This window comes from Daktulosphaira vitifoliae, unplaced genomic scaffold (genome assembly GCF_025091365.1).
Source record: "Daktulosphaira vitifoliae isolate Bord-2020 unplaced genomic scaffold, ASM2509136v1 Scaffold_5, whole genome shotgun sequence".
In the NCBI taxonomy this organism is placed as follows: Eukaryota; Metazoa; Arthropoda; class Insecta; order Hemiptera; family Phylloxeridae; genus Daktulosphaira; species Daktulosphaira vitifoliae.
In genome coordinates this window covers 3,167,754-3,289,959 of record NW_026099576.1, presented here as the reverse complement: position 1 = coordinate 3,289,959, position 122,206 = coordinate 3,167,754, and the positions used below count along the sequence as shown (strand labels likewise).

The window sequence follows — 122,206 nt, the reverse complement described above, 5'->3', positions numbered from 1 at the left end:
TTTTGCAAAAAGAAGAAAAACAAAATATTTTAGTATATAAGACGAAATGGAATGAATCGTAGAGGAAAGAGGACCTCAGGATCACCGAAGGTAATCTCTTTTCGCGCGGTACGTTTATGACATTAAGTTTTTNTTTTCGCGCGGTACGTTTATGACATTAAGTTTTCATTTTGTGTATTGTTTTATTGTGTTTTTAGTGTATATTTATTTTGTATGTTTTGCATTGTTTAATTATATCTATAATAAATACATTTGAGTTATTATTAAACTTTTATTACTTCAAGTTAAGACACTAGGGTTGTTTCTTTTAAGATACAACAGTACCAAAATTTCAAATTTCAAATTATTTGTCAATTCCTAAAATAGTAATTAGAAAAATAGTAAGTTTTTTTTACGTCAGTAAAATTTCTATAATTTTCGTTTGTGAGGTTCATTAAAAGTTGGACACCGCCCGAGAAATCATTTAAAATACGCCACANAAGTTTTTTTTACGTCAGTAAACATTTCTATAATTTTCGTTTGTGAGGTTCATTAAAAGTTGGACACCGCCCGAGAAATCATTTAAAATACGCCACAGTTTCTATGTTATTATTAAAGTATTTTCCTAATTTGAACAACTAAAAATTTAATTGGAAAACATTAACTAATGTTATATGTATTGTGTATGAAATAGAAACTTACTTCATTTTGATCAGTACTTTTAGGTATGTGTAGTGCTACGTTAAGAGCAATATTTCGGGCCAATTCCAAGATCGTTCGACCTCCACCTTCGTATTCACTACACATATTTTTCTCCAACCTGTATGTTTTATGATTTTTTTACGACGGACCACCCCATGGAGGCGAAGTTACAATGACTTCAGCCTTGTATTTCTTTAGGTCTTGTGTGACCTGTGAAAAAATCACCCTCGATGAATTCGATCTTATGCCTCATACCATAAATTGCCGCATACTTCTTCGCAAATTCCAATTTTTTCGGGCCAATGTCTATCGCGATCACATTTTTATACTTCATTGCTATCTGAATGACGTTACCTCCGGCGCCACAAAACGGGTCCATGGCTACACTATAACCCTCACACCTCTTAGCAATATGCTTGCTCAAAATTTCAGGGCACACGGAGTAAAATGATTCTAAAATAATAGTTAACATTTAAAAAATTAAAGAATTAAGAATTAAATTACCATAGTCTAAGAGAATTCCGTCATCAAATTTTTCAAACAGAAAGTGTCTTTTGTTCCATAAGTGCTTTGGAATTTCATGAAAGCTAGTTTTATTGAATCTAATATAGTCCAAGTTATGTTTAATTTTCGAAGTGTTACTGGTAAATTACGAATCTGGCGTATGTGATTGAATTAATTCAGTCGAGTGACTTATTTGAGTCGAAATGTTGTTCTCGGCCACCTCTGTAGCGTTTTGGAGCTGGCAAAGGGTGACATCGTTGGTAAAGTCATTGTTCGGTAGGTGGGGGTGTGATATATTCAAAGGAGCACTTTTCAGGTTAGTTACAATGAAATTGTCGGGTATATTATTCTCAAAAACGTTTTCTTCGGCTTCAACAGTCGTAATTTGTGTGGATGTCTCTGTAGACTTTTGATCTGTTAAAATATTTGTTAAAATAGATGTAACATTGATGTCTGTTGTCAAAATTGATGTACTAATTGGTTTAGTTTTCGACTTTATAGTTTTGTTCTGCTTAGAAAATTCATCGTCCAAAAATATAAGAAATATTGAAACTAAAATACCACCAAAAACGAGATCTTGCATAATTGAAATAAGAATAAAAAAATAAACAAGCACTATAGACGAAAATATAGGAAAAGTGTCCATCATTTCAATGAATATCACTCGATCAAAAAAATGAAGGTAAAGAAAAATTACTTTAAACAATATGAAAAATATAACAGAGTAATCTTTCGGAAAAAATTGTACGTCATAATTATAATGTAAAAACACAAAATGAACTGAATTAAAATATTATTTCATTATTTAAATAAACAATTATGGTTTCTCGTTTAAAATTATTCAAGCCAATCATTGTAACTAATCATTTTTTTAACATCTGATCTATAAAAAAATTTAAGAGTTTTAAATATTATATAAAGATTGATGTATAACTTATTATCAAGACAGAGTTTTAACTAAATAACGTCTGTCTTAAGTTACGCCATAATTTTTATTTTATTTATTACTTGAAAATTTAGAATTGATAAATTTAAACCAACGCTTTTTTAAACACACCAATCTTAAAAAAATATAAAAATAAACATTATGTAGAGAAATATATATATATATATATATTCTATATGGTTTATGATGACCATATAGTAAAAATATGTAAGTCATATTAGGTTAGAAGATAATTTGTCTACTAAAATAATAACTTATTTTGTAATTTTTCGTTCAAGATGATTATCGATTTCATGTAAAAAATTATTTTTTTGAATTATTGGTCAATATCTTATTCTAAATAAAATTGTTATCAAAAGGAATATTTTCACATAATTAGATGTATTTTATATTCATAAAAAAAATAGTGATGAATGTTAAAACGACTACTTAATACGACTAATACTTTTACACATATTTTTTGTTTATTAGATGTATATACATACACAAAATCTTCTTTTTCTCTCTCGCCTTTATCCTAACAATGAGAAGTCGGCTACCCGTATCATAAACCTCCACTTGACACTATATTCTAGTCATCTGTACATACACCAGCAGTCCTTATATCACCCCAAATTTCACCCAACCACCTCTCCTTTCAACGTTCATTTTCTGATTTCTCCACATAACATGATTAAACCATCTATGACTATTTTTATTCATCTTATCCACAATCGACACTACTCCTATGCATTCTCTTATATATTCATTCCTCTCATACAAAATGATTGACATGTATAAACCTAATATGTCTTATACAGTGAGTTCAATAAATGTATAATAATAAATACGAAGGTTTTGGTAATTTCGCTCAAATCTAAGTTAAAACGTTAAGTTATAGATGTAAAATTAAATTTTACTTATAAAAATGTAATAACTTGCAAATCATAAATTTTGTTATAAAATAATATGTTAATTTAATAACATTTAACAGAAATCATTACGTATTTCACTTAAATGGTTGTATTAATGTTTATCAAAAAAAGAAATATACATCTAGAAATCAGTATACTGGATATTTTAAGATTATCTATATTATCTAAACAGAAGTGCTTGAATAATGTTACTTAATTATTTTTCAATATTCCGTATTATATATTACATTATATTTCAATGAAATACTCAATTAATGCACATTTCTTATACATTCTTTTACAAAAATCGTATTTTTTTTTTTATTAACTTAGATGTCGGTTTTCACCATTAAAACAAAATAAAGTTCGAATTTTTTTTTCTTCATAATAAAGTATATTACATTAGCTTTAGTTTAAGATATATATAAAAGTGTCAGTATTACCATAACACTTTCAAAAGTTAAGATGAAAAGTTGTCATTTTGAATCCCCCCTGATTCAAATGTTAGTTACTTTTTTTGACTTAAAGGAAAACAAATTTAAATAAGTTAAATTTTATATTTCATGTCAATTAGTTTTACATAGTATAATAATTATAAAAATCAGTGTACTGTCCTTATAAGGTATATTTTAATACAGTACCAAGAATTCCAACACAAAAATAGCATGTTTTTGAATATAATAACCATTTTCACTATATTTAAAAAAAAAATTTTAATAGTAAAGTATAATACATAAGCGTTATTTTAAAATTAAATAAAAGTGTCAATATTTCCGGAACATTTTCAAAAATTAAGTTGAAAAAGTTCAACTTTCTATATGCATTTTAAAGTTTTAACCCCCCCCCCTGTATAAAGATAAAAGGTACGATAAAAAAAAAAGTATGACGAATGAGAAAAGTATATAAATAGTATTTTTCATAAAAAAATTGTATTGATTCAAACATTTTTCAAAAAATTATAGCATTATAAAGTTAAAAATATAAAAATGAATTTTATTACAAAAATCGTATTTTTTTTATTATCTTTTTTATATCCTCCCTGTGGACAGGTCAACAGTCAGATTATCAAAAAAAATTATATCAAATGAAAGAAAAATATCTAAGGTTTCAATAAAAAAAAACGGTAGCACAGTGGGGTCGCGGCATAGTGGAGACATTGCATAGTTGGGTTCAGTCTAGATTTAATCTGACAGTGATTAAAATCACTATCATAAGAAACGCTTCGATGCAAATCTGTAGATAGTGTTTAATTTTAAAAAATTGTTGGATAATTGCAAAAGCAACATCAACTTCTATTAAAATAAAATACAAAACCCATAATTTTCATACAAAAATAGCATATTTTTGAATATGGTAGCCATTTGCGTATAGAAGATAGGTCGTCGGGACAAATTTTTTTTTTTCATTTTGTAGTACATAAAATAAGCTTTAATTTTATATATGTTTAAAGGACGCAGTATTTCCGGAACATTATCAAAAATCAAGTTGAAAAAGTTATTTTTTGTAAAAAAATTACTATTTTAAATTCCCTCAGTGAGCAGAATAAGTGTTAGATTTTCAAAAAAAATTATATCAAATGAAAGGGAAATATCTAAGGTTTCAATACAAAAAAATATTATTTTTATTTGTTCATTTTTGAAAAAGTTATGGCAGTTTTAAGTACAAAAAACATCCCGATAAAAGGTCATTTTTATCGCAAACATTACATTTTTTTTTAAATTTTCGACAGCCATTTGCACATAGAAGATAAGATGTCGGGACAAATTTTTTTTTTTGATTTGATAGTACATAAAATAAGCTTTAATTTGATATATGTTTAAAGGACGCAGTATTTCCGGAACATTTTCAAAAGTTCAGTTGAAAAAAATTTATGTTTTTTACAATATTTTAAGTTTTGAACGCCCCCTATATAAGGAGAAATTGTCCAATTTTAATAAAAAGTATGTCAAATGAAAGATGTACTTATAATGTATTTAGAAAAAAAAAATTTGTGCTGATATATACATTTTTCAAAAAGTTATAGCATTTTTAAGTTGAAAATTTAAAATCGAAAATCGAAAATTTTAACACAAAAATAGTGTTTTTTTAACTACGGCAGCCGTTTAAATGTAGAAGAAAAAGTGTCGGGACAAATTTTTTTTTTTCATTTTATAGTACATAAAATAAGCTTTAATTTGATATATGTTTAAAGGACGCAGTATTTCCGGAACATTTTCAAAAATTAAGTTGAAAAAGTTAGTTTTTGTAAAAAAGTTGCTATTTTAAATCTCCCCCAATGAGCAGGTTAAGTGTTAGATTTTCAAAAAAATGATATCAAATGAAAGGTAAATATTTAAGGTTTTAGTATAAAAAAAAATTATGTTGATTTGTTGATTTTTCAAAAAGTTATGGAAGTTTTAAGAAAAAAAAGTGAAAAAATTACGAAAATTAGCGATTTTTAAATTTGTAATTTTTTTGGATATTTCCCCCATTTGCGGGGAACGAGGGAATTTTTTTCAATTTTTAAGGGTAATGTCTTCAACTAGATACGATTTGTGATCTTTTGACGTATTTTTGAAAGAAATCGGTCCTATGAGAGCTGAGAAAAAGTGGCAACAGACATAAAAAAAAAAAAAAACACATCATAGTAAAATTAATACCTTCTCCGCTTCGCATCGAAGCTAAAAAATTATTCTAATAAAATTTAATCATTTTATGTTCATTTTTAAAAAAGTTATGGCAATTTTAAGTATTAAAATATTTCATGTTAAACAATGATTTTTACATACAACTTACATTTTTTGTTAAATTCGACGACCATTTTCCCAAAGAAGAAAATGTGTCGGGATAAATTTTTTTTTTTTGAACTTATAGTATTTATCATAAGCTTTAATTTGTATAAAGGTAAATAATCCGATTTTAAAAAAAAGTATATCAAATGAAAGATGTAAACATAAAGTATTTATGAAATAAAATTGTATTGATCCATACATTTTTCAAAAAGTTATAGTAATTTAAAGTTGAAAAAATAAAATATGAAATCGTAAATTTTAACGCCAAAATTGCATTTTTTTTTATCTGCGACAACCATTTGCACATAGAAGATAATCGTCATAGTAAAATTAATACCTTACCAGTTTGACATAGAAACTAAAAGAAATAGGGAAAATGAACTTTATCCTTCAATTTTTTTCTTTAAACTAAATTTAATTCCCACCCGTATATTCACAGTATTACGGTGAGCTCGTCTAACTCTGGGGCAATAATGTAATCATACAAATGATGATTATAACTGAATTTTTTGTGTAATCGCCAAAAGAAAAACGAAAAATATCTCTCAATAATGTGCCAAGAATTTATGCATATCTATTTGAACCCAAATATTCAAATTGAGTTTTAAATTTTGTTTGTGTATTGTTCAAATGTTTGTTACACTCGTAAGTGAAAATCTCCTTAAGTATTTATCGAATTTTACATTAGGCTAATAGGATTTTCACTTGGTTAAACAAAATGATCGTCACATGGTCCGCTGAAGCTTCGAAAATGCAACCAGCAGCCTTTGTTGTTGCTGCTGTTGTTGACATCGAAGAACGTAAATGGTGTGCTGAGTTGTTGTTAACGAAACGTAGACTTTAGTGACAGCGTTTTACGATATTGGCGGCGGCACATGACGTGTAATTACAAATGTGTACAGTGGGGAACCAGTAAACGTCATCAGCTCTCCTCCATTTGACATTTTTTTCAATATCACCAATGTTACCCTTTGCAAAATTTATATGGCCCAGCGAATTGAAACAACATTCATAGTTATTTTATTAAATATACGGGAGATATATGTAATGAAAATATGTAGTCCTATGAAGAAAAAAACACATTATTTATTGGAACCGAAGGTAATAAGCTAAAATAGTAAAAAGTGTACTTTTATAAAATTTATCATCTACATTAGTTAATTTCATCCCATTTAATTCGATGATTTTGTAACATAAAAACTTTCTATAATAATTTAAAAGTTTAGTTGAGCTTAACAATTATATGTGATTCGCTTTATTCAATTGAAGTCGTATAGAAATTGTACTTTAAATGAGTCTAATTATTGACGTAGATAATATTTAACTACCCCGTGTTGTTTGGTTTGGTTGGGTTTTCATTTATTTGAAATATTTATTTATTTACAGTAGTATCATAATGTATTTTTTCACATTTAAAAACAATATATAAAATGTATGGTCCTATTTATAATGTTGAAAATGTTTTTTCAAACATTTAAAATAGAACTAGTATAGTTGAAAATAAAAAATATATCTAATCCATTTGTATTTGTTTAATACATTATGTTAACTGAAGTTAAATAAGGAGATTCGAGACAATAGATTATTTCAAATTTCCTAGACTGAAAAATGTATACATTTTCAGTCAAATTATTAATTTGTACATTTCTGGTGTTTGTCGTTTAATTTAATTAGATGAGAGTAGATTTAATATTATTTTTCACTCGAAAAATAATAAATAAAACGTTTAATTTTATTGAAATATAGATTTCTCTCAAATACATATTTATTTAAGTTTAATAATATGAAACTTAATTTTTTTAATATCATTAATTTATTGAAAAATAAAATGTTCATTGACATACAGTAGAACTACTTTATATATTCTTATGAAATACTATGTACGGCACGTTAGGTATAATAAATAGGCAAGTTTATTATAATTAATACGAATTATTCAAAAATAAAATCTAACATTTTCTAAGTTCTTAGATTTCCCGTATATTTTTAATGAAAATCTTTTTATATTTTGCAATGCAAGACGGAAATAATTTGCAGTCCATTTTTGTCCATATAACTATTTTCCACGTATGCAGTTTTAACAAGTGTGCTATACTTAAAACCAAGATCATCGAAATATTTCATAAATATTTTCCTTAAGTACCGCAAATATTCTCGGAGATATGATGTGAAGTCTTCTAAATTCATTACAGAGTTGATATCCCATTGAGCAGCGTTCAATAATAAATTTTTAAATTTATTATAACTTTTCGATGTCTTAATCTTGAGATAGTTTTTCTGAAAATCTATCAACGAATGATCTATGTTATTTAAATGTTGAACAAGTTCTCCGATATTTTTTGTACGCGTACTTGTTTCTTTGAGTAAATCTATAGCATCTGTTATTTGATTATTAATCTTTAGTTTGATATCTTTGTTCTTATTAGTGTACCAATCTGTTAACAATGTCAGTGAACTCTCCATCATTGTTAATACTGGACTATGGTCATTAAGTATCTGTAAAAGAACTTTACGAGCATCCCATTGAAGATCAAATTTTTCCTGCTCTTGCGCTATGTTTATTAGAAATAGGATAATAGCCCTTAACCAATTACTGTATATCATACTACTTAATAGAGTGTGATATTGTCGTATTTTATTGCCTATGTTGCTTTCGTTAACAATCTTATCGGCTTTGTCTTTCGCAATCATATCTTTTAATTTGTACCAGTAGTTATTGTCTTTAACTTTTAAATTGGGTTGTTCTATTGCAAGATTAGCCAAAAATGGTTTTTGTAATAAAGTCTCCATATCTTCTACGGGTGATGTTAAAATTGGTGTTATTAGAAATTCAAATAAAAAAATAAAAATAATAAACGAAAACTTCAAAAACATTTTAATGAAGTTTTTTTTTTATTATACTATTAATATAATACAATGCTATTATAATATTATTTTATTTTAATTAATGTGAAGAACACACAAAATTGTAAAGCGCGATTATCACTTGTGTAAATTAACGTATTTCTTAAATTGTATAATTATTATAAATTGTAATTTTACTATTATAAATAATTTTCTAAATAAGTTTAAAAATTAGAAAAAATAATTCTAAGTGATAACTAATATTCTAGTAAATAAAACATGTATTTAAATAATTATCCACATTCCAAATTTATTAAAATGAAACCATAATTTTATAAAAGAAAATTTGTTGATGACATTGTGAAAAATAATTATAAAAATATGATTTAAACTGCGCATTTAAATTTCAAATATGTACTTTAAGTATTTATTTGATTTACAATCTGAAAATTGTGTCTAAATTTTTCGTACATAATTTTGTATAATTTTTTTTTTAACTAGATAATCATTACAGCAGAGGATATAGTTTTCTTTCTCAGTTTTTAATATTTCTATAACCATAATATAACGATATGATTAAAAAACGAACGATATAAATTAGCGCACTCGAATCGATAAACACACGACGATTGAAATGATGATTTGGTCGTCAAAATACTGAGGCTAATGGAAAGACACATACTTTGTAGTAACTATTTTTTTTTATTAATATTGTACCTCATCATTTTCGCGGTAGCCAGTTACCAGTGTAGTATTATTTTTTGAGATATTAGCATTTAAACATTTCGAAAATGTGAGGAACGGCAGTTGTATAGCGACGTTCTATTATTACCATAACGAACAAATAAAAATGATTTTTCGTTGCACACCCTTTTTATCTATAAATAAAAATTATAATAAGTCCAAAAGTAATTATATTATACTGGTTATCGACCTAGCAAAATTTTATTGAAACCATTATCTATTTAATAATAAAAAAATAATAATATGTTCCCATTTAAGATTAGTATTTATTAAGTGTTGCTAGCATTATGGTAGTGATTTTGGTATAAAAATAAAAAACTACATGATGAAATTCAAATGTAATATGCTAATGCAAATTTAATATTATTTTACTAAAATAATCATAACACTAATTTTAGTCGGATTGGATGTGTTCTTTATTTCTGATATTGTCACATTTAAGATAGTATGCAATCCAAATTACAGAGATGTTATAAAATTTCTAAATATTTGAGATTATTTAAAAACAAGTTGAATAAATAAATAAAACGTTTAATAAAATCAAACGACTATCATATTATACACAGGTAGGGTTCTTTAATCTTAGCTATCAATCGAGCAAACTAATTTTTATCGTAACTATCGCGACACGCGTTAACCGTGTGTCATAATAATATTATTAAGTATGTGTACAACAGATAGGTGTCCGGTTATTCGAGTTTTGACACAGAGTATATTTTGTATTTCAATAAACTATGTAGTATCGCCAGCGGCGCCAAAAGATACCCGTGAAAACGATTTGATCGAAGTAAAACAATAATAAGTAAAAATCAAATGTCCAACTATAATCATCTGACAAGCTCCATCGATTATTATTCTATCGAAGGTGCCCCGCTGGGTCTTCAGGACGATTATTCACGGACCACGGGACGTGTCGACCTTAAGACAACAGAAGATCCGTCTTTAGACAGATCCTCCTGCTTCGCATTTATTACATTACAGCACTATCATACTACGGGGCCCCTCTTCTTCCCCTCAACCAATACACGTCTTTGCCACGTCGGAGATCACAAGTGTGAAACCGCATGTCACTTGCACGACGTCAACGCAACTTCTTCTGCTAACTTTCTGACTCAAAAACAAATTTTTCTTTTACTCTTTTATATTAAATGATTAATGATAATTGTTTTTTGATTTCACTTTGGTAATACGATTTTTACACCTCATTTATCATTATTCAAATGTAAATTTTGTACCCAGAATTTTTTTTTCTTTTTTAAATTTATGTTTAAAATTACTCTCTGGAAATTGCTTTTTCGCCTGTTTTAGGGTTTCCGATCAACAAAAATTAATTTGGAATAATTTTAACTAAAATGAAAAGTTGGATCTAAAATAGTTAAAATATGATTAGTAATGTAAAAATATGTTTATCTCTATATTTAATACGAATTGTTCTATTAAGAACACTAAGTGCATTCAATATGATAAATTAACTTGTGTCTTCTAATATGTAGTTTAATGATAGTGTATGGTATTTATTATAATTTAAATTTAAATCAGGGCTTGAAGTGAGAGGGCAAAGAGGGCTTACTTCCCTAACTTTTAGCGATGGTTAACTAGCGTCTCGGTTGACATTAATTCAAAATATTAAATATTTTGAATATTTACAATTATAAATTCTATAATTGCTTTGATAGATGAAACGTTCAAAATGTTACAAAGATAATTCTCTTTATATTTTTGGCTTATTAGAGCTCTGATTTATAATATTGCAATTAAGGTGTGACCCAAAGAGTGTAGCATGAAAAATTTGTCTGTGAAGATTATAGTCTTCTAATCTATTTTTTAGATTTAGAGCTGAAGGAGAGTTTCCCTACGATATTGCTTGATCTGCCCCACTTCTACAAAAAAATTTAGTTTATTTTGAGACTAAAAATATTTCTATCGGAGCTAAAGCCCCAAAGAAAGCTTAAAGGCCTAAGCCCTTTTATTAAACTAAACGTCACTGTTAATTGTAATCTTTAATCCTTTCGAAAAAAATTAATATTTATTTTGAATTTGCGTTTGTGATAAACGCAAAAAAATGTGATATTTTTTTTTTTTGAAATTTTCACTTTGATCCTTTCTGCTTTAAATGTCACACATAGTAGGACCAAGATTTTAATGCATTTTTTTATGTATGATCTTGTATAATCTCCTAGAAATATTTTTTGTGATATTTTAACCATTCATTCAATTATGAAAGTAGTTTTAGTTATTAAAAGGTGGGCATAATCACTGTCTATGCTCTCAGACTTAATAGTCAGTATATTGTGCGCACCGAATTTCACGATAAAAATCGTTTAATCAACAAAGTATATATTTAGCCTTATGCAACTTCACTGTTTTCACTCTAGTTCTTACAAGTTTTCTGAAATTAAATCTAAAAGAAAAAATAATTAAATAGTTAATTAAGTCAATGTAAATAAATTAACACAGATATCCAATTCCTATCTCTACATAGGAATAAAAACAACATAAATATCTTATGTAATATCAATATAAATTACTCTATAGAAAATAAATTTCGAATTAAATAAAGCTAATTAAATACTTCCAAAGAAGCAATATATATTGTTCGTAGTTACCATCAGGACTGTAAAGCATCTCCAACGAGTAAGCCGGACAAATCAACGAGTCGTAGGTCTATGGCGCCAGGCGCCATTCAGCGGCATAGGATCAAAGGAACTGGTGAGTCGAAACGTTATGGTAACGACGTGAGTATTGTAAACGGACTGAAAAGGCGACTCGGCTTATTTACTTTTAAAATTTGGCGTTTGTTTTAGGGTCACACTAAGCGATTATATTATAGTGACTACGACACTAATGACATCCTAAAAACAACGATTATTATAAGTTGCTATTTTGATGATAACACTTTATTCTTTTTAATCTTTCCCAACGATCCAGACCCACCAACATTCATCAAAACAACACGTGTGTTTCAACAACAAAATAAAGTACAAGGTGAAGGGGATAATATTTATTTCTAGATAAAGTAGCTACTCACGTGGGATATACAGGGTGATTTTTTTATCATAACCCACTCAATTATTTACAGAATAATAATAATTTAAAATTTTTTTTTTATTATTATCTTTAGTTACACATTATTCTTGAATTATTAACTATGTAATACTTTTTAAGTTCATCCCTTATGCCTGGTAAGCGTGTCAACTTTGTTTTTTTAAATGGTAACACATATTTTTAATTTAATAAAATGTTTGAGTTTTTAATTTAATAACAAATGTCTTTGAATTTTTAATATAACTTTATTCGTTTATTAGATATAAACATTTAAAGTTTCAATTTTTTGAGTTAATATATAGGTATAATACACAAGGGATTACAAATACAGGTAGCTAATTGGTTTTTTATGATATTGCTATCACAGTCACGGATTGTTTATTATCAATTATGACTATCAATAGATATACATTCTGTATTGTCAGTTGGTGTATTTATAAACTCACTACAATGTGTCTTACTACCATTGATAATCACAATGCTTTGTACCTGCTAATATCGATGTCATAAAAAACCAATTAGCTACCTGTAATTTTAATCCCTAGTGTATTATACATGTATATTAACTCAAAAAATTGAAACTTTAAATGTTTATATCTAATAAACGAATAAAGTTATATTAAAAATTCAAATGACATTTGTTATTGAATTGAAAACTCAAACATTTTATTAAATTCAAAATATGTGTTACCATTTAAAAAAACAAAGTTGACACCCTTACCAGGCATAAGGGATGATCTTAAAAAGTATTACATAGTTAATAATTCAAGAATAATGTGTGACTAAAGATAGTAATAAAAAAAAATTTTTTAATTATTATTATTCTGTAAGTAATTGAGTGGGTTATGATAAAAAAATCACCCTGTATATATATATATTAAATGTATGAAATGCATTAATTAAAAAAAAGTAATTCATAAATAAAGAAGTGATAATATAAACATCATCAACATTTTTTTAACTTATAAATTCATTTTTTTAAATTGATTTTTATATACACAAAATTTACCTATTAATTGTTTTAACGTAGAAAAAATAAAAATATTGTATTGATTGAAGGAACATGAACGTTCTCTCTAAGTTCAAGAATTTATTTTTAAACTTACCTGTAAACATTTTCCTTTCAATATGTCTACATCAAAATTAAACTTTTAAAAATAAACAAAATATAAAACAACGTTTTCTTTTATTTTAATTATATTATTTACAATTATACACTATGATAATTTTTGAATTATATGCAAAATAAAACGAAATTAATATTTTGTTTTTAAAATAATCAAGTTAGAGTAAATGTTTTCTTGTAATTAACAATTGATACTAAAATTTATTACATTTCAACTAGAAAATATGAAAAGCTTAATCCTGTAAGGTGGCTACACTGTTTAGCATTATATATTATCATTGGTAATAGGCTGTTATTGTTTTAAAAAAGAGTAGTAGTTAGAACGTTTTTAAGAATTCATGTTTTTTCTGTAATAAACTGTTATGAATAAAAATGCTGGTTTCATTATTTAGATCGGTCCTTAGATCGATCTAACAAGTCTTACATCAGAAGTGGGATTCAGAATATAACATCTATATTTTGTGGATTGAATCGGATGAAAAAAGAAAATGAACGGCAGTAAGCATGTGGAAGATTTGCAACAGACCAATTACGATAAGGATGAAATAAATAAAATTATCATGGGTGATGGGCAAGAGACTGTGGAGAAAAGAATGAATTCAGATGAGTCTATAATGAATACATTGCTTCGGCAAAATAAATTGTTAATGAGTATGTTGGTGAATAATGCACAGAAAGAGGAGGTGTATTTTTCACAAGACTTTACTAAGTCATTATCGGTGTTTAATGGTAAAGGTAAACCATATGAAGCGTCTGACTGGTTGAAAACATTGTGTGGGACAGCGAAGTTGAATCGCTGGTCCGACATGGCTAAATTGGAAGCAGCAAGAGTAAATCTAAGTGGACCTGCCAAGCAGTGGTACTATGGTAGAAATTTTGTTTCGTGGACCGATTTTGAAAAACAATTTGAAACAACATTTGTGGGAAAGTTGAACATGGGAAGTCGGTGGAAAGTGATGGCTGCCCGAGTTCAAAATAAAAATGAAGATATATTAGACTACTTTCATGAAAAAATTCGTTTGTGTAGAGACATGAATTTAGCAATAGAAGATACAAAAGAGCAATTTTTGGACGGATTGGGAGCTCAGTCTGAAAACTTGTTTCATTACTTGCTTAGTAGATCACACAACAGTGAAGATGAGTTATTAGTCGACATTATGAATTTCGAAAGAATGGTTGAAAGCAGGAACCATCGAATTCAACCTAAATCCGTCGCTGGGAATGTTAGTGAACGTCCAATATCTAAAGGTATTGGTAAACTTAAAAATGAAAGTGAAAGCAACTTAAGTACGATGAAGTCAAGCGTACCTCAACGCATATGTTTTAACTGTGGATCAAAAACTCACATAGCATCTAGCTGTACTGTGCCTAGAAGACCGAAAGGCGCTTGTTATAGTTGTGGATCAACATCTCATTTAAGATCAGCCTGTCCAGAAAAGAAGAACAAGGAGTTAGTTGAGGAAATGTCAAGAAAATTTGAACAAAAAAAAAATGGTGTAACAGAAGAAGTTATGCTCTTAGAACCAGCTTACTATGTAAGGTTATGTTTAAATTTTTTTAATGACCATAATGTTTTTGTTAACGCGTTGATTGATAGCGGTAGTCCGATATCGTTGATAAAATCATACCTTGTTGGAAATGAATATAAAGAGCCTTTTGATCAAAATTTTTCTATATCTGGGATAAATGGGTCGTTATTAGATATACAGTCAGTAGCAAAAGTTGATGTGTTAGTAACTGAGAGTAAGATTAGCAAAAACCAAATATTTTATGTAGTTGATGATAAAACTATGGTATCAGAATGTCTGTTAGGTAGAGACTTTATTAATGGGCTAGATGTTTCATTTGGGGTGTCAGGGAAAATAATGATTAAAGATCATGAAGATTTTAGTGATAGTATGTTTTCACAAGAATTATTATTAATTGAATATGAACAGAATAAAAGAATTGAATTGAATATTGGTGATGTTTCTTTTTTGGATAAACATAGATTAGAAGGTATGTATAAAAAGTATTATTTAGAGGCTAATAAGCCTAATGCACCAGAAGTAGATTATGAAGTCAGTATTAGCTTAAAAGACCAAACTCCATTTAATTATGCGCCTAGAAGATTATCCTACTCAGAAAAAATTGCAGTAAAAGATATAATTTTTGATCTGTTGAATAAAGGGGTAATTAGAGAAAGTAGGTCAGAATTTTGTTCTCCCATAGTTCTGGTAAAAAAGAAAAATAACTCTTACCGTATGTGTACAGATTTGAGAGAGTTAAATAAGAGAGTGGTGAAGGAGCACTATCCTATACCTCATATTGATGACTTATTAGAGAACCTGAGGTGTAAGAAGTATTTCACAAAGTTAGATCTGAAAAATGCATTTTTTCATGTTAAAGTAGCAGACCAGTCATCTAAATATTTATCATTTTCAACGTTTTTGGGTCAGTATGAATATGTTCGGTTACCTTTTGGTTATTGTAATAGCCCCTCAGCTTTTATGAGATTTATTAATTTAGTATTTAGGGAACTAATTGTTCAAGGAAAGTTGCTAGTGTACTTAGATGATTTATTAATAGCAACTAATTCAGTAGAGGAAAACTTAGAGATAATCAAGTTAGTGTTTATGGCATGTAATAGAAATTTATTAGAATTAAGAGAAGATAAATGTTTTTTTTTGCAACCAGAGATTACTTATTTGGGATATTTAGTTGATTGCAAAGGGGTAAGACCAGATCCAGATAATGTTGGTGCAGTGACTAATTTTCCAATGCCTAAAAATGTAGGACATGTTCATAGTTTTTTAGGACTAGTTAGTTACTTTAGGCGTTTTATAGAGAATTTTTCTATAATATCTGCTCCTTTGTATGCTTTACTAAAGAAAAATACTCAGTTTAAATTTGGTGAGGAAGAGTTGAGAGTTTTTGAATTGTTGAAGAGTAAATTAATAGAGTTGCCAATACTTGCTTTGTATTCACCCAAAGCAGAAACAGAAGTACATTGTGATGCGAGTGCATTAGGTTATGGTGTTATTTTATTGCAAAAACAGAATGATGGGTTAATGCATCCTGTATTTTATTATAGTAAGCGTACTACGGAAGTGGAGAGTAGATATCATAGCTATGAACTGGAGTGTCTAGCTCTAGTATATGGTTTAAAGCGCTTTCATGTTTATCTGAACGGAATTAAATTTAAAGTGTTTACTGATTGTGAGAGCTTCAAATTAACCATGTTAAAGAAAGATCTTAATCCAAGAATCTCCAGATGGGCATTGTTATTTCAAAATTATGATTTTGATATTGAACATAGGTCAAGTAATAAAATGAAACATGTTGATGCATTGAGTCGAAGCACAAATATATTAGTATTAAATGAAAATACGTTTGAGCAGACTTTATCAATTAGTCAAATGAAAGACAAGGAAATTAATGAGTTAAGAGAACAGTTAGGTGAGACAGAGGACAAATATTTTGAGTTAAGGAATGGTTTAATTTATAGAAAATGTAAAGATAATTTATTATTTTATGTTCCTAAAAGTATGGAAATAAATGTGATTAGATCAGTACATGAGGATTATGGTCATATGGGTGTAGAAAAAACAAGTGAAGTAATTTTAAGGACGTTTTGGTTTCCAAATTTAAGGGAAAAGGTGAAGAGTTATATATATGATTGTTTAAAGTGCATTGCTTTTTCCCCAGCATATGGTAAAAAAGAGGGTGAATTGCACCCGATACCAAAAGTTCCAGTACCTTTTGATACAATTCATGTGGATCATTATGGTCCATTAGAGAAAACAGGTATGAAGAACAAATATTTATTAGTAGTTGTTGATGCTTTTACTAAGTTTAGTAGATTATATCCCTGTAAAACAACAAATGCAACGGAAGTAATAAAATTTTTGAATGGTTATTTTAGAAGTTATAGTAAGCCAAGGAGAATCATTGCAGATAGAGGATCAGCATTTAAATGTAATATTTTTAGAGAGTTTCTCATTGAATTACACATTGACCTAACATTAATAGCTACTGGTACACCTCGTGCAAATGGACAGGTAGAGAGGATGAATCGCTGTATAACGGCAATATTATCAAAAAAGTCTGAAGCTTTAAACAAATGGAATAAGGTAGTTGATGAGGTGGAATATGCATTAAATAATACGGTGTGTTCATCAACAGGCCAAGCTCCTTCTGTTTTATTGTTTGGTAGACACCAAGGCGGTACTGTGGATACAGTGTTTAGAAATTTATTAGGAGGTGATGTAGAAGAGGTAAATTTAGAAATGGTGAGAGAAGAGGCAGATAACCATATAAGTGAGAATCAAAAGTATAATAAAGTATATTTTGATAAGAAACATAAAAAACCAACTAAATACAAAAAAGGAGATTTTGTCATGATTAGAAATGTTGATGTTAGTGTAGGTTCAAATAAAAAAATAATACCAAAATTTAGAGGGCCATATGTTATTAATGAAATTTTGCCAAATGATAGGTTTGTGGTGAAGGATATTGAAGGATTTCAGCATACTCAAATTCCATATGAGGGTATTATTAGTTCAGATAATATGAAGTATTGGATAAGAGATTGTAATGGATAATAGATAGTTATTAAAATAAAATATTGATTGTATTATGTATTGAATTATATTATTAATGTTTATTTATTATTATGTTATTATATGTAATTTGGATATTATTTTGTATAAGTTTTGTACTATAATTATTATTTTATTGTTTAAAAAAAAATGTAACTATGTATTGAAAATGTTAACTTAGATATTGTTTGTATAATTTATAACTGTTAAGGGATATGAATTTTTGTAAGTATTATCCCAGGGACTGGGATAAGTCAGGATGGCCGAGCTGTAAGGTGGCTACACTGTTTAGCATTATATATTATCATTGGTAATAGGCTGTTATTGTTTTAAAAAAGAGTAGTAGTTAGAACGTTTTTAAGAATTCATGTTTTTTCTGTAATAAACTGTTATGAATAAAAATGCTGGTTTCATTATTTAGATCGGTCCTTAGATCGATCTAACAAGTCTTACAATCCTGTAATTTTAATCAACTATTTTTTCAAAAAAGTTGTGTCGAGTTTAATGATTATCTAATTATATGGTAATTTCCTAAATTAATTTAAAAAGCAATAAATTAAAAATATTTACTGATATCTAATATAAATGTAAAATTAGTTTAATAAATAGTTATCTCTTGATAATAATTTATTAATTATTTAAAAAATAAAAAAGTGAACTTAAATATGTAATTAAATATGAAAGCTGTAAAATAAGAACATAATATGCACTTTGATTATAAATTAATAGATAAAAATGTTTTTTGATGTACGATTATAATTCTTCATATAGCATGTAAATTAAATTTCATAACATGATATTTAAAATAGTTAAATTTTTTATAGCCAACCAGTTAAAACTTCTCCTGTTACCTTAGATTTCCCACCAGCTTTTTTTGGACTAGCTGAACGTCTAGGAGAAGGTGGTTTTAAATGACTCGTTTCCGGTTTTTTAGAGTTATCTTCTTCCTTCTCTTTTTGATCATTAATTTTTTCAGATTCATTTACTTTATACACGTCACTTGTTCCAGACGTAAAAAATTTAGTTTCGTCTGTAGGGTCAGATTTCTCAAGCTCATTTGTCTCAGATTTTAATTTTTTAGAATCTTTTTTTTCGTCACTTTGTGGCGGTGTTTCTTCAGATGATTTAGAAACAATAGATTTTCCAAGCTCTTCTGGTTTTAAAATGATACTACTAGTTATAATTTTAGAAATTTCTTTAGTTTCTATAGAATTTTGTTGACGTGATGGAGTAGATTGTTCAGACTTTGGTTCAATGGTAGACGACTTGGGAGATGTTTTTGATGATGTTTGCTTAACAGTATTATCAAAACTAGAAGATGGAAAGGGTAATCCACCAGGTGCAGGATCTTTACGAGATCCTTTTGGTCGAGGTCTTACTATGGAGTCTCTTTTTGTTTCATCTACTAAATCAACCGAGGGTCCACTTTCAAACACCTCGTCTGGACCTGTAGTATTTTCTTCATATTCCTGTTTAATTTTAGGAATTTTAAATTTGGCGTATGCCACTCTAGCTGCTGGTGTTATTTCAGCTAACAAAGGATTATACTCAATAAGTTTATTTGGATCCATTGATAGCAAACTGTCTTTTTGGTGGTCCAAAATGTACCGCCTTACACTTTGTCTGCGTCTCCTTTCAATACCTTCAGCAGTACTTCCTATTGGATCTCTAGCAATACTCTTCTGCCTAACCATAGCATTCCAATCTTTCTTTTTACTACCCTGACTCGTTCGACGACCAATAGCTTTGGCAATTTTACTAAACACATCTTTTGGTCCCTTATCATTGGACGAGATTGCTTCTTGTATGAGACCCTCAACTAAACCAATCTGGAAATCTTTTAGTAAACGACGTTCCATAACACGTCCTTTTTTCCCTTGAGCTAAAATATTTAAAAATTAAAATCAATTTTTCAAAATAAATAGAATAAGTTGCATATAAATATCAACTCACCGACATTTGAGTCTCCATCCATTTTTGGAGTTTTATACCCATTTCGTTTAAAAATATCAATCATTTCAAATTTCATAGATGAAATGTCTTGCCTTATCTCTGTTACATCATCTTCAGTAATACCAAATTCTTCACTCTTACGCTGTTCTGCAGTTACATATCTTCTTACTAACAATCTCATAACTATATCGTGACGAGCTAAAGCTTTTTCACGAGATTTAAACTAAGATAAAAATAATTAATAGTTAATAGTATATTTGTTCACAACAATTTTACTGTGAATTAAATTTATTACAATCATAGATCCGGTAGACCTCTTGCTTGTTTCAATACCAAACATGCGTTTTATGTTTTTCAAGGATGGAAAAAGATTAAATGGAGCTGGTACAGTATCGCCGTCTTCAAAATATGATATCCATAATGCACTACGAGCAAATTTCCATTCCATATCAGATCGTTCCTTTAAAAAAAAGAACAATTATGCAACTGTTCTTAATCAGATATTAAAAATATACCGAAATAATTTGGTAAGAATTGGACATCATGGCAATGAGCATATTTAGCAAAACGATAATGTTGATCACTGAATATGAACCAAACAATAGTAAACCCCAAAATCGTGTAAAACTTTTGATACCAGTCAAATCAAAGGCCATTAAATCTACCAAACCAAATCCGGCCCAAAAAAGAGATTGTGACGTTTCAAATATACTGAAAAAGTATGAATTAAAAAAAAAATTTTATTTTATACTGTCAAAATTCCAGAAACTTATTTAAAAGTAATATTTTAAGCTGTTTAAACAGATTTTTTTTTTACTCCTTTTCTGTCTGTTAATTTTTTTCAATTAATTTTAACTTATTACAAGACAATTAAATTTATACTTTATTTTAAATTTTTATATGAATTCGAACAATTAAACTTATAAAATAATGAATACAAACTTAGCAAATCGTCGCCACGTTGTACATGCTTTATCTTCTTTATCAAAGTCCGGCAAATCGCTTCCATGGTAACACTTTTTTGATTCCAAATCAGCATAATACCACAATAATTGATTAAGACCTATGCATAAAATCAATTTATTTGCAAATAAAATTGTTTTTGATGGTACGATTTTAATCCTACCACATCCAAATGCAAACAACACAAGTGTGTAAATGAAGAAGAATTTTATTATATCAATAATCATTCGACCTAGTGATATTTGAAGTGGACCCAAGTGTGGATTAACACTGAATATATGTACAAGTTTTAAAAAGCTGAAAAAAATGTAAAACTTTTACAAGATTTATACTAAATTATTAACCTTATAACTTATAACTTCAAAAAAAAAAAACTTGCGACACAAAATTATTCAGAATAAATCAATAAATATTATTGAAAATTTTCATTATGAGTGTTCATTAAAAACTTTGTTTAGATTTAATATCTTAAATAAAATAAAATAATGAAAATTAATTTTATCAGAACAGTAGTAAGATTGATTTTTAGTACTAACGTTGATTGACCATTTTTTTAATAAGGTAAAATAAGGGCCATCATTAAGACAAAAGCATTAGGGTCTAAGTCTCACGCTCGTGATAAAATAATGTAGTGTCAAAATTAACTCCTGCTATGTGTTATACAAATCTAAAAAATGAACCTGAAGTAAGTATTACAGATCAACAAAATCTTCTATTTCTATATTTTTTAGTCGGTTGCTTATAAATTTATTAGTTAAATGCAATTAATTGTTAAGTGATCATATGATATATTCTGTTTAATTTAATAATTTAAATTTTTTAATTTTATAGACTAAGATACGTTATGGAAAATATTTCCATACATATTACGAAAGAAATATAAAAGTAGTGTAAGTACGTTTACTTCTGTAAATCACTAAAACTTGAAAAATAAATAGAATTTTTTCATAAAACTAACCTAAATATCATAGCTGCAGCAAATGCTCCTTCAGATACTAAATGAGGATCAAATGTGTCCCATTCTTCTCGAGGTAACCATGGATCAAAACCTTGTCTAAACTCTCGCTAAAAGAAATTAATGTCAATGTAGTAGTTATATAAAAATTAGCAAATATCGATCAAATTTAACTAATTTTATTAACTTGATCAAATATTCATTATTATATAACATTAGTGTTATTATTAAATAGAAATTTTTGTAAAATATGAATTACTTAAAATCGTCTTAATATAGTTTAGATAATCATTACCTCCTTTTTATTTAATTTTCAATTATAAAAGAGTTATTGACAATAATAAAAGATTATATGACTATCGCCGCCTCAATATTTTTTATTAGTCAAAAATGACGAAATTTCTGTAAAAATTCATCATGTTTTTACATTTTTCTATGAGTATTTTAAAAATATACTGATCCATTGGTGCACTAGAGAGAAGGGTTAGAGGGTTGTACCCATCCCCCAATTATTTTTTTGTTGCACTATTGTACTAACGAAATTTATAAGTTACAATGTTTTCCATTGGTATAATTTTTATGAAAATCCAATCAACTTCAATTTTTAAAATTTTTCTGAATATCTTACAAATCGAAACTTACACTAAATATAAAGTTTAAAGTTTGTATAATATAAAATTTTTTTAAACGTACATTACTATTGGAAAAAGTAAATTTTTTGAAACAAAAATAATGCTTATATAATAAATTATAATTTCACTATTATAAACTATAGAAATTTCGACCATAATTTTAAGCCCTTTTAGTCAGATGTCTTCTATATTATGCTACTTCTACACTTTGGGTATAGTTTATTAATGTTATATTTGTTACTTCAACAGTCTAAATAATTTTTGAAAACGTTAGATATATTTAAAAAAAAAGTCAAATATCGTTGATAACATACAAATAAATTTAAGAAATGTGGTGTTAGGTTATGTAGCGTTATCTAGTTGTGAATATTTCAGTGCCTGTCATATTGTAATCACAGTGTTTGTCGTATACTTGAGAGCGCCGCATAACTAGAATGATTGGTATAACAAGGCTTAATATCATCCATATTTAAAATAGTTTATACATAAAAATTGTCACACTTATTCAAAAAAACTATTTTGCTTATTTTTTTAATAAATAGTTTAAAAACAAATCCGAAAAAAATAAATATAACATTTATTACCAAGATCGTATAACTAAATAATAATATTTGTTAGAATTCATAATATTTATATTTTAACGTCTAAAATTAAGAATAACTTCTTTTATGTGGTTTTTGCTTTTTCTTTTAATTATAATATACAGAATGTCCGTCCAGGTTATGACTTCATTAATAACTTTTGATTAATGAAATAATGATTGATCAATACCACTCAATGTATTAAAATATTATACCCTTATATATTATTTTATTTGTTATGTTTATCAAATTATGCTACTTTTTGTTAATATATAAAACTGTGATGGAAAAGATTGGAATTTTTTTTGTTTTTTTTTTTTAACTGAAAATTAAATATTGTTATTATCAAAAAATGATTATAATTACTTTTCAGATTACTATTAGGTATAGATAATTTCTAACTAAATAGTTTAACTATCTACATTTAATGATGTAACTTCTCGGAACTTCATAAGTTTTAGAAAGACAAACATAAAAGGCTGGACATAAACGAGTTGGTAAGTTAAATTATATTTTTTAGCTTAATGGAGATAATTAGATTTTACGTTTACACATAAAAAACTTTTATAAATTTCTCTTTCGCTAAATATCAATTAGACATAACTTAAATTTTGACTTTATTTATTTATTATACACATGGATTAACTTTAACTATTAATTCGTCAACTTTATTTTAATTTAACTTAGTTTTAATAAGTTAAAAACGAATTTTAACTCGCCCAGCATTTTTAACATTAGACATAGTAAATAATAAAAAAACTAAAAAACAACCAATCTTTTCACTCTTTTTAATTATATAATAATCAATCTAATAATGGATAAAAAATGGCTATGATAAAACTAAAAATGCACTGCTTAATAACCGTGCAACCACTTAATTGATTTTTTATACAATTATATTATGCATAAAAAAAAATTAATCACATTTTTTTTAAATTATTTGTATATTAAATTTTGTTTTAATTTTTGATAATGTTTTTTCATAGTTTTTATCATTGGTTTTTTATAGTTTTAGTTTTTTGGGTTTTAGAGTTAACAATTTTGTTTGATAACGTTTTACTAGTATCTTTAATATGTTTTTCTTTTACAATAATCTCATAAGCAGGTAAATTACTGTTAAAGTGTAAACTTCCTTGTAATTATGGACATTCATAGATTAAAGTAAAGTTAAATGTAAAATACGTTTCGAAAATAAATTAAATAAGTATTATTTAATTGTAACAATAATTAAAACGAATTTTATAAACTACATGGCAGACACAAATCTATTTACAAATAAAACGAGCATAGCTTACGACTTTCAAAAAAATTGGGTATCTGGTAAATAAAATATTTGTTATCAAAAATTTTGAAGTAGCATTAGTAGCATTTTACGTTATTAGGAAGAAGTTATACTTGTGAATAAAAATGTACTACCCTTTTAAAATTGTATCTGAAACGTATGATTGAACTCGTTATGAGGTATCAACTCCCACCTTGCCCATTCGACCGCCACAAGTCCATGTGTTTGTAAAATAATGTAATTTGCTTTTACATACCTTAATTATAAATCTTTTAAATTAAAATGTCGTACCGGATATTATTACCGTAAGGTATCACACAAAAAGTTAAAATAATAATTATTTCAACTAAAAAAATAGAATAAAATAATTAATTATAAATGATTAAATATTAATATTTTAAGTCGACATCATGTAGCAAATATTAGGTACCAGTATATTACATTTATTCACCAAAGGATGTTTACTGTTTGAGATTCATTAAGATGATTAAAGGATCTACTGCGAGTTTATGATTTTAGATGGATATTAAAAATTATTCACCTAAACAATTTTCTGAAAGCTAACTGTTTGTAGTTTCGAGATATGCAATAGTTTTAAAAGTGTGTTTTTATTTTAAAAGTTCTCATAAAATAAGTTTATTTAGTTAATAAATTAATCATTTGATGACATCAAAACTCACATGAACAGTCATCTAGTTTACGACTTTTTGTTTTCTATCAGTGCCACGTTTATGGGAAGACATTTGATACAAATTTTATATGGCCTACTTAAAAGAGAAATCCCAAAAAATATTAATTGTTTATCATTTAATATAATTTAGCAGAGATAAATAAATTGCTCTAATAATAAAAAATAAAAAACTTCTATTGTTTATCTTATTAAAGACAAAAAAAAATAAAAAAAATATACTATTAATGTAGTAAGAAACTTAAAACTATAAAAAAGTAAAACAAAATATTCACTGGATCAAAAAATATTAATGATAAAATATCACGGTGAGGCATATCATCTTTATCGATATATTGATGACTAAAATTATAAACTATTCATGAATGAGGGTGTACTCCCTCAACGATCAGTCTATAAGTCAAAATATATTGAGATTCAAATTTTTAGTTACACCCATCCCAGTAGTAGTGACAACATTATAAATTTTTTAGGAAGGTAGGGCAGAATTACACTAACTCTTAGCCTACCCTTAGCTACTCCATTATCTTGTAGTAATAATTATTAAACTAATCGAATTCATTTTTGAAGAGAAATTTTTTTGTAAATATAGCGCAAAAAGTATAGAAATAATTTAGTGATTAATGTACTAAATGTTTTTATTTAAGTGTAGCAGTAGCGGTAGTGCAATACTTTGAAAATCATAGGTAATTTTTAATATTTTAGCTTGTATGCAAGCTAAAAAGATATTAATTTTACCATGATGTGCATTTATAATTTATTTGTTGAGTTTATTGTAATTAATACTCAATTTCTACTGAACTAATATTTTCAATTGATAACTCAATAAGAACTAACAATAATATCTATCACATTTATTTAATGAAATTACACTCAAAAATTTAAAAAAAAATCGATAAAATCTTGTTTAGAGTGAAAACATATAAAAAAAAAATAAAATTTAGATTTTTTTTGCGTAATTAAATTTTTTTATTGCAAAAATATTTTAGTATTTTACCATTATGTAATCACGTAAAATTGAATATTTTTGTTAAGTTTAAAATTACTATTTCATTAAAAAAAAAAAACTTATACAATTCTTTATTGATAAAATTGTAGAGAATTATCTTTCTATCTTTATATAGAATCATGTTAGAATATGATTTAATAAAAAAAAGATCATATGTGATCATTTTTTAATGTGTAAGAAAAGTAGGTCAAATTTTGATCAATAAATGAAATAAAATTAGCGTACAAAACAACAATAAGTTTAACATAATTATATCGTAATTAGTATTTAATTCCAAATTTTGGACTTAATAATAATTAAATTTCTAAAAATAATTACTAACTTGCACTATAAACCAAGAAGAAAACCTCAGACTTATCCACAGCACATAAAATACATTCGTTATGAAATCAACGATATTCCATAAATCACTTATGTACTCTGTTAAACCTTCTGAATATAATGAATGAGCTTCCCTCCATATTAAACCTATGAGTTTTATTTTTAATAAATTATATAATTTATAAAACTTATAAGAAACGAACTGATAATATATAATATGATTCCAGATTCTATTGGACCCGGAATGGATCCTCTCTCTTTTCGAGTCATTTCTTCTAAAATTGATCTTGTCCATTCGGTATCAATCCATTCTAATGCCAGAAATTCTGCTCTTTGAGATGCTAATGCCAATAAAGCTAAAAGATAAATTTGTTTAAATATTAAATTTCTAAGAAATTAGTAATATTATTTTTATTCTATTCGCATCACAACAATAATAATAATATAGAACTATGTGACTTACTTAAGAAAAATGCATAAGAAGATGAGTGACAAACGAATTTAATGAATGGTTTTTTCATTAATACTCCCATTTTAGAATCTGGATTTAGCATGTACATTGTACCATACATAGCGAACATTGCGCCTAATTTCCCAACTTCAATCATTTGTCCTACCATATTTTTTCGCCGAAATCCCGGAAGTCCATCATACCATATAGCAGCCAATAACTGTTGAACATTTGGATGTGCTACAAACTACAGTTATAAATTAAATTAATAAATACTCGAAATTTTCGCTAAATTTTATTGGTACAAAAGCTGATACGAAACAAAAGTGTTATTTGGGAAAATAATTTTAAAAAATACTTAAAAAAAATTCGAAAACTTAAATTAAAATTTCACTTAAAATTAATTTAAACTAATTTCCTGAAGTGACGATAAAAATTAAATATGAATCATTTTGATTTATAATAATTTTAAAACTTCATATTATTTTAGTTTAAAATTTCGAACCAACTCTGGCTATTATATTACTATATAAATAAAACTTTTTACCGCTTTTTGTTTATATTTTATAGCTAATTTTAGACGTTCTAATGTTAATCTTTCACCTGGCTCCCAAGGATCGCCTTTAGGGTTATGATTTAGCATTATCTCTAGTTCGTACGATGTTCTTACATGGTCTAAGAGAGATGTAGCAAATGTTTGAACAGTATTTCTCATTTCCTAAAAAAATTATAATTAAGTACAACTATATTTATTTACAAAATCATCGTGTTATTACATGTAAAAAAAATTAACTAAGAAACTTTAGGATGTAAATTAACATAACATAATTTTAATGTATAAATTTGTTTTGAATAAAAATGCAGAGTTTAAATATTCTTGTGACAACTAAACGAATAAAAATTTCATAACTCCAGGTATTATGTTTACCAATAAAAATTTTTTATATATTATAATATTTATTGAATTTATACAGGTGAACCGTTTATTTTTATCTTTTTTAGTTACCTATACTTCTTCATTTATCAGCTATAAAGCGTTTTTAGAAACATCCCTTAATACTTATAATAAAGATGTCAACTTTTTTTTTTTAAGGCAACATACATATTTTACTAGCTTATTGAATCGTAAATGATATAATAATAAATTTATGAATCTATAACAAATTTTGGACGATTAATCGGAAGTTATGAACAGTTTTAAACCTAAACGGGTGGAAGAGCATTCAAGAAATAATAGAAATAGTCATTTTCACGCGCTATCCCTATTTGTCATTTTATAAAAATTGTAACTATCTAAGTACTGTTTAAAAAGTTGTCATTGACTCGTAATTTCCTTAATTAGAATATTTCCTATTTTATAAGCTAGTTAAATATATATGTTCCTAATTTAATCAAATAAAGCTGGCATTCCTATAAGTCATAAGAGATGAAGCTTAAAATAATTTATTAGCTATCATTTTATTTTTAATATTGTATTTATTTAGCTAGTAATTGTATAGTTTATAATACACAAAATTTAATTTATTTTTAAAATTTATATATAATGTATACTATAATATTATGGTATATATTATATACTTAATATCATTAATAGTCTATAGCATGATTGATATTATATTTTATTTCGTTTATTTAATTAACAAATTATACCAAAACATTATTATAAAAACTGTATTTCAGATATTCTGAGTGAAAAAGAACTAACAATTTTAATAGCTTTTGATTTTCTTATTATTTTTCACTTGTTTTAACTAGTTTATTATACATTAAATTTACTAGGACTTTTTTATTATAAATGGGATATAACTTTCATGGATTGTTGATTTATTTAGAACTCGTTGCGGAATACATCTTCGAAGCGTTTTAGTTACAGGTTCGAGGTTGTAACTATACCGTCAGCCTAGATTGTTTTTTGTTTGTTTTTTAATTGATAATCGGTTGATAGCCGATAACATCAATATAGATTATTTATTGTTATAGTAACAATACAACAGTTATATAACAGTTCAACTGACGATGACCTCTGCAACGAGTTCGAGTATATAAAAATAAAAAATAATTATTATTATTTATTAAAATATTTTCTGAAGTTTTTAAGATCTTAAGGATTAAATTTAAAGATAAATATTGATACCAAAGTTTTTTTATTATTATTCTATTAAATAGATTAATCAAATTTTGGTAAGAAATTTTCTGAAAAAAACTTTGAAAAGAGGTTATTTATTTTGTTCAAAATACTATAAAATATTTATAAAATATTTTTTTTTCATCCCCTTAGACTTTAAAAAACCTATATTTAATTTTCTTAAATAGAAATCCCTATTTCTAACTATATATTATGATAGAAAAAAACTGTATTTCTATACCTCTTTGAAAATTGTAATATTTGAAAATATTAATATTTAGTTTATGTTAAATAAAGATGCACAGAGAAGAATATAATCTTACTATGTTACATACTGGTAATATTTTAATTTTTGTCATTTCTTACTAAAAATCTTTAAAATAAATTATATCAAATAAATTTAATGGTAAAAAGTCAAATTGCCCTATTTTTACATATTTATATTTTTAAGGAATAAATGCATCGTAATCATAACGACGAATTCATCTAAACATAATAACTATGAAAAAAAAATAAGACAAAATAAGTGCTTACACTTATATTTAAAATCAATAATTTTTTATTTTAATCATAATATTGTAAACTTAAAATTATTTATGACGCTAACTTGAGAAAATATATTTATTATTAAGAATTATGTGATAATAATTTCAATAATAGTACTCATTGACAATTTTTATGGAAAAAACAAGAAGTATAATAAAAAAAAATATAATGAAAAAACGTGATTAATTCTATCCTTTTCTTAAAAGCACAGACCCATATAAGATATATTTTGAAAAAATCATAGAAATTAATAAATTTTCTTTGCCTCAGAATTAAAATTATAATATTTGAAATTTTTACGTTATACTCATTTCTAAATTCTGATTCCATTGTGCTTAGCCTCCGGAGTTCCCAACTTAATTCAAATGCAGTAAGAAGTGGATCTCTCGACGATAGAGCTATAAGTGAAGGAGATGTTAGTGCTTTGTAGGCATTTATTCTTGAATGTGAATGTCGCAAAGAATCTTGTGTACTAGAAGTAATGCATTCGTCACAACCACACCTGAAATTTTTTAATCAATAAATATACAATACATTTTTTATTATACATAGTTAAAAATACTTAAATTTGTTCTTAATAGGTCTAGATCAATAAAGATTACTAAAAGGGATAGCGTCGTCGGGTATCAATTAAGGATCCCTTTGAGTTTAAACACTTGTGGAATATATTATTTTACAAATTAGTTAGGCTCATCTTTTAATTTTAAAAGGTAAATTATACCTTGATATTAATTTGCTAATCTGACGTGATAAAAAAAAATTAATTTCTTACAGTTTAATATTATTCAACTAACCTTACGTCATGGGGCATTGGTAAAGTAGCACCTCGGTCTAATAATATTTTTAATATTTCATAATTGTTCATATGAGCAGCCAGTGTGAGAGGCGTAATATCAGGAGTAAACGTAGAACCTGATTGTTCAACTGCTTCCCAAGACTATAACCATAAACCATGAATATCTCATCAAAATAATTAATCAATTTCCAGTAAATTTTATGTGTGAATGTATTAATGCTTTTTTTAATTGTTATATTATCTACAGATGTATCCATGTCTTCAAATTTAACTTACGTTTTGAACACATTTCTGAGTTAAATTTTAGTGCCATAATTACAGGTCTGATATTTGTAACTATTCTGTCGGTGTCTATTTTGATTTTTGTTAGTTTTCATATCGGTAATCAGATAACAGCCGATATTATCAATATTGATTATTTATTGTTGTTGTTATTTTGTCGATAACAACTGTCTGCTAGTTATTGATGTTATTTTTAACTGAATTTTATTTATGTTGAGGTTTTCATCATTCTTAACATTTTACACTTTCTTTTCTGCTCTCGTAATCTTTATAAATGTCGAATATAGTAGACAATATAGTTACAACCCCTGACCTGTATCGATAATTTTGAAATGAACTCTGCAATGAGTTCGAAACATCAGCAAAAATTTAAAGCCATTGATAAATTTGTAAATATTCTAAATAAATTTTACGTATCGTTGTGGCTTATTCAAAAAAAAAACAATAAAGTAGCAACTTCCTGTCCTTAAAAGACGAAGAAGACATTGTTATCAGTTTTGTAAAATATATTATGATTCAAAATGTTTAGCTATGTCACCAATGCTCTAAATTTTATATAATACACGATAAAAATAACATAAAGTACTCACATAAGGTTGCCCTTCAACGTGTATTTTTTCTTCCCATTCTAATAATAATTCCACAGCTTCCACATATTCTTCTTTAATAGCATGTAACAGTGCATCTTTAACCTTAATACCAGCTTTGAGCAATAACTGAATTAAATCCATATTTTCATTTTCAATAGCCGCTATCAGAGCGGTTCTGTTTAATGGATCAGTGCAATTGATATTCAACACATCAGGTTGTCCTTTATGCTCATCTAGTAAGCTAAAAGTCAAATTTCACATAAAAGAGTTTAGAATTAATGAAGCAAGTCACTGAATATGAACCACAACTTTTATTAATTGCTCGATAGTTAAAATGAATTTTACAATAACTAAAAATTATTTTAAATAATCTATTAAATTGATCATTTTTTATTTATATAATGCGTAAAAGTATTAATATATTATTTTATATTAATTTCAATAATAAAGCTATGTCTAGATAACTTGGTTTACATGAAGTTTTTTTCTAGTCATATTTATATGTGTTATCTATCATTCAACTCTTAAACATAACAAAATTAATGAAAAAATCAAACAAACTTACGAAAAAAAGTTTAATTTTAACGTGATAATAGTTATAAAATTAAATCATTATAATTTAATATATTTTCTGTATAAACACTCGTTCTTATTATCAAAATATTTCGCTTATATTACAAAAATTAGACTATTTTAAACAAAAATGTTAGAATATATTACAAAAATTAGACTTTTTTAACGTTTAAAAATGTAACATTTAAAATAATAAATTCTAATAATTATTTTTCTGCAATATCTTTTGATACTAGAGAGAAAACTAAATACAAAGTGATCATTGACAACTAAATAATAATAATTTTGATGATTTCTTGATTTATAAGAGATTTGATATTTTTCAGAGCCATACGTATCCCTTATATTTTTAAATGCCAATATAAATATTGCTAGCTGAAATATTATAAAACAATTGTTTGATAACAGTTTTTAATGAATTATCTTGGGAATTATTAACACTTAAAAATATTGACTGAAGGTGAGGTACAGGTTATGTCATTTGTATTATATAAAATCATTATACCATGTTTTTTCTCTCACCCTGGTATAAATTGTTCATAAGTCCAACATAATAGTAGTAGTTTATTTCCTTCAGTCATTTTCATAGTTGAATAATTTTCTAACATAATTTTCAACCAGTGAAATATGTATATTGGCATTTAAAAAATTAAGTTAACATCCTATACCCTATACTAAATTACACAACTATTCAGTAATATTTTTACATTTCATTTAACATAATACAGTAGTTGGTATACAAATGTAATACAGCTATTGTAATCCTTTTGGTAAAAACAAATAAACTATACTAATTTTTGTTAAAATAAAACGTTTAAATATTTACATACCGCTTTACAGAAGCACAATCTCCTCTTTCGACTACAAGTAAAAATTTCTTTTCTGTAGGGGACAGTACATAGTCTGGAGGTAAGACAAAGGATTTTCTATCTCCTCTCAGTTGATCTTTGGAACCTATTAGATCCTCTTTTGATTGTGACTTCGTCATTGTATTAACCTGTAAACAGGACGAAACAACATTGTGCAATATTCATTCTGACCTTAAAAAACAAAAAGCAGCAGTTAGCTGCGGCCTAGATTTTTTAGTTTTTACTCACGCAAACGCGTTTGGGGGTTGTCAAGTGTATTCCCTTTGGGACCACGACGATGTCGATTACCTAAAGTGAACTGTTTCATCAAAAGTAGTTCAGTTCGGGAAACCTTATAGTTTATGTCTGCACTTTTGCAGCTACGTGTGTTGACCCGCGTTTTGGATTAGCTAGAACCTTGTTGACATATGAGCCAATCACTCACTTTAGTAGTATTAATTTAGTTGTACAACGCTAATCTAGTAGGTCTAGCGGATTGTAAAAAGAAATCCGTTTTGGAATTTAGTGTCACGTGGGTGACACAAAATAACAGAGCAAAAATAATAATAGATTTCCTAGAAATTAAATAGCATTACTGTTAGTTGTTTTCCACCGCAAAAAATGTCTAGTTTCCACTGGACAATGTTGACAAAAAAAATGGAGAAATCCATATATAATATTTACTGTGATTAACAATGTTAGTTAATACAATTCGGCTGTGAAAATAGTCTGTACACGTACGACTACTATATGGTCACACCTTGGCTTTTGTCACGTCGCGTTAATATCACCAGATTTGAACATAAGACACGTATAAAAGAACAATAAAGGCTATATGTAGGTTTGACTTGAAGTAAAATAACAAAAAAACTTCTATTTTATATCGTACTTTCCTGAGTGATGTAAGGGTTGTGGTATTATAATCGCCCATGCGGTTCGTTAACATGCTATTATCTAATTAGAGAGTATCAAAGTCCATTAATATTCAAAGTTTAGTTAGACAAAAAGGATGCCAAGTTAATATCCACTTAATTGTCCAGGGATGCGATAAACGACAGCAATATAACATGCACGCAAATTGGTAGTCTTAATAGTTATCAAAGAGTACAATCCATAAGTCAAATAGACAAAGGTTTTATAGAAATAGTGATTACAAGATGTAGGCCTAGAGAGGACCACTTTTATATTATATTCACTTCTAAAAATTGCTTGTAAATTTATTACAATACACAGTGATCGGTTTATTATGAATCACTTCATTACTCACAAACTATATTCAATATTGAAAAAAAAAATTTTGAATTTTTCAAAAACATATATTTTTTTATTTATCAGCTAATAATTACTCTTTAGAATCATCCCTTATAATTTACAGTGTATCAACATGATTTTTTGAAATGTCAACATACATAGTTCACTAGCTTATAAAATAGAAAATGATATAATTAAGAAACTGACTGGTCAATAACAACTTTTGAACCACTATTTCAGAAGTTATTTTCATTTTTATTCTTAGCCGGTTGGAAGAGTATGACCGAAATACCCAATCGGGAAATGACTAGTGATAAAAATAGCAGCACTCACTCCTCACCACCAATTATTACATTAAATTTTTAATAACTTCAAAAATTGTTATCGACCAGTATTATTCATAATACAAAATTATTTATTAAATAAGCCATTTAATTATGTCCTTAATTACTACTTAAAAAATATAAAGTGAACACCCTTGTAAGTTATAAGGGATGATTTTAATTAATAGCTGATAAATCAAAAAATCTTTTAAAATCTATTCTAAGATCATAGTTCTTAAAAATCACAGCTTTTCATTAACAACTACATTCGCGTGCTTACCAATCTGAAAGGCTATTTGTTAAATGCATGAAATATACGATCAAAATGACTTTATTTATTTATAAAATGGTACTTAAAATATAAAATAGTGCAATAATTGACTTTTAACTTTTAATAATAACTTTTTAAAAAACAAAAACTTATTTAAAACACTATCACAAGAGGTTCGTCCTCTTCACTATCCTCCTATAGTTTGATAAGCATTTATATTTGTATTTTTTATTAACAATTAAATTTTCAACAATTGACTTATTAAGATAACGCAAAATGATTACTTTCAATGTATTATATAAATAATAAATATTGTTTATAATAATATCAATATAAAATACAGTCATAACTTATTACTGTATATTTATAGTAAGTTTGGTACTAATGTTGTGTAACGCTTTTGAATTACAATTTATAAAGATAATAATTGGATTATTGAAGATTATGTCACTTAAAAAAATAACACATATAAAAAACTAGTGTTTTATTCTTGTACAATATTTTCATATTAAAGAAAAAATAAAATATAGATAATAGATAAATAAGATATTTCAGGACAAATTCCTAATTACTCATCAATTAAATATTAACATACAGATAGTTCAATAAGTAAGAAAATAGGTCTATTTTTATGATCAATATGGACAATAGAAACAATTTTCCTTATTTATTAAAACACTCTAACAAAATTATTTGTAGAGATATATAAAAATATTTGTTTGGCTAGAGAAAAAATAATTTTTCATGAAATAGTACCCTTAAAATTGCATAAGACACGGAAATTAGCAAAATACTCAAATATACTTATTTTAAATATAAAATACAAATAAGCAAATAGTATTTTAAATTAAAATTAATAGGCAACACTGATAAAAATAGATATTGTTATGATATTTATTTTAGTTCACAATGAAAGCTATTTGAAGGGACGCAGATAAATTGGGGACTAGGTGAGCTAGACCACAAAAATGATCCTGATAAGATTTACCAACCCATAAATAAAATACAATTATTTTTGCAGGTATGTTTCAGGCTTTGTTTTTAATGTTAAAAAATACCAATTAAATGAGATTAAATAACTATTTATTTGTAAAAATAATAATTAATATACGTAATATATATTTGAATATGTAATAATATCTTGTAATTAGATATATTTTAAATTTCTAAAATTGAAGTTGTTTTTCAAATTTCCGACAATAATGGGTTCAACTAGATTAAAATCGGTTGGGATTGTTATCTTTATATTCTACCTAAAAATATTTTATAATAGATAAATGGACATATATATGTAACTAACAAAAGCAAAAAAAATACACAAAAAAATAATTATTTAAAGTGAAAGTGCTTGTGTTAAAATTATTTGTATATAAACTAAAAAGTTGCCTATGCTACATCAATATAAATTAAACAATACTATTTTGTAAATTAAAAAATAATTTCTTACCAATATTAATAAAAAAAAATTTTTTTTTAAATCTTTTTTATGCATTTATACAAGATTCAATATATTTAATTCATAAAAATCATAATTAACTCTGTGACAATTTTCCTAAAACTGATATTTTAAACATATTTTTGAAATAAATGTATTGTCACTAAATAATACTGATTATACAATTTAAAATAATATCAAATAAAATATTAATTACAAAAAAATGAATAAATTTATAACAAATATTTATTAAATGACAAAACTACTTAGAAATTTATGTAATGTAAAATTTGGTATTAGGAATTTTTTTCCTAATAATACTAATATTTTAAAGAAATATTTTTGAACATATTAATAAGGTGATTTTTTATTAAAAAATTATTTGAAAAACATAAAATTCAATAACATTTATTTACAGTATAAAATACAAAAAATGCTTATAATATATTAAATAAATAATTATATTAATATAATATCAATTATTACATTTTTAATCATACTACCACATTTTAATAGCTGGTGAAATACAAATTGATCTTTGTATTCCCATTATCAAAAAAAAAAATGAATTAATTAAATAAATCTATTCAATAAACAGTTGTTCCATTGGTATCCGTCCGAAAAATTGATTTGTGTACTCGTAAGCAATAAATACTAGGGCTTTTTCTAAGGCAGGTTGAAAGTCTTTCAATATTTCTGGCCAATTTTCATTTAAAAAAACGTTCATGTTATCACCTATAAAATTTTAATGTATAAAATATTCCTTTTAACATTTATCAATTATGTTATTCTTAGGTTACAAAAACGTATTTTGTATAAATAATTTCTACTACAAAAAAGTCAAAAGTATAAAATTGAAAAAAATATTATTATTTTGTGTTATTTGTACAAGATTTTTAATCGGTTGACAGCAAAATTCTCAAAATGTACTCATTAAATCTCTTTGAACACTTAGAGTAGAAACTAGCTCGATGGGCACTGACTGAGTGGTATTTGGTCCATTTTGTTAGAAAAAATTAGGCGCGCGTCAATATGTATACCGGCCCAGGAAATTACTGTTTTTTTACTCACCAATTCAATTATTTGAGACAAATTTAATCATTCCAGCGTAAATGAGGGACCCCATGCTATAGATCCCTAAACTTTTGTTAGTTATAATAATGTGTGTCCCCTGTTTAAGTAACTTAACTTATTCTATAAATACATTTTCTAAAAATTGTACTATTATCCGTTTATGGATTCATTAAAAATATGCTTGTGTAACTATTTATTATACATCATGAAAAATATACATTTTTCAAATCAATCAAATATTATATTAATGAAAAAAACTAAATTGTAATCGTAGCCTTTGAACCTCTTAGTATTCGACCAGCCGTCTGTTTTTCGGTCGTAGGCACCGACTCACTGTGCTTCAGCATCACATTAGTACAATGACCAAGTGCGATCATGTAGCTCGGGCGGGTAAGGTATCTCATATTTATAATATGTTACAATTGACATATTGATCATGTCACTTTTCCACTACAGATAAATTTATTTAATGTGCATGGTTTTTAAAAGTTAAAAATTAACTTGGGAAATAGTATGAAAATAAGTCGTAACTACAATGTTTTACGTAATTTGATATAAAATAGTTTACATAATTTTTTAGACAAATTTATTGTTCATTTATTATTTTATTTTAATAAATTTTATATTAATATTGAATATTAAATTTCTCTGTAATATGTTCAAGGTCAACAAAACAACTTTTTATTGACAAATTAAAATCCTGATAGAATATATTTCAACACACTGTTGTACACATCATTGATTACATTTTAATACTCAATTAATGGTAAAAACGGTTATAATTTTGAACTCAGATAAGATCATTTTTTTTTAATTAAACTTGTTAATGGCACTTTAAGTATTACAAGTAAATTCAAGTGTATAAATTACCTAATGCTTTATTTCCATTGAACAAATTATCCAAACGTATAATTAGTTTTTTTGTGGTAAATGTCCATGAAATATTTTCAGGTTTTAAATAAACTTTTTTATTTTTTTCTATTTTTTTCATGTGGAAGGTGATTGATCCAATAACATTTTCTAAAAAATTATAACATATTCATAAATATTCTTTATAAAATTTACATAAAATAAATTATTTTCATTACCCAATTTCATATAAAATGGACCATTTCCCACAATTGGTAAAAGTAGTACTTTTCCACTAATTTCATAAGTACCATTTAGCAACAAAGGATCTTTTATCAACAAAGATAATGAAGCAGTCAAGTTTTTTACGTCAGTCCTGAGTAATTATGTGATGTTAATTAAAGTAATTTCAAGATTTGTTTTAGTAATTAAATATAGAATTCTCTTACTTAAAATGTGTAACTTCAGTTGAAGACAGTAGATTTCTGGCTTCTACGTCTTTAACCTTCAAATTAATTTGTACAGAACTACTTCTATCTTGTTTTATTTCTATTGATGATATTTTAATGGGATCAAAAGGGAATAAATTAAGGCTAGGGACGCCTAAAAACGTAATTATGATTATTTTTAGTTATGGTTGAGATTTTATTACATGCATAAATTTAAATAATTATACATTACCTTTAGCCATATATGGAAAAGATTTGGAAAGGGCATTTTTAAGACACGTATTTATTGCTTGATCGCTCAATTTACAACGTTCATAATTATTAACTGAAAGTTTTTTTATAGTATAAGTTTTATATAAATAAAAGTATATAACAAATAAATATTGTTATTTTTAAGTGGTTCTTTTCATATAATAATTGCTCTAATTTTCATCTGTCTCTTTTCTACTTAAATTGCATATAATATAACACCATAATATTTCGTGATGCAACAAGTTTAAAAAATATTGTTTAAAGCCTTACCCAAAGTAAAATCTAAATTACTCCTAAAAAAATTTTTTGCTCGGGGTATGATTTTAAAAATTATCTGTAAAAGTTTTAATTTCAATAACTAAGACATATTACCTATGCTGATAAATTACAATAAATAATCATTGTTATTAAATTGTTGAAAGATTCATTTACATAAATACCTTCAAATCTATGAATTGTTGCTAAAATTACATATTCCAAAATAAAAATTTAAATCAATATGTAGTGAGTGGATAAATTTGATGTAAACAACTTAGAATATCTTTTTATACTGTTCAAAAAGAACTATAGCTTTTCATAAATAAATTATGTTACAATAAACTATAGCTATAATTATCAAACTCACGATATATTTTTACAAAAAAAACTTTACTTACATAAATTTGATGGTGATTTGGCGGATGAACTAGATATGAGAAATATTAGTATTTTGATACAACTAAAATATATGTTTATCATTCTATACAAATAATTCTATGAACAATATTTAAATTTTTTAGATTTATTAAAATGCTACAACTTTCAGAGGTCTTTATTCAGTCATATAATTGTTTGAGTTTACAGTTTTATGGTGTACCTTTATATATAAAAACACATCATCCCCTCCTAACCTTAAGGAATAAAAATTTAAATATCATAGTTAATAACTAAAACCTATTAAGCTACTATTTTATAGAGTAAACAATTTAAACTACACAGGAACGTGGATCTAATACCCTTTCACAGATTTTTCCAAATTACTTTATACATTTGATTTTATTGAGTGAAAAGAGTGATATTTTTAGATAAAATATTAAAAATAGTCTTTACTAAGTGCCTAAAATACTAAATTTACTAATTTCTAAACAATTTTGTTTTGTTTTCAACAATAATTATTTTTGAATTATTATATTTTATTTTACTTAAAACAGAAATATTTCAAAGGAGGCAGTACTACAATAAAATCATTATGACTTCAACCAATGTTAAAATATAAGGAATTACAAAAAAAAAAATGTTTTTAAGTGAAATCAAAGAGTGGGTATCATATCAAACATGTACAAATATACATTTTATTTATTTATTATAATGGATTAAATTTCAATAAAAATAAAAAACTTGCATTGTAATAAAATAATATGAAATAATTTATTTTTTTTAACTAAATACCAGTTGAAGAAATATTTACTCACAACCTTGACCTTTAAATATTTAACAAAAAAAATTGACTTATGACTATTAAATTGTTTAATAGTCTCATAATTTATGAAATAAACTGTTTATAGTTCTGAAGATAATTAGTTTCATAAGATATAAGTTATATAGTGATGGAGATCATTATTGTTAGACTCTTTATTGCAAAGCAAGAAACGTCACACTAAAAATAATCCGTAATATTTTATACTTCTTAAAACTATCATATTTAAGTATCAAATAAGAAGTCTTCTATAGGTAGAATTTTAAAAAGATGCGTAAATTATAATTGCATTAATTTTAACAAATTTAAATTCCTCTAAAGAAAAAAGAATATATTTGTAATTTAAAGCTGTTATTGAAATGTAATGCTAATTTTAAAGGCAAGCGTGTAAACTTTAATATGAAATTTCATTACCACAATGTCAAGTTAATACTATGGGTATATTTTTAGCGGTCATTTCACAAATTTTCATTTCTACAATGTCACGCTTATATAAGTATTTTTACTAGCTTTAAAGTAACAGATTCTTTATCTTTTTGGAAGTTAACGTCTTCGTTTAACCATTTAGAGGTCAATCAATAGTGTAATAATTTATTGATTATTCATGATTTATTAACTAGTTATAACTTTTAGAAGGATATCAGAGATATTAATTTTTTTATAATTGTTACAGATATGTATTTATGAGGTGGTCCGAGGGGCACAAGACCCCCTTTTCCGCAACTCATGTGACTATATTCATTTTATCATAAAATTTAAAAAAAATTCAATATTAATAAATCAATGTAAATGCTTCTTCATCAGAATTGTTTCAGTAAGCGAGTTTGTGAAGTTAATGATTTTACTACGAAACACTTTATTTTTTTTTGTGCACAAAATTTCTTTAAAAGATCATTTTTTATAAATCCCAAATCTGAAATTCTAAGCGTATATTCAGTGTTAACTCTGAAAGTGCCAAAGTTATTATAATAATTTATCAAAAGTAAAAAGTTTTTGATCATCTAACTTTTGACTCAGCCTCTAAATATGTTCAGAGACATATGCTTCTGTTGACCTATAACGAAGCCAGCCTTGATTATGTTAGCCTATTATTTTCGGTTAACAATCAAAAAATCAGTCAGACATTAGCCAAATTCAAATAAAATTTTGATAAGATTCATATCAAGGCTCATAATGTTTATTATTAAAAATAATAATAATTATGTAATTTAGTAGTATCTGACATTCTATGATATCAGTAAAATAAATATTTTTTTTTACCTGATTATCATTTAAAAAATAAATATTAAATGTTTTAAGAGTTGGAAACTGTTGTTCTACTTAGAAGTCTCAAGTTAAAAAGTCTTATTATTACTTTGCAATCAGACACCTATTGAATATTATATTATAGAATAAATATCATAATCTTGAAAATCAAGAAGATGGTTCACTGACACCATTATTAATTAGTCGGGGGATGATTTACTAATACACCATGGTGAAAATTCCAGGACATGCGTGTCACGCTATGCAGTTGAACATCGCTACTGTCTATATATATAAGATGTGCGGACGTTTTTAGAATCTCGTATAGCCGTTTTACACGTCCAGCTCAAACGACACCAAAAGAATTTATTCAAAAAAATTTCAAGTAACTTTTTTCTCTCATTAGTACTTCTTGTAACAGATTAATTAATTGTTTGTAAAGTAAACAATAATAATTTTTTAATTATAATACAGTGTTAAGTAAAAAATACCAACACATGCGAGTGCGCATTAATAAAATAATTAGCGGTAAGATTACAAACTAATATTATAAAGATTTTCATTTTTATTAATGTATAGTAGGGGGGGGGGTATACATATCTCAATTTATCCAGTAGAATTTGAAAAATGTTTTTTCATACATAACATTATAGAAACGAGATTTTATTTTCCTTACATAAGCGTGTAATAAATTGTATAACATAATTTCATCCAAAAAAAAATTTTAATTCAAGTAAAAATAATAATTGTAAAGTCCAGTGTAGTAATTTCCATTTTTTAAATTGTCTAGGACACATAAATAACTTAATAATTTTAGTTCTAAATTCTGTATATTTACGAAAATCTCTACTTACAAAATTAGTTTTTCTAGTTGACAGATAGGCCCAGTGATCACACAAAATTGTTGACAAAAATATTTTCTATTAGAAAATATATAAAAACTTATTTGAAAGTAAAATGAAATACCGGTTATTGCATTAGACATTTCAATTAAAATATAATAATATTTGATTATTCGATTTATTTTCACCAAATTAATAGTTTAAACAAAATGTGATGCATGAAAATGTTTAATTAATTGATTGCATCACTATCTACGCTTATTACATGTAATATTAGACAAAAATAATTTTACTGTATAAAGTACTTCAGTTTAACATAAATAAGAAAAGCCACTATGCTTATAAGTCACCACTTATAATTTATATTAGAAAGAGCACTATTAAATAAGTGACCCTTCTCAGTTGCATATTTAGAAATTTATTAGAAATGGGTCCGTATAACTTTCTGTACGTAAAGTTCTAATAGTTATATAGAGTTTCACCCATTTATTTTTTCTAACTACTATGATTTTATGTCATTGAAGGGGAGGGATGTCGGATCACTGTTCCTATTTGGTATTACATTAATAATAATGTTTATGAATGTATTAGGAGAGAGAAATAATTATTAGAAGTATCAACCCCTCTAAAAGTTTTGGCTTAAGTCAGCTGCCTTGCCTGCTAATCAAATTATTATTACTCGATGACAATTAACGTCAGCCTAAATAACCTACACAAAATAAATAAATTTAGAAAAGTTTAAATATCTATTAAGTAAGTTTGACACCAGCCTACTTCAATTAATCTTTTATATTTTATTCTAAACATATTAAATAGTCTATATTTCTATGAGAAAAATTATAATCGTTTTCAATCTATAGTTATATAATCAGAAAAAACTATTCTGTATTTATCTGGTTAACCAAATAGTACTAAACATTAAAATCTAGTACTCAAACTCTATTATTTTAATTTCAATTAATAATTTTTCGAGATCATTTATAGTTTTTACTTTTGTTCTACGTAAAAAAAATTAAATAATCAAGAAAATAACACATTTAAAAGACAGTCCCAATAAAATATATTTCTAAAATTAAAAAATTTCAAATTATTTTTTATCCAACCCGGAAATATATTTTTGAAACTACATTATTTCTATTAAAAAAACTTAATTGATTTAGAAGAAGTTATTTTTTACGCGACATATTTAAGAGTTGTCTTTGGTTTATGAAACTATGATTTACTATGGGAAAATATATTTTTTATTTAATAATTATTAAATAAAAAATTATAATTAGTGTATAATTTAATTTATTTGTAAAAAATATACTGAAGAAATTTTGAAGTACGCGTAAGATAGGTCAAAGTATCTATTATACAAACTTATGTGATAATGGCATCGAAACTTCATGACCCTTAAATCTGAGTAGCTATTATAACACCATCTAATCTATAGCATACATTTATGATTTACTGAATTCTAATTTAATTAATTTTTAACCATCTATTTATTCCCAATAAGCATTTGCTTATATTTGAAAATAATGTTAATCCTTTCTTTGTCAAAATGGCTCGTGTGAGCCTCCGGCAATCATAGGCATGATGGACCAGTCAAACGATGTAAACTCGAGTGAAACTGATTCATTTAATATATAAGTTTAATTTGTTACAAGCAATTTATTTAAAACGCATTTATAATTAAAATGTTAAATTGTTTTCGAAAGTTATTTCATAAGACGTTTAATTTTTATTTTTACTCTCTTAAAGTTAAAATTAAATTAAGTTAAAATTATATTTTAACGTGAGAACATTTAACATTTAGTTTAGACATAGGCTAAATTGTATTATTATAATAACTTGGTAGATACCTGAACACTTTTTTATAATAAATTATATTAATAAATAATTTTTTCTTTAATAACTGAACTATGTTAAAATTGATTAATACTAATATGTATTTATGCTTAAAATTAAATAGTTATTAATTAATTTGTTAAATAGTCAAAAATTCTGAACAAAATCCTTACAATAATAAGAATAAAAATATTTGTATTTCAAAAATAGCTGCACAAAAAAAAAATAGTAAACAAAATACAACATTATAATATCAACAGTAAAAAAAATATAACTTGTTTTGTTTTGTTTTATTAACTACTTCGTCACGGGAATTTACAAAAAAAAACTTATTTTTCATATTTTCAATCCATATTAATTTAACTTTTTTATCTAACCCTTACCCTTATAACTTTAATAAAGTCTATAAACAAAGATGTAAATTTATTATAAAAAAATGAAATTGACAAACTTATTTTCCAATCAGATAAAAGTTCTTCTTAAATCTTTTGTAATATAATATAAGTTCCATACAACACGATGTGCTTTGTGAAAAATAATAGTATATAAACGGGTCGTATAGATAAGTTATAAATAATAAAAAAAAAAGTAAGTATGTGTATAATGTCTTAATCCTATTAATTGTGTCCATATACTACTATAATTAGAGGTGTTTATTTAATATCACACATTTTATCTGTAGTAAAGATGAGGTTACCTCAAACCGGAGTATAGTTTAATAACACCCGAATAAGAAACCTTAATAAAATTTCTTGTACTATTTCATAGGATTCCTTATTTTACACAATTAATATTTTTTTAAAACAAAATTTCAAAAGTCTAATAATATACACATAATTTGGTACTATTATTTTTGTTTTAAATTGCTTTTTTAGTTCATTAAGGCATTTAACTTGTAACATACATAATAATTTATATGTATACTGCCCACTCATTTTTTATTTACTTAAAAATGAATTTTTCATAAAAATGCATTGTTTAACATTTAACTAATTTTTATAAACCATTATAAATATCAATTTTGTTAACACAGATAAGAATTCTTTTACGTTGTGTATCCCGCTCGCCTACAACTAAAAATTATAACAACTTAAAAAGGTAATTATATAATTCTAGTCAAATTTTTAATTATTTATTACAATCTATTTAATTGTAAAAAAATATTCCATTTAACTTTCAACATTTACCACTAAAAACTACCTTTAGGAATAATCCTTTCTTTAAATAAACTTAAAATTTACAATGGTTTATAAAAACAAATTAAAAAAAGTATATATTTCTATGAAGAAATCATTATTTAACAAGAACATAACGAGTAGTACTTAAATCACCACACTGTATAAATGGAAATTTGTTTTGTAAAATATGTTTAATATTTATTTCTACTTTAAAAAATAATTATAATAAATTGATATTATCTTTTTAACAATTTAAATGTACATTAGGGTGAAGTTGAATATAAATATTGATGAATTTTGTAATTGTGATTACACAAAGAAACCTTGTGTTAATATTAATCACACATGTGATACTACTACTCATTTATATTTTATTTATTTATTAAATAAAAAAATATATTTAACAGAATGTAATAACAACAGTTGCTATTTGGAATTAGTACTTATATTTAAAATCTTATAATAAGAATTGATCACTAGTGACTAATATTATTTAAAATATTAATTTTAAATAATTGAACTTATAGTTAGAAATAGTTTTGTTATGGGAATATACATAATGATTAGATTACATCATTATGTAATCTTATAATTAAAGTTTTACAAAAAAAAATTCATATTTGTCGAAACATAATTTCAAGTTTTTTATGATGGTCAAGCTAATACTGAATATTAAATTATGAAATTCTGTATAAACAAAAGGTCAAAAACAACACCCAGAGAAAAACCTCGATCTATATAATAAATTCATTGTTCAATTTGATAAATATATCATTACTATTGAATCAATGATATATTTATCAATATGATATTTTTTTTTTCTTGTCTTGAACAATAATTATTTATAAGAATAGTTATTTTGTTCGTATTAATAAAACATTATCATAAACCCTTGATAAAATTTCTCTTTCAATTTTGATTGAGGTTTTTCTTTGGGTAAAGTGTTTTCATAAGAACATGAATATGATTTAAAAATGTATAATAGTTTTTTCTATATTTAAATTTTTAATTCATATAGAACTATACTTTTATTATTTATTTATACGTCACAATTTCTCAATCCATTTAATCATCAGTTTTATAACAACAATATTTTGGTGTTGTGATATCAAAAAATATTAATCTAGTTTTTTTCTAAACAGTTGTTAAATAAAAACAGTGAGTTAAGTAGTCATTCTTTTTTATAAATTAAAATTGATTAGTTTTTCCAATTACATTTCAATTTATCATACTTTTTTCGTGCCGGAAAAGATATATCTTATTATAATGTTGTAGTTATATGATCTATATTTACCATCGAAGCTCATAAAAGCTTATTTATATGATAATGAAATACTTTACAATGGATTTGATTTTGATAAAATAACAATTTTACTTTATTTACCAACATAAAATGTAAAATTCAATCCATCTTAAAATTCCAGGTATTAAAAACGTGCAGTGAATGGTTTATTTAAATATATATTTAAATAAACCATTTTCTTAATTATTAAAAAACAATAAAAAAATGTACAAAAGAAAAAATAGCCCGTTTTTCATCCGTCAAACGCCATTTCAAGGTAAACTAAGCTGTTAGTGTTATTAATATAAAAATTATTATTCAAAACATTACACCGGTCATTATTTAATAGAAGATCATATTTTGAATGCAACAGGTTTAGTTAGCAGAGATCTGCATTTAAACCAACTGTTTATTTCAATGCCGGAAAAAACACGTTCCAATGTCAATTGCAAACTGAAATAATTTATAACCGTCGAATAACATTGCAGATATTACAGTTATTTTAATTGTGATTCATTTTCACTACATACAAGAACATTCTATTCAAAAGTATATAATTTGAATACTATAGAAATTTTATAACAAAAATATCGATAGTAATTTTTATATTTTATCTTCAATGCCAAGTTGAGAAAGCATTAATTTTGCAATTATGTGATTATACGTATTTTATGTGTATCACTCACTAGTCAAACGCTATAATTATATATGGAGGGGGTTTAACTCTTATTTAACATTTCCTATACAAAAAATAAAACAAATTTAAGTGTTAATTATGTAGTTATAAATATATTTGTTCATTGAGAATTTTTGCAACCTTTAATGTAAATCTAGTAACTATATTAAAATAAAGATTACCAAACAAACATATTTTAGCTACTAATGGTTTATGAATGCCAGAAAAATTTAAAGACGGTTATTACTAATATAAAAAAAAATAACCTGTACTATAAAATTAGATAACTTTCTGGGACCTCATTATTATATTAGTTAAATTAATATAAATACACTATTGTCAAAGCTACGCTAACAACAAAGTTACCCTATTTTATTGTAGTAATATTTCCTTTTATAATTCAACATAATCCACAATTAAGATATTTAAGGTGTTAATTATTTCCTTTTAACACTTAATAATGAATAAACAACTTAATAATTTTAGTTTTGTACTTTATTTTAAGTATAAAATTCTCCTTTGGTACTAAATGATTTACAATAAGTAATTAAACAAATCGTAATATTTTGAAAGTTATAACGATGTTAAAATTAAAAATCTCTTTTATAGTTATAATAATAAATTTATATACTGATTTTTATTTTATCAAGTCTTACATTTTAGAAAACCTACAAAATTATTTATGTTTAGTTTATTTAAAAGATAAATATAATATATATTTTGCAAAAAATTCTAAATCATGTTCAGTATATTTTTGTAGTTTAACAAAAAATTAATTTTGTACTTATTTGAAACATGAAAATTACTTAAAAACATATTGCTATTCCACACAACTTTTTATTATAACACTGCAAGTATAATACTAACAACTATGTAATATAGAATCGTTTCATAGTAAAACTAAATATTAACAGCAGATTTATGTAAAACGATAAAAATAAAAAATACGAATGATTTAAAAAGTAAAATAAGCCTCAAAAGTATTTTATCCACACGTTGAAAACTTAATCATATTTTATGACTATTAGAACAATATTGTGTAATAATATAAGTAGCCAATCGTTCATAAAAGACTGAAAAAATAATTTCTAAAATAAACTTTGGGTTCCTGTAACAATAAACTTCAAGCACATAACTTTTATTATAAAAAATTTTACCTCTGCTGTATATAATGTATAAATGGATAAACTATAAATGACCATCAGGTCAATTGATTGATTAAATGATACTTTAATATTTTATCTTTAATAAATTTAATACTTAAGTAAAATTATGCAGTTTGATATATTATCTTTATATTTTACGTATTTATAAAATATTATTTTGCATTTCTTCATTAATATGATAAAATATTTTCAAATGAAATTATGATAAAAAATTATTTGAGCTTTAGAAAACTCTTTTTATAGCAAATTTATCTTACGTCTCTGCACAAGCTATTATACAAATCGTAATAATTTTATTTTTATAAAATCTTTTAAGTAATGTATACTCTAAAAGATTTCTTTGCTATGAAACTTATTTTAGTTTATAAAAATTTTACTTATAGCTTTAAATTGAATCGATTTTTATGAGTACATAAATATTGCTAAATAAATGTTTAAAATTTATAGTCATACAATTTAGAATAATATAAATATAGACCCATATTTAAATTACTATTGAGAAAAACTATCACAAATAAATAATTCAAAAAACAGTTATTTCGCTTTTCCGTTATAGTTGGCTTTAATTAATAACTAAAGTAAGTCTACAATTATTTAATTGTTTGTTAACAAGAAAAAATTACTTAAAAGAAAGTTATAAAATGAAATTTTGGTACAATTTTTGTATATTTCTCATCAAATTATTAAAGCATAATACTTAAAGAAAAAAGACAATCTCGACTTACAATGAAAACCTAAAAAAATCACTTACTATAAAGAGATTTCACTACTCCCGCAAAAGGCGTCATAAGCAACTGCTTAACTAATTTAATTAAAAACGCTGCATAAATGTCACTATGCTAAAAAATTTAATAATATGTCAACAATCATACTAGTATGTCTTATTATATACTAAATCAGATTTATGCAATACTCCATATGTACTTTCATTAGGTATTTTTCCATTTTACTGACATTGTTTTGTACCAACTATGACTCAAAAATCATTACTGAAATGGTGTGATGCCCAAACTCACTAACAATTTTATTTGTTCCATTTTTTTTTTTTTTTGTCTTGTTTTTAGTCTGAATTTTTAATATTCTCATAGTCTTTTACAAAAAAAAAATCGCCGTCTCATAGAAAAAACCTTGAAATTCGATTTTTTTAAATTATTCAGGAGAAATATATTATTTCAAAAACGCTTAAAATATGCATTGATATTATAAATTCTTATATTGACAAGTTACGCGGTTTTGCCATGAAAACGATGATGTACTTGTACATTAAATGGCGGTTAAAACAAACTTAAAAATTAACCATTTGTTAGTTTGCTCACTAACTTGGTAATACAATCTAGTATTACCGACATTAGACCGACATTTCTCCTAAATAACAATTTTGTCAAGAAAATTTTTAGCATTAAATATTTCTTAATTTATCAGTTATTAATTACTTTTTTAATTTATGTCTTAAATTTTATAAAATTATCAATTTTATTTTTATAAATGGCAACACACATATTAAACTAGAATAAAATTATAGAATAAAAAATTATGAAATTATAATTATATATATATATTTTTTTAATTAACTGGTCGATAATATTTTTGGACCAGTATTTAAGAAGTTATTAACATTTTTATGGCTAGGAGAGAGGAGAGTACATTCGAAAAACAGTTTATGATAAATTATGACATACCCCCGCCTCATCTTCATTATATACTTAAAAATAGTAATAACTTCCTCCAAAATAATGTGTCGAAAGTTGTTATCGACCAGTCTTTTTCTTAATTAAACCACTTTTTTATTTTATAAGCTATTTAGATATGTACGTCGACTTGTGATAGTTCACTTCTGGTGTACAAATATGACATAAAAGATTTAATTTGTATACAATTCAGAGTTAAATTTTTGGTGATTTTTTTAGATCGTGACATGCTGCTGTGTTTGTTATCCGTTGCGATATCGGTGACAGCATTAGCTGCGGATGGTGGAGATGCTGATGTGGACAAACGTTTTGTTTTGAGACCGCTTGACCCTTTGACACGACGGAGTGCACTCGACAAGAACTTCATGCGATTTGGTCGCGCACTTGACTGCTGGACAGCTGCTGAGACGCCAGTTAAACGTCAAGAACCGGGTGCCGCCGTAGGTAGAAGACTGGACTCCAACTTTATCAGATTCGGTCGCCGCGATTCAAACTTTATAAGGTTCGGTCGTGGTGAAGTGTACTCGCCAAACGACAACAGAATTCCTCGGCGTCACTATGATGTGGATGTAGACGGCTTGGAAGTCAGGTTTGGACGTTCAGTTCAAAAAAATGACAACATGGCTGCCCGTCCCGTAGCTGCTGCGGTTACTACATTCGATCGTTGACTCAAGAGGCCTTTCATTGTGAATTTTAGTGTTTAATTTGCCCAGTGGTCTAGTTATCTTTTACGTCTTCCATTACTAGCATTTGATCATTACTTTGTCACTAATCAATCCGACCGTTAAATGCAGTTGAAATTGATTATGCTAATGATAAACCGGGTTTTTCTTCGTGTTGGAAATTCCAACCCAAATTATAAAACGGTGTAATTTAATTTGCAACAGTTTAAAAGTCTCGTTTTTTCATAATTATAAATACTATGAAACAAAAATAGCATCATGAAGGTTTTTTTTTTAATGAACGTAAAGCAAACTGGAAAACTGTTTTTTTTTAATAATGTACAGTTTAAATATTTCTTATATACCACCATCTTCTTTTTATATAATTTCAGCTAATGCCATGAAAACATCCAAAATTAATTTATATTTCAAATTTATTTATTTTTCAACAAATTTTAAGTTTTTAAAAACACGTTAAGTTTAATTTAATTATAGGTTAATTTATAAAACTAAATTTAAACAGCTATAACTACTTTAAAAATTGCGTATACGATATTTAACTAATTATTTCAAGAGATTGCTAAAAAAAATTATAATATTTTTGAAAACTAATTAACATATTTGGTGAAAAAAAATTAAATTGTTATACTCTTTACATGAAACCTATTTCAGTTATTATTAAAATAATTAAATTGTAAAATTTATTATTATTTTTTTTTTTATTGAATACATTTATTATATAAGTAATTTAAGGGTTATTCAGAGTTAAACCTAACAGAAATATTAACAGAAATTAAACCTAATTATTTATGTCTAGTGCTGAAAAAAATATAAACACAAACTATAAATTTAAATTATCAATAAATAAGTTTTAACACAAAAAATGAACAGTGTTCTTAGTATATTATTATATATTTTATACTCTAAAATGATCCAAAAATATTTATTCTTTAGTATGATATTTTCAATACATAAGTTAATTTTACACACTGAAAGTGTAATTTTGACATAAAGTATCAAAAATTAATTTACACAAATGACATTTTTATTACTATTTATTAGAATTTTCGTTTACATTGTATGTGATATAAACTTCCAATACATACATGATGTATACGAAAATTCGGATACTTTTTTAAGAGAGTTCATATAAATTATAAAATTTTAAATAAAAAAAATATATAAGGTGTTCGGTTAGTAAGGAGACGATGTTTCTATTGTTATCATTGTTTGTAACAATTGACATGATTCCTCACTTACTGAACACCCTTTATATATTTAAGCTATGAAATTTATTTCCACAAAATTATTAGTACATATTTTTGTTTAACATAAAAAGTTAATACGTTTAAAAGTGGATGCGTCAAGTTGTAAACTGTAAATAACAACTATACTCATAATTATTAGAATTAATTAAATTTAATCAAGGGTAATATATAAAATATTTGGTTTTTCTTTTTATACGCTATGGAATCATAACTTTTTTGTTTTTATTTAAAAAATACAGTGACATATTTGGAGGAATACCTTAAGGTTTTGTAGGTCCTTTCATTGTGTTTCCTGATCTCCAGGTATTAGACTTTATAAACAGACCACTATGATGATGGTTCAACGTCCTCATCGTTATGAAGAAAAGTTATTAGCCATTAATCAGAGGAAAATAACTTGTGAGTAAAAATTTTTAAGACCTTAAAATTGTTTGATAATTTTTAGGTAAGTAGAAAAACAAAATGTATAAGTAATAAAGATAAATATTTCATATACCAGAAAACCTTCAATATTTAATAAAATTATTTCAATTTTGATTTTTTCATTTGTAATATGATAAACAAAAGCAAATTAGATGAGGTGGACTTTTTTCAATTAAGCAACATTTTTATTTAAGAATTTAATATCGGTCATTTTTTATTTACAAAAATATGTAATTCTCAATAATGTCTGAAAAAAATGACGTCACATTTTATTCGTTTTTAATCTATAAAAAAACATAGTAAATTGTTGGGTAGACCTCACCCAAAGGCTTATTAAAAAAAAAAAAATGTAGCCTCCCTATAGGCATACTCACGACTATGCCTACTGTGCTCACATTACATTAAATAATTAATGATAATTTTTTTCTTTTTACAGAACTCTGTACATCTTTTTATTATATAACAAATTTATCTTTCTTTTACAATTTGAAATATTTTATTACCCAAAACGTCCCATAACGTATCTGTTATAATAATATTTGTATTTTGCGTCTTATTAATACTGCAATAATGAATAAAAATTGAGGTTAATAATAATAATTTTTCATGGTAAATTGGTGACAGTGGCGGTGTAATGAACATGGATTATAATCCGAGAAACTAAAAATAGGATACTTAATAATAATTATTATTAAGTATCCTATTGTTAGTTGCTTTTATTGTATCAAAAAATTGTTTTTGTTATTCCCAAATAAAAGTATTAACTAATAAAATTTTGATAAATACATTTCACGGTACTCTTTTTTTAAAAAAGAAAAAAGAAACAATATACGGTTAATTACTATTTATTCGCATTGAGACGTCTTTATTATTATGGTTATTTAAATTATATTAAAAGTTAATATACGAATATATATACGCATTACGCTGGCCTTGTAAGTTTTCAAAATGTCCTTAGGGACATAGTATTTACGATTTTGACACCCTTGGGCACAATAATTATTACTACTTTATTAAAAAAGTTTGAGGGTATCTTATGATTTTATTTTAAAAAATGTTGACATAGGTAAAACATCACTGCGATTTCATTGCACTTATACATTTATGTTTGCATCGATGAGTTTTGTGCGCCGGGACCAGGTGTCACCATCATGTCAGTTGTGTCTGCCGCCATGCACTCTCACAATGATGTAGTCGCGCGTCGTCCCGGCTCTTACGCTGATCCGCCAGCCACGAACGCGCATAAAACACACTTGTGTCTTCCTGTACGTTCTTACGAATGTACAAATGAAAATACAGCCACTAGACACCTCTACAAAACTCCAAGGCGTATGATCGCATACATTGTCCCTATGGATTTCTGGCACTACACTTTAATATTTGTTAAGAAATACGGTCCTCAATATGAATTATGTAAACTCTTTGCGCGATACCTTTTGAACTGTTAATACGAAATCTCAATTAAGTGGCACACGATGGTAATTTATCGAAATACGTGAAAAAGCAGCGCTTTGAATTTGTGACAGTAGTGAACATAATTTACAAATTTTTAATTTCATATAAATTATCAAAGATAAATTATGTAAAGTTCAAAAAGGAAACGGATCAATTGTTACAGACAACGAGAATAATAGAAACTTATATTTACTTTTTGAATACCCTTTATATTTATTTATAAGATAAATAAAATGACACATAAAAAGTACGTTCAATTTTTTGCTGTATCGTTTTTATTTTTATAGATATTATGTCTTCCTGATTAACTTTTGCAATCGGATATTGCGTACTATATTAATGCAACTTAATATTTTTTAATGCATTATAATTAAATAACTGTTGTATGGTCTCCGAAATAAAGCTTTTAATCTATTTATTAAAAATATAAAATTGTTCAATTGGAAATTGATGAAAATCATACAAGTTGACTGGATTCAATCAATATTGACTGTACATACAACGTATACATTAAGTTAGGGGCAATATTTCATTTTTCAATTTTTTTAATACGCATATATATTACAGAGCCCATTTGAGGGTTGTTGAAATGATGTAGGTGGTACTGGGGAGAAATCAACTAAAATAATAATAATAATACAAAGTTTTAAGTACACTAATATATTAACTGTTTGCAAGGTAATTGGCATATGCGATATTTTACCAAAAATATTCAGATTTGGTTGATTTGAATTACACATAACTTACCTTTATGTTTTTAAGAAAATAAATTGTTATTAAAAATGTTGTTTACTCTTATTAGTCTGTAAACAGTCGATATATTCCGATGGCACATAATATGTCGATATTCAAAATGTTAATGAAACATTCTCTGAATTTTTTCTGTACTTAAAAATAGAGATTCTATAAAAAATTAATTGTTAAGCTTTTGATAAAATATAATAAGTAACATATCTAGATTACATTATTTTTACCGTATAATACAGTTATTTACCGTTAATACAGTCAATTACAGGTAATTACCGAAAAAGTACAAATTATAGGTTAATTTCTAATTAATCCAAAATTTGATAAATTACATTTTATATTGATTTCGAGTCTATAATTTATTTATATTTTACGTAATAACATTTTTTTTCAATTATGTTCAAATTTTATACTAATAATACAATTATTATTTTTTACTTTGACTGTAGTTTACACTTATGAGACAAGCCTTAAATACATTTTTCTTGTAAACATAAACTATATTACGAAATCTTCAGTTTAATAGATATTAAGATAATTAAAGTTTTTCGAAGCTATTAATGTATAATATGCTTGCTCAATTAATAAAAATTTTGTAGTTTAAAATGTGTTTTTGGTACAAAAATGAATAATTTTGATTTGTTTCACTCTTCTTGTCAATACATATTATTCAGCTAATATATCCTGGGAAATAGTTAAATATAGTTATTTGTCTTCTATGATATAATTTCAACTTATCATTTAAACCAGTGGTGGCTCGTGGGTGCTGGTGGTGGGGGTGCGACTTTAAATATAATACCGCTAGTTATAGGTATAAAAAATTGTCAAATTAAATATAATAAAATAGAACACAATACACTTATTATTTTGAAGGTCGCAGTAGAAAATAGAAATGGAAATAATAATAATAATAATAGCGATTACACACTATAATAGCAAGCGAATAACGAAGAGCGTACACGTAGTTAATTCTAAAAATAAATTACCCAATGTAGTAACATACTAATATTTTACTGTATGGACGACGCTGCCAGTGGTTCAAAACCCGTACAAAAGATTGCAGCAAAACCGCACACGACTGGACGCCTCGTTTATAATATACTTTACAAAATATTGTTCGGACGACACTGCCGGTCGTCCAAACACTGATCGTGTACATGTGTAACTGTATATACTGAGGGAAACAACTTTAATGTTCACACACGACAAATGTATTATAACTATTTAAAAATTTGCATTTTTAATAAAAATGTAGAATTAAGAATATACAATTAATTTTCTTCTTTCAATTAATTTTAGTAAGGGGTCCCATCGTCCAAGCCACGATCTGCCACTGATTTAAACAATTATTTTTTTAGAGTTTTAATAAACAAAATTAGAAATATTCATGAGATACTAATATTTGAAAAAAATTCTGCTACAAATCTACTTTACGGGACACCCTTTTTTTTAAAAACGTTCGTTTTTTATGCTGATTAAGAATATGTAAAAATTTTTGAGCGGAATCGTGTGGTTCAAAAGTTATAGGGTTTTGAGGTTGCGATTGTAGTTAAATAATATAGGTTATAAAAATCAATAATTTTTCTTTAAAGTTATTTCGTTTTTCTAGTTTTAAATTTTATGCCAACTTGAGAAGCATTTTTACAAACATAATATTAATGAAACATTGATACAGCGATAAAAAGATGGTAAGTTCAAGCAGAAGGTTGTCAACGAGTGGTCGTTTCATAAAACTAGCAAGCGTCGCAATCTGTTATCTTTATAACAATACATAGTGTGTATGTTAAGCCTCGTTATGTACAACTAGTTCAGGGAGTAATAAGGATAATCTGTATTACTGTTGTGCTAAGTCGCGCTCAAACAAAAAATATGCAAATATTTTAAATAGTATTAAGTTGAATACTAAAATTTCAATATCAATTGTCATTAAATATTTTTATTATTTCTAACAAGTGTTATTTAGTATACCTAATATAGAGTAAAAACTTTTCTTTTCGTGTTATTTTATTGAACTAATTGGGTTTCATGTAATTACGTAATCACTAATACCCATTTTTTTGTATTGTATATGAAAATTAAGTAATAGCTCTATGAAAAACCTATATCTTTGTATTGCAAATTTTGGGGAAAAAAAACGAAAAAATTGAAAATTCTAATTTTTTCCAAATTATTTTTGGTTTTTTTGAGAGAGAAAATTACTTAAGAGTTACGTCATTGGAGTTTCACAATATTTCCAGGAAAAAAAAACCCGAAAATTAACAAAAAAACAATTTTGGAGCTATTTTTAGTCTCATGACATATAAACTTTAAAATGTTATAACTTTTGTACAAAAAGTTTCCGTCAATTTTTTCAAACACTTTTGAAAAAATCATAAAAAAACAAACGTTATGAAAAAAAAATTTGAAAAATAGAGTGTCCCGTAAAGTAGATTTGTTCCAAAATTCTAATTAATTACGCTATAGAATTTTTTTTCTTGTTTTGGTAATAAAAAAAATAAAAATTGATCAAAAACTTTTTTTTATGATAGTTAATCATCATATTAATCATTTTTATAGATCAATTTGTTTTTCGGCTATTTTAAATTAGGATAAATTGATCATAACCCATAACTTCGGCAAAATATTTGTAGAACGATAACGACGTATGTTTATCAGTTATTATTCGTTAATACTCTTGTTATGCATAATTTATTATGGTATGGTTTTTTTTAAACGCTATTTTTCCTTACTAATATCTTGTAATTTGTCTATTAAATTGATAATTTAAACAAATAATTTCATCTAATTAATTACTGTTATTTTTAATTATTTATAAAATATTTTTGTGTCTAGAACAAAACGAAATGGTAAATATATTTTTAAAACTATATACTTACAATATAAATTAATACAGTTGATTATAATACAAATCCTAGTACTTATTGTAGTAGTCAAATACAAGTTGTTACATTTTATCTTTACAGTGTTCAGTATTAGTTATTGGAGATATGCATGTTCCATTTCGTAGCAGTGGCTTGCCCACTCAATTTAAAAAGTTGCTTACACCCGGAAAAATACAACATGTTCTATGTACGGGTAATCTGTGTACTAAAGAAATGTATGAATTTTTAAAATCTATAGCCAACGATGTTCATGTTGTGCGTGGTGATTTTGATGAGGTAAATTAACATATTATAATTAACAAATTACAATATTTTAACTATATTATTATATTTACAGAACCTTAATTATCCTGATCAAAAAGTAGTAAATGTTGGGCAATTTAAAGTAGGTCTTTGCCATGGTCACCAAATAATACCATGGGGAGATCCAGAATCACTAGCTTTATTACAAAGGCAACTTGATGTTGACGTTTTAGTATTTGGTCATACACATAAATTTGATGCTTTTGAACTTGGGAATAAATTTTTCTTAAATCCTGGATCTGCTACAGGAGCTTTCAATCCATTAAATCCGTAAGACAATATTAAATAATGAATGATATTATTACAAATATTAGTTTTTTCATAAATACTCATGAATCGTTACTGAAATTCAATTATTAAAAAATTTAAGTTTATCTCTTAATTATATGAATGACAATGTATTGATTCAAAGTCTTAATATCAATATCTTTTCCAATATTGTATTTAACTTAAACAGTAATACTAGTATAAATTATTTAAATTAATACATAATACATTAACTACATATTCATCTTTGAATTGTAGTTTTTGTAGTATCTAAGTTTACTTTTAGATATTCTAAAGATATCTATAATAGTGTGAGTTGCCAATCTCTAAATTATTAAACATTAGTAATATCAATATAAGATGAGTATTTTTTTTTTTTTGTGGGAACAATTTAAATTAAAAAAACCTAGAATTTATTTTTAAATTTTATAAATAATTAATTTTTTACATTTTAAGTGTCTAATTTTTTTTTAAATGTATTATTACAAAAGTTATGGTATATTGTCGCTTAGTATTAAAAATCAATTTGCAAATTACATTCAAATATTAATGTAGTATAAATATGTTATTTAGAGATACTTATTACATTTTTTGTACTTAAGAAGTTTTTTCATTCCAAGTGATAATATATATAGAGTATCTCACATTCTTCTGAACAATCCTGCAACTTTTAATCCAATAAATAATTTTCTTTACTTTTTTTATTTTTATTTGTAGAGCTTAAAAATATAATGACATATTAAAAATTAATTAATAGCAAAATCTCTTCTTAATGTTTAGTGATTAAATTTTAAAATAATTTTGAAATTTGTTAAAATTTGAATGTTTTTATTTATTTTATGGTTTTAAGTATGGGTCTATGTTTATCAGAAAAGAATAGACGTGATACATTCTTTATACACTAAGTGCATAGTTTAGTTGTCAGAAGTTCTAGGTCCAAAAAAAATTTACTATTTTTATAATTTTACTCTTCTAATCTAATTGTATGCTAATTTGTCAAGAGAAAGCATTATTTCAATCCAAACATTTTTTTCATGTTCTTTTGCACACACTTGGTGTGTAAAGAAGTGTTACTTCTATCCTTTTCAGATAAATATTGACCAATATTTAATATTGTAAAATAAATATGAAAAAATTTAAATTACAAATTTCAAAAAAAATCCATAAACTTAATCTCAAAACATTAAAAATTATTTCTTATTAATATTCTATAAAATGGCTCTCTTGAATATTTCTTTGACAACTTTTGAATTTTTAGACTCTGTTAAAAACATTTAATTTATTTCTAATAATAAAAAATTTATTTTATTATTAAAAACATAATGAAACAAATATTGTTTAAAAAAAAGTATAGCAAAATTTAAATTGTATAAAAAGTTATTAGAGTTTTCAGTTAGATTTTTTCCACCATGTATATACATATATATATACATTTTTTTTTAAAGTTAGATTTAAAAGTGTCTTGTTTTAGGGATATCATACCTTCTTTTGTGGTAATGGATATACAAAGCTCTACTGTAGTATCATATGTATATAGATTGGTTGGCGAAGAAGTGAAAATTGAAAAAATTCAGTACACTAAAAAATAATTTTGTAGTGATAAAAAAAATATATGTTTTATTTTTATATGTATAATTAAATTTACTATAAATTTTTATTGAAAAATCATATTGATTTTCTTTCGATATTCCAATTTATTTATTAAAAATATGTATTTTAGCTTAACGTGTATTCTTATATTATTATGCAATTATATAATCTATATAAATATATTATTATTACATTTAACATAAGATGTTTAAATGTTTACCTATATTGTAAGTGTGTAGTAATAATAGTCATCACTGATTGTTATTATTTTAGGAATTATAATATTCCATTTTATAATATATTTAAAAATCACCTAACTACACAAATAAAAATTATATTGAGAAAAAAAAGTAATAATGTACACTGCTTTCCTAAGTCAAAAAATAGTAACAAATATTGATAAATGAATTTCTCTAACAAATCAAATTATTTGCAATTTTTAAACACATTTTTTGTTAAAAATAATACATATGCTCTAGATTTTATAATGAACGTGATTAAAAATAAACTTATTTTTAAATAAATAGAATATATAAAGGTTAGTGTAATATTAATGAGATTTTAACCAGTCATAATCTAATAAAAAAAAATCTGTATTTTAAGTTTAAATTTCATTATACAATATTTTTGGACATTTAATTGTTACTTTATAAATATTTTTGTTTTATTTTAGCTTCGATACGGAGCTAAGAAGGTATTGTTTTTACTATGATGGGTTTTTTTTTTTTGTGTCTGTTACCACTTTTTTTCAGCTCTTACCGAATGGATTTCTTTCAATGATACGTCAAAAGATCACATATCGTATCTAGTCGAAGACATTACCCTCAAAAATTGAAAAAATTTAACTCGTTCCCAGTAAATGGGGGAAACCTCCAAAAAAATTACAAATTTAAAAATCCGTAAATTTTGTCATTTTTTTCACTTTTTTTTCTTAAAACTTCTATAACTTTTTCAAAAATCAACAAATCAATATAATTTTTTTTTTATAGATGCTTGATGTCTTTACCTATCATTTGGTATATTTTTTTTTTATAAATTTAACCCTTTAACTGTCCACGGGGGGGATTGAAAAAACTTTTTCACAAAAAATTAACTTTTCAACTTAATTTTTGAAAGTGTTCTAGATATACTGATACTTTTGTATATATATTAAATTGAAGCTTATGTAATATACTTTATTATGGAAAAAAATATTACGGACTTTATTTTGTCTTCACGGTGAAAATGGTTATCGAATGCTATTTTTGTGTTAAAATTCTCGATTTTATATTTTACATTTTTAACTTTATAATGCTATAACTTATTGAAAAGTGTATGGATCATCACAATTTTTTTATGAGAAATAATATTTTTTAATAATCCCTTTTTCATTCGACATACTTTTTCTTAATCAGGATATTAATAAGGAAATAGCAGATAATGTAGCTTTTGGAATAATCCACCAATTTTTTAAAATTAAACACTATCTAAAGATTTGCATCAAAGCGTTTTTTTTTTTTATAATGATTTTAATTACTGTCAGATATTATTATACTTGATCCAATTATGTACGTCACCACTGTGCCGCGACCCCCCTGTGCTTGGTTTTTTTTTCAAGTAATAGTATTGAGATAATCATTTAGTGTTTTTATTATATTATTAAATAACAAAAAATAACCATATATGTATTAAGTACTAATTGAATTGCTGAATAATGTGACCAGCTATTGCCAAATTACTCATAAAAAACTTGGCAACAGTACCAGTACAAAACTAATCCTGTTATTTTACATAATATATAACAGGATAACTAGTTAATAGTTACTTTAAATAGTAATAATAACTCTTTTAATCTAACCTAAGTTAGCAAACAGAAATTTTAGCTGTCCTTATAAATAAAATAGTTTTTTTTTAAGGAAGAATAAATTTAAATTAGGGAACTGGTCTAGTTACTGAAATCTAAATCTAATAAATAATCACAAACAGTATTACTTAAAATTTTAATTCTATAAAGTGAAGTGATTTAGTAAATTTTTTATGCATAATTTGAAAGGAAAAATTCAAAACACTGTGATGTTATTTTTATATGATATGAAGAATCAAATTCATTTTTTGAACTTAAATTTAATCTAGTAGATCTGATTTTTATTTGATATTTTTATTTTCATTCAATATTCAGATATTAGAAATAAATTCGTCATAGTATATTAGTTATATAACTTAAAAGTTTTTAAATCCTTAATTGAAGGGTCGTCGAGATTAACATAGTATGTAGCAATTCATAACAATTTTATAATTCTATAAAATAAATTAGACTGCTGCTTCATTGTGTGTTATTCCGTAAAAAAATATTTAATCTTTAGTTTAATAAACGCTATACCTATTCTCCCTGTTACATATTCATTCCTTATCCTATCTCCTCTAGTTACTCAACTCATCGAACTAAGCATTCTCATCTCTGTTACATTCATTCTCTACTCTATTATCTTGTCACCGACCAACACTCTAAACTATCATAGCTGGTCTCACTAGAGTCTTATAAAATTTATCTTTCAACCTTATTTGAATTTTCTAATCACATAACACACCAGAATTTTCTCTCCAATTTACAAACCCACAATCGATTCTGTGTCTTACATTCTCGTCAATACCACCTTTCTTTTACATAATTGATCCTAAATACTTAAAACTTTATACCTTTCTTAACACGTCTTCCCTTATTGTCACTGATCTCCTAATTATCACGTATTCTCCTTTGTTAAACTCGTACCCTCTATAATCTGTCGTACTCTTACTTTCCTTTCCTTTAAGAACTGACCTCCACACCTCTTGCCTTTAGTTAACTTCATCCTTTTTTCTCCTATTAACACTATATCGTTAGCAAACAACATGCACCACGATACCTTTACTAGTATTTATTTAGCGATTTCATCAATACTATAATAAATAAATAAGGGTGTAAAATAGAACTTTTTGTGCACTGCTACTCTTACCATAAAATAATATTACTCTCCCACTCTTTTTACCTTGGTATAAGTGCCATTATATATATCCTCTATTAATTAATGTACCTTTTTGAGACTTTTTCCCATTAATACCCACTTTACAACCTCTCTCTGTACTCTATCATACGCTTTCTCTAAATCTATAAATACTATACACAGTTTTTTCTTCTTTTCTCTATACTTCTTTATTAGTTATCTTACACAAAAAACTGACTCCAACGTTGACTATCCAGGCAAAAAACCTAACTGATTATTTGTTTCTGATGTCTCTCCTCTTATTCTTTTGTTTATTTTTTTTTTTTCCCCAAATCTTCATACTATAACTCATAAAATTAATGCCTCTATAATTTTTACACTCCTGTATGTCTCCTTTAAATATAAATATCGGCATCACAATACTATTCCTTCTTTCTTTTGGCATTTTTCCTTCTAATAGGATCTTATTAAAAAAATCCTTCAACCAACTTATGCCAACACTGCCTAATATTTTCCATCCTTCTACTGCCAGTTCATCTGAGTCCTACTGCTTTATTCTTTTGCATTGATGCCACGGCCTCCCATACTTCTTTTTCACTAATTAAATCAACTAGTCTAAAAGATATCCTCAAATGTCTCTCTTGGATACTCCTTATTAAGTATTTTTTCAAAATACTATTTCCACCTTAATTCACATCATCATCGCTTCCCTTATAATAAATTCTTTGTAATTGTTTACTTTTTGAATTAGTTTTATGATTCAAATGGAATGATTATATGTATATATGTATGAATTGATTTAAAATATCGAATTTTTTACTTTGATACATCAATATTCACTCAGTGGCCTTTTTTTTATTAAATATGACTTTAACATTCATTTTGGCCAACTATGATATTTTAAAAATAAACTTTAAGCTGACTGACATTATTTTATTACATACTCTTTGAAAAATATTTATTTTTAAAAATTATAATTTAAATGTATAAAATATCAAAATATTTTAAATGACAAACAAATGAATTATGTCAATAAAAAATTTAATTTTACTGTTTAATATAAATTTTTAAGCTATAACTTTAAAAGTATAATTACAATTTAAAAATTTCAAATAATATAACTAAATATAAAGATAAATTTTTAAAATATAATAATTTTATTATAAATAGTATTTTTCATAAAAAATAGCCTAATATTTCAATAAATAAAAGTCTTTTAACAAGAGTTAACAAAAATATTACTGTAAATTAAATCAAGACAAAAAGTTTTAACACCATGATTGACTAGATTTTCAATATTTTGGCAGTATGGATCAATAAAATGTCGACCATCTTCATCTAAATTGTAAGTTAATGTTTTAATATATATGCTTATAAAATCTTCATCATCTTCATTCCGAATAAAATGTCTCACTTTATAATTAACAATTCTTGTTCCAACATTCAAAGATTTAATTATAGCTAAAAATTTGTCATTTATAAATGTGCAAGTTTTCTGTGATGTGTCATTCTCGACCATATTGAAATTTTTAAAAGAATTCTTAAATTTTTTAAGATGTTGGAGTATATCATTTTTTTTACTGCCAAAAAATGTCAGAGTTCTTATCATGCATGATATTAGCGATTTAAATATAGTAATACTTTCCATCAATTTTATTTGTCTTTTGATTTTTACTGTTATATCTTCCAAATTCATGTAATAATTTGCAGATTTTTTATACTTGATATAAAATTCATTTATGAGTGTTATGTAGATACAGTTCATAACTATCTTTGCTTTAGTAAATTTTATAAAAAAAATTTTCTCAGATGATAAACTTTTTGTATCAAAATGAGAAACTGAATTAAAGTCAGTAGAAAATCTGTATTTTTTGATTGAATTCCATCCAACACTGGTGAAAAGTTTGTTTAGCTTTTGTTCTTTATTTTCAAATAACCCAATACCTAAGCATATTTGTATGAAGATAGGTATCAATAAAATAATTTTCATTATTTATGACAAGATTACGATTTTTTTTATGCCTGAATATTTTACTTGTATAAGCATGACCTAGTACATAAAAAAAAAAATTTTATATTCATTTTTTGAACTGTAAAAATCATTTTTTTTTTTTTTTTTAATTATTATTATTTACAGTTGAATAAACATAAAACCATCATTTTATTAATAATTCAATACACACAATTTTAAAGAAAAAAGTACATTTCATATTAAACACTATAAACTTAGGAAAGGTGATGATAAGTATACATAAGTCTTACAAATAAGTTTGATGAAGTGATTTGATCAATTATTGACGATTAATATATCTGAAAAATCTACAGTATCTGGTCCTCTTCTATTAATTCTTGATACAAATTCTACCTATTAGACGTTATTAGTAATACTTTTTAACAATTAAACATATAAATAACTTATAAATATAATGTCATGTTTGACCCAATAGTTTTAGTTATTATCGAGGTGGACATAATACCCATGCACTCAGACCTGTTGGTCCATTGTGCGCACCTCATACCGAATTGTCTTAATTCGGTTTACCCACCTAAGTGTTATCACCGAAATGTTAATATATTACCAACCATAAAGTCACCTCTATAGATGACCAAAGAGTCCTGTCTTTCTGGCGAAATTAAGTATCTCTCTGGGTTTTAGGTTTTTAATATCTTCTTTTTCGGGAAAAGGTTTACTCAAGTAGTTTGATCTTAGTGTGGACAAGGCTTCACATTCGCACATAATGTGAAATGAGTCTTCTTCTTCTACTCCACACTTCCTGAACAATGATAATTCCGATACCCCCATTGCGTTAAGATGTTTAAGCAGGTGACCATGTCCTGTCAGTAGACCAGTCAGAGTGCTTATTTGATGTCTAGTCATACTATTAACATCACCCAGCAATAGACCAGGGGTCTTGATAAACATTTTAGATTGTCTAGGTACTACCAAGTACTTCCAGATTTTCCTGTGTTGTTCTCTGCACCAATTCTTGGGTAGCGCTTTGAGCGATTGCTCAGTGAGTCCTACCACTGGTTCTGGTCCAAAATAGGTGTTCTCTGCTCCTTTCCTGGCTAGAAAGTAAGCATTCTCATTTCCAGTGACACCGTTGTGTCCTGGTAACCACGTTAGTGTAACTTTGTTGATAGTGATTCTAAAGTTTCCCTGCATTCGAGGACCAGCTTTGAATTCACCTGATCGTTACAGAATGCCTTCAAAGCCACTTGACTATCACTTAAGATAGTTATCTTCCTATTTTTGTATACCAGGTTCTGAGCCCCTACCAGTATCACCATCACCTCTGCTTGGAAAACAGAGGGTGTTGTGTCCAATGACATACTGACATTTATTCGTGACTTTAAAGTATAATTATTTTTTTAATTTTTGACACGACATAACATCCAGCGAATTTTTTCAAATGCCAATAGTCACTATTAAAAACCATAACAATGATGAATTTGATACTACCTTCGTCATTTTTTTATGTATTATATATTGTCTTATTCTTCTTCTATTGGCTAGAATGATTACCACAATGTTGATTGTTTGATACGTTTAAATTATACTAGCTAATTAAAATACTTTAAGTACAAGTAGTCTTAAAATGATGATTGTCTAGTCTAATTTAAATAGCCTACTTATTTCATTATACCTTTGTTTTGCAACGACCCTAATGACCAGGAATTTTTTTTTTACATGTAAATTCGTTATTAATGGTTGATTTAAATAGTTAATATATTGTTTAAATTAATTAAATATGCATACAAGATCAGAGTAAACAAATATTTTGTGTTATATTTTTGAATTAATTAAATATGTAGAATTGTGTTGTTTGGATTGAATAATTTTCACATGTCATATAATGCGTGTAATACCGACGTGGTGTAAAAAAATTAATATAACATGCGTTGTAATAAAAAAATTAAAAGTTGTTATTTGGTTCATAAGCATGCAATAAGTAATAACAATTTATTGAATGTTTGTTAATGTATCATCGTAAATTTATTATCGTCATTTACCAAAATATTTTCATAAGTCTAACTTATACTTTTAAACGTAACTTTTGCAAAGTATAATGAGAAATAAAACACCTAAATGGGTCACCATCATCAAATTAGCAGTTTAACCGGCTTATTTCAATTTCAAGCAAAACAGTCATCAAGGATTACCAGAGTACATAACTTGTTCTTTTGAATCAGATTGAAGAACAACAAGACAGTATTAAGTCTACGAAAAATGTTGGAACATAAGTTATAATTCTGGTTAAACACATTTTTATGATACATCGAATATGATTTTATAAATAACTCTGAGTTTATCACCAAGTTTACTATTAACAATAAGAGTTTAAAACTAATATTAGTGCTTAAATTAAACTGTTTATTATTGTCAGAAAAATTTAAGAAAGCATTAATATGAAATCACTTTCGCTAGAAGAAAAGAAGTATCTTTTGGCAGTGCAAAGAGGTGATACTGCCAATGTTAAGAGGTAAGACGACACAGTTTAAAATGAATAAATTATAGACTATAAATTACAGAATAGGTTTCGTTAAGATAAGTAGTGTAAAATTATTAATGCATGTTTTAAAGATATCTTATCGACAAATTATAAAAATATTGGAGGACAATATATATTTTAAATGTACATTAGCCCTCTTAAAATAACTTGCAAATAATAATCATTACAATAATAATTCGACATACATACATAATTTATTTTTCAAATACAAAGTTGTAATATTCACTGAAAAATTTAAACTGACAATTTAATAATTTATATAAATATAATTGTTTTTCACGATTTATTCATAGGGAATTTCTGACGTTCTCTAAATAACAAATATTTTGTCAGCAATTTTTTTTAATTTATGAAGTTTTTATGAAAACAGGTTTATTAAAAAAAAAGACTTTGTTTATACAGTCGCAAAGATCATATGCATGCATGTATTATACATGCATATGTGGATAAATATGTATTTATTATAATATTTCAATTATGTTGATCTTGTTTAAATTATATTATCATTTTTAGAATGATTGAACGTGCTTTTAATTCGGGCCATTTGGATATCAATTGTATGGATTCATTTGGTCGAGGTGCAATAAATTTAGCAATAGATTCTGAAAATTTAGAAATGCTTGAGATGCTTGTGGTGATGGGTGTTAGCCCTAAAGATACTTTATTGCATGCAATAAATGCCGAATTTGTGGAAGCAGTTGAATTATTACTTCAATATGAAGAGCTAGTGCATGTTGAAGGTGACTTATACGTAAGTAATATAGTTTAAACATTTTTATTGGTATTTTTAAAAGTACATTTAATATAATAAAGTAATAATTTATATATATATTATTATTATTTTAATAAATTTTGTTCGATCTAAACTAATCGTATACGATAAAAACTTTTTAAAATATATTTTAAAGCAAATTTTTACAAAATAATTCCTAATTAATTAGAGTATTAAATTATTTTATTAATCAATAAACACACTTGGAAGGTATTTAATAATATATACATTTAACGAATTAAAAACTTTTTAATCCAGTTAAATCATTAGACTTGATTTTATTATTTTACAATTTGAATGTAAAATATCCTCATAATACAATTTTTAAAATTGTTTTGTAGACGCGTTGAATAATTCTAGTTAGAAGAGGTGTTACTCAATTGTTCGGTATGTACAAAGTTTCCGAATTTTTATCTTTTTTCATTTGGTGTACTTTAGCCTACAGTTAATTCATTGAACAGATACATATACTTAACGCTTCCGTGTGATTACTCATTGTAAACAGATTTTATTATTGGTAACAATATTATTTAATAAGAAGTTATTTTCTATGTAAACAGATTTTGTTCGTCTTGTATATTAAAATGTATAATAAAGTAATTTAATTGAAAAGAAATACCATAAGTAGAAGATCTAGGCATACTTTTTTATAAGCATTAGGTGGTCGAAGTTTTTCAGAAGGTTAAATTAACTTTTCTCCGTTCTAAAAGTTATTTTTTATGTATCAATAAAATTGATAATCTATCAGATAAAACGATTACCTGATTTCTTTAGTGGGACTTAACCTTCAAACAAGGGATTAGCCCCATTCTTTATGTCTATATGTTATAATCTTATTTCTTAAGATTCTTTTCTATTTCATAAGAAAAAATAATCTAAACATATATTAGCTATAACCATAGAAAACTTGATGACAATCACATTGTTATTTAATGATCTTTTTATACAGAAACCAATTTAATGTTTGTTTTGATTTTATTTAGAGTTGGGAAAAAGTCGATTGGGATATCGCGTATTTTACTCCAGATATTACACCTCTCATTTTAGCCGCACATAAGAACAATTATGAAATAATTAAAATGCTTCTGGATCGAGGGGCAACTCTGCCAATGCCTCATATGATCAAGTATATTAATTATAAATATTAAGTTAAAAAAAATAAAAATCATATCAATTATTTAAAACTTTTATAACTAAATTTAATTTGATTACTATAACTTATATATCTATAACTTTATAAGAATAATTTTATGTTGTTTTATTATGCCTCAAACAAATAGATGCTTATTTATTATAATTCGCCACCCTATGGTAACATCGAGACAAATTTCTTAATATATATTATACATTATACTATTCATTTTTTTCTTTATCGCTTTTTAAGCCTATTGAGGCCCATAGCGGCCTCCCCCAAAGGAGAAGATATCTAAATCATTGATACTCCGGTACGGATAAGTCCGTATTCAAATTTTCTTGATTTTAATTCAACAGAATTAAGTTTGATCTTCTTCAATAATCTATAGATTTTCTTTCTTAGATATAAAGTTAAAAATATAAACATTTTATGGATATCTCTCTTTCTAAATTGAAAATGAAATTTAAAAAAAATGTCACTATTATTTGAGATTAGTCCAAAAGAGCTGCCTACTTGCTTTTTCTTAACTTAGTCTGCCTGTTAATTATTGTAAATTTTTAAACCAAATAAATAATCATTAAATTTATGCTATTTATTTGTACTAGGCATATAAATAATAATTTTAATAAATTATCATTTTGGTATTTAAATATTTAAATTAAATTACATTTAATTAAAGATTTTTACTTCAGGTGTGGATGTGATAAATGTATCACGTCTGTAAATAACGACTCACTTAGGTATTCGATGTGCCGAGTAAATGAATATAGAGCACTAGCAAGTCCATCGTTAATTTCACTATCATCGGTCGATCCTATCCTCACAGCATTTCAATTGTCATGGGAATTGAGACGGTTAGCTAAAATGGAAGTAGAGTTTACTAAAGATTATACAGTAAGATTTTTTTTTTTAATTACTAGGTGTTTTTATTTAATCAACATCAATGGGTGTTCTGACTGTCATCAACTGTACAAGTTGAATACTTTTAAAAATAAAGACTTAAAACATCGATGGGTTATTAACTAAAATCATTCAATATACAGGAACTAATATCAAAAACGAATTTTAGTGACTTAGCTTTGTTTTAGCACAATTGGGTAGGTTTTTAATAACAATAATAATAATATTTCTTTAATACGAAAATAAATTCGAAGTACAGTTTATTTTATATAACATCAATAGTAATAATAAATAATAAAAGTAATATATAAATAAAGTATTAGTGATAATTATTACAAAAACCTTATACAATATAATTCTATAAAAAATAAATATATTTTTAACAAAAATTTAATTATATATGTATATTAGGGTGACTCTTATTTTATAAATTTTCATAGATTGATATTTGTACCCGTCAATTTTTTTCATTATTATATGAAAGTCATTTGGGTAAAATTTTGATTTTGATAACTTACTTTCTTCAAGTGCCGAATCGTAGTTGAAAATTCGCTCAAAAGGGTAATTTTTCAGTTTTTGATCATTATTTCTAAAACTAACACACCTAGTGTAAAAATAAATAGAATATTAATTATAGATTTTAATATTTTTTTAAAAAAAAGTAATAACAAACATTTTCTAAAATTATTTTTATTTGCTTAAAAAGATAAAATAAAAAAAAATTTTCTAAAATTCACTTTTTAGCTTCGATGCGAAGCTGAGAAGGTATTAATTTTACCATGATGTGTTTTTTTTTTTTTTTTATGTCTGTTGCCACTTTTTCTCAGCTCTCACTGGACCGATTTCTTTCAACAATACGTCAAAAGATCACAAATAGTATCTAGTTGAAGACATTATCCTTAAAAATTGAAAAATTTTCCCTCGTTCCCCGCAAATGGGGGAAATATCCAAAAAAATTACAAATTTTAAAATCGGTAAATTTTGTCATTTTTTTCACTTTTTTTTTTTTAAACTTCCATAACTTTTTCAAAAATAAACGAATCAACATAATTTTTTTTCTACTAAAACCTTAGATATTTTTCTTTCATTTGATATCATTTTTTTGAAAATTTAACACTTAACCTGCTCATTGGGGAGGATTTAAAATAGCAACTTTATTACAAAAACTAACTTTTTCAACATAATTTTTGAAAATGTTCCGGAAATACTGCGTCCTTTAAACATATATCAAATTAAATTTTTTTTTATGTACTACAAAATGAAAAAAAAAAATTTGTCCCGACACTTTATCTTCTGCATGTAAACGGCTGCTGTAGTTAAAAAAACGCTATTTTTGTGTTAAAATTTTCGATTATCGATTTTAAATTTTCAACTTAAAAATGCTATAACTTTTCGANAAAACGCTATTTTTGTGTTAAAATTTTCGATTTTCGATTTTAAATTTTCAACTTAAAAATGCTATAATTTTTCGAAAAATGTAATTATTAGCACAAATTTTTTTTCTAAATACATTATAAGTACATCTTTCATTTGACATACTTTTTATTAAAATTGGACAAACTCCCTATATATAGGAAGCGTTCAAAACTTGAAACATTGTATAAAAAATAGAACTTTTTCAACTTAACTTTTGAAAGTGTTCTGGAAATACTGCGTCCTTTAAACATATATAAAATTAAAGCTTATTTTATGTACTATAAAATAAAAAAAAAAAATTTTTCCCGACACCTTATCTACTATGCGCAAATTGCTGTCGAAATTAAAAAAAAAATGTAATATTTGCGATAAAAATCACCTTCTATCGGAATGTTTTTTGTACTTAAAACTGCCATAACTTTTTCAAATATTAACAAATCAAAATAATATTTTTATATATTGAAACCTTAGGTAATTTCCTTTCGTTTGATATCATTTTTGTTTCTTTGAAGTTGAGAAAAATAACTTTAAAATTTGAACTAGCTAAATTTCCATTTTTATTAAGTGACGAATGAGACGTACCGTAACACTTGGGTCTTTGACGATTGTGGCACTGAATTTTTTTTTAATTCTTTTTGAGTTAAAAAAAAATGTTTAACTCATTTGATTTTTATCTCACTTAGATTCAATAATTTCAATAAATATCAAGGATTCCATTATTGTAGTCTCCTCTCGTGAGAAGAAATTCATATTAATATTATTTTACACTGTGGTTTTTTTTTTGTAGCTATCATTTATTTTCTCAGCTCTCATTTGACCTACTTTTTTGACAATTTTTTTTTTTTAATTAAACACTATCTACAGATTTGCATCGAAGCGTTTTTTATGATAGTGATTTTATCATNTGCATCGAAGCGTTTTTTATGATAGTGATTTTAATCACTGTCAGATATCATCTATACTGGACCCAACTATGCCACGTCCTCACTGTGCCGCGACCTCACTGGGCTGGGTTTTTTTACTAAATCATTCTTAACTTTCAAAATAATCACTTTACTACAAAATGTTTCGAATAAAATATATGTCAAATAAAATTTTCTGAAATATTAGTTTTATGTGAAATTAAAGTCAGATGTATGCTATTGTTGTTTTAATAACACTAACGATCTAAATACGATCGATTAAAACTGTTTATTCAGCGTATTACGATTATAATTAGGGTATGTCCTCCAATAGTTTTGTACGGTCTTCAAAAAATAGATAATAATTATCATACATTTTAGTTAATGACAATTGTGGCCCTATTTTTGTGTTAAATCGTCTAAAAAGTTATGAAGACTTATCTGTAATTATGTCGACTGGTAAGTCCTACGATAAAACCTTCATCATATCAAAACCAAATTTTACCCAAATGACTTTCATATAATAACGAAATAAATTGGTGAGTACAGAGATCGATCAATAAAAATTTATAAAATAAGAGCCACCCTAATGTATATAATAAGGCAAACTAACATTTTACATTTAACATATTTAAAATTTTACATCAGTATCTATTTTATATATATTTTTAATAAATTTAACATAAAAATATTAAACGATTCCCAAAATCATTAAGATTTATTACAGATTTTCCTGTTTACATTAAAATATTGCATGGCGCATTTTGCAAATAATTGGTATTTGTGCTATCATATTAAAATAAATTTAAAATATAACAATTTTATTGAATTTACTTTAAAATTGACATTTTGCAATAATTCAGGACAGTCTATTATATTGCTTAGCAATTTATAAAAAAATTTTAATTTGATTTGCATAAGTCTGTATTAAGTGTTTGCATATTAAAAAACGAGTTGTAATTTTATAATCATAATAAGCGAGTTCTACAAACAAAACATTGATATCAAAAGAATCTAATAAATATATTTTAGCTATCCACATACTTTTACTGGAGAAGATTTTAATAAATTTATATGTCCTAGAAATCAATCAAATTAAATAACATTTCTTTTTAAAGAAAAAGTTATTATACAACATTTATTCAAAATTTGAATAAATATATTTACTATAGTTTCATATAATTTTTTTGGAACAATTTAAAAATACTTTTCAAATTAATCTGTAATTTTAAATCGTTATCTAAACAACTAATATCTTTAAATAATTTTTTAATATCAACTAATAATAAAAATTATGAGTAAGAAATAACATTAGACATATCGTTTATAAGAAGACAAAATAATATAAGAGATATGTAATTTCTTTGAGGGACATCCGATGCAACAAAAGTATTTTCCGAGAGATAATTTTGATATATAACAATTTGAGTATGACTCGAAATGAAAGACTTCTTCCAAAAACGAATGATTTTCTGTATTCATATATTTTAAGATTATCAATTAATAACTTATGATTTAGTATATCTATAGTTTTCTATATCTTTGTAAATTACATAGATTTGTGGTTTACTTTTAAAGGATTCCAGAATTGCATGTTCAAATATACTTAAATTTGTTTATTTTATATTGACTCAAAATGCACAAAGTTAATATTTTTTAAAACCTTATAAAATTATATATATGTAAGTTAAGATTTAATTATTTTAAGTTTAACCAAAAATAGTTCTACTCTAAAGTTCAACTTTTTTTTTTTTTTGAAATCGGTTAAACTTGATGAAAAAGATCAAAATGTTGCACTCTTATTGAACGTTATGAAGTTATTTAAGGAAAATTAAAAAATAATAATAATTTCAAATATTTTTTATGATGATATACTATATAATTAATGCTTAATTAATAATAAGTAATTATTTCAAAAACTTGATTTGAGAGAAAAAATTTGAAACCAGATTCAGAAACAGAGTCGAAGTGGTACATATTCATATAAAAATTGTAAACAAGAAAACGGCTGTTCACTTGTGTTGTACTAGTTAAATAAATACATTTTAGTTTTTAGTACAATTTTTTAGCATTGATATTTTCAGTAAAAATTATTTACTCCCTCTTTATGTAATAGTTAAATTATTTCTACAATAAATTTTCTAAAATGTATTTTTTTTTGTATAGTTCAATTATATTTAACTTTAAAAACATAATAATACAAATAATTTCATAGGAATTACGTCAACAGTGTGAACAGTTTGCTGTTGACTTATTGCAACAAACGAGAAGTACATATGAATTGGATATTATATTAAATCATGACTCAGAAAATCCTTCTAATTCTAAGTCCTCAAAATTCAAATTATTAGATCAGGCCATTAAATATAAGCAAAAGAATGTGAGTAAAATATTTATTTTTGCGAATCGAATTTAAAAATATTTAATTACTTATTATTAAATATTGTAGAATAACGAATGACTTTAGCATTACACTTATAAAATTTATATTAAACCCTTAAGTATATTAACAGACCCATATTAATTTCTTTATGAATGATGAGCTTTTTATATAATATATATTATATATATATATATATATATATAATATATAACATATTATGTTATCCGTATCTTACAAATAATATCTTTGAATTTAATTATATTTTAACTAAATGTATATTTTTAACTACTAGTTGATTAACAAAATTTTAACATTAATCAAATTAATTAGAACAATTTAACGTTACATGATAACATATTTAAAAGATACCCTTCAAAGGTCAATCAACAATAGAAGGTTCGTGATATAATACATGACTATTTAAAAATATTAAATATTACTAATTATAAATAAATCACAATTTTGGCCATAATTATTTAAAAGTCTGTGTATTGATAATTATTATGAACATATTTTTTAAGTTTGTTGCCCATCCATATATACAACAACTTTTGGCAAAAGTTTGGTACGAAGGATTACCGGGATTTCGTCACTTAAGATTACACAAACAAATCATGGAAGTTATTAAAATTATTTATTTTTTTCCATTCTACTGTCTAGTTTATTTGTATGCCCCTACTGCAAATATCGGTAAAGTGATGGAAAAACCTTTCATGAAGTTTTTGATCCATTCCTCTTCATATTTATCATACCTAGGTACGACTATTGATATCTTATAATTCAATGAAACAATAGAATATTTTTCTATCAATAATTAATAATAATTTGATCATTTATCGTATTAAGTGAATTGCGGACATTACTAAGTTAAGTTAATAAATAAACAATGGATGTTTATGATAAAATTATTTTTTGCTTAAAATGTAATAATTGTGACCTTTATAAAACCATTTTAGCTAATTAGAAAACAGTTAATGATCTTTTTTAATTAAATCAAACAAGTTCTATTGTTTTTCATAATTATAAAAAAGTTAAATATTCAGAAAACCAATAATGAAAGTATAATCAATGAATATCTTCGTTCGTTAATATAGTCATCAAGGCCGTATTAAATTACGTTAAGTCTTAGGAACAATAATTCTTGGAGGATTCAACAATTATTATTTTTCTCAAATATTGATATATTAAGTGAAAATAAAATATTTTTTACTGATTGAAAACTTAATAAAAATATAACTGTATGAATCAAAAAATTTTAAGAGAACTTAAAAACAAAATTAATTTCTTTGAAATCTTTCTTTATCTGTACGTTATTTCCAAATCTATTTTTTTAAATTTTTTATTTAGATACTCTTATATATTAAATATGTACACCAATGTCTTGTCAATAGTAAGATTTATAAATTTATAAAAATCTTTTTTTGGAAAAAAAATGTAACATACAGTGAAGTCATTTATGATAAGTCTTCAAATACCTTGTACAATTTAAAGTAGACCTCAGAACAACCGCCTCTAATTGTCGTTTTTATTTATTATTTAATTATACGCTTTTTATATCCCGTTTAAATATACAGTCTATTTATTAATACAAATATAAAAATCCGATTTAACAAACATTGATAATGAAATATCAGATTGAATTAATTTTTAATTAAAAAAATTCTATAATAATTATTTTAGGATTATTAGTATTGGCATCTCAAAGAGCAGAAACTCAAATTATAGAGTTCTTTGGTACAGAATCTATGGTGGAAGAATTGAAAGAAAGTAAATTACGACAGCGTGGCAATACTCCAACATTTATAGAACTTTTAATCTTAAATTTTATATTAGGTATGCCAATAGTTCATCGTATGATTAATTATTAATTTATTAATTTAATTTAAAACAAATATTTCCTTTTTTTTTATAGGTTATATTTGGCAAGAAATTTTAGATGTGAAAAAATTAGGTCTAAAAAATTATTTTGTGCATAACGCTTGGAATTATGTTGAGTTTGCCCGGAATAAGATTTATGTAGTTGTGATAATTCTACGAATTTATTCATATATAATTGAAAGTATACAGATATCTCATGATCCTCGATCAGCCTATATACCTCGAGAAAAATGGGATACTTTTGATCCTCAACTTGTAGCTGATGCGTTATTTGCAGCTGCTAATATACTTAGGTATAACTTAAATGTAAAATAAATATACATCTTCAAAAAATCTTTTTTTAACATTTGTAGCGCCTTGAAACTGATTCACATGTGCTCGATAAGCTCTCATTTAGGGCCGTTACAACTGTCTCTAAAAAGAATGTTGTTAGATATTTTGAAGTTTTTTAGTATTTACAGCCTAGTTTTGTTTTCATTTGCCTGTGGATTAAATCAATTAGTGGGATATTTTGCAAATCTCGAAAGAAATAAATGTTTTTCTTTGCCTGACGGATCGGCTAATTGGGAATCTGCTGGAGAATCTTGTTCGAAATGGAGAAGTTTTGGAAAGTATGTAAACAAAAAATATCGACACGTCAAAATTTGAAAAAAAATATGTCATATAGTCTTATAAAAGAAATTATTTGTCCAATTTTCAAATCCATAATAGTTTTGTTAGCTGATATAAGAATAAATATATTATCATTTTAATAGCAAAACCACGTCATTCAAAATTTTGTGATTGTTTTTAAAAAATCTATATTTACAATATTTACATATTTTTTTGTGTTTTTGGAATGAAAAATTATATACAAGTTGGGTTTTTAGTAATATGTTTAATCAGAGACTGAAATCATATTTTTTTATAGGTTCCAGTTAGATTAGTTAATTCTTGAAAATAAAAAATTCGGTTACCAAAAATAAATGTTTCATCCAAATTGTTAAAATTTAATTAAAATCATTAAAATTAAAGTCCAATTAATAAGTCTCAGAAAACAACAGATATAGGATTCAAATGTCTATTGTCAAATGTAAATATTACTATAACTTCTATTTATGTCTATTGCAGTCATAAATAATAATTTAGAGCCCTATAGTAAACAACAGCCGATAATTATGTTTATTATGTTTTAAATATGATTATTTCATTTTAAAAATAGAAATATAATATTTTATAGTCAACATTCATTTCTTGGAACTCTTGATTAGTTCATAAATTTTGATTTGAAAAACTATAATAAAGCTTTTACTAATTCTTACAGAAATAATTCTTGTAATCAAAAATATTAAACGTTGTTAAAAATTATACAAATAAAATACTGCTTGACAGCTAAGAACCATTTCAACGAACCTTTATCATTAAAGGTTCTGATATGTAAGTATCTGAAAATAAAATTTTCTGTTCCAGTTCGGGTTCTAAAAAATGTAATGGTCCCTTTTAAAGAAACCATTTTTTAAGGTTCATTTCAGTCTCTGGTTGTAATATTTACCAAAATGTACAGTAAAATAAAATTTTATTTTCGAAAGTCTTAATATTTTACAATATACTAATTTAAAAAAAAACGGGGTTTTTTTCCTCTTTTTACTGCTTAAAACTCCATCAATATTAGTTTTTAACGTGGAAACATACATATTTAACTAGTTTTGAAATAAAAAATTATCTAATTAAGAAAATTTTAAACGGATAAAACTTTTATGTGACTTTCACGAGGAAATATCTAGTTAAGTACCGGAGCCCGAAAATTCGTTGTATGATGCTAGAAAATTTTCCTTCCTTCTCCAGCTTTTAAAGTCCATTTAGGACCTTCGCTACCTCAACCACACTTCTCCACCTATCTCTGTTTTGGCTATCTTTAATTCTTATTTCTTCTAAAATTTCCGTGAGATCCGTTTTCACCCTGTCCGCCCATCTCTGTCTTGGTCCCTGGCCAATCCCGAAAAAAATTTCGATCCCTGGGTCTTTTAACGTTTGGTCTTCCAGTAAACAGGTTTTTTGCCATAACTTCCGACATCCAAATATGACCGGCCCATTCTAACCTTTTACTTTTTAGAAACGAACTAATAATGGGCTTATTAAACATTTGGTACAATTCTTGGTTATTTCTTTTTCTATATTCACCACTCTCCATTACAGGGCCATAGATTCGACGCAGTACATTTCTTTCAAAAATTTTTATCTTCTCCTCATCTCCCTTAGTCACTGACCATGTTTCACATCCATACGTCAAAACCGGTCGACAAAAGCTGGAGTATAGATATGCTTTAGATTTCCTGGACAGTAGTTTGGATTTAAATAATTTCGCAAGTGCATAATAACCCTTGTTCCCTGATACAATTCTCAATTTTATTTCATTTTGCATATGAAAATTCCAGAAAATTTTAGATTATCATATTAAAAACATGAATAATTTTTTACAGTGAGATGTCATAATTTATTAATAGATATAATAAGTGGTACACTGAAAATATCTATTATTTAAAGTCATTAAGCACGCTTTTAACCATCTACCCAATTTTATTATAGTTTTAATATTCTCTGGAGTACTTCTCAAAAGTTGACATCGACCACTTATTTTTTAGTTAAAGATAATTTTATAGTTTTTAATCTAGTAAAATATGTTTGTTTTACTCAAAAAACTCAAGCTTTTTGACATGTAACTTTAAGGGATAAAAAAAGGATAGACTTATGTTATTTTATTACTTACTTTTAAATATATTACGTGGGATATATTTAAGATACAATTTTGCAGTTTTTGTAATAATAGAATTAAAAAACCCTATTTAATTGATATAAAATTTTAATAATATGGATGTGTAGGTAGAATATTTCTGCTTTTGAAAAATAGAGTGAAGTGATTTCTATGAAGTTGAAATTACTAAAAAAAAATGTTTTTCTTCTTTTCTGATAAAAATATTTCTTTTATACCATTATGCTTCAGTAATTAATCATAATTCTAAAATTTTTGTGCTTAATAAGTTTTTCTTTTTTTTTATGTTTTATCATCATCAATCTCACTATAGCATAACCACAAAGAATATTTGCTTTTTATTTTACAAAATGCATTCAAAAGAAATTCTCATAATAAAAGTGAAATTAATGTAAATAATATAAACTAAATTCGTTTTTTTATCTATTTAAAACATGGGTTCTGAACCATTTTATATCCAAGTACCATTTGAAACATTTTAGCATTTCATTTTATCTAAACAAAAGTATATGTAAGAAAAAAGATTGAGGTATAACTATCCCCCAATAATGAAAATAAATATTTGTTAGAATCCATCTTGAATAAGATGTCAAATTTTGTTAATGCAAGTTGAATTTATATCAAAATACGAAAATACGCTTATGTATCCAATTTTATTTTACTGAATATTCTGTATACATTACATTATATATACATTAACACACATGGAATTTTATATGTAAGACTCCATACTAGTTTTTTTATTAGAAACTATAAAATAATAAACACATTTGTTTTAATATGATTGGAATTTCCAATTTGCCAAATTTTTTATAAAGGGAAATATTCTTAGCTTTCCTCGTATCATCTGTTGTATGCGTGCCATAATTTGAGAAACGCTAGTTTAGAATATTTAATAAAAGGAATAGTAAGCTCATTTACTGTGTAAATATTTTAATAATTTAATTGTGTAACGTATTTTATTATAATACAAACAAAATTTTATAACATCAATGATTATACAAACATTAGTTATATAATAGGCTGATAAAAAGCGCAAATAAAAATCATTTATTAAAAAATAGCACATATTTTAGTAGTTTTATCAACGTATTCATTCGGCAGTTTCTTTATTTCTTGCCCTACCTTAAAATTGTATTTATTTAAAGTTATTATTTGCAATTATTTGAAAATTTTCTTATTAAAAATTTTTTAATATAATATTTATCAAAAATTATTTCACTGGATGTTAATAAATAAAAATAAAAATAAATATCTTAAATCATAAGTGTGCATGTCTTTTTAATTTCGGAAATTAGAAAATTAGTTAATTCATTTTAAAATATAAGTATATAAATAAAATATTATTTCCTTTGGTATTTTATTATTATTGTTAAGTCGAATATGAATAATTATATATTCAATTAAATACTAACTCTCAAATTGTTCTAGTTTTTCTAGTAACATCAGTACTGTCAGTACGTACCTTTATTTCGTAATATATATAAGGGTTTTTTCCTATAGTCAATGATATTAATTAGAAAAATTAAATTTTGTTTTTCATAGATGATAGAAAATTGACTATGTCTATATATAGATTCAAGTCCAAGGACTTAGTATTTATGCGTTTTTATGCAACTTCATCTTTCATTAAAATTCTTCATTATACGTATATTATAATATAAATTTATAATGATATAAATTTTATAAAACTATAATTACTTATATTTCTTGATTTTAATATTTAATAATTACATTTTATAATAATTATAAATTATAAAAATTATTATAATAATTTGAATTAATAATAAATAATTTAATTATATAAAACTACTAAAAGAGTATTAATTAAACACACAACATTTACAGTCAAATTTACTTAGATAAAAAAAAAGGTTTTGGAAACTAATTGTAAATATATAATTTTGAGCTATTTTAATTTTTCAAGTGTTATTAAACAAAGTCACTAATTAGTCTTTAAATTAATTTAAATTTCGTTATTGTGCAATAAGTTCATTTTTAATTTTTATTGCTAAAAATTAGCGTATACATATATTTAACAAATATTTTTATTTGAAAATAAACATTTTTTTCTGAGAATAAAATTAAAGAATTTAAATTTTATATTGTAGATACGTTTTATTGAATATATTGACATTTTATTATGCTGTTTAACTATTGAAAAATTATAAAGTAAATATTTTTTACTAAAGTGTTATTAAAAATTTTTAGCTTGTTCGAATCAATTCAGACACTTTTCTGGACAGGTTTTGGTGACGTTTCAATTGAAAATTTTGACTTACCTGGTATGAAACCGTACACGCGGTTTTGTGCATTGCTTATATTTGCAACATACTTGGTTATTAATGTAACCATTCTTTTGAATTTACTGATTGCAATGATGTCTAATTCATACTCCATAATTGAGGTTAATAACTAAGCCCATCATAACTTTATTTTGATTTATTATAAATGTATAAACAAAATATTATAGTGTCAATCTGATGTTGAGTGGAAATTTTCAAGGACTAAATTGTGGCTGAGCTGTTTTGAAGAGATACCTACATTACCATCTCCTTACAATATATACCCTTCATTGAAGTTTATAAAAGATATACTCTCAGTTTTTACCAATTTTAGTTCAAAACCAAAAAAATGGCCTCAGGTATAATTATAACACAATAAGTCTGTTATAAAATGATTACATTATTATTAAATTCTGTATCTATTTTTAGGAATTATTGCAACACTAAAAAATTATCATTTCTTAGAAATTTAGACGATATAAGTTTTAGAATATACTTTTTAACGATTATAATAATTAAATAGAAGCATAAGTCAACTGATAATTTGGCTTATTAAAATGTATTAGAAAACAAACATAAAAAGTGTTTCAGAAAAAAAAATAGTTAAAATTGATGTGTCATTTAAAATTTTATTTTCTATTAGGAATAATTAACTGAGATTTATTTTAATGAAATGAACATGATCTTATCATTTTGAAATAGTTAGTGTTGCAAGAATCAATAAAACTAATTTAGTATACCTTAAAAACCTATTATATTTTTATGATGAGAATATTCAAAAATTACATTATTTAATTCGAAATAAATTAATAAGAATAAATAATAATTACTTTTTTGAAAAATTAAAAAATGTTTTATTTTTTGACAAGTTTTGAATAGAACATTTTTTACAAGTTAATTTCTTATTTTATCCTAGTTATAAAAGCATAAAATTCAGATAAAATCTACAAGTTCAAACTTTCATAAAAAATCAATAAATGGCGGAAACATATCTATATTTAATTTTTGTTCAACCTTGATTGACTTCTTATCAAAAATTATAAGTAAAAAGTTCTCTGACCGTTGATAGATCGATATTAAAATCTATAAAGTATTACTACCTACCAATGAACGTTATGAATCATAACTTATGATTTATTCTACACTAGTAATATAAGTAAGAGTCATTTAAAATGGTCACAATTGATAAACATTACAAATTTGTAATTGAGCATTAAAAAATAGAAATATATTTTTTATAACTTTATCGCAATTAAATAAACTTTATATTCTAATAAAAAAAGTTAACAAAAAATCAGTAATATATACATAAATTATTTGAGACAAATAGGAGCTGGAAAAGTTGTAGTTCTAAATATTTACGACTTTAATAGGTGCCTTTTTGAATAATATATCAAAATTATAGTTGTGATCTATAGATACATTCATTATAGTATATATTTCACAAAATATGAATAGTAAAAAATATTCTATTTTTAAATAAAATGAAAAATTTATGAAATCCTATAACTTTTTGTATTTTATTTTCGGCCCATTTTAAATTATATAAATCAGTAAGTGAATGATACTAATTAAATTAGTAAGTAATGATACTACTCCATTTCATATAAATGATATTATAACTGCCAAAGATTACAACAGTATCATGATGAATTAATTCCAAACCTGAAATCTTTAAAAACATTGAAACTAAATCCAAAAAAAACATTTTTAATTAATATTGGTAACAGGTATTTTGAATAATTAAAGATATATATTGAATAATAATAAATAAAATAATCGTACTAAAGCCAACAAAATCTCTATGTATTTTCTATACATATAGAGGGACTGTGTGGCCGAGTCGGTAACGCACTGCCTCAGGTTCGAAACTCATTCACGACGGCCTTATTTGTCGAACCATAAATCAGTTCGGTAATGGAGCCGCCACCCCTCTCTCTGGCGACGGACTAACCACCCGTCCCGGAGTATCAATGGTTAAGAAACCTCCTTCTTTGGGGAGGCCGCTACGGACTTATACGGTCTTAATAGACTTATAAAGTGTTAAAAAAAAAAAAAAAATTCTATTTATATACTATATACAATGACATTAAGATACTCAAGTGACAAATATGAAACTGACTTAAAAATTATTAACTGTATTATATGTTATAAAAAGTATTGATTATGACATAAATAATAAATATGACTTACAATCTTATTTAATATTCAACTGGTTTAAAATTTAAGAATAACATTTTTATTTAAAGTTTGTCGATATTATTTAAACTTAAATATCTTGATGCCAAATAGAATTCTAAAATATATATTACTCATTTAGATTAATTTTAATGTTTATTTGTAAACATAATTTTTAATGTTAATTTTGATTTAAGTTAATATTTGTAATGATATTTTTTGGTAAAACTCAAACTTATATTTTTAATTATAGAATAAGAATTGTGAGAAAAACAACAAAAAACAAAGAGACTACGGAGAATTTTCAACCGTTATGCGTGCTCTTATTTGGCGTTATGTTTCTATGAAGCATCGTCTATCAGAAAATGAGGGTGTAACTGAAGATGATGTTAATGAGATTAAATCTGATATAAATTCTATGAAGTACGACTTTCTTGAAGTTTTTCGAAAAAATGGCATGGAAGTATTCAATGACCATCTAAAAAAATCTAGTAAATTTTTAAATTATGTTAAAAAACATTAAATATATTACACTTTATTTTTCATTAGTTCTATTAAAAAATACATTTTATCCCAATTTTATTTATCATTACATATATGAATACTCTTAAATATATGAGTTCCCAATAATTACATTATAATAGAATAAGGAGAGGGTTAAAAAAGCACAAGTTCATGTTGACAATTTTCTTTTATTATTTTTAAAGAGACTTAATAATTGCATCAAACGAAGAACGAAACATTTTTATTTTAACATCAGCTGTTCAAACTCGAATTCACGATAAAAAATTTAATATAATATTGATTAATGTAAAATATTAATGTTTTTTGCTCTCGTAGTTAACATTTATAACTTGTACCTTTTTAACTGACCATTATCCAAAAATATAAACTTTATTGATTTATTAATTAATGATATCTTTTATGTGAATAAATACATTTGTTTCATACTTCACAGCAGATAAGAAATCAAAAATTTGGGAGAGACGACTGATGTCTGATTTTTATGTCGCCCCAGTTTTGTTCAATGTAGACGACAATAGTAAGAAAAATGAAGACTACAAATATCAGAATATACCCGAAAGACCAATTGATCGATTTAGAAAAATAGTAAAAATAGTAGCATCTCGATCCACATCTGGAAAATGGAGGACTGCCATAAGAGGCGTTTACCAAAAGTAAGCTCGGTATTACCCTTATACATAAAAACAATTCTTAATACTTAAATTTTTTACTTGTATATAAAGTATCTGTTTGTATCTATTTTTAAGTGTTAGTTTGTTTATTGTGTATATAAATATTTTTTATAATTGACTAACTCTCAAAAATAAAAATAAAACAGTTATGGGAATATCCACATTTAACTTTTACAAGAGAAGAATTATTTTTATCTATATATAGATATAAATAAAATTTTACAATTAATATTTATTAAAATTTTTTTTTTCAAATATTTTATTATCCTTTTTTTTAAGTTTACTTCTTTCTAGTAACTGTTAAGCAATAATAATAATAAAAACATCTATTTTAAAAATTACGAATTTTTAGTTAAATCCAATTTATATTGTTACAATCACATATACATGATCATATTTCACATTATTATTGTAACGCCGACTAGGCTTATATAGTTGACACAGTGATACACGTATTACTACGTAAGGGCAAACTGCACACATAAACACTTTGGAAATTCACGGCCATTGTACCATAATACTTAAATCCTAAACGGCAGTTAACTTTTTACCATCATGGTGACCATTACTCTTGTCTTTTATTTAACTAAAATTAGCTACCACCGAAAAACAGTGTTGTGTGTCGCCGTCAGCTCCTTATTATCATCTCTAGGTGTACAGCAGGTTATACTATTTATTTAATATTTTTTTACTAAAAACTTAAAACTAAATTTTTCTTTATTTTTAATTACCTATTCCCAACCTTGATTAATGTTTAAGATCCATGTGGATAGGATGCAAACTATTCAAAGTTTTATTTTTGGTAATTTTGTTCTTAATATAGTTCACAGATAGGAATTTCAGCTAGGCCAGAATCATACCTTAACAAACAAAATCTCCAATGGGCAATGAATGAAGTTTGGAACATGAGAATAAAACAGCCAACGACTTCAGATACAGGCACTTACCCATTTAAACTTCCTGAGCGACCAAGCACATTACGCGTTCTTATTGATGAATTTCGACGAGCAAAGGAAGAAACTGGTAACTGTACTGGAAATGAGTTAATTACATGGCCTCATTCAAAAAATTCTTTCGAAACTGATAGAGGAATTCGGAAAAAACTTTTGAAGAATCTGCATTCACAAGAACTTAACTGTACTGTAAAAAATATTAAAAAATCGGCGTCGATTTGGTATGCTAATCCACCAGTATCAATTAAACCACTATTAACTAGACAAAGCATGCCAAATTTAACTGAGATGTGCCAAACACCAGCTGATTCAACTAAGACCCTAAAAGAAGAAAATTCGAAATAAAATTAGAAATTTATTATATTTTAATTTAATTTTTTCTTTTTGTACAATTTTTTCATAAATATGTTTCAATGAAAAACTTATTATTACGACTTCATAAAATATTAAACTGTTAAATAGAATATTGTTTTTATTAAATCATTATCATAATAATTATATAACCACGCAACTTTTTAAGACTTTTAGCTACGTCTATCACCGACTTCCAATAATCACAATACTGTATTATTTCCTTCCAATTCGTTACTTTTAATCTTTCCAGATTTTTTCGCACTCCATCTATTCATTATTTTTTGGATTTGCCTCTGGGTCTTCTTCTTGTTAATCTGCATTCAATTTATGCCCATATTTCATTTATCTTTTCTTTGCTTATTATGTGTCCAAACCACTGAATCTTAGCGTAACTTGTTATGTAAGGTATTTTCGTGACTCCGCTTATTTCCGCGTTTTTTCTTTTACGTCAAAATTTTTTGTGGTGGTATCGAATACGGGTCTACATATTGTTCTTAATACTTTATTCTCAAAACTTTCAGTTTTCCAAACTCCACATCCACAAGTTAATGTTAATCTCACAATACTCACAGATAGGCAGACTTTTATCCTCTAAAGAATAGTTTTGATTTCAAATATTTTATTAGGGAAAAAAAGCCCTTTCTACATTGAGTAAAAAACTGATTATTTCAGCATTCCAGTTGTTTTTACTAGTGATTATTACTCTTAAATACTTGAAACTCTGAGTTTTCTCGATAACAATAGTTATCTACTGTAAGGTATTCCATACCTCTTACCGTTATCATTTCCATTACTTTCATTTCCTCTTCATTTATTTCTAAGCCAAACATTTTTGCTTCATGTATGAATATTTTTGTATTTCACACTATTATTTCTTTATTTTTTCCCACTAAATTCAGAGCATCTGCAAATACCAATACATCAAACGTAATTTTGCCAATATTAATTCCTAATTTATTGTTTTGTACACTGCAAAACACTTTTTCTAATGCTTTTGTAAATAACATTGGTAATAGTGCATTACCTTATTTGAGCCCAGTCATTAGTTCAAATTCTTCCGAAACTGTATTGTCTTCTCCAATTTGGTATCTGATTTATACACATTTTTGTCAGTGATATGAGTTTTTTAAGGAAGCCAAACTCATACATAATATTATAAAGACTATTCCGATGGATACTACCGTAAGCTTTTTTTAAATCTACAAATAATTGTTAGATGTTATGTTTGTACTCGTACTTCCTTTCCATATTAGCTATTCAATATTTGCGACCTATACTATTGTAGACTTAAATTTACGAAAACTACATTGGTAGCTTTCTATACACTTTTCAGTCAATGATTCCAGTCGATTGAATATTCCTCTATAGTTATTGCGACTCATTTCCTTTTTTAAAGTGATTTTTTATTTCTCCATATGCGCTTACACAATTTATAAATCATTTTATGTAATTCTATGCTGCCATATTTTATAAGATAAACTAATATCTCGTCTGACTCGGGAACTTTCCAGTTCTTAAGTTAGTTTATAGTTCTTTTAGTTTCGTCTAATGTCATTTATTTGTTGTTTCCTTTTTTGATCTTCCCAGGTTAGTACAGGTGTTACTGGTATCTTTCTATTCAGCAATTTTTCAAAATATTTTTGCTATCTAAATGCTTTTATTTGCGATTCTAACAATATTCTGTTGTTTTTGAGCATAACTGAGCATATTCTTTATATTGAACCATTCGGTAGCCCATTCGAATAGTTTTTAAAACTATTCGATAGTTTATGCTAAAAATAAATTATTCGGTTGTATAAAAACAATTCGAATAGTTATTCGATAGTTTTAAGAAACTAAATGGTTTTGAGTTCAACCTTATCGTAAATTTGAATTCAAACACTGGGTTAAATTCTTTGACACAAGACTCATAGTGCCTACATAAAGCAATACCCGTACCAAAATGGTGTGTGTCGTACATTCCTTTATAGTACATTACAATCGTTGATTTTTATTTGTTCTATACTAATCCACCTCGCCTATTGTAATGCTGCAACTGTTACATTGTGCTTTATTAGTACATAAACTAGGTTCTGGCAAGCTCCAGTGCGATACAATTTCGCGATCTAAATCTCCTTACTTTTCCGTTTTCCATTTCCAAAAGATTTTCCTGGTATACAATCATCTTTCTTTGATTGTAGTTTCTTAACAATAGTTTCTTTTATTAGGATGAATCATTAGTCGGTCGCCAAACCTAGAGCACCAGATCTGTCTGCCCAATCAGCTAAGATTATGGCAATAACTATTGCAAAACAAATTGTGCAGAGCGGTGGGTAGCTAGGGACCTGGGTTAACCAAACCCGTAAAACTAAGTGTTCACCTGAGGGTAATATTAAATAATTTGCATAAAACTTATTTTTTTTTTGTTATAAGTATTGCATATAATACATTAGTATTAAATACTAATAACGTGATTGTTTTAATGCTAGCCGGCGTGTTTTATTGGCTAGCGAATTAATTTGTAAATTAATTCAACTTTTTGGATTTTGTTAGTTGGATATACAGAGTGCTCGTTTTATCATAAATCCCTGGATTACTCACAAAATAAATACAATGTTGAAAAAATAATTTTTGATTTTTTTAGTTATTAATAACTCTTGATTTACCAGCTAATAATTAGTTTATAGAATCATCCCATATCACTTAAAGAGGTTTCAACTTAATTTTTTTTAAAAAGTATCATACATGTTTCAGTAGCTTATTTAATATATAANTTTTTAAAAAGTAACATACATGTTTCAGTAGCTTATTTAATAAAGAAAATGACTGGTCAATAACAACTTTTAGCCATAGCGGGGAGACCGTTATAACCCTTAATATGGGCTTAAAAAGCGAAAAAATAAAACAAATATACAATACATTTTAAATTAATAATATTGAAGAAAAATGAATAATGAAATTATTTTTATAAGAAAAATTTTCAAAAGTATACAGTATAAAAGTTTTTAGTATATTTTTATATTTTCTAACAAAAAAAAATAATCACTTTAGTACTTATGTAATTTAAAAAATGATTTTCAGTCACACATGAAAATAATAATGTAAATAATTGAATTTGTTATAGTGTAATACATAATGTTTATAATGTAATTGTTATTAACCGATCAATGTCCTTTTTGTAAGGTTTACTCCTATTGTTTGTTGAACAGTTTTAAGAAATACTTATTATAAGTTTTGATAAGATCTTAATGTATTCACATCCCTATTCAATTTATTAACATTATTTTCTAAAAAACTACAGTATATACTTTGTAAATAAATTCCGATTTACCTTAATTCGTTTTTTATTTAATAATTTAATAAATTTATTTTGCATATAATATTGATACATTTTAATTCATATTAATTTTAGTTATTCTTTTTATTTTATTTATTGTACTAATTCAACTTTTTGATTTTCAAAATTGAAATTTCAATAAGAATTTTATGCTTAAATTATTTATTGTTAATATCAATTTATGTATTATAAAATGATTTTTATATTTTTGCTTTATATAAGACTTAAGGAGCAGTAAAGAAAAATTGTTTAAATTACTTTATTTTTACACAAACTTCTGAGGAAACAATATTTCTGTAGTATTAAAGACTTTGTCTTCTGAATATATTGTATTTTAGATCCCAAATTTTTAACAACAAAAATGTCAAAAAACATTTTATTCCAACCATTAAAAATAAATAGATTTTCAATAAATTGTTTAGAAATGAAATTCAAAATTAGTAGATAAGGAAAAAACAGTAGAAAAATTACCTCTACTGGTCTTCCCTATTAAGATGCCTTTGTTATAGACTATCATTACACTTACACGAAAAAAATACTTTATACATATGTATAATTTTTATTATTATTATTTAACATAAATTAAAAATAAAAAATTAGTTTTTAAATAACCTATTAGAAAATGACTGAAAGATTAATTATGATGATATATTAATTTTAGAAATCATCTTAAAATAACCATATAATATGAATATGAATGTATGTGTATGTTTGTCAGTTGTCAAATAATTTTATAAAATAAATCACAAATGAGTGATTTCAACTCTATTCCGGGTCTAAAGGTAACCTATTTATATGTTATCACTAATAATACAATATGAAAAATGGATAATCTTTGAGTTACTTCCAAGCAACGGTATTCAATAAAAACTATCAATTGTTTTTAAATATAGTTTATTTTTAGAGCTTAGGTGGCTGATCTTCGCTTTGTGGTACTAATATAATATCATGCAGTATTTTTCACATAATACCGCCAAACACATGGACTTGAGTGCGCTATTCTTATCAAAAATGTACCGTCCATACTGATTTTTTATGTGTAATTTTTACTAATTATTTTATTTAGAATATGTAAAACAAACACACAATTAAATCCACTTAGAAAAATTAATTTTAAAAAACTTCAAAAAATTTTAATTTTATATGTAATATATAATATAAAATTAAATAACTTACATAAGAATTAAGATATTTTTCTAAGAAAATATATATAACCCTTACTATTTCCAAATATGATGTCCCTGATAATCGTCATCTCTTAAATTATTTCAATTTGTTTGAACATAACTGTTATAAAACAGATAACTTAAGAGTCAAGGTTGTGTGGTGAATCGATAAAAAAAATAAGAACACTAAACTACTATTGTAATATTCTACAATTAATTGATTTCAACTATAGCTTAGCAAATTAAATGAACCAACAAAAATTAATTTTTTTAGTTTATAATAGATTTTAATTGTTACTTTGTTTGGATCTAATGAATTAAATTAACATTTAGTATTTGTTTCGGGATTCTATTTTTTTAAATTTTGTAAATATAAACTACTTGACATAAATTTTCGATTAAATAGTATAATCTAGTCGATGTTATTAAATAATGATTGAAATAATTATGCTATGACCTATATACTTTAAATAACGAACAAAGAAACCTTTTAAAAAATATTTGTTATTAAATACGATATTATAGCATCAGATTTGTTTATTTCAATGGAAATAATTTATAAGAATTTTCAAAAATAAATTTAGACTATTATAACAAATAGTTTTATTTGTGTAATAATCAATATTAATTTATATTTGTATTATATTTAATATATTCTAAATTTGAATTGTTTTACTTCTATATTAATCATTAATGCAATTTGCGATGTATAATAGTTTATTTGTATTCTAAGTATGAATTATAATATTATGTATATACACAGAGGTCCACTAAAGAACGCAATTTAAGAGAAATTAAATTTTACTGATAATATATGACCATATATTTTCATACTTTAATTTAAAATACAAACTTTAGTAAATAATAAAAGTATTGGGCATCTTACATACTGTAATCAATATAGTATTTAAGAGTCGCGATAATTTTAGTTGTACAAGAGGCACATATTGGTAGATCAGGGTCTGTTCATTAGAGTAAATAAGGCTAATGTTTTTCTTTCGGAAATTGTAAGAGCTATATAAAGTAAATGAACTTATACTTAAAAAAGTAAAATAAAAATTAAATAAATGTTTATTTATTTATTTTTAATAAAAAAAAATTGTTTTCGCAAAATTTTGTAATAGAATTTACAATGATTATAAAAATTAACTAAGCAAAAAGTCAAACTGCCCCCATTGCCCCCTCTAGAGATGCTCATACACTTATATATTATCTTTCAAATGATACAGTTCAAATATTTACAAAAATATAAAAAACTTTAATGATTAATTTTATATTTTTAAATATTGACATTTCATCTCTGATATTTATTCTTGACTCAAGATAAACTTCAAACTTGTAGTTTTAATGAAATTAAAAAAAAAACTATAAAAATAATAATAATTATAAATAGCAATGAAATGCACCTATGTTCAGTAACTTAATGATCAATTATAATTGATCATTATATATTATGTATACAGGCTAATTTATTTAATATTAAACACTGGATTTCTATTAAAGTAATAATTATATAGAAAAACTCTTTTGGTATTTTTTAGTTTTATATATTTTTTGATTTATTAGTTATTTTTTTTAATTCATCCCGTATACGTTTAAAATGTGTCGATTTTTTTTTCTTTTTTAATGGCAGTATTGATATTTAACTAGTTAACAAGAAAAAAATTAATTAAAAAATTATTAATCGATAAAAACTTTTGAAATAGTACTTCTGGAGTTATGTAATGTGTGGGTTGGGTATCCGTCCTACTTTTATAGGACTGTGCTTTTACCTGGTACTCGGTTTGTAGGCATTTTTTACTCAGCTTTTACTTGATCGGTACTTGGTATATTCCCCGGCCCTAACTTAAAAAATTATTATGTCAAATGAAAATATTTTCAATTATAGTTTATAGTCCTATATCTGTTCTTCTTATTATCATATCTACAAAAATTATATATATATATATATATTTTATTGTTACTCAGTGCAAGTAGCGTTCATTAGTAGGTTTGTGTTTTGTTTAATAAAATTATGAAAGAAGAAAAAAAAGACATTTTTAATCTATATTTTTTGTCTTAAATGTTTATGAAATATTAAAAATGTTTTTTTAAATTCAATGTATTTTAATAAGATTCAACAAGTATATTTTGATGACAATTATTTCATTAAATACTTTAAGATTATAGCAAAACATTTTTTTCAAAATTATCTGAACAAATATTTTATAATAGAGAAATTGCATTTATGGGTCCTTCAGATTCAGCTAGATATATTTTGAGACCTTTTTACGTATTATTGAGCAAGATCGATTCCGTAATAACAGAGTAATCAGGTGTAGTGACACAAAAAAAAGCATTGAAGAGAAAAAATTAATAGTTTCTCAAACAACGTATCGAAGCTAAAATTATACTAATGATTGTTATTTCGTTTCTAATTATTCTTAATTTCAAAAAAATGTTCATTCATATTCAATTTCCCCTCAAAATATAAATTATTAAACAAAACTTCAATTTTATTTCAGTTTTATGGGAGATTATTGGAAACACAGTCAGCCCACTTTTTACCTGTATAATCTCGTACAAACCCAATACCTATATACTATTTGTGTATAATGTTTTTTGAAAGGTCATTTAGATTATGGTGTTTTTATACAATAACCATTAAATACATATAATTCTTATCTTATCTATTAATTCAGGTTTTTGTCATTGTTTTGTACTATCTTCTATTCATGTGCAGCAAAGGAAAAAGATATATGATGAGTACAGTAACTTTCTATAACCACAGCTATTAGGAATAATTAGAAATAAAAGAACAATTGTTGATATAGTTTTTAAGTTTCTAAATCGCTTATAACAAATTATGGGTACAGACATAAAGTCATAATTGCACGTGACGAAGAAAAACTTATTTTTGAAAAGTAAAAAGCGTTGTACGATCATTTTTTTTTTTTTATGATTAGAAATAATGAGAATTGAAATAATTTTTAAGTATTATTTCTAATATTCAAGTACCAATGTTACATCTCTCTTATTCTTTTGATTTTTATACTTTTAAATAAAAATTACCCCTCGTAGTTTGTAAATTTACATACATTTTCTCATATTTTTTTATAGTCATTATAATTGTTTCGTTTTGATGTAGGAATTCATAATATAAGTAGCTAACTATAATATTTATAATGAAACTTAATAAAAAGACGTCGCTTATTGCTAACTTTATTCGCAGAAAATATATTAGTATGATAATATGTACGACATAATGAAGTAGGTTGAGTATAAATCTTTCCAATGGCGGATTTAGGAGGAGCACAAAAGCACATAACCCTCTGTCAGTTTTTTCTAGACAATTTTTTTTAACGGCTATAATTTAATAAATTATTATAAAAACGGATTATAAAAAAGGATAATGGTTGTATGTTTACAATATCTTTTTTAATCAGTATAACCTATCAATTTTGGTTGTTGTAAAAATAAAATCTACTAAAATCAAAACTTTTATTTATATTTTATATTTTGACATTTTTATTTGCAAAATACTACTTTGTATTTCAAATACTTTTTTTCGTAGTATTTTGAATTTCATACATCGAATACGCGATTTTAAGATTTTACCCAACTTTGTAGATATTGTAGGTGACATTGACAATGTCTGACACAATTTAATAATACAAATGTTGCTAGAAAAAATGATTCTAACTACTCATTGTGTTAATAAAAGTTTATTTGGTCGTAAACATATTTTATTAATAAATATGATGTTAAAAATTGTAAAAATACAATTAAATTTGTAGAAATTACAAAACCTTTTTCTTTTTTTTAGAAAATAGAAACATTTTATATCCTAGATCAAACTTAATTTGAATTTATTTACAAAATAATTAGTTGCAAAAAATGGCAAAAATTTCTTGATTTAATAACTATAACTGAACAATGCGATCATCATTGATGTATATATTTTTATTTTTTAATAACTGTATAAAGGCAACATTATATTGAATTTCATATATATATATATATATATATATATATAGTTAATATTTAGTTGTTAAATTTATCATTAGTATTTTAATAATCATTAAACATGAAAGCCGATCTTGTGAAACATCAATTACTTATTTGTTATGAGGAGTCGTTTCTTAATTATGACAATGAAGAGTTTTCGTTCCTATTTCAATTTTTCACTTGTGAAATTTTTAAATAAGATTTCATTCAATAAAGGACTTTAAACTAATAGGAATAATAAGAGAAGTATTAAAAATATTATGCTTAGTGTATAACTTATGCTTAATCCCTCTAATAAAAAACAGAAATTATTTTTAGCTATTATGTATCAAACGTTAAATTCCTTGAAGGAAAGGAATTAAGAATAAATAAGAGTAAGACAGAGTATATAGAATACGAGTTTAATAAAGGAAAACATAAGGTAGGTAAATTGACGATATTAAAGACAATAAGCGAGAACGTGATAGAAGAGGCAGATAGTTATAAGTATTTAGGATCAATTGTACAACAAAAGAACGGTGCTATTGACGAGAATGTAAGACGTAGAGTTAATTCCAGTAGATGAATTGAAAAGAAGCCTCTGGTGTGTTATGTGGTAAAAAAATTCAAATGAGCCTGAAAGGTTAGTTCTATAAGGCTTTAGTAAGACCAGCTATGATGTATGGTTCAGAATGTTGAGCGGTTGACAAGAGAGTGTAGCAGAGATGAGAATGCTTAGATGGATGGTTGGGAATGACTAGTAGAGTCAATCATTGATAATATGAGAGAAAATAGACTTGGATGGTTATGTCATGTATGAGGAGAGAACAATTGGAAGCTGTAAAAACAGTTATAGAAATGAATATTAAAGGAAAAAGAGATAGAGAATGACCAAAAAAAGAGATGGAGGGATGTTATTGAATGCAATATATAGACAGCTGATGTAAGCGTTGATGATGAGGGAGATCCTATCAAGTGGAAGCTTAGGATAAGGGTGACCGATACCAAGTAGCTAAGATTAAGGTGAGGAATAAAGAAGAATAGAAGATATATCAAACATTATTTAACATAATTAATATAAATATTACATATATAATTAATTTAACATAATATTAAACAATACTAAACCGGCATGAATAATTTTGTTAAACTTGTTATACTCCAGTAAATATTTATTCACTTTATCAAGAAAGAATATAAGAAAGAATATTATGAACGTTTACGAATAAGAATGATAAAAATTAATTTTTTATACTCTTATACAACTATATAATGTAATTCATACTTCGGTCAAGGAACTCTGCTTGTCTAATTTTTTAATTTTGTTTTTTTGACAAAATATTGTTATGTCGTGACTATCTATTTATAATTTATGAATACTGTAATCACAATTTAATCCACATAATAATAAAAAACACTAACAATAAACATTAAATATTGTTTGTTTATACTACGATATAATTTAGAAGGTCAATACTGAAATCTGTGAATTAATTAACGAATTATAATTTTAATTAGTTAGAAAGTCTGCAATTCAAACTATGAAAGTGGCAGCAGTACATTTTAAATAAAATTGATTATAATCACACATTAATCGCCCAAAAATTCGTTCAAGGATAATTTAGATGAAACCCCCGTTATAAATTTTATTGCAGTTAATTTATTAAAAAAATTTAATGTGAAATATGATATTATTAAATAAGATGATTTAAATTTTAATCTAGATGTAAGTTTGGGCTTTAAATATTAATGTTGATTAAAATAAAACCTCAAATTAAAAGATCCGATACAATACATAGAAGGTAAATGTTTAGGATCCCTAAAAATAAACTAGAACTCATTCTAAAAATTTAAGAAAAAATATTTTTGTGAGGAATGGTCAAATTAAGTGATTAAACTACAAAAAGTTATTCATTCAAGAAATAAAATAAAACCAACCTAGTATCTCATCAAATAATATTGACACTTCTATATTTTAGTTTTCTTTTCTATAATTTAAAAGTAGTTATCGAAGTTAAGTTTCATTTTGGTATAGATAAATTTGTTTTTAATTTTTTTGTACTTGGATCACTAAAAATCGCTTTGTCTCATATACAAATTGTTTACATTTTATAAAAATAAATTAAAATATATATTTAGCTAAACAATTTACATTAATAATTTAAAATATCAAACCATATAAATTTTGATTACAGAATAAAACAAGGTTTTAACTACAATTTTTTTTATTAAAAAGTCAGAGCTTTTAAGAAAATAAATAGTTGAGATAATAATGGGTTAGATCGAGTACGTTGATGATCAAAACAGATAATATAATTAAATAATAGTTATATCTTCTACACTTCAACAAATGTCCAACTACATTTCAATAGTTTTATATTTTTTTTTATAAATCTACTAAAAAAGCATGTAACGCTGAAAATAGGTATTTAATGTATACTTGAATAATTTCTAATGAAATCAATCACGGACGCCTACAAAAAAATATTCCAAGGGATGCAAGAATTATCGACACCAGTGTAACCCTTGAGGCTTTTATCTAAACCCCTTTCTAATTATCGAATAATATTAATTGATATACCTGTTACACCACACCATCCTAACAAAAACATTAAAAATGTTATTATTAATATTATTAATCATTTGAAATAAGTTATTAAATAAAATATACTATATACATTTTAATTTTTCTATCCGTAGACTATACTAAGTCATGTTGTTCAATATTCTGTGAGTAAATATTATTGCGGAAATTTTTTTTTTTAAGACAAAAACTTAAAATTTACTAATAAAATAGGCCACTAAGATTATATGATTCGTGTTAGTTATTTCATTAACTGTGGCTAAAATAAACTCAGGGGGTTTATTGACACCTTCTAACAACCTTCGGACATTTTTGAAACTAATACGATTTAACTCACGTCATTGAATAGCATGTATTTCTACTATAAAAAAAAATTTCTTTGACTTATTTATACATTATTGAACAATTTTAATATTATAAAATATCGTCGGATTTGTGAGAAAACATATTAATTGTTATTTTCGTATTATTATTCTTATTTTTAATTTTGTAATTACCGCCATTTAATGTATAATTCTATAATATTTTTAACTATCAGAAATTGTAAATGTATTTTTAACTCGTAAGCCAATTTTTTAAACCATTAAGTAATAAGTATTTTAATGCATAGAGTGTTTATGTAATGCGAGCTTAGAGTTCACACACCAGTATGAGCTGTATCCGTCTGAGCATCATACCCACTTAATGTATTAAAATATTTATATATTAATAAGTACTTACCCTAATATTATTAACAATACATCAAAAGTTTTTGTTAGAAAAGGCAACAAAATGACTATTTTGCAATTTCAAAAATAATTTTCTTTTTATCAGATACAATTAACAAAAATATGCATTTAGTAAAGTACATAACAGTAAAAATATGTAAAAATAAAATAACATTTTCAGTATATGAAAATTTATAAAATTTGACAAAATAAGCTGAGACACTCCTTCGAATAAAAATTTCAATTTTTTCTATTAATACCTATTTAAAAATAAATAAAAAATAAACAGACAAAACTAAGACCCATGATGAGCTCTAAATTATACGATAATTATGTTTTTAATAACCATCTACTGAAAAATCAACGATTATATGTTAGACCCTTTTTATTCTCAGGCACCGATATTCAGTAGAGTAGCAAGGATTTTTGCTTGAGACAGATTAGAGGCTTATATTCATGCTCTTACTAAAGCCAAAATCTTTTACTGTTTATTGTAATAGTTAGACTATGGGATGGATTATAAGGGTTACCACTATAGAACCAATGACTATACCAATGTATACATACAGAGTGATCCACGATGTTTTAACAAACCTAATAACATTTGATCCAAAAAATATTTTAGTTACTTTTTTTTTAAATAATTTTTACAGTTGTAAACTTTGTTAACAGCATATTCTTTTATCTGTCTCTAATAAAATTAAAAAATCATTTTTTTTTTTTTAATTTATACATTTTTAGACTATGTTAAACTAAATTATTATTATGTTCAACCTTGTATATATGACTCGACATATTACGTAATATAAAAATATCAATGTTAGGGAGGGGTCCAGACCCCCTAAATCTCCTCACATAATTCCACTATTGAGCAAACTTTGTTTCGAGTTTCAAAATGTGGTACTGTTTCTCTTCATTAAGAATTATGGAAAATGCAGCTGATCAAATCCTTTCTAGTTCACTCGAGAGCGAACAGTTGTTAATACTACACTAAATACCATTTATGGATTTATTTTGAACAATAAAACGAATGTTCGTTTTAGTATAAATAAAACGTGATGCATGTATAAGTGCAACAAATAAAAATAAATATTTGACAAAATTACATCACACAATAACTTCAGTCTTGTTCATTTATCGGTTGCCAAATAGGACTATCGGAAAAAAAAATTTGTTTTGAAGAAAACTAATAATTTTATACCAAATGATAACATTAGTTTTCGGTCATTTGTGTATACCTGATGAAAATTCATGTATAATGTTATATCACCTGTAAAAGAACTTTGAAAACAAATGTTTTCGTCAAAATTAATCTCTAGTCAATATAACTTCAATATGATGTGTAAGAAAAAATACGTACACAAAATGTCGTTAACAAAAACGTTTTAATCAATATTTATATGTATATTGAGTTAACTTTGGCGATAAATATCATTCGACTGGTACAAATAAACCACTGTTTAATTTTCTTTGGAAATCATTTATAGATTTTATATTAATTTTAGTAAAAAGAATTTAACACAGTCATTTTTACTTATAATTGGAGCATAGCATTCAATATCATTTTTAGATTTTAGACTTGATAAATTTCTGGTATGGGCAATAAATAATAATTACTAGTTCAAAAATATTTACATTTATTAATTACATAAAACAAATATTCAGTACATATACTTTTATAAAAAAAGGTGTTAAGATAACACTTTAGTAGATCTTTAGTACTTAAAATAACATAAATTTAGCTGACCTATTTTTTAAACGATTTACATTAATGTTTTGAATATTTCTATAAAGTAAACAACTTGTATAAAAGAATTAATACCTACTCCATAGTCGTTCATTTCCACTATTTATGAGAGTAAATATTTTTATTGATACACTTTTCGATTAAATTATAACTAAATAACAAGAATTATTAACTAATTATAATCATAAAGGACATATTCTACTAAAAGTTATCACAATAATAGTAAAATAAAATATCTCAATGCATGAAATCATTACAATACATTTTTTCATAAGTTTTCGTCCATTTTTTAGGTCAGTTAATGTTAAATAAACAATAGAATAATAATTTTATTGAAATATAATCGTTCAATTTATACATTATACAATAACGGCTAATAATAGAGCTATAACAATAAAGATATATTAAAAAAACTACCGTTTAATAATATTTACTTATCAATACAAATTTAAGTGTAATTAAGTATATTTAACATGGTATTGATATAATCGTGAATAACTTAACTGCTAACTTTTTAAAATACCTTATCGTGGATGGTAACATCATTCATAATCTATTATCTAAGTAATATAGGAGTTTAAGGAAAAGTCATTATAATTGTAATATGATATAGTAAAAATTGAACATATTTGTACGTATTAGTTACTCATTAAAAGAGTGTGTCTTAATGTTATATGTATTTTTTACAAGTCGCCATTGAAGAATTTGTACTTTTGCAAATATACCTTATGTTTGTAACATTTTTATTACAATCAGGTCTTTCACAGACTAGCACTTATTAAACTTCTTAAATTTATTTAAAATGTTTACAATTTACTTGGATTATCATAAAACATTTTAAATTGGTGTGATATTGATCATTACTTTTTAAAAATGTGATCTTAGACCTATAACTAAAATACCTCTATCAATTTAGTTTATTGTTGAATACCGATTTAATGATAATGTCTTTGAGCAAAAACAACTACACCTCGATTATCATGATTCTAGCACGTGTTAAGTGATCACTGTAATAACAAGTAGCAATGTTTTTTCGCACGTGCGGAAACTTGTTTTAAACGAAAATGTAAAATTGAGTATAAACGCTCGACAAAAATATAATTATTCGAATAAATTTATTAAAAATAATTAAAAATACATTTATAAGTTAAGATAAGAACATCATAATATAACATTTTGTAACTACGCAAACAATATTGATTACGCTGATTTTTATAAAAATACGTTTTTCAAATGTTATAAAAATTTTTTTACCCGTTAAGTATAATATATATTTAAAACTATATATTTAAATACGTCGTTGTAAATATTTGGAACTAAATCGAAAGAAAGCGTAGACCTTAAAATAAAGCCAAAACTTCTACTAGAAATGATAAGCTATATTATAACGGTAATTTAGAGTGATATATTGTATTAGTGTATTACACTATATCAAGATAAAAAAAAAAAAGCGAAGGGATCGAACAATTTATCTAAATCAATTGATTATTCTAATATTGTAATTGATATTCATGTTAACAACTCGAGTACCCGACCACTGGTTACACAACGAATACGTTATTAATCGGTACTTAATTATCCACTGTGTACTTTAAATCTATAATCGTTATTAATTTACACGTCCTATGTACATTTTATTTGTAATATAAAAGACGAAAATAATTGTATTTTTCTAAAATATTATTAATAGATCAACCGAGTAATACACACAGAGGAATGTATTTTTTTATTAACGAGTTTATTCGTCGAGCCGTTGACGATGATGATGATATTTATAACAATAATGTTAATAATGGAGTAGGTACATGAGGGTGATACGGAGAGAAATAGCAGACAGACAGCCGACAACGAGTCGGTCATGTGTGGCAGCAGTCAGTTCATTTATGGCTCAGGACCGGTACACATCTTTAAACGACCGCGTTGTCCAAGACCTCGGCGATACTGGACTCGACTAGAATTTTTCACCCCAGGAATATCAAGTAAGTTTCTAAACTAGTTAATGTAAAATATCACCTAAAGTTTCTATTTTACTATTAATTATTTATAATTTTAATTATTGTGTTAAAAATACATTAAATATTTTTTAATTATATTTAATAGTTTTTTCGTTCTGACCTATCATTTGGGTTACCATCAATTATAAGCTTGCAATTTATAAGTTGTCAAAGTGTAATCAATTCAAGGTAAATTAAAATGTATTTATCAGTAATAAACATTTTGGTGGAGATTTAAACACTATGATTTTGCCGGAGGGCAGGGGTATATTCGTACTGTAGTCTAATTAACTGTCCATATTTCATTATATGTATTTTGACCTTTTGCGAGATTTTTCCCTTAAAGTTAATTAATACTTAAGGAGTGTGTTAAAATGCATTCACATAATTCTGAATTCTGTCATAAGGAATTTCATTACATCACTTTGTACAATAACAATTTTATCATTTCATATTTACAATTCTCTTTATGTATAATTTCTTAAATTCTTCGGTTAAACTTTAGTCAGTTTTATTTAATTTAAGTTCATCCATTCAAAATAAATGAAACCTGATTAAATAAAACTGCTCTGATTACTATAACAGATAATTCTAATTTATCAATGATTAGGGCTTATCAATTTTAAACAAAATGTCTTGATCTGAAATTGATGTGTATGCTGAATGTACGATTATTTTAAAGATATACTAATTTTATTTATAAAACCTATTTAATCCGCTAAAAATACTTATTGGTTTTGAATTTATATGTAAAAAATGTTAAAATGTGATCATTATAATTGATCATTTATTTTAGTATATCAAAAATAATACTTTTTGTATGTGTATGAATTACTATAAAGTTCAAAAAAAATTATTATTTTACATCATCATTATGTCATCAAATTTCTTAAAACGCATGTTTGGCTTTTTTCTTACACTGACAGTAAAAACACAATTGAAGAAAGCTTTTGATTATTTGTTTTAATATCTAACTATTGTGTGTTAGACATCGTGCAGCATATTATGGTAAACAACTAGCTAAAGTACACCGACAAAGCTGTCAGTTGGATTTGATTGCTGTTAGTCGATTTGTAGCTACTGATAACCTGAAACACGTGTTCGGCATCCCGTAAAGCTATTAGATTCCTATTTATCTCGCGAAAACTCTTGCTTTGAGATGCTTCTGAACAATACAAATAAATCACTTATCTGTGATTTAAAGATAGAACTTCTCTACTTCTTAGATAGAAGCACTTCTTTTAATCCACCATTTAAAAATCCAATGGTTAATTTAAATCTTTATCTTCGAATACCTCTGCTAATCAAGATCCTGTAACAAAACGTGGCTGAATAAAGCATAATTAAATACAATAACGTTATTATTGTATTGAAGTTTTTAGCAATTATCTCTAAATTTTAACCAGGGTAAAACCTAATAGCAAATTAAATAATATTAATATGTTGTTGCATAACCTTTGATAATAAAAAAATACTGGCCAACATTTTAATTATAATTAAGTAAAATCTATTGAATACCACAACTAAAGAATCATTATTTTATCTTAAATGTTATTCATGGAAAATATTGTTATTTGTAAGTTTAAACAACGTGTTTTACAAGTTATAAGTGGATTTTAGAGACTTCTGATTCTAAATGTACCTGCCGGAATAATTTTTACAAGTATGAAAGTTATCTAAAAATTTGTGAAATCTAAATTTATTGTAAATTTGGCATAAGATATTAAAGCGTAAATTGCGTAGGTACTGTTCACAATATCCGGAAAAAAGTATTTTTAAATTTTATATTAACACGTTTGTAGTACAGTTATATTTTCTATATTTTTTGATAAAATTTCATAAAGTTCAAAGACACCGAGTTTTTTTTAATTACTAATTTCACATTTATGAGCATACATGTGCTTTAAAATTCATGATCAATTAAATTTAAATACATGCAATATTCATTATTAATTATCTATATTTTCAAAATAATTTATTACTTAATAAAGGACTACGAACTAATTTGCCTTATTAAATTTTTTTGGTTTATTACTTACTTTATCATTAATCTGTTATTATTAATATCTTAAATTAGTAATATAATTATTTTTTATATGAAAGAATCGATCTTACCGGTTCAGATTTGTATTGTACAAGTATAATTTGTACGATTTCATTCAAAATGTTTATTATTTTTTTATTAAAATAACCGTAGCATCACAGGCCGCCATTGGTTACATATTTATTTAATTGATTTGCAATATGATTTTAAATGATATGTATTGGTTTACTGATTATAAAGTTTTTAGTCTGAACGTAGTACTTAGTCTGTTTTATTATTATACATAGTTTTTAAATACCGCACTCTGAACTTGAAAAATTTTCCTACACTTACTATAAATATATTTAAATGCCCTTAAAAGAATCTCCGAATTGACCTGCTTATCTTTGTGAATTCACTGTAAATTTTCAGATTTCTGTGGCATTCTATTATATATAACGTTGTCATCTACCGACAATATTTTTGATACAACGGTATTTATTCGCTGTATTTTTTACATACTGTAAAATTCCTTCATCCCCACTGTAAATAACACCTCTCATAGACAATCATTTGGTTAATAGAAGAAACATTAGAATATAACTCACTATGGCGTAATCTCCCTAGACTGACGGGTCAGGGTCTAAGTTCGCTCAGTTGGTGCATAAAACTCGCGAATAGTTAGTTTGTGCTAATCGCGTTAAATTATGTGAAAAAATACAAAATAGTGTAACCTGTGGATTATTTAATTGGTATTAACTAGTACAAATATTAGTATTAAGAACAATATTAGAATCAAGTTTAGTAAAAAGGTAAGATTTATTTCTATTGCATACGAAAAATATTCAAATTAAGATTGGTATATATATATTATATATTTATCTAGACATTATAAAGTAAAAAAATCAAAATTTTTTAAAAAGAAAATGATGACGTAGTGCAATTAAAACTAATTGATAAAAGATTAAAAAAAATGCATTCTAAAACTCAAGTAATTCTTTCGTTATTAACTTACAGACACTATACAGCATGCTCTGGCAAATTTTAAACTTTTGATCCACTCATAATATATAATTACTTTCTTTTTAAAAACTTGTTAGAATACATATATAAAACTATAATGTCATAATAAATAATATACTTTATAAATTTCTAGAAGTATTTAAAAAAAAATCAAAATAGACATTGTTTTTATAGAGTCGATAATTATAAATAAAATAGTAGAAAATTATTTTTTTAATATTTTATATTTAAACTTTTAGAGCATTTGTAAAATTTTGAATTTTTTCTCATTTATATAATGATATCAAACATTGGTTTAATTGGTTTAGGATATTATTATTATAATTAGTTATTAAATATTATTATACTCAACAATTTAAAAACAAATGTATTACAAAATATATTTAGTGCATCGAAAGTTATAGAACAGACTGAGACACTATTATAAAACCTTTAGTAAATTACTAAGGCCGAGATGATTAATGGTCGCAATAGATTTAAATGAGTCTGAGGAACATATTAAATTAATAAAAACCATAGAAATTCGGTTGTCAAATAAATCTGGTAGCTACAGAAAAAAATTTCAAGGATAGATACAATCAACGTTAATAACAACTTTATATTTTTGTTGTGGATAAAAAAAACTTATACAGATGAACTAAAATTATAAGAAATTGTAAATTTAATATACATTATATTATACATAGACACGGAAAAAAATATTTGAATCTTTTTTTTTTTTAAACGTACATCAATTACACCGTACCGTCGAATTATGTTAAACATTTATATCTTTAAAAATAAGAATTATAAAAGTTACAGTAAAAACTCCAAGACTAACTTAAGTTAAAGTTCAAGTTAAAAAAAAAAAATTATTCGACGATAAACTACATAAGCTAGCATGATATATTTCTAGCACTGACAGTTAAATATTTATAAAAAAAATTTTAATTTGTATCACAATCCAAAAATCTTTGGTTTTATTCTTAAGTCACATTTGTATTAAAAATATTTATGTGAAAATTCTATTTTATAATTTCATTTTTCCAATAATTTAAAATTACAAGCTGAAAAGTGTGTCTCTCTCTCATCTTTTTCCTAAAATATCTATTGTTTAAAATGAAAACAAAATATCCAGTCGGTAGACGATGACAGTTTATTTATACTTAAACGTATAATGAGATTCTTTTAAACAAAATAATATTAACGTTCATTTTTATACATTTTCAGTATCTAAAACTCAATCTAAAAAAATATTTATTATTTCTTTTTGAATCGAATATATAACCCAACTTCTTAACAAGATTACTTTTTTTTTTAATTGACGTTAAACAAAATTTCTGTTTTTAAAACATAAAGTTATGTAAATCAATGATGTATCCGGATTTTTTTCTGATAAGGGTTGAAAAAATATAGCAGTTAAATTGATTTAATTTTGAGTGATTTTTATTGTACATACCTATAAACTGTATATATTACTTATTTACAGTATTTGTATTACATTTGTTAAATAATAATTGCATATTCATTTTTGTATGTTATATTTTGTTCGAAATTAATATTTATAGCATTATAATCACATTTCGGGGGGGGGGGGAAGCACAAGTCACCTAATCTCCCTGAATATGTCACTGTGTAAAACAAATATTTTATATATGCACATTCACACATTATTAATTAATAGAATATCGAGAGTTTTTGATCGTCTTAACCATTTGTATGAGCCATAACTGACTGATTTTTGTACTCATCTTCTGCTCGGTGTTTCAGAATATTTAACACAATTTGGACCATTAATTACTCTTAAATAGTTTTAGAGCAGGTATTTGTAAGGCGATTGCAATCAGTTCAATGTCCTTTAATAAAAAAATGTATTTTTTATTTCACATTTTTATACATTCCATTAATTGATACTCGTTTATCTAATCTTATATTTCTGTTCATCAAACATTAGATAAATAGCTTATTATTAATAGACTCTAAGGACTATGTAAAAAATTGTTTTTTTTTTGTCTGTAAGCATATGGCTTCATTAATCGCACTTATTAATTAACGTCTGTGAAGTATGTATCCAGTCAAGTAATGAATAAATTTCATTATATGTTTGCAAGAAATGAAGTTTCATCGTCATGTTAAGTATATTAAAATTCAAAATTAACCATTAAAAATATATATTATTATATTAATGTGAAATAAATTTTGACCATATAAACTCAAAATACATATTGATTAATATGTGTATAGAATATATACACAGTTATTTTTGAGCTATGAGTAGGTATTATATAGCAGAATTCCTAGCTAAAAGAATATAGTATCTACCTACCTGACTCGTATAATTATGCTGTTATGTAAACATACACTCTATGTTAAATCGGGTGTTGATAACAGAAAATTGTATGTAATTAAAGACGTTGTTAGTATTGTTTTCTACAATAGTTCTTTGAATTTTTAAATAAATATTCTTTTTGCATAGAGTGAACGATTATCACAATTATGATTCTTATATAATGTATTTGTATTACTCATCTCCATCTATTATGAATCATACGAATATTTTGTTTAATGTGACTTATTTAACTGTATCGTTAGTTGTGTTTGGTCAAATTATATTCACACGTGCTGGCTCTATAAATAGATATGTGTGTTGTTTAGTTAGTGGCAAATTTTTAACAAGGTTTTCGCGTGCAGTGGGTCATCACTTAATATTACTTAATGTCTATTAGAGGGCACGAGAAATAAGTACAGTGTTGTGTTTTTGAAACATGAGTAAACAAATGCGTTTCATATTCTGTATATTCAAGAAAACAAAAACAATTGTCACAAAAATGTTCTACGATCACTTTACCATAATATATTTTATACACTAAAAAATTAGTTTAATATTTCAGTATTATTAAGTAATAATTATCTGTAATATTAAAATTAGCATTAAATTCAGTTGAAGAAAGTTACTTTTACTTCGAAGTAAATTCTTCTTAATTTTGTGTCAAGTTAGTTAGAGAGTAATTAAACCTCTCGTAGAGATTTAATATCTTTATATTTCTCTTGGACGTCATTAATTAATTAGCGCGCAAATCTATTGTTATATTGTTATCTAATAGTTATGTATTAATAATTTTTTTTTCAATTAATATTAATCATGCATTGTGGACAAGAAAGAAAATCATGATATTATAACAGGGTACAAGATACCTTATCGCAGAAGACTGTTTCCTCATAAAATAATTTATTAAATATTCGTAATTAATTTTGATATACTTATATATATATATATTTATTAGTATATCAATAAATCTTCAGGTAAATTTTTAATTAATATTAAAATATATTTGTTTACTTGAAAAATTGTGATAACATTGCTGCTTAAAAATTTATGTACACATAAAAATAGATAATTATTATAAAAAAAACAAATAATGATGAAATGAAAAACTACTAAATCCTTTGCATTTGATTATGGATACGTCATGTTCTTTGACCCTAAAAGTGATCAACAACACGTTGATCACAATTTAATGTGTTCTATTGTACTGAAATCAATGCGAGTATTTAATAAGTAGTTCATAGAGTTACAAATCAAAAGACTAAAATAAATTATATGATTTGTATTATAACGGGAAAAATGCCTTCGGAAAAATTTTTATCCAATTTTTGAGCATTTCATTACTATTCTGAAATTTATGGAGATTATATATTTACTATAAATAAAGAGAATTTTTTTTATTCCACTAAGTAAGTTCAATATACTCATTATATTTCAATTTATTTTCATGACTGATTTGTTTAACTACATTAAGTTATCTATTGATACATTTAACTCACGCGATAGGTACTTTACTTAAGATTTACACGTTATATTAAATACTTTTGAAAACAAAATCATTAAAAACATATTGCTAGCAATTTATTTTTGGATAAGTTACCCATTATATTATTGATATTGAGAGTAAAATACTACGAATCGACATTTTGAAAAATTATTAATTCAAAAAAATTTACTTTTATCAATTAATTCTCTTTAAAAATACATACGTACAAAGTTCTTAACCCATACGTTCTATGGAAAATTTTAGATAGTTCAAAGATAAAATTTGTTTCTTTATATTCAATTTTTAGTACTTTTATGTCAAAATTTCATTGATCGTATTTAAACTTTTACGTGTATATTAAAAATACTATATTGGTATGTGACAATTTTTGGATAATTTCAACTTTTACTATCGCATTTAGATATTTTTTTAGAAGAAAGGAAACTCAATATTTTTGATGATGTCATTTATTTTCTTCTAACTTACCTTAAAGAAAATTTTTATGTAAAAATATTATTAGTGTGTCGTCATAAATACTAGTTCTTTGAAATTTGTGTAGTGCAAGTCCATAAGCGTAATTTCAACAAAATTTTCGGATATTTTGAACAAATTAATATCTAATTTTCCCTCCTACATTTTTTAATAATAATATATAGTTTTTTTAAAAATTATAATTTATTTACGTAAAGTAGTTAGTCGGCGTAAAAATCCTGTCAGATAGTAAAGAAAAAACGAACCCAAATAATTAGGATAGAGGCAAAGAACGGTGATAGTTTTTCTAAAACGTTGGATGTCCTTCTAAGCCTTACCATAATTTGCATCTATGTATAAGTCTAAAGAGGCAATCGATCCCATTTAAATACTCCCTTGTAATTATTGATTGTTTTATAATGAGTTATTGGATAAAAGGAAGTTACAAAACCAAATATTCCATCAATATATTTGGCGACAGTAAATACTAATATGTTTAATGTTATACTTCAATATTAAAAAAAAAATTAATTGAGTTAGACTTGAAATAATTTAATTGAGTACTTGTGCTAATTAATTAAAAATAAATACAATTAACCCAACATCACAAAAAACACTTCAAAAATCAACGGGTATACTGACGCATATACACAAAGAAATATGTCTAGAATTTGTTTGACCCAAATTATGAAAACTTTTCGACTTTTTGGTATTGCAAATATACATTTTTTCGAATAATTCAATTATACTTATTAGAAATAATACATTCTTAGCTACATATTATTTATGACGACATTTTAATAAAATTTTAACTTAAGCGTTCAATGTTATAACTATGAAATATTATTTTCTTTTACAAACAAACATGATTGTTTAATTTTAACGAAACAAATATGAAAAAAAATCATATATGACTTTAGTAGTTATAATAGTAACATAAATGACGAAACGCTATGTTAGTATTGTTGTCGTTGTATTTCCGGTATGATGATAATTTAAAACACTTTAACTATTGATTGTTACATAAATATCTTAATCCCGTAGAGTATTTGATTTAAATAGATTTAAATCAGAGTAATTTGAACTTTTTAAATATTTTATGAAGTCCTTGGCGTGGTCATTCCGTATACAAAGTAATCTATTGGTCTTTTACAGTTTGAATTTTACTAATACATCCAATTACCCCTCCGTATACTTTAATTAAGCTATTGTTAAATGAACATGGATCATTAACATACACAACTTTAAAATTCACAGGCTCTGTAGGTTATTTATTAGAAATAAGCAGAGCTATATAAAGTACTGTGTTTGAGTAAATATATTTAAACAATTAAATGAATACTTAATAATTATAATCAGTTGGATTTCAATACTATTTTGTATTAAATACTTAGAAATTTCTCATTTTTATACAAAAATTATTCATTAAAGTAAACTTTGAAATTTAAATTAAGTTTTATCAAAATATAATTTTAACTTCTTGTATAGTAAAAAAAATAATTTACTGTAACTTCCCATATTAATAGATTTTCTTTTACATATACCCTTTTATCCACTTATTGCATCTATAAAAAACAACTGTTTCATAGAACAAACATTGAAGTGTTAACAGAGAATCGAAAAAGACGCCTATGATGAAAATAACATTGAGTATACGAATTCAAATATAAAACTATTTAATCAAGCAATATATACTTGATTTTATATGTAATATTCTATAAACATAATAATAATTTGAACCCGGGTTGTTAAAAAACATGTTTTTAAAAAAATCTTTTAAAAACATTCCATAAGACCAATGCAATTTTTAACATTTTTGATTTTTTAAATAAGCAGTGATTAAAACATAATTCTGATTTGAACAACATTTAAAAAAAGTCAATTCTAATCCATTAAAAAAAAAATTAATTTGTATATTTTTTTATATTTTGCGGCGATTATAAAAAAAAAGTTTATTTACTTAGTTTCATCCATGTATTAATTTTATTGTGCTTGTAGTTGTAAAAAAATATTACCAATACTTCTTTTATATATTGAATAGTATTTCAAATAAATATCAAATAAGTAGTATTTTAAATACATTTAATAACTATTCTTTACAACACTGGTTGGTTAATTGCAACACATACAAATTACCAACCTTTAGTACTAAAATAAATTGCGATGAATTTTGTTTTACTTTAAGAAAATTGATTGCGCAAATGTTATGATGATAAATAAAATGTAATATTTAATAAATAAACTTCTGATAAGTGATAAGATAGTTCAAAAGTTTGGGTAGTTTGGTTTAAATTTAATAACTTATAAAAATGGACCTCCAAATTTTTCGTCTTATCTTCAAATAGTAATAAAATATTTAAAAACAATTTCATTTATTATGAATTGCAACGATGTTATACTTTTGTAATAAAAATTTTATACTATTCAATATTTTTTCCTTTATATGTTCTATGATTTATACATATATGACTTAATGGTTTACGTGCTAAGTCTTACAAAGTATTTTTTGCGATGCTTTAAGAATTTCAAGCAATATTTTCTTAAAAACAAAAGTTTTTTTCTAATCATCTTAAATAATTTAAATTCATTCATTATTCAAAAATGAACACTTATTCTGTTGTTGTGGAGCAGTTCTGAAATTAAAAATTTGGAGGAGAATCGAACAATTTGTTTTACCAACTGAGAATAACAGTTAATAGTTTAACATTTAATTAATTTTTTTGTAATAATCTCATTTACTGAAAATTTTCAAACATTGAAAAAATAAATATTTTTAGTAGAACGATTTGACTGACGGCTTCTTATTAATGATTACTTTAAATTTCAAACTTATAGAAAATATGGCTTTTACAATTTGTAAATTGACAAAAGATCTAAAGATAAATATATGTTTTATTAAAAAAAAATGTATTCATAAAAAATAATAAAGAATTTCGACGTTTGAATTATGATCAGGAAATGAATTAATGTAACTATAATAGTTGTCAACAAGTCCAACGTTTATTATTTTTAGTTCAGCCTATCTTCTCAAAATAAATATTTTCAGCATTATTTCTCTAAATACATATTGAATAACCATGTAGACTGCATTAAGGTTTAAATTAGTTTATTTTTAGCATCTTCTACTTAATTTAACCGATTGTTTTTATTGTTAACGTAGAGGTAAATAATAATATCGATGATATACGTTGGTTTGCCTATTTTGATGCATATTTAAATGCAAGTCGAGGCAAATAAACTCACTTGTGTTTATTTTTCAGAACTGTTATATTGAATTATTCTTTAATAATTAAATCTTTAACTCTATTACACACATTTCAGACGCGATTTGTGCTATGAACGCGTTGGTAATGGTGATAGTGTTGTTGTTGGCCAGCCACGTTAACAGCTCGCCAATTATCAACTTCTCGTGGGATACGCCGAGGCATTTTTGTGGATCACAGCTAGCAAATGTGTTAGCATTGATTTGCAGTCATGGATACAACTTCCATCCGGTTAATGATGGTGAGTGTTAATTTGAACATGTTTTTTTAACTTAACATCAATAGAATTTGTATTGTATATCAAGATATACAGAATGTGTAACTTCTACTAAAAAACTAAAAAAATAGGGGAGGAAGTTCTGCAGAAATTTACTCAAAATGGTTCAGATGTACCCTTTTGATGTTTCCTTCTTTGGAAAAAGGGAATAAAGAATTTAAATATTCTTGTAAATTTTGTTGAACTATTTACATGATTATAAAATAAAAAATTGTTGATAAATATTGGGAATGGTTGTCTAAATGTCCATGAACTAAAAAAAATTTGATCTGTAAAATATTTATCTCATATTTTGAAACATAATTGGATATATATTAGTAGTAATATATATTTAGAAGTTTTTTAATTAATGTTGTAATTATATTATATGGTTCTTTTATATAATATCAAATATTTAGATAAAGTATAGTTCAGGTGTATAATTTAAGGTCTTATTGGTTTTAGATGTAACTCCTCCTAGCCGCCGACGTAAAAGAGTACCTATAGTAGAAGAATGTTGTGAAAATACTTGCACGCCTCACCATTTAAAAGCTTATTGTTGGGAAAATCAAAGGTTAGTTTAGAAAGTTCAAAAATGTTTAGCATGTATAACAAAAATTGCTTCAGTTAACAACTATTTATATATTATAAATATTTTCCAACTCTTTTAATGCCAAAAAATTTGCTATTATAACATAATATAATTTAAATACTTCTTAAAAGTAAATAAAAGTATTATTATGACACAAGAGTACCATACGCCTAGTACCTATGTCTAATTCAATTCAGTTATACTTTTTTGTATTTTATTTTATATCCTGACGAGACGGTGTAAAATATCATTTCTTAGTAAATTAATTACAGCAGCGGTTTATCACTAATTTATAACATGTAATTTTTGCTACACGACTTGGAGATCTTATTACAAGCAATTCATTCGATTAATTCAACTATAGTATTTATTTAAATTATATATCACACTGTTGTAAACATCGCTAAGTTATTAAAAAAATTAAACTTTTTTCAATACAGGAAGTTGAACAATTTCTCGTAGAGTTTTTAATGATTCAGTGGCATTTTTTAATTGTACAGCATTATGTATATTATGAAAATAATAATATTTTTATAAAATTATGATAACGTTAACAAAACAAGCAGTCTAGGTTGACTTACAAATCTATACTCTAAGGTGCTTATTAATGCTTAAAATAACATACACTTCTCAATTGTGATTAAAGCTGAACACATATTAAACTATGTATTTAACGGCATTGGATTCAAAATTATCAAAAAAAAAGATTCTGATTGGCTACAATTTGTCAATTCCCTATTTTTTTATTTATTCTCCAATAATATACCTTATATGTATATATATATATATAATATAAAATTAATGTTACAAAAAAGTCTATTCTATAAACGCTCTTTAAATGTCCGTCTTTTTGATAAAAATCAACCTCCTGTGTTTTCGTATTACTTACAAATAAGTAACACAGTCTCATTCGCATAAGTCTATGCAACTGTTGTTTTTCTTCATCTTCATCAAACCATGGTTAATAGTTTATCTTTCTTTACATATTCTAGTTTAATAATTTCATCACTTTGTAAACGAGTGTCAATATTAACAGCTAAATGTCATATTGTGTTTTTTAAATCGTTTGTTTCTTTTGCTTATATACCATTTCGCATTATCTACTTTTAATTTATATTTTACTTCTCAAAAACCAGACAATTATAAAAAGTTTTTTGTTTACACACACTATTACAATTTACAGAGCTGATAAGAGTGCTTTTGGGACAAGCTTAGAGAAACCCTCTGTAGAAATATTCTCTATACCCCAGATACCTCCCGTGAGACAAAAACAAGAAGTAGACAACAGTTTACTAGTCGATCAAACGACTATCAAAACAAAATCAAATAGTATTATTCCTAATTCTAAAGAAAATAATAGGAAAACAAACAATAAGCACAATTCGACCCCGCACCCACCTCTATATATAAAAGTAAGAAAACTAATATGAAACCAATCAGAATCGCTGGCGCACCAATAATTAAGTGCATGTGTTTAAGGAAGGTCTTAGCAACGCATTTGATCAATATTTAATATAGTACATATTATCAGTGGCGTAGCTTTGACAATTATTTTATGCCAGTAATGTGATAAACTATTCGAAATCCAAATCAACCCACTGATTTTTGATTTGAATTTTGAACTTAAATATAAAGTTAATCTTTAAATACGGTTCTGGTTCTAATTTTGGATTAAAATTTAGTTAGAAAATGTTAAAATTAATTTATAAATAACTTATTATTTGTCACGTCACTGTGAATGGGTATTCAAATTGAAAGGGTCTTTAGAAAATAAACTATATTACTGAATATTAATAATTGTTTGCAATTAATTTTAAATGAAATTATACAAATTTCAAGCTTTTATTATGTAATGAATAAAACAAAAACTAGCGAGTAATGATTACTTTGTATTTCACTTTTGGTGTTAACGCAAAGATATCCATGGTTGCCACAAATTCAAAAAATTCAAAATCCCCGAATTTTCCATAATTTTCCAGTAAATTTTCAAAAATATTTCATATTTAGCTTAAAGGATGTAGACATACATAATTTACTTGAAGACGTATAATTTCATCATCATCCCAATATATTTGTATTGTAATTTGTTAACCATTTGAATTTTTTTAAACGACGGTGTTACACCTCAAAAACACTTTTGTGCACAATGGAACAACAAATTTGAATGCATGGGTATTATGTCCACCACACTAATAACTTTCTCCTTCTTTTCCTAATCGAGAGACGTAGGTATAGAATTATAGAAATCTTTGTCTACATAAACCACCATTTTAATTTTTTAAATTAAATTATAATGATTTATACCCCAAACCCCTCTTTTATATAGGACGTTCAAAATCTGATAAAATACTCATTTTCTCAGAAAATAATAAGAATTTAAAATTTTTGTAAAGACAAAAAACATTTGGTTCAATTAGCTCCACAATTATATGTAATTTAATAATTTTTTTTAATTCCTTTAGAGTTCAAAATTTAAAATTTAAGTTTCTTAACTTAAACTTGAACTTACTTAACTTTAAACTTAACTTGTAACGCCCATTTTTAACTAATTTATGATAGAACAAAAAATAACAAATAAATTTGTTCCAACAATTTTTTTAATTGATGAACCGTTTACACATTACAAGTATTTTAATACATAGAGTCTGTGTGTAGTAAGAGTGGTTACAGTTTTTTTGATGTATATGCACTCCGTCAAGTTAAAAAGCTTAACATATTGGGTCACCCTGAATAGTCTAAATGTATGATAGGTTTAATTAATTTTTTATAAAATTCTAGGAAAAATCATAAAAATCCCTAGTATTTTCATGATTTCCTTGACCATTTAAATTTTTAATCCCCTCACTTTTCTAGGTTCTTCAGGCAAACCATGATATCAGTCAAGATAGGCCATATGTACAGTGTAACAGATCCAAAAACACATAATCTCAAGGGTATAATATTAAAGGAGCGTATCAATCACAGCATTTACTTTTTATAATTTTAACAATATTGTAACATAGTAAAAATGGCAAATGATATATGGAGAAATTATTTATTTTTTCTTGGTTAAAATGGAGTATAGAAGTTTGAATTGTTATTTAGGAGATAAATGTATTGATTTTTTGCTTCTATAATTTTAGATACTCGACCCTCTCATTTTATCACTAACAAGAACAAATATATCAACCAACTTAATCACAAAAAAATTACAATTTAAAAATGTTTACTACTTTATTTAATTATAGTTATGTTATACAAAAAAATTATTCAATAATAAAGAAAGGTCAAATGTTATTAAGTTTATTGCAGAAATATGATCTCTTGAATTTTTTAAGTTTTTAAAATATTTTTATACTTTTATAACTATTAAATATAAAAATATTTTTCAATTTAAATTATTTGAGCTAAAATCTTCAAATTTGCTATTAAAATTAGGTTTAAAACTTGAAACTCATTATTTTTTTACATTAAAATCATTAAATTAAAATATTTTCTTTGCCAAGTACCGTTATTTGAATTGTTAACTTCCTCGTACTGAATATAATTGGCTACGCTACTGCATAAGGTGCATAGTTTATTTGTAATTCGATTCATAATATTCCTAAATAAATGATAATTATTCTAATTATAATTTTAAACATAACTAATTTGAATTTTTTTTTTTCAGTCGATAAACGTTCAAGAACAAATCAAAGTTCCAGGACGTGTGAAAACGGTAACACCCTACTTTGACAAGATGCCATCACAAGTCAATATCAATTATAACTAAGATGCAACACTGTAACTCAGGAATATCATCTTTTTTATATCCTAGAAATTTGTAAAGAACCGTAAACTTTTAACGCTGTCATTTTACTTATGAATTTATATATTTTTTTACCTTCTTCCCCCTCTTTTTCATATTTGACTGCGTAGAAAATAATGGCTAATTTAACAAATTCTATAGTTACAAGCCCAGTGTTGTTTTATTGGTAGGTAATTGTATAAATTAGAGTATTTTATAATTGTTTCGTTCCTGTGTTAAATTTGCACTAAGATATTAGCGTTATGATTGTCGGCGTGTAAAAAAACAAATAAAAATTATTATAATAATAATTATAAAACGTGTCTGTGATTTTACGACAATTTATTATGTCCATTATATGGAACATAGAATAATAAATTACTAATTATTTGTGTAATTTTATATATGCGTACTGTGTATTAATTATATATAATTTAATAATTAAATGGTATGTAAAAATATTTATAATATAGTGTCTTTTTATTATTTTTAGTATGAACAATTTCTCGATATTATTTTAGTATAAAATATCTCTTCATTGTACTTAACGTAAAGCCAACAACATGTCCTAGCAGTGGCCAAGAAGCTTTGAGAAGCAAGATATTATGTGTAATAATATTTTTAACAGCTCTTTGTATTTGTTCTGTGGAAACAGTCACGATTAATAGATATCCCATATAGTTTTTTGCATATAAATCGGAAATATTAAAAGACATATTGATCGTTTATAGTTTTTTTCATAAAGTTATTGAGTACAGTGCTCGTGCCAGGTATTGCGGCGTCCCTATGTAAAGAGTAAGTTTAGTTAATTATTACATTATTATATTAGATATATCATCTTAGTAAAATTGAGTACATAGACAAAATAAAATTTTTATTTCATTTTAAAAAGTAATAAACTTTTTTCTTTTATACATCTTCTAAAATAAAACCCTAACTAATACCACTACTATGTGTGAGGTCCAATAAAGCGTGCAGTCCTGAACACGATCCCTGATTACCCACACTTTCACCAGCACTGATTGATTAATAAATCTATGAGTTAAATACCATTAAACACTATTTAAATTGAAGCAGAACAAATATTGCTGTACCCTAAAACACAAGTGTGTTTGCAGATATTTTTCTGGGCGAGAGATTAATTTAAAACAACATATTAATACTTTTTCAATCGAAAAAAATTTATCTCCACCATATAATTATATAATTAACCTTGAATGGTAATATATCTATTTATTTACAAAATTAATGTTATTTCGATAACATAAAAAAAAATTAATATAATTACTATTAGTAGCTCTTTTTACTTATAATTATATAATTATTTTTTTACATATTTCTTCAATATGTTCTTTATGCTTTTTGAGGTCCCTACAAAAATTTTCGTGTGTCGCATAATAATAAAAATAAAATAACCCATACTACACCTGCACTCTATAATTAAAAATAGTTATAACCTCCTATGGGTCTAAAGTTGTCATTTTTTTTTGTTTTCTTCCTTGATAGGTCATTTTTTTATTATAGGCTAGTTAAATATGTATGTTGTCATTAAAAAAATAAAGATGACACCCTTGAAAGGCGTAAAGGATTTCAAAAAATATTTAATAATTAATAAATCGAAATATATTTGAAACTAACTAGAAAAAACACCAAAAATGATTATCTTATCATACTTATTATTTTAAGAACAAATCAAGTGTCTAATATTAAAAGAATATACCTGTATAAAACAAATTTTTATAATTTCTCGGTAAAATATACAATACTAAAATATTTAATATCAATTTCATACAAACTTTAATTGCTAGAATAAGTATTTATTCAAGTATTATACTTAAAAAAAATCAATATAACTTTTTTATCGTTTTACCACAAAAACAAAATGAAGTCCAAAATTTTTTTTTCCATAATAAAACACATTACATTTGCTTTAATTTAAGGTATATATAAAAGTGTCAAAGTATCCGAAACACTTTCAAAAATTAAGTTGAAAAATTTTCACTTTCTATATGCATATTTTAGTTTTGAACCCCCCCTTTATAAAATTTTAAAAATGTCGAAAATTTGTAATTTTTTTGGAGATTTCCCTCATTTACGGGAAACGAGGTTAATTTTTTTCAATTTTTGAGAGTAATGTCTACGACTAGATATGATTTGTGATCTATTGACTTACGTTGAATGAAATCGGTCCAGTGAATGCTGAGAAAAAGTGGTATAACAGACACAAAAAAAGCAGATCATAGTAAAATTAATGACTTCTCAACTTCGCATCGAAGCTAAAATATATATACCAAAAGAAATACCTGAGGTATTCATAAGGAATTAATTGTCTTGATGCGTTCTTTTTTTAAAAAGTTATGACAGTTTTAAGAATATAAAATTTTAATATATGTCAAAAAGTACCAATTTAGATATTTTAATTTTTTTGAGGATTTCCGCAGTTTACAAGGAACAAGGAAAATGTTTTCAATTGTTGAGGACAATGTATTCAGCTATATACGATTTATGATCTTTTGACGTACGTTGAAAGAATTGGTAAGCTAAAAAAATTGGCAACAGACAGAAAAAAAAAAACACATCATTACTTAAATTTGAAATATTTTTCTTAATGTCTATAATTGAGAGGTTTTTTCCAAACTCAAAAACACATCTTGGTAAAACAAATACTTTTTCAAGTTCGCATTGAAACTAAAATTTTAATGCATACACCATAAAAAATTTTACTAAATGGTCTATAATTATAATAATTTAGTACATCCCGAAATGTAAATTGAATTTTCTACATCTCATAAATACATAGTAATAACTAGGAGTTGGATTTTAAAAAAAAAAGTAACCTTGAACCGTCAGAAACGATTTTGATTGGGTTCAAAATGGTTTCTGATGAAGAAGATAAAGAACAAAAAACTTAACCAAAACCTCAAATTATTTATTTTAAAAAACAAATACTGGTCCATTTAAAGGTTTTTAAAATCATTTATTAACTATGCCACCATATAAGTCAATATGACTCACACGTTATTTTATAGAATATTTTTCTGAAGATTACATTATACAAGTGATCAAAAAGTGATCAATCGTGGATAAGATGAGAGAAAATAGACTTAGATGGTTTGGTCATGTTATGAGGAGAGAAGAATCAGAAGCTGTATAAACAGTTATAGAAATGAATGTTGAAGGAAGATGAGGTAGAAGTAGATCAAAAAAGATATGGAGGATGCTATTGAATGCGATATGAGGACAGCTGATGTGAGCGTAGATGATGTGGGAGATCGTGTCAAGTGGAAGTTTAGGATAAGAGTGGCCGATCCCAAATAGTTGGGATTAAGGCGAAGAAAAAGAAGAAGAGGTGATCAGAAAATAAGGGAACGAGTTAATTGTTACAATGAGAACAATATAAACCCGTTTCTTTACTTGGTAACACTCTTCTTCTTCTTTTCCCTCACCTTAGTCCCAACTACTTAGAGTCGACCAACTTGCTAAACACTCCACATAATATTATGGGAGAATATAGCATTTAAAAAGAATAAAACTAAGTGATTTTGTTTAAGAATATTTAATCAGACTTCTAAAATATTTAGAGTAATGGATATTTATTAAAAATAATAAACAAAATATCAAAAATTCTTCAAAAAAATTCTTCAAAAGTCAAAAAATTATATTATGGTTTCTTAATATGCTTTGGTGTTCCCGTGGCTTTTTACTTTTTTTTTATTTTTATGGCTTCTTAGCATTTTGAATTTCTATGGATTCTTAGTATTTTTTTGATTTTCTATGACTTCTTAATGTTTTTTGAATTTCTATGGCTTCTTAGTGTTTTTGCTTTTCTGTGGCTTCTTAATGCTTTTGCATTTCTATGGCTTCTCAATAGTTTTTAAAATTCTATGGCTTCTTAGCGTTTTTCATTTCCATGGCTTCCTAATGGTTTTTGAATTTCTAAGACTTCTTTAAAAACTTTTCTTAACCGGATATCTTAAAAAAGAAAATTTTAAAAACTCCTAATAAAACCAGAACCTTATAAAAATAAAAGTCTTCATTAGATATTATACAATTGAGCCAACGGTTTTTTCCAATCCTTGAAACACATCTTAAACTCAAACTTGGGATAGCCATTAGCTCATTCAGCTACGTTCGATCGTACTTGTTGTCGATCCTTTTTCGGTCTTGGCAGTCCAGAATACCTCCACTGGGACGTTTAAGCCTTACTATCAGTATCATATTTATAAACCCATATTTCGTCACCTACTATAACACATTTCCGTAATTCTGCATTATCGTTGACTTCATTAAGTGATTCCTGAGCAAATTTCCATTCGTCGCTGTTTTTGATAAAAATTCAGCAATTTTTTGAAACAAATTTTGCTGCAACACGTTTCATACTCAAAACATTCCAAAAATTTTCATGGCGTAAGCCAATTGATATTCCAACATCATCTGTGAATTTACTTATTGTGATTCGCTGATTGTTCATAACCATTTCTTTCACTTTTTCCAAGTTTTTATCAGTTGATTATGTGCTGGGGCGTTCGTAATCTTCAACGTCTTCACGACCACCTTGTAAATGCTCCTACAACTTGTTAACCCTTGCTTTACTCGTTTCAGACTCACCATAGGCCTTTGTTAACATTTCACACACTTTGTTACACTTAAATTCATTTGTTATCTTCAATCCTTTGATCCATTTTTAAAATAACATAAATCGCCAAGTTCATAAAAATATGTCTAACTTTAGCAGCTGCCAGTGACAAAGTGAAAAATGAATCCAATTGAAACTTTTATCATACTTCAGGGACACGTGTACCAACATAATGAAAAAAAATGTTGATAATTGGACTACCCAACAACGCGAAATTTAAAAACTTCCGTAATTTTCTGAACACTCCCCGTATAGATTATATATATTTCCAAATACGAGTACTTAGTATAAATAAAAGTATAGTATATTAAATCTTAAATAAAATAGTTTAGTCAAACCTTTCTATTTTAGAACAAATTTTAAATTAAAATTTTTTTAAGTTTTTTAAAAGTTTTTAAAATGTATTATTCTGTATAATTAACGTTTCTTTAAGTTTTCGAAATCAACGGATTTTTGATCTAATAAATTTTACGTAGCACAAACAATAAGAAAAATATAGAGATCAGGTTTAAAGAACACTTGAACATTAAAAATCAAGAAGTTGATAAATCTCCTGTAGTAGAACATTTATTGACACATAATCCCTCCATTAAAACTTAAAAACGTAAATAATTACAAAGAATTTAATATAAGGGTGGTGTAAAAATGTTTAAAAATAAGAACAATTTAATTAAAGGTATCTTGGCTCACTAAAGAATTCATTATTAAACTTGTGTAAACTGGAAAAATGCTTT

General features: G+C 25.3%; 6 protein-coding genes across 17 annotated transcripts; 4 read left to right on the top strand and 2 right to left on the bottom strand.

Moving 5' to 3' along the window:
• Positions 1–18,582: 18,582 nt before the first annotated feature.
• Positions 18,583–33,132, bottom strand: LOC126906769 (transient receptor potential protein). 2 transcript variants are annotated; one of them, XM_050687605.1, is made up of 16 exons: positions 32,979–33,132; positions 32,712–32,878; positions 31,309–31,549; positions 30,435–30,577; positions 29,941–30,142; positions 27,517–27,687; positions 26,982–27,216; positions 26,722–26,874; positions 26,520–26,665; positions 22,009–22,115; positions 21,214–21,347; positions 21,030–21,150; positions 20,603–20,798; positions 20,383–20,547; positions 20,088–20,310; positions 18,583–20,016 (listed from the first exon to the last, which is right to left on the bottom strand). In XM_050687605.1, exons 2-16 carry the CDS (start codon positions 32,867–32,869, stop codon positions 18,953–18,955), a joined length of 3,459 nt encoding a protein of 1,152 aa, XP_050543562.1. In that variant the 5' UTR covers positions 32,870–32,878; positions 32,979–33,132; the 3' UTR covers positions 18,583–18,952. The 2 variants fall into 2 exon arrangements, with proteins under 2 accessions (XP_050543562.1, XP_050543563.1); XM_050687606.1 differs by lacking the exons at positions 31,309–31,549; positions 32,712–32,878; positions 32,979–33,132 and adding an exon at positions 30,713–30,743.
• A 3,227-nt stretch (positions 33,133–36,359) lies between these two features.
• Positions 36,360–39,501, bottom strand: LOC126907690 (protein takeout-like). The gene is made up of 6 exons (XM_050689152.1): positions 39,290–39,501; positions 38,614–38,706; positions 38,382–38,535; positions 38,172–38,308; positions 37,954–38,103; positions 36,360–36,744 (listed from the first exon to the last, which is right to left on the bottom strand). Exons 1-6 carry the CDS (start codon positions 39,369–39,371, stop codon positions 36,593–36,595), a joined length of 768 nt encoding a protein of 255 aa, XP_050545109.1. The 5' UTR covers positions 39,372–39,501; the 3' UTR covers positions 36,360–36,592.
• A 2,166-nt stretch (positions 39,502–41,667) lies between these two features.
• Positions 41,668–51,455, top strand: LOC126907491 (FMRF-amide neuropeptides-like). 2 transcript variants are annotated; one of them, XM_050688821.1, is made up of 3 exons: positions 41,669–41,719; positions 41,809–41,862; positions 50,219–51,455. In XM_050688821.1, coding segments are annotated over exons 1-3 (504 nt in total). In that variant the 5' UTR covers positions 41,669–41,718; the 3' UTR covers positions 50,668–51,455. The 2 variants fall into 2 exon arrangements, 1 of the variants encoding a protein (XP_050544778.1); XR_007704546.1 differs by lacking the exon at positions 50,219–51,455 and adding an exon at positions 45,043–45,110 and having other exon boundaries at positions 41,668–41,862.
• A 732-nt stretch (positions 51,456–52,187) lies between these two features.
• LOC126907236 (vacuolar protein sorting-associated protein 29) lies at positions 52,188–59,799 on the top strand. Of its 2 annotated transcripts, XM_050688353.1 has the most exons (5): positions 52,188–52,328; positions 57,387–57,400; positions 57,518–57,712; positions 57,774–58,009; positions 59,478–59,799. In XM_050688353.1, exons 2-5 carry the CDS (start codon positions 57,398–57,400, stop codon positions 59,593–59,595), a joined length of 552 nt encoding a protein of 183 aa, XP_050544310.1. In that variant the 5' UTR covers positions 52,188–52,328; positions 57,387–57,397; the 3' UTR covers positions 59,596–59,799. The 2 variants fall into 2 exon arrangements, with proteins under 2 accessions (XP_050544310.1, XP_050544309.1); XM_050688352.1 differs by lacking the exon at positions 52,188–52,328 and having other exon boundaries at positions 57,224–57,400.
• A 3,976-nt stretch (positions 59,800–63,775) lies between these two features.
• LOC126906752 (transient-receptor-potential-like protein) lies at positions 63,776–86,320 on the top strand. Of its 6 annotated transcripts, none has more exons than XM_050687575.1 (14): positions 66,409–67,040; positions 67,584–67,821; positions 68,826–68,968; positions 69,670–69,871; positions 74,411–74,575; positions 75,100–75,334; positions 76,259–76,411; positions 76,491–76,749; positions 76,810–77,067; positions 81,417–81,612; positions 81,679–81,849; positions 83,922–84,159; positions 84,630–84,846; positions 85,688–86,320. In XM_050687575.1, exons 1-14 carry the CDS (start codon positions 66,967–66,969, stop codon positions 86,160–86,162), a joined length of 3,024 nt encoding a protein of 1,007 aa, XP_050543532.1. In that variant the 5' UTR covers positions 66,409–66,966; the 3' UTR covers positions 86,163–86,320. The 6 variants fall into 6 exon arrangements, with proteins under 6 accessions (XP_050543534.1, XP_050543532.1, XP_050543531.1 ...); XM_050687574.1 differs by having other exon boundaries at positions 84,627–84,846; XM_050687576.1 differs by lacking the exon at positions 66,409–67,040 and adding an exon at positions 68,184–68,229 and having other exon boundaries at positions 67,697–67,821; positions 84,627–84,846.
• Positions 86,321–101,359: 15,039 nt separating this feature from the next.
• Positions 101,360–117,271, top strand: LOC126907081 (uncharacterized). 4 transcript variants are annotated; one of them, XM_050688110.1, is made up of 6 exons: positions 101,544–101,636; positions 101,758–101,840; positions 112,281–112,463; positions 112,944–113,052; positions 114,254–114,482; positions 116,720–117,271. In XM_050688110.1, the coding sequence occupies exons 3-6, from the start codon at positions 112,295–112,297 to the stop codon at positions 116,819–116,821; spliced, it is 609 nt and encodes a 202-aa protein (XP_050544067.1). In that variant the 5' UTR covers positions 101,544–101,636; positions 101,758–101,840; positions 112,281–112,294; the 3' UTR covers positions 116,822–117,271. The 4 variants fall into 4 exon arrangements, with proteins under 4 accessions (XP_050544065.1, XP_050544064.1, XP_050544067.1 ...); XM_050688108.1 differs by lacking the exons at positions 101,758–101,840; positions 116,720–117,271 and adding an exon at positions 115,924–116,340 and having other exon boundaries at positions 101,360–101,636; XM_050688107.1 differs by lacking the exon at positions 101,758–101,840 and having other exon boundaries at positions 101,395–101,636.
• Positions 117,272–122,206: the final 4,935 nt, after the last annotated feature.

Coding starts and splice junctions, on each gene's coding strand:
- LOC126907081 (XM_050688107.1), top strand. CDS start 101,516: ATGTGTGGCAGCAGTCAGTTCATTTATGGCTCAGGACCGGTACACATC. Junction 101,637..112,280: donor TTTCACCCCAGGAATATCAA/GTAAGTTTCTAA, acceptor CACACATTTCAG/ACGCGATTTGTGCTATGAAC. Junction 112,464..112,943: donor CTTCCATCCGGTTAATGATG/GTGAGTGTTAAT, acceptor TATTGGTTTTAG/ATGTAACTCCTCCTAGCCGC.
- LOC126907491 (XM_050688821.1), top strand. Junction 41,863..50,218: donor CATTAATAAAATAATTAGCG/GTAAGATTACAA, acceptor TGATTTTTTTAG/ATCGTGACATGCTGCTGTGT.
- LOC126906769 (XM_050687605.1), bottom strand. CDS start 32,869: ATGACGAAGTCACAATCAAAAGAGGATCTAATAGGTTCCAAAGATCAA. Junction 22,116..26,519: donor CTTCTTGGTTTATAGTGCAA/GTTAGTAATTAT, acceptor AATTTCTTTTAG/CGAGAGTTTAGACAAGGTTT. Junction 20,799..21,029: donor ACGTGGCGACGATTTGCTAA/GTTTGTATTCAT, acceptor ATACTTTTTCAG/TATATTTGAAACGTCACAAT.
- LOC126907690 (XM_050689152.1), bottom strand. CDS start 39,371: ATGATAAACATATATTTTAGTTGTATCAAAATACTAATATTTCTCATA. Junction 38,536..38,613: donor TTTTCCATATATGGCTAAAG/GTAATGTATAAT, acceptor TTACGTTTTTAG/GCGTCCCTAGCCTTAATTTA. Junction 38,104..38,171: donor TCCATTTTATATGAAATTGG/GTAATGAAAATA, acceptor ATAATTTTTTAG/AAAATGTTATTGGATCAATC.
- LOC126907236 (XM_050688353.1), top strand. Junction 57,713..57,773: donor TGCGTGGTGATTTTGATGAG/GTAAATTAACAT, acceptor TTATATTTACAG/AACCTTAATTATCCTGATCA. Junction 58,010..59,477: donor GCTTTCAATCCATTAAATCC/GTAAGACAATAT, acceptor GTCTTGTTTTAG/GGATATCATACCTTCTTTTG.
- LOC126906752 (XM_050687574.1), top strand. CDS start 66,967: ATGAAATCACTTTCGCTAGAAGAAAAGAAGTATCTTTTGGCAGTGCAA. Junction 68,969..69,669: donor CCAATGCCTCATATGATCAA/GTATATTAATTA, acceptor TTTTTACTTCAG/GTGTGGATGTGATAAATGTA. Junction 76,750..76,809: donor GCAGCTGCTAATATACTTAG/GTATAACTTAAA, acceptor TAACATTTGTAG/CGCCTTGAAACTGATTCACA.